The sequence below is a fragment of the Melospiza georgiana genome, chromosome 4 (genome assembly GCF_028018845.1).
Source record: "Melospiza georgiana isolate bMelGeo1 chromosome 4, bMelGeo1.pri, whole genome shotgun sequence".
Lineage (NCBI taxonomy): Eukaryota > Metazoa > Chordata > Aves > Passeriformes > Passerellidae > Melospiza > Melospiza georgiana.
The window spans coordinates 31,639,630-31,783,808 of record NC_080433.1 but is presented as its reverse complement, the minus strand read 5'-3'; the positions used below and the strand labels follow the sequence as shown (position 1 = coordinate 31,783,808).

The 144,179-nt window shown below is 45.2% G+C and overlaps 1 protein-coding gene across 3 annotated transcripts; it reads right to left on the bottom strand.

The window, feature by feature from the left end:
* Positions 1-30,582: 30,582 nt before the first annotated feature.
* Positions 30,583-115,876, bottom strand: CACNA1I (calcium voltage-gated channel subunit alpha1 I). 3 transcript variants are annotated; one of them, XM_058023735.1, is made up of 35 exons: positions 115,770-115,876; positions 114,645-114,778; positions 98,306-98,403; positions 83,254-83,413; positions 80,752-81,067; positions 80,033-80,125; positions 73,927-74,230; positions 72,166-72,566; positions 65,018-65,169; positions 63,782-63,967; positions 62,988-63,105; positions 62,398-62,553; positions 61,860-61,950; positions 59,743-59,945; positions 58,189-58,605; positions 57,196-57,296; positions 56,021-56,144; positions 55,126-55,194; positions 54,069-54,253; positions 53,604-53,730; positions 52,380-52,505; positions 51,853-51,942; positions 51,246-51,438; positions 49,988-50,139; positions 48,156-48,265; positions 47,417-47,550; positions 46,629-46,699; positions 43,688-43,766; positions 43,010-43,131; positions 41,935-42,273; positions 41,182-41,328; positions 36,892-37,008; positions 36,352-36,520; positions 35,319-35,422; positions 30,583-33,563 (listed from the first exon to the last, which is right to left on the bottom strand). In XM_058023735.1, the coding sequence occupies exons 1-35, from the start codon at positions 115,860-115,862 to the stop codon at positions 32,859-32,861; spliced, it is 6,186 nt and encodes a 2,061-aa protein (XP_057879718.1). In that variant the 5' UTR covers positions 115,863-115,876; the 3' UTR covers positions 30,583-32,858. The 3 variants fall into 3 exon arrangements, with proteins under 3 accessions (XP_057879718.1, XP_057879717.1, XP_057879719.1); XM_058023734.1 differs by having other exon boundaries at positions 35,319-35,515; positions 36,352-36,517; XM_058023736.1 differs by lacking the exon at positions 41,182-41,328 and having other exon boundaries at positions 35,319-35,515.
* Positions 115,877-144,179: the final 28,303 nt, after the last annotated feature.

Genomic DNA, 144,179 nt, shown 5'->3' with positions numbered 1-144,179 from the left:
CTCTGATCACCTTGGTCAGGACTCAACAACATAATTTTTTTAAATTTCCAATCATATCAGTGAGGAATCAAGACTCTTTTGAGTTTAATACCCTAGAAAGCAGAACACATTCTGAATGCATAGAATAAGCATAAATTTAAGATTATACCCATGTAAACTCTATATCCTGATTAGTTAAGATAGCTTAGCAGTGAATATTTACAGATGAGACACCTCCTTTCCCCATTTAAGTACATCAGGACTATCCTTCTGATTGCAGTATTAAATCTCACTGAATTGCAATATTAAATATCATTTTTTCTTAGGTAATCCAGCACCAGAATAACAAAACAGAAACTCTTTTTGATTCTTGTTGCTCTATTAATGGAAAATAAACTCAGATTTAGCAACTTATACTTATGTGCAATTTGCTATAGTGATTGCAATTTGCTGTTCATTTCAGTTTCCCTTAAATTATTCTAAAGAACTACTTGATGGCAGTCAGTTTTGCCCAGTTGTGGCATGGCACAGCTGGAGCAGACACTCACTGTGGGAATCTCAAATCTTCCTCCTCCAGAAATACAAAGGAATTCAACAAGATCTTCAGCTAAGATTCTTTTAAAAAGTTACCTGCCATAGCATAATGTAACTCAAATGATCATGTAACAGGCAAAGGAGAAGAAAGGGGTCACCAAAAAAATCCTTTTGGAATCTGCACTGGGATATGTCCTACTCATCATATACAGAAATGATCTAGGAAAAACCATATCATGTAATGACAGACTTTTCTGAGAAGCATAAATTAATCGGATTATTAAAGACAAAGATGGACAACAAAGATCTGCCAAAATACTGAACAGAAGTGTTATAAAAAGGCAGAGGGAGTACCATGTAGGCAAAGCACCCTCCATGAGGAAAACCAACAACTTTACACACACTGTGAGTAGTTTTGACAATCACTCCTTTGAAGCAAGGGCTTAGCATCATAAGCGAAGTGCGGAAATGAGTTCACTGTTCATCAGTGGCCAGAAACTAAATTTAATGGCATGACCAGTTAGGAAAGGAATAGGGACCAAAGTGGATCACTGTTAATGCACCTGTACACATCTATGATGTGCCCGCATTTTGCGTGTTGCATCTGTTTTGATGTGTCACCATCCCCACCCCAAGCTATTCCCAGAGTCATGTAACAGAACTGTGAAAGCTAGAGAGAGGCATCAGACCCTGCAGGTAAAATAGGAAGTGAGGAATGACTTGGATACAAAAGCAAACAAGGGTGACACTAAAAAAAACCTTACTTTCAGTAAGGCATAGATGATCTGTGGAACTCCTTGCCAAAGGATGTTAGGAACATCAGAAGTTTACCTAAATGTAAAAAGTGACTGAATACATGCATGAGAAATAATCTAATCAGTATCACCATAACTAAAAGCACCACCTCTGTCTGAGAAGGTCCCTGAGCAGTACTGGGGCTAGCTGGCCATCTGGTTTGTCAGGTCAGATGTTCTTCTGGCACAATCCCATTTGCAGATTACATCAAAATACATGATCATTTTTATGTTGAGACACTTACACTCTGACCCACACAATTAAAACATCCCCCACACCCCACCTGTGACACATTCCCTTACTCTGACATTATTTCATTTGCTGCCTTGCAGGTGCCACTTCCTGCCCTTCAGAGACAAACCAAGCTACTTCTCAAGCAGGAGGTTTAAACAGAAAAGGAGATAATATTGCCTCAAACCCAGCTTCCAACGCCACCCTGAATCCTCCATCCAAGAAGCAGTCAGCATGCAAAGGAGAGACACACAACCCATCTTGCTCGATCCCTGATTGCCAGTGTCAAAAAATGTCAGGATTTCTATCAAAACCCAAAGCCAGGGATCTTTTTCCACACAGCAGCAAAGCTCCTGTGAAGACCATCTAGCCTATTTCATTCAATGCCTCTCAATCTCTGGAAACGCTTTAGTGAGCAAAGCAATTCTAAAGCCAACTCCTTCCTCTTGGGATGGTGTGCAGGCATCTGGCAAATCTCTGCCTTTCTCCAGGGCAAGGGGATTTTACACAGTCAATGCTACATGGATTTCTTAAATCTGCCCACTCCCAGTCTACTTCCTAGGGCTTGCTGGATGAGAATTCTCTGCTAGCTCAGCTAACAACATTACCCCTTCACAGTTTAGTGTCTGTTAACAGCATCACCTTTTGTGCTGTAGGCAGTTCTTACTGTCTCCCCAGGTGAGTACAATATTGAATAACTTAAGTTGCTTCAAGACAGTTCAGGCTGTCCAGGGTTTAAGTAATCATTATAATTTAAATCATCATTTTTCAACAGTAGGTCTTTTACTTAAAGGCTAAAATCTAGTCATGAATATGAGTAACAATAATCTTTAACAGAGCACTTCAAAATCAGGCAATGCATTCGTGTGCGCTTAGGTGATTCGAACTCTGTGCAGAGGCTCTGGCTTACCAATGACAAACACAAACCACTTCAGTTACTGATACTACGTGAGCAGCCTCATCAGGGACACAACCAGCCCTTCTTTGCCCCAGACCCCTCTATCCTTGAAGGAATTCTAAACCTTACAGTTATTTCTAGACATTAAGGATTGAAAATGTTCAAAATGATAGTTTTTAATTTGGCAAAGTGAGAGAGATGTTCTTAGATTGACATGAAAACAAAAAATGCCTTTGTTTTGTTAGCTGAGCTCAGGAAGTGCCTCTTGCTTTCTCCTTGCCACACCACAGCACCATTCACCACTGAGGAATGGCAGTGGCACTCAGAGCACTCGTGCTGCTGGAGGAGAGGGCACTCTGCCAGATAAATTTTCATATCCTCCACATGGCTGTTTTGCAGCATGCAGAAAATAATTTCAGAGCATCCTAGGGAGAGTGGCCACTCTGAAGATGCTGAAAGATGCACTTTGTTGCAGTAGAGAGACATTATTGCCAGCAAGAAAATTCTGTACATACCCAGAATAAAAGAGAAGCCATTACAATAGAAGTGAAGAGAAGAGAAGCTTTTGTCTCAAATAGACTGTAAAAAAAAAAAAAAAAAAAAAAAAAAAAAAAAGAAAAGAAAAAGAAAAAAAAGCATCCTGTATCATTACTGGCAGTTGGAAGTACACAGTCAAAAAGCCAATACTGCTTGCTGGAAAAGGCCAAGGTGACAGGTTAAATCCACATCTATCTGAAGTATCTTTGAAATTAAGAAATGGATTTCTATTAAAATTATGAATATTCTTTTAATAGGCATAATATAATAATAAAAATACTTAACATAACCTCACAAAATGATTGCATCTGATGTGCTTTCTCATGCAAGTCAGACCAGGGCCTAGTTATGCACTGGCATCTTGCATCAGCACATTACAGCGTGACAAGGGCAGATCACTGCCCACGAGGACTCTGTCATGTCTCCTGGTGAAAAGGAGCCATAAAACTCATCTAAAAAGACACTTCATTGCATTCCTTCACAGGCAGGGAATTACAGCTGTTTCAAACACTCTCCTGCATCCCAAAGAAGAAATATTCCGAACAGTAATAAATGACTGAAGGGTTATTTCAAGCCAGCATAATTAATTAGCTAAGAGGCTGAACACATCCCCAGCTGGCCCTAGGAGGTAGAGGAAGGATATAAAGGTGGTGTTCCCACTTGCATAGTTAGTCCTCAGTGTAATCTTGTCATTGGGTTGAAAGGCAGTGCTCATAGGAGTGGTGTAGGAGATAAAACTCACAGGTGGAGAGGGAGAGGAAATCACACGTGACTCATGAAGCCAGCAGCTGCTCTGCTTGTAAATCTGCACCTTGATATGCTGCTGTTTAGTATGCTGTGGCTGGGTAAGCACTTCTGGGACATAGGTGAGGCCAACATCAAGCCTGGGACTGTGCCAAGGTTAGTGTGGCACACTGTGACAAGTGAGATTACTGTGCCTAGACTTTTTGAGGATTTCTTTTTTTCTTCCTGTAGGTGAATAGCTGCTCTGGGAAACAGAAACCAAATCCTCATTAAATCTCCAGGCACTTTTGCTGACAGCAGCTTCCATTTAACTCTCAATCCTCTTTCCCCTATTCTGATACCCTCAGGCTACCCTTAAGAGATGACTGTTTCATTGCTCTCCAGCGACAGGCCCTCAATCCCACAGCTGTCACCAGCTGGTGGAGCAGCTCCACCTCTGTCAAATCGCACACTCCACCCTGCAGGTTACAAAACCCCGTCTGAAGGAGCCTGTGAGAGCTCCCTCCTTCCACTGAGAGGAACAGCTCCAAGGTTTCTGCTGAGGCCACTGCTAGTGTGTTGCCTAAAGCTTTTTGCATCTATAAGACATGACCCCTGTGGAAGGGATGTCTGATGGGGATTTGGCCTTTCCTCTCCCTGAACAAAAAGTTGCCCAAAATAAATTCAAGCAGCAAGACAGGACATGGAGATCTGCTGTGGTGCTGTGGGTCCCAGGACAAGGTGGGAGATGAGAATCTCACTCCAAGTTCTCAGAAGGCTGATTTATTATTTTATGATATTATAAGAAATTATATACTAAAACTATATTAAACTACAGAGGAAAGATACAGACAGAAGGCTGGAAAAGAATGAATACTATAAACCTGTGACAGACCAGAGAGTCTGAGGGAGCTGGACTGGAATTGGTCATTAAGTAAAAACAATTCATATGGAACCAATCAAAGATGCACCTGCTGGTAAGCAACCTCCAGACCACATTCAAAACAATCAGATAATTATTGTTTGCATTTCTTTTCTGAGGCTTCTCAGGAGAAGAATCCTGGTGAAGGGATTTTTCAGAAAATATCATGGTGACAGAGACCTAATAGATACATAAAGGACAAAGAGCAAACAAGCACAAAGATAATTATCTAGATTCTAGCCCCCTCTCTTCATTCTCTGTTAAAGCAACAAGCCAGATGTGGTTGTGCAAAAAAAAAAAAAACCCACAGCCAGACAGTTCTTCTGCAGCACACAGTTTTCCCCTTCTCATATAAAACTACTGGCAAATATTTTTGTTCGACATTAATCTTTCTCCATGACCCAATTTCTACCTCCTCCACAATTTAGGATATTTTGGCAGATGCCTGTAATTTTTATGAATTAAAGTAAATGTCAGAAGGAAAGCTGCTCCTCCCATTCCTCTCAAAGAGCTGGAAATAAAACCCCATTTCTAAGTTATAAAGCACAACTCTCCATTTTGGAAAATTGCTAGAACAAGTTTGCTTAGCAGCTCCACATTAAAAAATGTTTCCATAAGAGTTTCTGAATTCCCTCAAACTAAATCAAAGACCAACACAAGCTATATCTCAGTATCATTTTTGCAAATACTTTTTTCCCATAGCAGAGTCAGTCTGCACACTTATTTTAACACCACTGCCTTAATATTTTATACTTTTTCAGACAGATTTGTAACCATATGACTCTTGAAACAGAATTTTTAAAGCCAAGCCCGTTGCAGGCTGAACTAACTGTATTGCATTGATCCCAAATCTCAAGAAGGGTAAGGAAGGAAAGCTGTTTCATGGTTGGAGGTGCACAGCTACAGAAGCAGGTGTAACTTCACACCCATTCTTAGGAGTCTCATAGAGTAGAGATGGACCCTCTCTCATCAGCCCCACTTTTTCTAGTTTTCCTCCAAGCCAGTAATTGCCCCACAAAATGCAAGGAAAATGGCTTTCCCTGACAGGACAAGAAGCTTGTATACCATAACTCTTGTCCCTTACAGGCAGCAGTTTAGTCACTATGAGTACTTTCTAAGATCCATAGCAGTCCCCTTCTGTTGCCCCAAAAATTATTCCCATGGTCTGACTTCAGCTCCTTTTTATTACGAGGGATAAAAGACTTAGCAATGGGGAAAAGAGAAGATGTTAAAAGACATAAATGTTTCCCCACACAGTATGATGGGACAGAAAGGCACCAAGTCAACCTAGTATTTACAGCTCTGCAAGTTACTTGGGCTTTTTTTTTGCCTTCTGTCCTTAACATAGTAAACCTTATATGCAGCCCCTGATTTGGAGCTCTCAGAGGAACTGACCAGTTTGGAGTCCCTCAAGACATTATAGTGGGACAAATTATTAGAGCAATGGCATATTTTTTTTTCTACATAATTGTAGAACACACATAATTTCTAAATACTTTCAAAGAACAGAGATCCGATTTTAAAATATAACATATTTTGAAATTCTCATTTAATAGTGCTGGGCTACAACTTCTGAAAAAAACCCCAGTGAGTCTGCAATACTAGATGAACACTTCTAGTCTCAAGATTAATTATGTTAATGGTCTAAACAAAACTAATCTCCTCTAACCCAGACAAATTAGAGTTTCTGTGTGGCTCATTAATCCCTGCTTCTTCATCTGAAGAGGCCACATTGCATAGTACCAATATATGCAAAAGAACAGCATGCAAGGAATATCTTAGATTGGAAGTGCTGAAAACAGTGGAAGCATTACTCTGTTTGATCTAGACATCTATGGCAGCATTTTGTGCTTTTTCCACCTTTCATTTATCCATGACTCCCCCCTGCCAGTTTAAAGAAGCCTGGAGTATACCACCAAATGCTGTGATCTACTGCAATCCCATTGAGAATAGAAACAAATTTAATGAAAAGCTATGTACTGCACATTTCATCAGAGAAAGCTGCTGCCAGCATGACAAAGGAGGAAGGAACCAGCATCTGAAAATCTAATGACCCTGCCACTGACATTCATTCATTAATGACAGTTAAGGATCATATTGCTGACGGACCTCCGTGTATGGTTTCAGTAAAAGAAGACAACTGAAGAAACTTTTTTCTTAACTCCTTTCAGTCTGTCTTTGGGGGTTCTACTGTCCTGTCCCTGCCAGCTCACCAAGGTACAACTGCTTGAGTGAAGAAGCAACCCAGCACTGAGCTTGGGTTCACCTCCAGCCAGCTGCTGCCTACATTGTGCCTGCATACACTGAGAATGTGACTGGCTTATGCTCCTCAGCTGTCAGTACCAAAGCAACAAGCACAGGAGCTCTCAAGGTGCTGCTGGGATGTGCAAAAGTTACAGTATAATGAAGTCACAATTGCGGTAATTCTCAATTTAAAGTGACTTTACTCTTCTCTCAAGGTGTTTGATCCCTGAAATCCTCAGTCTGAGTGCAAGTGCTGCAAATCAATTGTTACTGTCAGATATTGTATTGATTCCTGTGGTGCAGTGCCTGGGAGCAGCAAAAGCAAAAATGCCAATTTCAATTACTAAGCAAAACAGAAGATTTCTTTGTGATTAGATGGAAAGAGGAAGGATCACCACTAGCTACATTCTGAGGAAGAAAAAAAATCTAATGTCCTTTGCAAAGAGGTAGAGAAACCTATAGATTTCTACACTAGATACATCCAGCTACATTATTAGTTTTTCCACATTGTTGAAATAAATTATAAATATACATATATAGACATAAAAATATATAGATGTACACACACAATTATGTCATAACATACCCATCTGAATTAATTCAGACCCGAGAGAGAAGTGTAACAGAGTGATTTTCCCTTGAACTCCCCAGTACTACACAAATTTTGGTGAATCAACCACATTCTTTTGATGCCCTCCATCATCTCTGTGCCATCACTGACATCACTGAATTTAGCCTGACAAAGCACTTCTCTGTGGGAAGTTATCTCATTGTATGAGTGGAGCTGAAAGAATAGGTCCAAGAACAACCCAGTTGGGTGTCCTTTGGTAAAGAGGAGAACTAAATCTCCTGGCTAAATCTCCAGGCCTCTGATGTCACGCTCTCTCAAAGGGCAACCCACACTAGAAGAATCACATCATCTCCTGGCAAAGAACTGGAGAAAAATTTCTTTTTTTTTCCATTGTGTTTTGGCCACTTCTCCCACTGACATTTTATAGCCCTAGCTGTGCCAACTATGATCTCCCTTTACGAGCTGTCTTTCCCAATGTCTGGCCTCAAAGGCCTGCACTGCACCATGCAACACGCTGACTGCTGCAGTGAGCCATCAGCAATCCACCACCCTGACAACACAGTGACAATGCCATCCCCAGGGAGGGGACAGCAGCAGTACAGACTGCAACAAAGCCTCCCTGCCTCGGGCCCAGCAGGCACTGCTCTCACTGATAGCTGCAGATGGGGCTCAGGGCTGTTCAGCTCCCTGCTCCTCTGGGCCTGCAGCTGGGACACCACTGCTGCCCCTGCAGGCCTGGCTTCCACAGAGGTGACAGCAACTGGGACACCATGGAGACTGCTGCCCCTACAGGCCTGGCTTCCACAGAGGTGACAGCGAGCAGGACACCATGGAGACTGCAGCCAGTGTAGGCCTGGCTTCCACAGAGGTGACAGCGAGCAGGACACCATGGAGACGGCTGAGCCTCCGTGCTCTCCTCACAGATATTTCCTGCCTGTGGTTTAATCTACCTGGGGCACACCTCTGTGGGCTGCAGCTGGGCTTCCTGCCACTGCCTAGAGAAACCTCAGCTGTGTTACAGTGGGCACATTGACGCTGTGCGAGGAAGCCATGCTGGAGTCACCATGACGGACTGAGCACAGCCCACCAGGAGCATGGGCAAGGAGCAGAACACACACTGCACTGGGGATGGCCTCTTGTTTCTTGACATGGGGACACCTGCAGTCCCTGGCCTTGGCTCACATTCATACCACAAAACTGTTCCTGCATCTAAACTGTAGTAGTGGTGTGAGTGGGCTAAGCAGCAAGATCCATGGAAGGCTGCAGGGCGTTATGCAGGGAAGAAGACCCACTTAATTTCATGTTTTCTCTTCTGCTGGAAGGGTAGGTAGGGAAAGCAAGAGAAAAGCAGGCTGGATATGCTTCTGCTCTTATTAAGAGAAAGAATACTCCAGGCTGCTTCAGCAGCTTCTGATTCAGCTCAGAGCACAGCTGCAGGGGACACAAAGCAATGCTGTGAAGGGCAACATCTGAGGCACAAGAGATACAGAATACAATCTGCACATCCTCATACTTTCTCTCTTACTCTACACTCCCCCCAGCCTTTTTCTCCAGTTTAACCAATAGATTCCTGGCAAGAAGATGGTGCACGAGAGGAAAAGGAGAATTTCTTTTTTCCCTGTAGTATGGCTTCCTTTTAAAAAATAACATTGCTTTTTTGATCTAGCAACACCAAGAAGATAACCTGTTAATAACACACATAGGAAAAAACATTATTTTCATGCCATTTCAGACCCTTGTGCTGCACCTTATACCATTGTACAGTTGTTGAAGAATCATTGTACAGAGTTGAAGTTATTTCTGAAATTGTTAAAGCACAAGGAACAATTTCCAGAATCCACTTTGCAGAAATATTATGTGCAGGAAATTAGTTTAGAGATCTAGAGAAATCTGCAATTAGACGTTAATTTTTCCATTGAATGTAAAACTGGGCTAAGGTTCTTCACAGACTCCACTACTTCTTGGGCAGATCACAGCAGTCCCCTGTAGAGGGAGAAGGGCTCAGCAGAGCTCCCCAAATTCACAGAGAGTACTAGGAGAACACATAACCACTTTGGACCCAAGTGTTCAGCTACTGGAACATAATCTGTCTGCAAGAGTGCAGCTTGAACAATTGCCAGGTCTGTAAACCAAGACAGGACTTGGGAACATCACTCCCTTTTCCATAGCCCAGCACCACCAGCCTAAGGAACAATTTTTGGATAGGGTGTTGAGGGAGGGAGGCTTTGCTGCTCTCCAGAGTTTGCTCTGTGGAAATCTAAGCTGGTGAGGATGAGAAAAGTTAGGTAAGTGCCAGATGATCTGAAAAATTTTGCTTTTAAGGTCTGCAGTCAGTATTACAAAAATTTGAAGAAGCCTTGGCAAATGCTTAAAAAACCCCATTTCCTAAGTTGATCTGAAGTCATGCTTCATGCCAGCATATCATCAAGGATTCTTGCAAAACTGAACTTCTTGGCCAAGTCACTTTTCAGATAGAGCCTGAGAAAGAAGCATTTGCAAAAAGCAAACAGCATAGTTGATATTAGGGTTTCCTTTCATCAAAACAGCTTTCAATTGCCAGAAATATGGTTTATTGGCCACATATCATGCAAACAGTCAAGAGAATGGACTTTGTTACTGAGGGGATTTAAAAGGCTTCAAAACTGGATGCAAAGCTAGTTAAAATCATTACCACAGAGGCATCGTCAGTTCTCCATGCTGCATGCACGTGTACGCTTGCAGTTGTGCAGTCATAAGGGCCAACTGGCTGAGAGAACGTATAAGACAGTATTCCACTTAGGCAGGAATGTTTACTTCAGAGGCACAATATGTTCTCCTGACAAGGAGGGATTATACTACACATGATTAGGAGTATCTCATTGCAGCTCTCATAAAAATTGGTCTCTGACAACACCAGAGTTGTTTAATAGCACTTGACATATTAGAAGCACATACAGTATTAGCAAGAGTACAACAGTCTTTGCTAAATAATCTGTGTAGCTTTATCAATGAGCAAACACTGCAGATGCACCCAAATCTTTATAAGACACGCTTCACATATGTGAGCAAGAATAATATTTTCAAATCCTCTCTCAGCTGTGACATCTTCTTGTAAGATGGACATGCCTAATATTGTTGGAAAACACTTCTGCCAAGGGAAAAGGCCCCTTCTCTGATAAGCTTGAGTTTTAATGGGGTTAACAATCCTCATTCATAGCATAGTGCACACTTGTCCCCATCTATATTAGTTTAACTGTTAGACATTAGGCAGTACTTTTTAGGAGCTTCCACTTTCAAGGTCACATGGCTTCAAGCAAACTCCATTAGGGAGACATTTGCAAGGCTGAATGAATCAGAATTCCTGCCTAAAGACCTGCACATTTCCTGATTGCCATGCATGCATTGGTAGGTTCAAGACATACATGATATAAAGTCAGTTGTCCACTCTTTGCTTTCCCAATGTCACTGGGCAACGCTCCATTTAGCAAGACTTGAACATATTTCCTTTTGCCTAAGAACAGCCTGAAGCCTGTGCCTAGCCTACAAGATTAGGATTTATTTTCTAGGACCACATAGCAAATACCCTCAGTTCATGATCCTTGTGATGGCCAGACTTGCTGTAGGCTGTAGCACTTCATATTGATGAAATTAATATCTGTGCTGGAATCCTTGAAGCACTAAGAAGCAATTTACCCATCCGACCTCAAGCCAGCCAAAAATTAAAATATGGTGCATAGGATACCATTCAGGGAAAGATGCAGCTTGTCAACACAAAGGCTCACTCAGTAATAACATTTCTTGGGTGACTATCATAAGTTGAAGTTCAGACTGGATGAAGATAATATAAAATTTACAAAAAATTCAAATGTCTTTTTTAAACTTATTACAGAGATGACTCAGAGTATTCTGGCATGGGTTAAGAGATGCCCCAGTCTGAACTTTGCAACCTGGCAATTGACTAAACTGCATCAAAAACTGAATCATAAAATCTTCAAACTCTATCTCTCTGTTGTTTTGTAACACCAACCATGCCATTCTGCCAGTAAGAGTCATCTAAGTGAAAAGGAAAATCCAGTTTCTCCTCTGCCTTGCCCTGCTGGCCTCCTCTTCCCCCTTCTCAGTAAGGCAGCAGGACACCCTTTGGAGGCCAAGCACTCCTTGGCAGCCAGTGACATGATTTGCATTTCTGTGGCACATTTCATCCTAATGGATACCAAAGGACATTTCAAAAGGTCTTTCCCAGAGAAAGTCTTATACCTGAGTTATGATAAAACACTAAGCAGCACATAACTGTAACACAGTAATCTTATGACAAGCAGCAGAGATGAGTATTAAATATCTGCAGAGGGAATTCTGCAAGGATGGGTGCAATTTCTTACAATGGTTCTGGCCAGTACATCAGAACCAACATCAGCCCAATTCTTACAAAGGGTAGCACAGAGGTCTCAGTAGCTACAAGATTTTCTGTCTCAGAAGATAATATGTGCTGAGACAAAAATCATACAGAGAAACTGGAATTAGTAATAAATCCAAAATAAATGAGTTCCACTTACTGGGTCAGTCCTCACCACAACCTATCATAAGCCTATGTCATCTCTTCAGCACACTCTCATCTGGCTCATAATGACTTGTGGTGAGATCCCAGCCCAGCTCAAGGCAATGTCTGGAAGCAAAGGGTCAATCCTCTGCTGATGTACACCAACGAGACATCACTGAGTGATGAAGGGGGAGCAACTTAAAACAGCTGAGAATGTGTCACATAAGGCAATCAGACTCAAAAGAAATGTGACGGCAAGGGTCCTAAACATTTTAAAAACACTGCTGTCAGAACAAATCTCAGTCTACAAAACCCTTCTTTGAGAAGTTGTCAGAGACCCATATGGGTTACTGGCATATTCTGTCCTTCCTGGAACACTGTGCATTGTGCTCCCTTTCAGTTATTATTATTCCTCTACCCCACTGTGAAAAGTCTCTGGTATGACATCATCCCCAACATTGAGCTTAAGATTGGCCAAATATTTTGCTGAGCTTTCTTTCCCTCCCTGCCTTCATAGCTAAAACTTCAGTTTAAAACTTTTATTTTTCATTATGTCTGTGAAACAAGGAGTTTAAAAACAGACAGAACAACAACCTGCAGAAAGCAATTAATAAAACGCACCAGCAGTCCTAAAACTTTTCAGAACACTTCATTCAGCAATGCATTGAGACAGAACCTCAGCAAAGCTACTAAATAACATGTGACAAAGCAAAACCCAGGAAAAGGCAAAATAATAACTTGTGGTTTTTAACATCTTTTATCCGAAGCACTTTGCAGCCATATATGCATATTATATAGGGATCATTCATCTAGCTGAAATATAGCTGGCTTCACTTCAGAACTAAGTTGTATAACCACAGACAATAAAACTATATGGCAAAGTCAGAGAGAGGAAAATGAAAAGCAACTGTTCTAGCTGGATTACAGAACAAATGCCAAGTCAGCAGTACACCACTTTCACTAGGTGAAATTCAGAGGAACAGTGAGGATTGCATTCAAACTCATGGGGAAGATATCATAGCATCACTAATGATCCAGCCTTTAAGTGTACCTCTAAGTGAAAATATAGTACCTCTGGCAACAAAATGTCTCTACTAGCCTTAGAGAGGGCCCAGGTGATACCCAGTGAGTGGTCAACATTCATTTCTGAATCACCTGCCTTCCCTCAAAAGTGTCCACAAAGCTTAGCATCAGTCACTGCAGCCTGGTGAAGATTTGTAGTTCTCAACAACTGGTATGAGCACAGCTCAAGCACAAAACTGCTTCTAACATTTCTGTTGGGCCAGGAGCACTCAGTAGAGTTTCAGAGAGAGGCCAGTCAGGCAACAGGATGTGGCTGCTTTTACTCTAAATACTGCAGTTACTAGCATGAAGGGAATGAAGTCCCTCATAATCCAGTGTGATTGTGTGGAGAAGGTGGTACTGTATTCCCAGATGTGGATCACATTAGCTAGTTAAGGTGCATGACCCCCTCTAGCTACTGGAGAGCTGCACAAAGGTTGCTGGCAGGCCACCACACTCATCCAAAATTACAATGGTAATTGGTGTTATTCACATAGAAAATTTTTGTTGCATTCTCCAGTACAAAATGCACATTACAGGCAGGAGCCTTGCTCTTAGGTGGCTCTTCATTTTCCTCACTGCCTTCAAGTGCCCAGCTCTCAAATATTTGCATTATAACAAATTTCACATATTGAAGTGACCAGCATTTTATTCAGAAACCTTTGATGATGGATGTCTGGGGGAGTCAGCTCTGCTGAAAAGCCCTAATTCTGGTGATTTGCCGTTTCAAGCCTCAAAGTGCATTGGTTATAAGTGGTTCCCGTGTGTAGAGGTTTTCCTTTGCAAATGAAGGCTTAAAACATTAGTGTAACACCACCTGTGATACAGCAGAACCTAAATCTATTTCACAGAGCAAGGGTAATAGCCCTGCATTGGGAACTATGCTTTATCTTACAATACACTGCACTGCTAATGGCCTACTGCTGTCATCTTATTGCAGGGGTTCCATACTGTTGCCTCCTCATCACAAAAGTTTCATACCTTCTTGGCGTTTCTCGTGGTCATCTCCTCAGAGCACTGACTCTTTCTTCTTCACAAAGCAGCCAACTGACTCCAGGTCCCTTCTCAAGCAGCCACCCCACTCTTTTATAGCACTCTTCTCACTGGTTACAGCTGCCTGGTAAAGTCAGGCCTGTTCCTAATCTTTGATAATTGGCCCAGCTGCCACTCCTTAGGGGTAAGATTACTTTCTACACTATCTTGATTTTCTTATAGTCTATCCCCCTACAGCCTATCACAGCACTGGAGCCAGAACTCCTCTTACAGGGAGCCCCTTGCCTCTTTACACTTACTAGGCTCAGAAGACAATAGAAACACAAGTATTATTCATCCTTCCTCTCAGCCAGAGTTTCCCCAGGCAAGTCACTTCCCATATCCTTTTCCCTGAGAATGTTGTATAGCTAGTAGCAGGAAATAAACAGGATATCTGGGCTGGTGTCTCATCACAACACTACTGTCTGTTGAGGAATGGGCTCACAGCGAGGTGCAGGCCCTGCTGAAGCAATATCACTTTCTGCCACCTTTGTCTCTGTCCTTGCCTCCTCCAGCCTCACAGCACAATTACAGGACAGCTGGAGGTATATTTGCTCTCTTTCCTTTACACAGTCTGTTTCTCTTCCTCATTCACAGATATATCAATAAAGTGACTGTTTTCTGTGGCTAAAATTATATCCCCAGACATTTTAAACCTGTAGACAAAGTAGATTTGACTAGTCTGAATTCACCTTTGAAGTATAAATAGGAACATGGAAAGACGCTGGAATAAAAGCTATCATAATCAAAGACTGGAGATTCCCAGCTATGTCTTGAGAGACTTTATCTGGAAATAAGAGAGCCCTTCCAATTCAAGGAAGAACAACTGCTGTGTGAGTCCTTCACCTCCAAGTCCTCTTATAATTTCTCATCTCCATGTTGGTTTTCTTGCTCCTGAACACAGAAAATACCTCCTCAACCAGGGAGCTTACTGGGACAGACACAAGTCAGTCAGCACCATCTGATAAGGAATATTTCTATTCTGCACTCTCCGGCCCTGGGACACTAATCCAGAGGTTAATAAAGCAGTAATCCCTTGCTGATCCAGAGGCTCTGTTTCCCACATCATTACTCCAGGTTATATCTGCTCTCACCACCCTAAACCTCCCTTCCCTCCCTTTTTCCCCACCTTACACTGTCCTTACTAGTGTGACATCATTACAGCCACCTTTCAGGACCCACAAACGGAGCCAACTGACACTCAATTATTTCAGCCTTCCCTCCTGAACTGCTGCTATCCCAAAGCACAGGCTATTTCGTTTGCTTTTTGAGCTGGTGGGTTTGAGCTTGTCTCAGAAATGCCCCTGGTACCCCAGCAGGGAAGCTGCTTCTGGTTCCCAGGGAACTGCTGAGAGACAGTAAAAAAAAAAGTTTCCACCTCCAAAAAGGATTTCCTCCACCTTTCCAGGCACCTCAACCTGCCCCTGAAGGGAAGATGTACAAATTACCCAACCAGAGGTCCAGGTTGCAACCTTGTAATCTCCATTTACTCTGTCAGCTGCTCACTCATCTGTAACCGGAACTCTAAACCTTGTCATGGATCAGCCAACCTCCAGTTCAGTTCATCTTCCTGTAAACATCTCTGGCAGGCACAAGGAAGGCAGGAGGGGAAGGGAAGAAGATACACAGCTCCCTGGCAAAGCGTGGCTCTACTGTCCCAGGTCAAGCCATTCACACAGTTTGGTCTTCCTGTGACCACTGCCTGATGTTACAGAGAAGGTAAATGATGCAAAAGCATCAGTCTTCTCCGTTAGTCTTGTCAGGCTTCTTGTAAATAGGAACTGCCTAAGGGCCTGAAGCATAGAGTTTAGCATAATATCAGTGAATATTACATATTCTGAAATACCTGGATTTTCTCAGTCAGATCTCACACAGCAAGCACAAATGGATCTTGCAGAGGTCTTGCTTTCAGTGGTGTGCTGGAACAGGGAGTTAGTTTTACAGCATGCTTTTACTTAGCAATGATCTGGAGCTTGGTTCCAAGCTTGCCATCTCTTAATTTGATCAGATGTCCTTTGTATAAGGTGCCGTATTTTAGGCATGCCAAAGAGGCTGATACAGGAAGAGCTGACATGCTGCTTCTCTCTCTCACTTTTGGAAAAGCTCAACACTAGAATTTATCCTGAGACATAAGAGCCAAAGAACAAAGACAATAGGAGCTTGAAAACGATACAGGAAAAGAGATACCAAATGCTCCCAGCATCCATCAATGTGTAAGCACAAATTATTTGCTTTCAGCAGGAGTCTCAGGGTGTCAAACACTTCCCAGTAGTGAGTACAAGGGTTACAGGGTACATGACTACATTGCACGGTAGGCTGTTCTGAACTCTCTCCTTTGCTCTTGGGGTTAAGAAAGGCTTTCCATCTTTCACATGGATTTAACTTTACTCCAATTTTTAAAAACAAAGCAGCATTCAAAGTTATCTGTGTGCTTCATATCACAAATTCACAAGGCACAGCAGAGTCACAGGAGTTGCCCTCATTGGTAAACTGCTATTTAAAGAGGACTAAAGCTGACTGCAGTCCTCATCTCATTTTCCATCTGTCCTTCCTGCATCCCTTTCTTCTTCCCATCTCTCCACATGACAAGGAAAAAGGATGCACTAGAAAAATCAACAGGTTAAGATGTTTCAGCTGCTTTTTTCTTGCCAACTAAGAAGGAATAGAAATGCAAAAGCAAGTACACATTATCAAGCCTGTCCTTCCTGGCAACTCACTGCAGCTCTCAAACACATAACCCCTCATCATCCCATGAGGGTAAGGAAACACCACATACCTGCTGGCCCAGCACTGAGCCTAGGAAGAAACTTGATGACCTGGGACAACCTGAGCGTACAGGCATCCGATGCAAAGGGACATCACAACATCTCATGGCTCTTGAAATAAACAGAACAAAAATGCCAAAACACCTCCAGGCCCCAAGCTGCCACCTCTTTGATATGTTCTGTGGCTGCTAACCTGACTGCAAACACCGCAGTTACAAAGCAGGTGGGCAATTCATCACCCAGCTGCATCCTCCCAAATGCCACTATTTCCTTTTGTCCTGCAATGAGGAGAATTTGCCAGCTCTTTCATCTCTCTGACAAGAACACAGGACCTTCACAGCTCCATCCACAGCTCCTGGCTCTCTGTTGGCCCTCAGTATGACCTGCCTGTATTTGATGGCACTTGTGTGAACTGAGCACAAGGACTGTGAGGAAGCCATGCTGCTGCATTGATGTCTGAAGATGTAACCTCTGGCAACCTCTTCTGACCCTACTGCCCACTCTTCCCTCCTAGAGGCCCAACTTGTGATGGCAATGCAATCCCTCCCCATGAACACCTTGCATCAGTCCAACTGCTCCTACTGGGAACAGCTTCTGTCCTTAAGCACCTGAGTAGCTCATTTGGGATTACAGGCACAGCATATGTTTGCTGCATTCCTGTCTGTAAGCTCTTTATGGAACCCTGGCAGCATGAGGATGCAGCACACAGAGGTGGCAGGGAGCTGGAGAGAGGGGAAGGATATTGGAGTGCTGACTAGGCTGTCCTCCTAAAGGACAATGACAACTCAGAATTCATCCACTGCAGCTGCTCCCTTTTAAATGCTTATTTTGAATATTTACAGAAGAAGACGAGGACAAATCATGAAATTACCTGCTGGGATTTTTTTCCAGCAGGTTTTCTTCCAGAGAAGAGGCCAGCCTGACAGCACCCAGGCTGCCTCCAGCCCTCTGTATCCACCCAGCTGGCTGAGGCACTGCAAGTTTGTGTGCACACACATCTCACCCACCTCAATACTGCCCTGCAGAAGGCTAAGGGAAGAGGTGCAAAAGTCAGAGGCTGATGAAGACACTGCTTAATACTGTATTGATTTTTCTGACCTGGCACTGACAGCTCTAAACCAAAGCCCAAAGCTATCAGACCACTGCCAAATCTCAGCCCAGTGCTGATGACTTGTTACACTGCTGACCTGGGCTGAAGCCACAGCACAAGTAAGCCTGAGAGGCTTAATGCCTCCCCTCAAAGGGCTTATCATCTGACACTTTCCTACTAGAAGGCAACCTGAAGCATTAACCAGAAACCCCAGGGGTCATGCAATAAATCTGCCTTTTCTGGGCATTCGCCTTCGCCTCAGACATTGGCTGCAAGAGAATCATGGCTTGGCAAGCTCCATCTCATAGCTGAGATCACAGAATCAATTAGGTTGGAAAAGACATCCAAGATCATCAAATCCAACTGTTAATGTAGCACTGCCAAGTCCACCACTAAAACATGTCCCCAAGTGCAACATCTACATGCCTCTTAAATACCTCTAGGGATGGTGCCTCAACCACTTCCCTGGGCAGCCTGTTCCAGTGCTTCAGAATCGTTTTGGTGAAGAAATTATTCCTAATTTCATACTAGCACCTTCCCTGGCACACTTGAGGCCATTTCCTCTTGTCACTTGGGAGGTCAACCCCCATCTCACTATGACCTCCTTTCAGGTGCTTGTAGAAGGCAACAAGATCTCTCCTGAGCCTCCTTTTCTCCAGCCTGCTCAGATCCCACTCTAGTGCTTTCTTCCCTCAAGCAGATCAACACTCCTGCCCAGCTTGGTGTTGTCTGCAATCTGACTGAGGGAGCTCTCAATCCCCTTGTCCAGAGCACTGGTGAAGATTTTAAAGACTGGATCCAGTACTGAGCCCTGTGGAACACCACTGATGAGTGGCCCACCAGCTGGATGCAATTCCATTCACCAGCATGCTTTGGGGCTGGTCATCCAGCAAGTTTTTTACCCAGCAAAGTGAACACCCACCCAAGGCACAAGCAGCAGTTATTTGGCTGTTATTTGGGTTTTGGCCTTCCCCTCGATTCTGACCCATGAACACCCAACCCTATTGTCACCATCATTAAGGTAGTTTAAACCTCTTTCACAAGTCTGATTAACTCCTGTGGAAAGATCCTTCCCCCTTTTGTATCAGGGTTACTGTGTCTATCACCAGCAGGCCTGATGTTATGTAAATTGATCCATGATCAAAATCCAAACATTCTGCCAGTGACAGCAGCCTTGTATTATCTGCTGGCTTTTCCCATTTCTTCCCTCATCATTCCCTGCAACTGGAAGGACAGATGAGAACACTACTTGTAGTCCTGCTCCCTTAAGCAGTTTTCCAAGACCCCAAAGTCTCTCTTGACTGCCCTTGGGTTTGTAACTTGATCGTTGCCTACCTGAAAAATCAACAACAGAAGAAAAACCAAGGACCATATCCTGATATGGTAGGAAGCTTTTTTTCCACATCTTTAACCCAGGCCCAAGGAAGGCAGCAGAATTCCCTAAGAAGTGTGTTCAGCCTGCATATGGGGTCTTCTGTGATTCTGCTCCCTCAGAAGGGAGTGTCCTATGAGGATGACCAAGCCTTTCACAGAGAAGCAGTTTTGATGCAGGGTGGAGGCTGATTTAACCTCCCTGACACCTCCAAATCAGAAGAACCATCATCCCTCACTATTGCTTGGCTCCACTTGCAGAACCTTGTATCTGTTGTGCAAGGGCATCTTGAGGTACAGCACAGCTGAAGCAGGATTAAGCCAGGATGGATTCCTGGCAGAATCGTGTTTTCCTCATCTCAGGAAAGGGAGTCAAAAATGTGAGAGAGCTTGTTTTGCTCCTTCTCATCTGTCTGAGCTGCACATCCCCTTGTACAGCTCTCTATTCTTGCTTTTCCAGGCTGTGCACACAGAATCATGTTCCTGATCTTCAGGCTGCATTTAACATCACTTTACAACAGTCCTCAAGGGGAAAGTTGAGCACCTCTGAGCCCTGGGGTTTGGAGGAGATGCAAGTGAGTTTACTTTGCTAAGCAGTCCCACAGGTTTGTTCTGCCCTCAGCCCCATGATGCTGGGGTTTGGAAGGAAGACAGACTCTGCTGGAGGAGCAGGGGTACCAGCTCCTCCCCAGCTTTTGAGCTAGAAATGTGCTAGCCACAAGGATATCTTCCCCATGAGAGGGTGGCAGCAACTCTCCAACAGGCTAAAATACAGATCCTTCAAGCTCCCATCCTTCCCTTAAGGCTGACAAGAACCCCCCCTGCTCTCCAAATCACCAATGAGCATTGCCCATGGGGTTTTTGCACTTCCTCCCCCAGCTGTGCAGCACTCTGTAAGCACAGGCATTTTATGCAGGCACTGATGGATGCTGATTGTCGTGGATGAGAGGGTGACTGCACATGGAGAGAACCCCAGCAAAGTTCAGTGGCTTGGAAGAGTTTTCCTCAAGGGGACAGACTAGTACAAGCACAGGATTGTCCCTGTCAGACAGCTCATTTTCCTTACCCCTGTCCAAGAGAGTGAGAGAGCACTGTCTGCCTGCATTAAGGGGGTTGCACTGTTGATAATTTGCAAACAGGCAGAGTTCACTCGGGGAAAAATGCAAAGCACGGCAGGGCAGGAGAGGAGAGACTCTTTTAAAACATTTTAGTCTTTTGTTAAACAAGTTATAAGACCTCTGGGGGAAAATCTATACCTAATTAAAAGTTTAGCAAGTCCAAGGAGATAGTCAAGGCTACAGAAACCAATTGATGGGAGCCTGAGACTTACTCACTAACCCTTAATATGCTAATTCACAATGATTCTGAGAGAACACTACCCAGAGCTGCAAAGAGTGTCTAAGGCACTGCTTCTGGGAGGATCAGGTGAAAAGTTCTCAAGTTGCTGGTGATAGCAGCCATTGCTCCTTCAGGAAAAAAGACAAAAAGAAGCTGTCCAGCTATTTTGAAATAGACAATTGCAAGGAAAAAAAAAATCTGCCTGAATCAGTCTTGCAATCATGAAGGCTGGCCAGCCTGAGTTCGCATGGTAAGAATTCCATTCCAGGTGCTTAAAGCAAAGGGTGATGGCAATTTTGATGGAGGGGTCCAGAGGAAGACAGAGAAAACAGGATGGGAGAGGCAGACAGGAAGCCAGGGAAGCCTGTCCCACACATACAGGGCAAGCTAAGGCTGAGAGAGACACAGAGGTTTGTGCAGCGTGTTCCTGGTCGACAAAGAAAGCTGCACCAAGGACAGACTTTCCTCCACTATCAACTGCTTACTGAAGGAACTCCTGAGCCTGTTGTCCAGGTCTGGAGGTGGCACTGGCTCTGGGAAGGTTTGGGGAACACTGCATCTCCTGCTGCAAGCACCACAAAGCAAACCCCAGCAGGAGGCCTGGTAACATAACTCAGCTGAAGTGAGACAAAGCTGTCACTCATAGAACCAAAGAGTCACTTAGGTTGGCAAGGATCTTTAAGATCATCAAGGTCAGCTGTTTACCCAGCTCTGCCAAATTCACCACAGCTACACATCCCTTAAATCTGCTCAGCACCTCCAGCCCCAAGCCCAGGGCACAGAAGATCACAAATGCAGCACAACAAATATAGAAGTGTAGTTCAAGGGTTTTACTTTGGTCCCCGGTAGCCCCAGAATCCACCTCTAAACCCCTCCAAGGCCAGCAGCAAAAAAGGATCAGCTCCCCCACCCCACTAAAACAGTCCCAGCACAGCAGACCCATGGCCTGGTTATGCACACACACTGCTGGGAAGGGAAAATCCAACTTGATTTGCTCTGCTGCTTGAGCAGCCACCCTGAGTTACTGAGAAATGCCCATCACTTGTGTAACAGAGCCTTTCAGTGCCTGCAGTAGCAGGAGGCAGACACAGCACAGGGGACAGAGATTGCCAGCCCCCCCCCCCAGCACAGGCAGACACACAAACTTACCTTTCACTCCTTCCTTCACAAACTGTCTTATTGCCATAGCAACTGTAATCCTAGGTCACGCAGCTAGGAAAAAGAATAAATATAGCACAAATGAAGATATACACTATCGCCAAACACAGCCTCAGTGGTGGAATCTAATTTTCATTAGAGGCATAACAGTGGTTTTGCATAATTATACATATATTAATGCCCAACATGCCCATCTTCAGTGGGAGTTCATTAATTCAGTTCTAAATAAAAAGGGTTGCTCATTGCAGGTTAATTTCTTTTTCTTTTTTTAATTTTAAAGCAGAGAATATTTCTAAAAGCTGAAATCATACTTTCACAGCTTTTCCTTAATCCTGAGATTAACAGAGAAAGGAAAACATGAAGATTAAGTCTGCTCTGAAGTAAAAACATGGCAAAACACATAACAGCAAACTTTGCTGCTTTTGAAATGTGAGGAATGAGAGCAAGCAATAAAAAAATTGACCAGATGCTGCACTGTACCTGGAATTGAGTCCCAAAGGAAAGCATCTAACAGCCTTTGATGCTTGTGGTGAAAGCAATAGAGCAGCACCATAGTGAGAAGAACATACTGCTGCAAGAGACCCAACACAGGTTTGGCTGGCACCAGAATTTACTACGCAGCTCGAGGTCAGCATTTACAAGAGGAGGCTTATTTACTCTGATGGCACAGATACAAGATAGCAGCACCATGGGATGGCCCCAGCCAAGCACACTGCAAGGCAGAGAAACCTTCTGCATCTTTCCTTCTTTAAGTTGCTCCTCAGGTTCCTTCATTACTTACTAAACCCAAACACCTGAGGCTGGTACCTTAGACCCTCCCCTCTTCATTACTGTTTCCAGGTGGGCCTTGTCTGAGTGGTGGGGAGCTCTTGGTGCTGCTCAGAGCCAACCCTTCTGTGTGTGAGGCAGTGCCTGGGGGTGGTTATTGTCACTTCAGGTGACAGGTGCCTGGGTACGTGCTGCTTTGGGACTTCACAGTGAGCTCTTCTATCGCAAACCTGCATGTAGCCCTAAGGATGCTCCCAAAGTCCTGACCTGGTGCATGCTGGACTAAATAATAAAATAAAAGCAGCATCCTAAGGAGATGTCTCTTCACTAACTTCATCAACATCCTAGCCAGGGAGGCAAGGGAGAATCTACTATTTGGTTTTGTGTCCATAGAGGCTTATTTAATTCCTCACTTACTGAAAAGGCAAGGAGAACGAGGACAAAGGGAAGAGGGGGGCTGGCCTGCAGGAAAGGGTTTGGAAGAAGGAAAAAGGGGGAGGTGCAGAATAAATGGAAAGACAGAAGAAGAGATGGAGAAAGGTCTATCCTAAACAGCAACAAAAATCTCTCGTGGCTGTCAATCTCTAGTTCCTCTCCTCCTTGTGTTATCATGAATACACAGCTCAAAGCTCAGCCAGTGTGAGGGAGAAACCTCTTTCTCACCTAAGCTTCTGCAGGAGGGAGAGTGGGCAGGAGGGGACACTGCCTATCTGTCCAAGCCAGGGTCTTGCTTGTTCTTCCCTGCGCTGTAGTGAGCCCTCCCTGACATGGACTTTTGGGTTGTGCAGCAGGTCCAAATGTGGCCCCTTCCCTCCACACTGTGAGTACGTCCTGCCCCTGTCCTGGAGGTACCTGAGCCCTGCAAGCCCATCTATCCATGATGAAAAGAGAAATAGCAGCTTGCTGCAGATGCTGCTGGTCAAAACCAGATTTTTTTTTTTTTTTAATGCAATGAACATACACCTTTGACACACTTGTGCCTACTGTATCTGTCCTCCCTTCTTGAGTGCCAGCCTAGACAGAAGAGGAGCTTTTTAGAGAGGTCAGATGGGGCCTGGCAGAGGGTTCTGCTGGCCATGAGCTGTGATCTCAGTGGAGGAAAGAATCCACCTTCTCTCTGTGAAGCTGTGCTGTAGGTATGTGGGGGCTGTTTGCCCAGGATTGCCACTGACTCCAAAGGGTACTTAGCCTTCTGCCTGACCAGAGAGCAGCGGCAGTGTTAAAACCTCCAGAAAAACAGGGTAAGTGTTCAAATGTCTGTGATAAAGTTTACCTGTGAGAGCAGGACAGGCACTGAGATATGGTTGCTAATCCAGAGAAAAGATTCAAGATCTTCTCTGAACTGGTGAAGAGAACAAAACCAGCCACTCCTCTGATTTTCATGTTGTCTGCAAGTACCATCTCTGGCTGCCAAAAATAGTAGGTAGGCCCTGGGATGGGGAAATGACATAGACAGGGACTTGCTCCATCCCTGAAATTATTCAAGGCCAGATTGGACAGGGCTTTGAGCAACCTGGTCTAAGTGGAAGGTGTCCCTGCCCATGTAGGAAGGAATTGGGATACATTCAAGGAGGAGCTGAAATATGACTTAGGAAGCTTGTAGAGATAAGGTTGTAGAGTCCCAGAAATATTGCTATTCCCCTTCCAGTGGCTCCTGCAGTTTTGATACAAGTTTGGTCTCTCCCTAGATATTCCTTTCCTGCAGATATTCTGCAAATACAAATCCCTTGACATGGGAAACCAAGCCCAGTGTCCCTCCCCACTCCCCCTCTCAGGGTTTTTTACTCATGTTACCTGCTATGAGTCCAAAGTGCTGTGGCAGCAGCAGGGAGAGGTACAGCTCTGCTGGGAAACCCAGCAAGGTGGTCCCCTCCCTGCAAACATGGTCACTGAGCCACACTGAGGAAAAGCAAAGCAGTGAGGATTCAAGGGACACAGTCCCTGTTCCCCTTTGGAGGGACATTCCAGCCACCTGAAGAGGCAGACGGGATGTGTGAGCAAATCCAGCAGGATGAGCTTTATGATTTAGACAAACAGTGTAAATGCCTAAGTACTTACATCTAATACTGTTCCTGGCACTCACAAATGGACTCTCCTGTCCAGCCAAGCAGAGCAGTCTTAGATGCAGTCTCACAGCAGGGACCTATGGAATTCCATCCTTCTGCCTACAGGCACATCTGGAAATCTTGCACGTGTGTGTGGCCCTCTCCTCCTGCCCTGCCTCCCCACTGGAGGGGACAGGCAAGTGATGCTCAGCCTGTCTCACAGCAGCCGGGGATCTCTGTGCCATGTGCACAGCACCTTGGAGGGCGGTATCACGGGCTATAAACATGAGCCAGGGGAGCAGGGGATTTGTTCCAATGTTTTGCTGAAGTCAAACAGCAATTCCTGACCAGACAGAGAAATGGAAGGTGTGGCAAACCTGCTCTTCCCTGTCCAGTGATGAGCTGAAACTGATACATGCTCAGGGTAGGGGCTCTCCTACCTATCCCTCATGGGCTGTCACATGTTCCCGCAGCAGCAGCAAGGCAATCACATTCCTCCTTCTCTCTCATGCACACTGATTAAAATCATGCTCATCACAAGTGCCTCAGCTTGAGCACCCAGCCCTTTAATTGCTGCAATGAAGGATATGAATGTAGCCTATTCTGAGGCCAGCAAAGCAGAAAATTAGCATTTAGCATGAAAATGATACCACTGCATTATTACCAGTGCAAAGCAAACAACACAACCAGCCAGGCTGCCTCTTTCCTTCCCTACCTGCATGCTTGGGCTCATCCAGTGCTGCAACAGCCCCACTGCTTTCCATGCACGTAGGGCCTGTCCCTCTGGGGCTGCCACCAGGAGACAGGCAGGGGCTGCAATGTGGCATCTGCTTGCTGACTCTGAGCTTTTGATGAAGCAGGTTTATAAACTCCTGGTGAAATAATCCTCCCTCAGATGTCAAAATGCCACATTAGCTGCTGCACTGATTCCTGCAGTATTTACAGAGCAGAAGAATGCAGTAGCAAGTGGGGGTGAGGCTGGAGGGAAGAAACCTGCACCCCTGGTGTGTCCTGTCCCTCAAGGTCAATCATCCATAGGAAGCCAGGAGTCAGATCTTCTTCTCCAGACCCCTTGATCTCTCCATCATTTATGCAAATTCCCCTCAGGCCCTCTCACCTCTTTATTACCTAGGCTGGTTGGACACAAATAAACATTAAAATGCTGTGTCCACAGAAGCCTAAAAGGAAAGGCTGTTTTTTTGCCAGTCAGGCTGGGATGGAGCCATCACCTGGTAGACAATAACTAACCTTCCAAATCTGTGAGCAGTGCAAAGGTGGCTGCCATGCTTTCCCACCCCAGCCAGGGCTGTGCACACTGGTGGTTTCTACTGCAGGGAGAGCTGCCATTTCCCTGGCCTCCCAATGTAGGCGCCTGAAAATCCTTGCCAAAAAGGGAGAGTATTTCAACATGTTTCGACATGGATCTGTGACCTCTTTGTGTTCCTGAGCAAATGGATGATGCTGAAGTGCCAGAGTTTCAGCTCTGATTAGCAGATGGAGTAACAATTTACACAGCATGAGGAGGGTCCTGCTGGTGCCCAACAGTGCAAGTGCACACGCACAAACACGCACTTGGGGGCTCCCACAGCCCCAGGTCCCCTCATGCCCCACCCCATGATCAGCTCAGCTCCCTGCCACCCCAGTGCCCCTCTTTCCCCTGCCCACAGAGGCAGGTTGGACTGGCACAGGCTGCAGCCCAGCTGTGCCCAGCCCCTCAGGCTGCCACGCTTTGAGGCTGCCCCTTGTCCCAGGCCCAGGGTACATGGCTGGATGGGGCTCACTGCCCTGGGGTATGCAGAGACCTTTGCAACTCATTACAGACAGTGCTGCCCAGACATTGCCTGTCTGAGAGCTGTGGGCTCTGCTGGTGAGCAGTGTCCCGAGTCAGCAGTTTGGGCTGCTTTAATATATCCTTGAAAAAAGAGACCAGTGGGAGATCTGTTTATGAGCCACAACCACCCTGAAACAAGTATATGCCTGCGCCCACGCACATACACAAAGCAGCAGTGACTATGGAAGCATATGAATAAATATTGAGCAGACACCAAGGGATTTTCAGAATAGTCTCTCTCTTTTTTTTTTTTTTTTTTTTTTTTTTTTTTTTTTTTTTTTTATTCAATGCCATGTTGGTTGTTGGCTGCCTTATTTTTTTTTTTTTTTTTTTTTTACCTTCCTGATTTATTTCCTATGCCTGGGCTTACAATAACAGTAGAAACTAATCAGTGGCCAATGATGATTAACAGTCTCACATGTTATTAACTCTACATTCAGGGTAAGGTAATTTCAAAGAAATTACCAAAAAATATTAGTGTACAGGGAGGATGGGGTAGTTGTATGTATGTAGAGGGATTATACACACAAAAGCAGATCTTTTATCCATAGCACCCCATTTACACTGCACTCAGCTCTTCTTCTTAGAAATATCTATTATTAACTAGGATATGTGTGTGTATCATCTTGAAATGAACCCTTCATATGATTCAGATAAGGAGGCGAGAAAAGAAGTGTGTAAGTGAAAAAATAAATTCACTGTGTTGGTGAAGTAATTGAAAGGAGAAATGGGATCACCCACTTTCATTGTTATCCCAGCAATTATTAGATGCAGCTGAGGATGACAGTGGTAGTTTTAGAGGAAAGGTGGTGCTTTATCCACCTGGTGCTTTATCTCCAAAGCTGTGATAGCTCAAAAGCAAGTCTTATACTAAGGACTTGCAGGGTAATAAAAACGTTTGCCAGTGCATGGACCACGTACCTTGAGTTCTTGCATGATGCTTCTCCTCCTTGTGTGTGGGTGGCTCTCTTCTAGACAGGCAGTTTTCAATTTAAGAGCAAATCTTGGATTAAAGACGTTTCACTAAAAAATAGTTTCTCCTCAGACTGGCATCCACAGAGCCCATGGTATCACTGATCATTTGTTTTGAAGCAGCATCTTAGCCTCTCTGAGTGTTTCTGAGTGAAGGAAGAGTGGCTGCCCTGCCTGCTTGTGCTGGGTGGCTGCTTTTTGAAGATACTCTGCTAGACTTTGTGAAGGAACAGTGCTATTTCCCTTAGCAGCATAAGAAACAGAAGAACAGAAAGAAAGTTTTGGCAGCAGAACTATGAAAAATCCCACCTCAGTGTGGTCAGCACAAGCAGGCAACTTACAGTTCAAAAATTTCATCCAGGACGAGTCAGCTGGAGGAAAGAAAGGGGAAGGGCTGCAGGAAGAGCCGCTTCATTTGCGTGGTGCACTATGTGCACTGACACTGCCCCAGCAACCAGAAGCAGAACAGAACAAAATAACAAAACACAGCTGCAGCATCTTTCAGAGTTCTCCAAAATAATGCAGGTAGTTAAAGCAGCATTAGACAGAAGGTTAAAGTGCCCTGGTCTCTGAAAATGTCCTTGGAAAAACAGTACCTCTCCCTCTGCTATCATTCTGCTCTGTGGACCGTGAGACAGAGTCGTATCTGTCGACTTTGGTGACTACAGACAAAACCACTAAGGAAAAAGATTTGTATTCCTCTGTGTCCACAGCACTGCACAGCAAAGGGGGAGTGTGAGCTGGAGCCTGCTGTGCTTTTCATGGCAACAGCCCAGCTACTCATGGGAGCAACTGCAGGAGATGTGGAGTCCTCCCTGCACTTACTGATGCCATGGGCATGAAAGATGCTCAGCAGCGCTGCTGACACGCAAAGCAAGGCTGAGAACGAACCCTGCGGACAGCTCCTCTTCGCAACCCCATCGCTGGCATAAGGGGAAGGGCAGATTGTTAGTGCTTATTGCTGCAGCTGATGCTGGAGCAAAAGCAGAGGTGTGCTGCAAACCAGTGTCTGGGATGCTGGTTTTGGTGGGGGGGGAGACCTCCTTCCCTGTAAACTGAGCACATCTGCTCTAGAAGTGGCTGGGAGGCATAAATATTGGATAGCAGATTGCCAGCTCCAGCTCCTGTGCGGCAGGATCTCAGGAAATGTAAACAGGGCTTGGAAATATGCAGAAGAAGGAAAAAGTGCTAGAGAAGAAATATATATATATATCTAAATGAGGTGGAAGAAATGAGTGATAACTCAAAGATATGGAGATAGTGAGTTCCTACTGGAAACCAGTCCCTAGCAAGGAACAAAAACAACATGGAAAAAAGGAGAAGCAAGGCAGATCTCATAAAGTATTCGTGAAGAGCAGGGAAGGGAGGCACTTGGAAAGTCAGGTCACATATAGATAAACTGAACTGGGTGGCAGACATCCAGGTGCCTGACTTTCCAAGGTACCAAGCTCTTCCTACGAGGTTCACTGTGTTTTGTATCACAGCTAGTTAAAAAATCCAGAGGGTTTAATTTTTCCTCCTCTGTGAAATTCTTGTGATGAACCCAAGTGAACCCAAGCCACTTACCTCCATATCTTCCATAATAAATGTTGAGTTTTTAGTTACATTGGCTAAAAATAAATCTCTGTTTCTGATCCAGTATTAGGACAACTTTTACTCTCATTGTACAGTGGATGTGCAGGGCGTATTTCCTGCAGGCACCTCACTGCCTGGGACTCATCTTCAGTGCCTCATCAGGTGGACAGCTGGCATGGGGTCTTGAGGATTCAGTCACCAGAGGCCAACCAGGCCACAATGCCTGTGTGTGATGACCTTTGGAAGCATTTTAAATGTGAGAGCCATTTTGGTGGGAAAAATACAAAATTCCTTGAAATGCTTCAAGGTTTTCTGCTTTATGTTTCTTCTATTTCAAAAATTATTTTCCTGCTCAATAATGTTTTCAGTTCCTCCCCTCCCACCAAGTCCTGCTCAGCTCATAAGAATTTCACAGAGGGCTGGTGGTGTGCAGTCCTTTACGCAGGCCTCACAAAAACCTCCAAAACAAAACAAAAACACCCCCTAAACTCCAAATGAACAAAAGAGAGCAATATCAGGCTAATGACAGCAGAGAGCACCCTGGCAGGAATTGCCTGTAGTACAGTCCCTTGTGGGAAGTGGGGAGTATTAGAGGCTGAATAGATGCTGGGCAAATCCTAAGGTGCCCTCAGGTGTTGTCTGGGAGGTGGGTGGGTGTGACAGAGGTTTTGTGTGCAGGCAGGCAGGCAAAGCTGGGAAAGGCAGCTCTCGCCAGGAGAAGCTGCACAACCTGAAGCACTGCAGAAATCCCCAGGAAAAAACCACAAAGTTCTTGCTGGGGCTTAGTGTTCTGCCTCCTCTTTGGGAAGGATAGATGTTTTCTGCTTCTTTGAAACAGTAAGTAAATAATTAAAAGAAAGAGACAAAATATTCTTTAAGGATAATCTAGCCTTCTGTTTCCATGGCAACCTCCTTCCTAAACCAGAAGCCTTTTTCTCCAGTCATAGAGGGGAAGGTGAAAGCCCTTTTGCAAGGAGGTGGGGGAGGTGGCATGACCCTGCTGGGACGTGAAGAGGAGACATCCTGCAGAGCAGAAGGATTGCCATAAACCTCAAACCACAGGAGAAACAAAGATGTCAATTCCAGGGACAACCAGGAATAAGCCTAGAGGTATCCATCCAAGGGGCTGCAGTCACCCCATGAGGTCACCACCACCATCTTTATACCCTTCTCCCCTCCCAGCTATCCCAAGTGCAGGCCATGTTTCTCTCATGATCAAATATTGGGGTAATTTCTAGCACTCCACCAATCTCTAATGTCTCTCCCATTGCTCAGTTGAGACATTTCACAGCCCATACAACTGCCAGGACAGCTTGGAGTCCCACTTCTGTGTTCTCTTATGACAAACTTCCAAGGAGCATTCTGTGCATTGAAGTGTCTGGGGTTTGGATGGGTTTCAACTCTTTGGGTTTTCTGGTAAACCCTACCTCTGGCTTCAAAGCAGCTCTGGGTTTGGGTGGAAGCCTTGTGCAACCCAAGTTCATGGTTCAGCCATTTAGGGACTGACTTCCTTCCCTGAGGATGTGAAGCCATGTGTCGTGTCCCTCCTCTGCCCACGGGACAGCGAGCAGGGGCAACTCACTCAAAGAACCACCAGTGCAAAAAAAGCATTTAAAGACCCTTATTATTGCTTTAATAAATCTGTATTTGCATCTTTCTGCAAGGACAAGGACCCAGGCTCTCCTGTCCCCTACTCACAGGTCTGACCTCCCTGCAGTCAGCATGCACACTCACAACAGAGCAAATGAATTAAGTCCCCACAGTAATCATCCTTTTCCTGGCTGCTGGTCCCAAGTGATGTGCTCGCTTTTTACAACCCTGGTTTGTAAGATGCAGCAGCTGCTTTAAAGTCAGACAGGTCACAATAAAATCAGAATATCTTTTGTGCTGCCCTCTTCACAATGCTTCATATGCCAGCTGGGAGACCTCTGGGAGGGCTGCAGAGGCCCTCTTGGTCTGATGGAAAAAAATGGGACAGGGAGCCCTGCTCCTTCTCCTCAGTACTCTCTAAACATTTGTCTCCATTAGGCTGCTATCATCTCCCTGCTGCCCTTCCCAGTCTGTCTTCTCTGACACACCTGAGTGGAATATCCCTGGGGTGGGACATGACATCCAAAATCCTTTGTTCCCCTTGGGTGGTTGGTTTTCCTACCCACTTGCAAATCTGGGAAGGGCACAAAGCCTTAGAGTTGCTTCAGGAGGAGATCCAGGCTGGCCCTGCCAGAAAGGAGACTTGTGCAGTTGTACCACTGGAAAAGCAAGGAGGGCTGCAGCCTCTGGAAGCCTTGTTGCAACCACGCTGGGAGAGGATGATGCTGAACAGCATCCTGGATTCTGAGGCAGGTCATGGTTTGAGGGGTCGCTCTGCCCTCACTCTCCACAATCCTCCCCACTCCCACTGCCCTGCCAGGCAGAGACAAGGAGAGCTGCAGCTCTCTGGTGAGCCAGTTGGCCTGGGCACAGCACACATCAGCATCCTCACAATGGCATGCACACACAAACACACACACACTCTCCAATCAATATTTGCTGCTCTCCATGCCCATGGCTGGCACTGATTAGGACTCTGGTCCCAGCTACACTGATGCAAACCAGGAAATGCCGGAGGATGATGCTAGGGAGGAGACAACCACTACTGAGCTGAGGATGTCCTTGCAGGGTCTTCCCACTGGAACTTGGAACAGGGTTAGCCCTCAGTCAAGGGACTGACTGTGTTTTGTGTTGTTGAAGCCCCCTTTGCTTTTATGTCTTTTCTAATATTCTAGGTTTTGTATTCTTTTAATATATATAGCTATAGATACAAAAATAACAGACAGGTTTCTCTAGGGATAATTTTTGCACCTTTGGGCTTCTAAAATAAAATATCACAATTACTGCAAATAAAAGGGGGAAAAGTTCAATTTCCTCTCCCCTTTTTACGTCCCCCTTCCCTTCCAGCCTACTTCTCCCACTCTAAATATCCCCATGAGCCTTGTAATTTTTTTCCCCTTGTAATTTTCCTTCTTTGGAAAATGAAAAAACCAAATCCACAAAACAACAACAAAAATAAGCCATGTAGCCTCCATCCCTCCTTCTATGAGCATGCCCGCTGTGTTCACACATTCCCTTCAAAGCAAGGCTTTTCACCTCAAAACGTTTCCCTGTGGTCCATGGCTATTTGCTTTTCTCTGTTGCTGGGGCCAGATTTTCACCTGCTGTAAATCAGCATGAATTCACCTCAAGCCAGAACTCTGCTGCTTTACACCAACAGCATGTTTTGCCAATTTACGCTCATCCTGAAGATCTGGCCCACAATTTTTAACCTTGGAAATGGAAGCATGGACAATAAAGAAGTTCCCAGAAACACACCAGGAAGCCCCAGATGCTCTTCTCTTGGCGCTTACCCTGCTTCCCTTCACCCCACCCTCACGGTTTGGTGTAGCAGCTCCCTCAGGCCCCCCATTCTCTTGTTCCTCCTTAGCACTTTCTGAAAATCATAATCTCTCAGTAAAAAAAATAAATAAATCGATCTCTCTATATATGTATATGTATATAACTGAACAGCTGCCACATAGCAGTCACCTGGCTGGAGGGTCCTGTCCCTGCCAGCCCCATGGCCTTTTCTTGTCACTATAGTCTCTGGGCTCATGGCCCAGGTCTTGCCCTCAGGCAGGACTGTTCCCGTATTGCTTGCACTCTCCCACACCTCTGAGGTACGGTACCAGAATATTTATTTTATATATATATATATATCTCTCTCTATATATATATATATTTACGTATATATATATATATTTATAATTTTTTGTTTGCCTGTTTTCTTTTTCTTGCAAATCCTTTGGAATTGCTGCCAAGGAGAAGCTAGTGAAACATGCTCCCCGTGCCAGCGGCCGAATGCTCCCTCCCTGCACCTCAGGGACCCTCATCTGTTCCTCTTGCTGACTCCGTCCCCCAGCTCCAGCTCGGAAGGGAGCGGGGAGCTGCGGCCCCCTGTCCCCAGTCTGCCGGGGCCACCCGGCTCCGTTCCTTCCCTGGCCGAGGGGGTGTCCTTGCAGAAGTCCGTCACCCAGGAGGGCATCGAGAGGAAGCCCCGAGGGTCGACGGTGTAGAAGGGCTTGGCGTGGTGGGCGGCGGGGCGGCGGGGCGAGGGGCTGGCCTGCAGGCTGCTGGTGCTGCTGCACTTCTTCACCAGCCTCAGCGCCGGCGGCGGCGGCGAGAAGAGCGAGGTCAGCGAGAGGCTGCTGAGCGTCTCCGAGGGCTCGCTGTTGTTGCCCCCGCCGCGCAGGCTGCTGCCCGCCCCCTCCTCGTCCGAAGGGTCCATGGAGTCGTGGTGGGTGCAGCCGGGGCTGGTGCTGCCGCCGCTGCTGTGGCTGCGCTGGTGGCGGCACAGGCTCCGCAGGTTGAAGAGCCCGCGGCCCCGCAGGCTCCGGCGGCGGGAGGCGGGGGACAGGGCCGCTGCCAGGGGTCTTTGGGTGCCCGGCGCCGGCACGGGGCACAGGGCCACCGGCAGGGCCAGCGCGCAGTGCGGAGAGTCGCTGAGGTTGAGGCTGGTGTCCTCCAGCGTGGTCTGCAGGCTGCCGGCCGAGCTGCTGCTCCGGCTGTCCAGCGACGTGTCGCTCTCGGGGGGCTGGGGAGCGGAGCACGAAAACACAGTGCTCAGGAAGGAGATGGGAAAGCGACTTTGCCTTCTTGGTTTTGGGGGTACTTAGGGGTGTGAAAATAAGCCACCATTAAAAAAAGGGGGAAAACTCCATTCCTCTCTTCTTTTCGTGGGAAGGGAGCCATAAACCAACCAGTGCTTCAAAGCACTAGCCGTGCAGCCTGCCATGGGATTTCCTTCTGGGCAAGGAAGAGGAAAGGATTCAGAATGAATCTACCCTCCCACAAGAAGTGCTCCACCAAAGGGAAGGGGTGCTGTGTCTGAGCCCTGCAGCGCCCACCACTGTGCCCTCCCTGAGCACTGATGGTCCAGGAGGCACCAGAGCAAAGGTTCCCTGTGGGTCCTCACTCATGGCTTGCCTATAAACCTGCCACACACATGGGGACACATCTATCAGCTGCACAGGAATCAAGGAGCTTCTGTGCAGACCTCCTCTCATTTAAAAAAATCAACAGTATCTGGGGAGAGAAAAGAGGCCCCATGGGTCTTTTGACCAGCACTAGCAGGAGCTACCCTTGCATTTAGGGTACAAAGGTGCAGTCCCCTTCCAGCAGGAAGAGGAAACAGCCTTAATTTCCTTGTATCAGGGCTCGTCTAGTTAAGCTGCATTTTAGTTGTTTCTAGGAAATTGGTTTGCACTTTGTGATCATCACTGGAACACTGCACTGGGATTGATGCATGTAGGACTGGAAGCAGTCTCCTGAAGCAGTCTCCATAGATATTCAACACAGTCTGTGTCAAATAATCAGAAGTTTACTAATTTCTCCTTTACAACAGTTCAGTACTTTTGTCCCAGTGGTGTGCCAGCTCCAGGGCTCTACCTCTTTTGTGTCAATTTTAGCAGAGGTTTCAACACTGCAACAACTCAATCTCAGACCAAGGCTAAATTTATCCTTGGTGAATTTATACACATTTGTATTGTGCCAACAGTATCTGTCATATATAGATTTTATTTTTTCAGTTTGTCTGGAACAGAGTGCCCCTGTTCATGGAATATCTTCCAAGAACAATAACAGGGATTTCTACTGGGCTTTAATCTCTGCATCTTCTGCACTTCAGAGACACCTGACATCCCCCCAGTGCTTTTATTCTTCTCTTTTGTTAGTGAGAAATAGCTGCCTTTTCAGAAAGAGATGGCACCTTTCTGGGACGTGAGAGTTAAGTGGGCAGTGCAAAACAGTGAGCTTAGGGACAGGGACACTGTGTGTGGATGGGCACTCAGGGATGTGGAGGATGCAGGTGGGAAGAAGCCTGTTCCAAGAGAGAAGGAGCATGATTTGGAGTCACAGTGTTAAGGGGACCTGAGGAGGCTGTGCAGCTGTCACCTCCCTGGCCCACACCATGGCTGCTGTGCACACAGGTGTCTGCAGCACACCCAGTGCCAGGGAGCCAGGGGGGAGCTACAGAGTGATGTGATTTCATCTTCATGTGGGGCCCACTGCAGCTGTCAAACTATTTGTTGATCCAAAGCAGAAGAACAAATGACTTCATGGGGTGAGAGCTATCCAAGACCACTTTGTTGTACTACCCTCTCTCCTCCCCTACCCTTCTGCATTCTGCAGTCCACTGTGCTCCTCCTACAGACCCAGGTTATCCAGGCTACCCAGCCCAAGAGCACAGCTGCCTCTCTCCTTCCTCTGCCCTCCTCCTTCTTCAGCCCCCTCTGTTTGGGTGGGATGTGAAAATTGAGTTTTCCTAGCAGACAGGAGCAGGCTTCCTCACCTGATGGAGAAGTGAGCAGTTCACACCTGGAGATCTCAGTGATGCCCACGAGCCTTGCAGAGAGATCTTAGGAAGGTTGTGTGGACATGAGACTTCCTCAGGCCCTGTTTGGGTGGCAGAGATGGCTGGGTGGAAAAATTCTGTTGGCACAGGTAACAGAGGGGAAGATGCACCTGGAGAGAAGGGGCTGGGAGGGACTGACAGCATCAAAAGAAAAGGGAGGAGAACAGAAATAGAAGGAAAAAAAAAAGTTGAAGAGTCCTCTGATTTTATTTTGTGCCTTTGCTGCTATTACACTGAACAAAGTCTCAGGTCCAGTGAACAAAGGATATTCAGGAATATGCACTCCTGGCCAAGAAGCCTCAGTCTGGTCTTCAGACTAAGGATCCCACTTTTTGCACAAAAACCTGCACCAGATCAGGAAGACCTAACACAGCTCAGGCCAGCTCTGCTGTTGCTCTCACAGAGGAATGCTGAGCTATATTGCCTTGATTCAAGTATGTATTGCTGGCAGAGGACATTCATCCCAGATCCTGCAAGGCAAGGGATGAAGGGAGATAAATTAAATGGTGGTTTGGGAAAGCTGGGGACCACAGGGCACCAGGGCATGCTCAAGAGTAGAACTGGAGCACTTCCACCAAGGGCAGACGTGTGTTATGTGTTCCCTGAACCTTTACTTGGTCTCAGTGGGCAGCAGAGTTTTTCTGTGCTGAGTGAGCACAGTTCATCCAGCTGGCATCAGGAGAATCTGTCCCCACTCTCTTCTGACTGTGCACTGCTGCAAATGGAAATCAGCACTTTCACAGTATTGCACAGAGTCACGTCTGAGGGAAGATATAAAAACTAACAACAAAAATGAAGGAACTGCTCCTCCCCCCATTCCTGAAGCAAATTAGCAAGCTGAAAGCTAATTCTTGGTTAGTGTAACCCCAAGTCACATTATCTCTCCCCCTGGCAGAGGGAAAGCAGGAGAGAAACAGAGCTGAGCCAACCCACAGTTTCAGCAGACCTGGAGAATGAGAGCCTTGCTCACCTTTGCTAATTTCATGCTTTAGCCAAGACTGAACTGAGTCGAAAGGTGTATTCTCCATTTCACACAGGTAACTCTCCGGGTTTGTAGAGCCATCCTCACTGGATGCTGGAAGCAGGCATTCCCCCAGATTGTCTGCCCCAGTGGAGTCAGGGTTGTCCTGGCCATCCTGCTGGAAAAAATAAGCGAGGACAAAGTGAAATTTAATGGAAGATGATCAAGCAGGCTTTTCAAAGCCTCAAGAAGAAGATTCTGATAATAACTTCAACCTAGCTAAGAGATGCTCAATTTTCCAGCCCAAATTGCCTTTTGACTAATTCAGAGGAAGTTACTAACAGTAGTGAAGAGAACTTTCAAATACATGTATTCTTTTGTTCTCCTCAAATCCTACTCCACAGTATGTCTCTATAGAGAAGCTCTTGAAAAATGACCATAATTATATTGCTCAGCAGGGGACACCTGGATGAATACAGAACACCTGAAATGAGCAGGGGCATAAATACAGCACAGGGTGTAGGATGCCCATGGCTGACTGAGGCTAACCTTGATCTCCTTAGGATTCAGCTGAGCAGTGTTTTGATTGTCTGACTCATCTCCTAGAAGGATGGAAGAGGACTTGTCTGAGTTGAGGGATAATGCTTCCATTTCAGCCAGCTGGACCTGCAGGAAGGGAAAGGAGCTGTTACAGGTCATGCCTGGAATCCACATTTCAAGCAGTCACACTGTTGATGGTGGATAAGTGAGAGCCTGTAGACCCAAAATCAATTTTAGGTTATATTCCTTGGATATATCAGGAGCTGCCTAACCCAGAACTGGGCTGGGCAGGAGAATTCACTTTTAAAGAAAGGTTGAATATATGATCTGCAAGCAGGCTGCTATTAGTCCATGCTCCTCTAGTGCCAGAATTGGAGGAACGAGTCCTGTGTCTGTCAGAGCGGTACAGCTGGCCCAAGGCCCTGCAAATAAAGCCAGGCAGGCAGAGGGGTCCCTCAGGCTGGTGACAGGGCAGCTGGCTCTGCTGAGGGATAAGGAGTGGACCCTTCTTTCTGAAGGCACCACAGACAGCCCTGCTTAAACATGAAGGTGCTTTCATTCCAATGAAAGTCATGCCTTTTGCAATCCATGCCAGTATCATGCTTTACATATTCTCTTACCTTCATTACTGAAACCCTGTTCCTCTCCAGCTTTCCTGCATCTTCCCTTTCCCCTCTCCTCTAACCTACCCAAGATCTTACCTAACACCGTCTTCCATTCTGTTCTCCATCTCTGAACTCAGCCCCCTCCCACACACCCACACTTGAGCTCTCTTGCTTTCTGAAAGCAAGTCTGACCATTGCATTTCTCTCATTCTTGTGCTTCAGCTCTGCTCCAGTCCCATGCCTGACCTTGCTTCATCTTTTGGCCTGTTTCATACCACATATGCCCCTCTCCCATCCTTTTTCCTCCAAGCTTTTAAATCCCCTCTGCTTGACAACTCTTTCTCACACTGCCTGAAAAGCATCTTTTTCTACCAGCCTAAGCAGTTAATCTGTCCCTCCTGTGCTTGGATTTCCATCACTGGTCTCTGGAGTGCCAGAAGTTTGCACCACCAGCAGCTAAGTCTTGAGAGCTGTATTCTGGGTTGTCTCAGTCAGAACAGCTTCTGGCCATGTGTTTGTGTTTGCAAGAGGCAGCTACAGCTCTTGCACCATGACAGCAGGTGAAACATTTGGAGAGATGACTTTCGAGCTGGAAGTTTAGTGGCTTCTGCCAGTGCCAGAGACCGGAAGAGGTCTCCATCTGAGGGATAATGCACTTTAAACAAACAGAATGAAAACTTGAAGCTGGGTTTAAATAAAGTGCACAAATGACATCCTTATTTGAGGTGTTATTCTGACACAGGAACATGGTGCTGTTCAACCATGGAGAGAGCCCAAAACCAACAACTGCTCCTCAGAGCGCGAACGCACAGAGAGCCCACAATGAACTTATGCCAGGGATGCTACACGGGCACCAGTCAGCAACAACTCCTGCAGAGAAGCACAGTCTTCATTCATGCCACTTAATGTGTGTACTCATCTATTACTCTCCCAAGTGCCTGCTACACCAAAGCAGCCTTACAGCTGTGCTTGTAGAGACGCGAGCATGACATGTGGTAGCATCTGTGACTACCTTTGCCATCCATAAAGAAGGATTTCAACAAAAGCCAGAACAGTCTTTTTGTCACTGAACCACTTGCTTGAAAATTCTGACCACCCTGAGATCTACATAAAACCCACAGTCAACAATGTCATAACCTAAATAAACTGCAGGTGTGAAAACATATTTCACTGGTGCTCACTGACAAACTCCTACTGTGGCTAAACACACTTCAGACATCCGTGTAGAGAAGTCTGTCAACCATCCCAAGAGTGAAAGAATAGAAATGGCAAGAGAAGAGTTTAGCACCATGAAAAAAGGAGGTTCTGATCTTTTTGCTTCCCTTACAGCAGAATATTTTTAAATCTGCTGACTAAAGATGAGGAACAAAAAGAAAATTTTAATTGTAGTGAGGAAGAAAGGGCTGTTGAATAGATCCCAATCCATGAAACCTGCCAGGAGCATCAGCCTGAGATACTGAACAATGCACACACATCCCTTAGAAAACAACTACTTGCAGATATATCTTTAGGAACAGACCCACGATCACAACAATCCTTAATTGTACAAATAATTGGTTTGAAAATTAAGTATCAGGAGCATAATTGGGAAAACCACTGAGCACTTCTGCTCAATGACACAAAAAGCTTAGCACATATTAACATTAAATGTTGTGTCCATCTGCTGTGCTCATCATCTTGGTGAATTGAACTACCAATGAAATTGGAGGGGACATTTCTACCTAATATGTGGTTTTTATCAGAAGGGTGGTTTAAGGCTGATTGGGTGGACAGTAAGCATATTGGTTTTTTCTAACATACACACACTTAAGAGCGCTGGATAAATAGTTTTGCCTATATAAATTGCTGTCAGTTGCTTCTGGGACTGTACAATTCAGTCTGTGTACAACGCTCATTTGGGTATGTTGATGTACCAGAGTACAGTATAGTTTAATGACTCTGTGCATTGGTGATGTTAGATATGATTCCATGTAGTGATTTACCATTTAAATTTCCCCAGTTTCTTTTTTCTACTTTGAAATATGACGAGAACATCATGGTCAGTCCTGGCTTAAAATCCTAAGGTATTATTTTGACTCATATAATCCAAAATAAAGCATTTGTATTTAATTACTAAACCCGTTCTTGCATAGGTAAGTTCTTTTCAATTCCACATTTTAGATGTATTGAAATATCATTTTTGAAAGTAATTTATGGCTCTATAACACCTATTAGAAAGTATGATCTAAGAATAATTTTTCAGTTGTGATAATTACATCAAATTCTTTGCTCTGGCTGTGGGCTGCATTTGAAGATTTTGCTAATCTAGCTTCTTTGCTGGAAAGGTAAGAAAATGGGTTGTTGTCTTCACTCCTAGGCAGGATACTGAAGACTATCTGTGAGGTTTGCAAATGTAACAAACTAGCTGCAAATGACTTGACTTGGGGGCAATCATTCTGGACTGCCTTAGACCTCATTTGCTGAGAAAGCTGAGCACCAATTGCTGAACATAAAGACTTAAGCAAAGCAGTGAAAATTGCGTTTAATTGAAAACTAGTTATTTGGTTGCATTAATGCAGAATTCATTTGCAAAGTGTCTCAATAAGGATAAACTACAGCAATGTTTGCATTTTGATAGTTTCAAAAGGAAGCAATGGGGAAAAGCAGACAGCTGAGAAACTGAAAAAATATCAGAGCATCAGAACTAGGCATCAGAGAGCAAAAAAAATATTGCTTTCTTCAAACATGCATAGAATGACCTGCCAATAAGAGTTCCTTCCCCAAGTTTCCCTTGTTTCTTTATAAGCTATAACAAAATATCCAGTCAGTTATGGGCAAAGAGAGGGTGAAGTTTGCCACTGATGTACCAATTTCAGAAGATCCACACTACTGCTACAAGACTGACCACACAAAATCAGAGCACCTACATACAATAAAATTATTTCAGAACCAAATTAGTTCTGCTACTCACCTAACCCTTCCCAGACTATTTTGCTCCTCCTATTTTTTCACAACCTGAAAAGACTAATTACTTGGGAAGGAGTTTTCCAGAGCCTCTACCAACTTTAGCAGCTCAAGTCTAAGCCATTTGGTCCTGCTCTTAGCCAACAACCCATTTGTCAGCTAACAAACTTTCTCAGTGGGCTCACTTTTATTTAGTTTTTGCTCAAACTAATTAACTGGTTTTCAACACAAACCAATCCTTGCTCAAAAACTCTATTCAACAAAGCATTTAAACATGTGCTTAACTGATTGGCCTCAATAGGGAATAAGCAAGCCCGTGCTTAAAATGAGGACAAAACACAAGCTTAAATCTCCCACTGAATTGCTCCTGAGTGGTCTCATTGGGGTGAGGTCCTTAGAGTCCTCTATCCAATGTGAGCCTGAACCTAGACTTTTCTTGCAGAATGGAACACAACAAGAGCTGCCAAGGGATGCCTTCACAGTCATTTCTCTACAGGTGATTCAGTCCCTCCTGACACGAGTCCTGTCACATCTCACTTTTCCACCACCTCAAACATCCACGTGTGGCTGAGGAGGGCAGGCCTGTACTAGAGGCAGTACCAGCACTTCACAACAGATAACAAACACAGGTCCACAAGCTCTACTGTCTACACAATCTACAGCGAGGAGCACACATGGGACGACCTGCGGGCCCGTGGGTGTGCAGGTCTGGGGGGAAGAGTCCCCTCACACATCCTCGTACGCAGGTTACCTCTTGCTTGTCATGGTTACACTTCTCGCACATGGCCGGCGAGGAGTAATGATGGAAGACGGAGCCCGATAGGTTATCGATGATCATTAACTCCCCGTCGAAGGAGTCCTTAATAATTAAAGAGACACTGTCCAGCCATAAGTTCTCCTAGGGGACAAGAAAGGGGGGAGGATGGGAGAGATCATTTTAAGAATGTCGAGTTTTTTGCTTTCAAGTTTCATGTGAATTGGGGGTTGGGTTCTCCACCCTGACTCATCTGGAGCAGCATCTTGTTCTGCAGGTACTTGCACATGGTCACTGGGGGAAACATTTGCTCCACAACGTGTGTAAAGGTGCCAGAGTTCAATGAAAAAAAATAATAGTAAGGAGGGACAGTCTTCACTCACTTTCAGTGCTCACGTCTCCCTTTCAGCTCTGCTGGAGTCACTCACTCTTGATCTGCCATTTCTCCTGCACTCTTCTCCTGAGTTCCCCTCTCAAATTTGCTCCTGTCACACCTTTAGCTGATCTGCTCCATCCCTCCTCTGCTGGCCCTCAAGTTCCTACACCATGATGACAATGAACAGGACACACTGCTGTCATAGCCTTGTCCCTACATGATCCTATCAACTCAGAAGTCTACTGCTGAAAGCAAACCTTTCACCCTGAGGTGGAAGACTCTGCTACTGCTAAGCCCTGAATCATCTGAGCTGCCCAGCTAATGCCCACAGCTCCTTGCTGCAGTCTGGTTAGTAAGTTCAAAGGTGTACTCACCTGGGCTGGAGAGTAACATCTCATGCACAGATGTCCTTCGGGTTCTGTTCTACCACCTCCTCCTCCTGTTCCTGCTCCTTTTCCCTGTCCTGAATTTGGAGAGCCTGACTTGTGGGAGCACAGCCCGTGAGTAATTTCCATCTCAAGCTCAGCATCCATCTCTGCATCCTCCTGGGCCTCCTTGTTGCTGTCGTCGAGATGTTTCATGAGCACAGCTACCACCACGTTGATGAGAACAAACTGGGCTGTGAGCACAAAGCTGACAAAGTACAGTGGGGAGATGAACTGCAGGTTGCTGAGACAGCTCCGGTCATCGTGGCTGCAGTCACGCAAGGTATCCTTGAGGGGAAGTTGGGATTGAGAAGGAACCATGGAAGGAAGGAAAGACTAAAGTAAGAACAGAAACTTGGCTGTTCTCTCTGTCAAAAAACACTGATGCTAATGGAAAGAACAAGGCAGACACTTCTCTCACCCCATGTCTTTTGGCATAATTCCCCAAAAAATCTAGGATACTCTCTGTTCATATACTGTTTGCTTCAGAGAAAACCATCCAAAGGCATATGAAGCAAACTTTCAGACCATGACATGTTGCTGCTACCGTAGCCAGACATATGTAAACAAGACCAAAAATGAGCAGGCTGGTACTGCCTTCTCCCATCTATTCTCAAAAGCACCATTTGTGATGAAAGAACTTTCCTTTCTCCATGTCCTCTGAAGGAAGTATTTATTTTGTGTTTTCCTGGTAGCTCTGCAGATGAGTGCCATTGTCCAACACACATGTCCTGTGCAGTCGTGACTACACTGGATATTCCCTCAGCCTAAATTATTTTCTTGTTCCTCCCAAGGAAAATTGGCACTTTTCTCAATCAGATGTCTCCAGGATTAGACGAGCCCAAGGCATGAGTTACCATAGTGGGGAGAGAGACTCTGGACCAAGCAGGGACCTTATCTAGCAACCCAGCTTCTGTGTTCTGTTCCCCTTCCCTTTGCTAGCCCAACCTCTGCTGAACAGACCACACATCAGAATTTCTCTTTCCCCACAAATTTGAGATCCTTGCCTCCAAGTCCCAGTTACCTTCATGATCCCATTCCAATTGTCACCCGTGGACACCTGGAAAAGTGTGAGGAAGGCCATCCCAAAGTTCTCGAAGGTGGCATGGCGGCTCATGCCCTCACAGGGGTTCTCATCGTTGCACACTGAAAAACAAGGGGAGTGCAGGGCACAACACTCAGGAGAGGACACACTACCAGCCCTGAGACCAACAACATGGACTCACAATCTGAAGAGCTCAGGTAGTGAATGGTGTCAGCACCCTGCCCAACAGTTGGCTGTTAGCCATCAGTATGGAATTATCCCTGATGACCGAGCTCCAGGATATCAGGCAGTGTAACTGCTGCTCAGGGGGATCCTCCCAGCATGTCATTGTCCTGCCTTTCTTCTTGATCAATATTCCATGGCAAGAGATGTAAATAAGATTTTACAAACTTTTTCTTGTAATCTTGAATGCAATGTTAGGGACAGAGTGCAGGAAAAGCAAATGTTTAAGAATGTAAGAGAAAACGGAGGCTGCTCTTATTTTGTTAGCCTGTTAGGATAACAATTTAGAGGGAAATTCCTCTTACATCAATTATGCATAAGGGAGAATGAAGTGCATCAAATAACTCAGTCCCTTAATTGAAGAGTTCTGATTTTGAGAAACCCCAACCAACATGTCTGTGGCTCACACTGAAGCATGGTCTGCTTGAGACTTACCCAATTTTCCAAAGAGCTCCACTCCTAGAGCAGCGTAGATGAAAAAGAGGAGCATGAAAAGGAGTCCAAGGTTTCCCACCTAAAAGCAAAGGCACCATCAGCCTATCCCAAAGTCTATTTCATCTGTACAGAAAGTGTTTCTGCATTTCCAGGTCTGAAGGAAGTGAAATCATATTGTATACAAATGCAACCAAACAATTGCTCAACAGTTGAGAAATGTTCAGTGATGGATCCAGTTGCCATCAGGGCTGGGGGAGGAGCAGGAAGGTGGGAAGAGAAGGCATGGAAAAATTAAGGACTTAATGGGTTTTTTGAAACACCAAACAGTTTCTGGTCTGAATGCATGTGGTCACTGGGCCTACGTTAGGAGCATCACTTCAGGAATCTAATTTAGTCATTGCAACTGCTGTGCCATCCAAATTCAGGAGAGAAATAAATGATTCAGCCCACCCACTCCCCTGGACTGCCACATCCTGGCTCCCTATATACTCACTGTAAGGAATTATTTCTGATGACTAAATTAGACACCATAGTAAATGCTGTGAAAGCACACTGCTGGGTCTCTGTCTACAGGGCGTTAAGAAAAGGAAGTTAATAAAACTTAGCTAAGGACTACATTTCCAAAGGGCTCTTTAAAATTAAAGCTCTATTCACTATTAAGAATTGCTGCAGTGTAACAAAGACAGGAAGGGAATTGAAACAGGACAACTTGAGATGCCTTGTATGCCATTAGCAAGCCAAAATCCCTGATTTGAGTCTGTGCTCTAGGAACAAAAAGAGAAAGGTCAGGAAGAGGAGAAAGTGCAAGGGAAAGGACAGCTTATTTTAAACTACTTCTTTTGGCAAAGCCAATAAATCTTAGAGAATAATATTACAGATAATTCAATTGTCCCCCGAAGACCCGGTGTATAAAATATGGAGACTAGATTCATTCTTTTAACGCTGAAACTGGTGGATTTTAGACCTTGAAGTTCAGATTTTTACGCAACTATAAGTATGGAGGGATTTTTTTATCCCTGCTACACAACTTTATTAATCAAAGCCAACCTGTTATAGGAAGCAGCAAAAGCCAGTCAATAGGAAGTCATAGGCTTTGATACTGGAGGGATTAAGTACTGCTTGTTATTATCTTCCAGGGAATACCTAGAGACCAAACTTTCAGATATTTGCTTGCTTTGAGGCAGGTATTACTGACCTCCAAAAAACCTGGCTTACAAACTTGGTTAGCAAAGGAGCATCAGGCAAATGGGAAAAATCAAAAATGAAAAAGTGTGGAACAATATACTTGTGGTTTTTGGCTAGGACCAGAAACAGAGACTCACAGGTCCCAGCTGTGTTCTTTGCCATCTTGAGCAAAACACTTTACTGTATGATGACTCTGTTTTTCTGTCTACATGACAGGGATATGAATATTTCTTCCTCTCTTATTTATTATCTGTATTTTGGGGGTAGAAGTTGAATCTCATCATTTAAGTGCAAATATATTGCAGTGTCCTCTTACCAACAGTTTCTGGATACTATTTCTTAATATCTGTGTGCATTTATCTGGGTTTCAGAATAAACATGCCACAGACATGCAGACACTGGATCTGAAAACCTGCTCTGTCCCAGATCCTTTCCTGAGAAAAATCATCTGTTGTGGCTCCTGGAATGGAAAAGAGCAAGGTGCAAAGAAGCTGCACTGAGCCAGTCTGTGGTAGCAGAGCTAATAAAAAACTAATAAAAATTTACATTCCAGATCTGCCTACACTAAGACCATCCTTTATCTCCCCTTCCTTCTATTGTCCAGTGTATCTCAGCCCACAACTATCCTGAATGATGTTGTATATACTACAAATGAATTATTAATATTGTTGTTATTACTATTATTATAATGAATCACAAATAAATATTGCTTAATAAAAAGCATGGAAGACCAGACAGAGCTCAGGATCCATAAAAGATCACAGAGTTTCCTTTTCACTTTTGTGCCATCATATTCCACTAATTCAGATTGACATTTATTGTCACCCACACCAGAAGTAAATTCCCTGGGTAACTACTCATGCTGTTTTCAGATTGATTCCCAGCTCATCATCACTCACCAGCACTGGCACATTAGCTGATAAATCAACTGACAAATGCCTGTGCATTTTGATATCACGCAGCAGAGCTGCCTTCTCAGGGCCTGCCAAGGGACCGGTCTGATGTATGATCGGCAGAGCCACTTGGTACCATTACTCCTTGCTTAACAATTCTCCCCCAACTACCCAAAAGGAAGGGGACCAGACTCCCTGACTGCTCATCCATCACGGAGGATGCTCACAGTGGGCTCGAAGCCTGTGTAAAGCACGGTGTCAGCATCTCGTTTGGGAGCAGCTGCCACTCACAGCTCATGAGATCCTTCTGTCTCGATGTCTTGCAGCAGACACTTAACTGCCGGCTGTGTGAGCCACAACACAGCGTGTCACTGCTTCTCATGCATGAGCTGCTCAGAAACACAAAGGGATCCAGGAGGAGGAAAGAAGAAAAAATAGGAAGGGGGAAGCACTGGCTAGAAAAGGAGTGCAAATGAAAAAGGAGGGAAAAGGTGACACATTCGGGGACGGGTGAGAGCTGCAGTGATGGAAAGATGTCCTTTCATCCTGAAATGGCTTCCAATCATTCTTTCCTTCTTATGGAGAGGGGAGAAAGGAGCCAAGGACTAGTGCAAACAGTTAGACACTAGCTAGGCATGATGGGAAGAAACCTACCCTTATCCAGGGGTCAAGCCTTATTTTTTCACATGCTGGAGAAGAGAGATGTGAAGTGAGCTGTAACCCCAGGAAAGACACAAGAACTTGGACATGACCTGCAGGCAGTTGCCTACACACCACTGTAGACACCACCTCTGAGACCCCACAAGAATCAACCCTTTGGAAAAAGGGACAGAAGAGGAGAGTCTTTTTGGAAAATGTTTTACCTGTGGCAGGGCCTGAACAACTGTATCCAGCAGCGCTCGCATTCCTGTGGCCATCTTCAGTAGCTTCAGGACTGCCACAACAAGCACAAGAGAAGTGTCAGTCAGACTGAGCTCAGAGGCATCCTTTGTGTGACTTACTAATAACAGTAGCACAAGACAGATGTCCTGTATCTCGTTCCCCTAGAAAAACTGGATTTTCCCCTCATTTCTCTTCTTGCTTTTGATGGTACAACCCCAGTTGTTCCTTCTCTTCAAGGTGACATCCTTTTTACTAAATATTTTCTTTCTGCCACCCATGTCTGTTGGGTTGCTTCTGCTTCACCCAGACACTCCAGCCACATGCTTCTTCCCAGGAATGTGTGTCCTAATTGTCCTTCTGCTTTGATTTTTCCTTCCATCACTTTCTCTCCCTTCAGCCATTGCTGTTATGCCATCTTGTCACACCTTGGCCACCCCCTTACCTCACAAATTTCAACCTGCTCAGTGGCCTCTGCTCCCCACACCACTACTATAGTTGCCCCAGAAATGAGTAACAGAGAAAGTTCAGCTCTCACATGATCTGCCCACCCTCCCAGTGTTTCATCTCCCAGGGAACCAGAAAGCCTGAGCTTCTGGGCTATCCTAGATCCTAGAATCCCTGCTGGGATGTGATGAAGGACACCCCAGACGCTCCTCAAGGGCTGGGGACAGGGCAAGCTCACAATTTTACAGCCACTGCTCAATGAGTCGTGGCACCAAGCTGCACTCGATGGCCACATGCGCTCTGCTCTGGCCAGCATCTCTCTCACCCCGGGCGATTCGCAGCACCCTCATGATCCGGATGATAGTGGGGTTAATTGGGAGAGCAGCGTTGATTTCAATCTCTTCCAATGTGATGCCCATGACAGACAGCAGCACAATGGCCAGATCGAGCTGGTTCCACCTTTAGGAGAAAAAGTGAACAGAATAAACGAAGATAGAGTTTTTCCATTTTCCTGAAAAAGAAAGGTACTTGTCTCCACTTCATCCTAAACATTTCCTTACGCATGAGTTCAAGGCCCACTCTGAGTCAGCCTATATGGGCTTTTCCAGAGAAACAGAGATTCACTTTGCACACACCCTGAGCAGCCAGAGGCAAGCCAGGCTGATTTTAAAGCATGGAGCTGTGTTACTATGGCGCTACGCTTTGACTAATGGGCTCAGCTTTTTACGGCCTTACTACCTTGAATCAACTTTGCTATATATGTTCTGCGTTTGCATGCTCACAGTTTGCCTCAAGGGCAGGAAAAAAAATGTCTCGCTCTAACCTCATCTCCTTTGCTTTCTAGCCTAACCAGCAGACTGCAACCAAGAGGCAATTTTTGGACAACTCTTGCTATTGCCTAGGCATTGCACCTTGTGGAGGATGAGGTGAGGTCCATGCGGTGCAGAACTGGGAGGCAGTCAGAGCACTCTGCCACCATTTCATGGTCTAAATAGGGCACCATCCCCAAACTTCTACCCCAAACCCAGCTGTCCCACAGCCACAGCTGACAACCCTCTGCTCACCTGTCTTTGAAGAATCGTCGCAGACCAAATGCCACCAGCTTGAGGACTGCCTCAAACACGAACACAGTGGTGAACAGGTAGTTGCAGTATTTGAGGGCGGTCTCCAGGGACTGCCACAGAAAGACAAGGAAAAGAATTGAGGCAAAAGCAACATCAAACACATAACCCCCCTGTGTGGGGGACTCTCCTAAATGTCACGAACTCATCCTGGGTGCAGAAGCTGCCCCAGATATTTGTGGTGGGGTGGGGAAGTGGCCCCACGCTTCCTACCTACTTGAATGTGGAGGTCGCCTACTAAGGGCAACCACCACCCAGCTCCTCTGCTCATCAGAGATGGGACCAGTTCAGAGGATCAATTACTGCTCCTTTCTTCTGTACTGTTCAGCATAATCAGGAGGAAGAGGCTATTGCAAGAGAATCCACAAAATGCCATCAGGCTTTTCTTCTGCCAGTAGCCTGTGCCACCTGAATGACACATTGTTAATGGCACTGGCATAGCTATCAACCAGGAGTGAAGCACAGAGGCTACTCTGGGTGGGGATTCAGGTCATCTCTGCTGTGCCTCGGTCTGGTGCCAGCACATCACACCTCTGAGCTGTTTGATTTCTGGTTCTTTTACATGCTGCCCCTTCATGACCACCAAGAACCAGTGTGAGCAGTGGGCAGCTTTTGGTGGCATTTTGTACTGGAAGGGTTTGAAGAGCTTTGAGAAGATTGTTTAACAGAGCCTGACAGCAGGCTGGCTTGGGTAGAGCTGTGTTCCAGGGTAAGGAGCTGAAGAGTAAGGAAGACTAGTGACTTGTTGAGGAGCAAAGATCTGATGTGAGGACACCAACAGATAAAGGTTTAGAGTTCCTGAAATATAAAAATGGGCACCATCTAGGGAAAGATGAGAGCTGGGCAGTTGGGCGAGGTGGGCAGGAAACAGGAGAAGCCTGGCAATAGATTTTAATGAGGAGAGATGCAACCCCTGATCAAAACCTGAGTTACCTCAGACATTCTGTTCAGACACCAGAGCTGTCACCTAAACCAAGGGTCTTCTGAAGAGAAAACTGAAATGTTGCTGGGCAGATGTCATGATGAATGCTCTATCTACATATGGAGGTAGAAGGCTCCTTTGATATGTGCAGTACACATTTTTCCCGCCAAAAGAATCTGCAGCTTTGCCAGCAACACTGAGAGGTACATGGTCTGTACTCAAGCAAAGTGAAAAAACGTATTTGGCCTCCAAGGTGCTGTATTTGGAACCACACCCTGCAGCTCAGAGAGGCTCTGCTCAGCACTTTGGCCCTGCAGTTTTTCTTATGAAGAAAAGGTGGCTTGGTAAAGATGGACCATCCCATGACATGCAACCAGCCCCTCTGTTTCTCTCAGCTGAGGCCATATAGCAGGGGAATTGGGCTGACATTTGGAAATCTGATGCAAAGCCTGAAGTTCCCAGGACACTGCTGCTTCCACCACTCCTATTAGGAACAAGGGAAAAATAAAAAGCAGAGCAGGCAGCTAAATTTGGGTGACCCACATATCCACTTACTAATATAAAGCACAGAGACTTAATTGTACCATGCTTTCTAGGGGCTTGACTTTTGCTCAGACACTTTCTCTCTATGGATTTTAATGGATAACAAGTGTCTGAGTAGGAACTACCTTTCTGGATACACATGAAAATCTTCACACAAATTTGCCTACTACAAAACTAATTCCTACAAAACTTTAACAGTAGTTTTTAGAGACACCCAAGTGTCCTATTTATGCTGGTGGGCAGCGGTCACCAGACAGCTGTACCAAAATGAGTGTCTGGAGGCAGGACTTATCTCCATGATCTCACTCACCACAGGTTGGTTGTAGTGCTCCAAGGACATAGTGACCACGTTGAGGCAGATGATGAAAGTGATGAAGATGTCCAGGTAGTGGCTGGTGCAGACCGAATGGATAAGGAGGCGTATGTGGCAGTAGGTAGCATAGTACGGCAAACGCTGCGCCTCTTCAGTGGAAAGAGGGATGTGGGCAGAGTTAGGAAGAAATCAGAAGAAAGAGAGAAATAGGTAAGAAACACTGAGGAGGGAGAAGGTGTAAGCTTGGTGATAGGCATTGAAAGAAATTGGAATGTAGTTAGGAGAGAGAAAAACCAGAAAAAATAGCTAAAGGACATCGGGAAGAGGGGAAAAAATTAAAACCAACAACAACAAACAAAAAGCCCAAAAAAAGTCACCAAAAGAAGAAATGGGGAAAAATATATAGGAAAAAAGACAAAGAACAGAATACTAGGAAAAAAATCTGTTAGACTGTGTTCGTGGGAATGGTGCTAAATCAGCATTTCATGTCTTGACAAATTAAGATCACTCTTGGTAAAAGGGAGCAGATGGTTCAAGGAGAGGCCCTGGGGTGTTATAGGAGAGAAGGGGAAAACTGGAGCAGAGGAAAGGAAAGCATGCCCATAGGCTGTGAATGGAAGTCTGGGTAGTAGGGATGATTTCCAGGAGCAAGTATGCTTCAGCAATTTTTATCTAAAGGTAACACAAAACAAGACAGAAGTACTAGGAATAGGTTTCCTTCACCACAGAGGGTTTTAGATCCCAAGGAGTGACACTGCCACACTGGGGTCACTGGGACACAAAACACAGGGGTCTTCCTCTTTTTTTCCCCCTCTTATTAAGATTTGGGTTTAAACACAAAGAATGGTCTGTCCAGGTTCTTCTTCAACCACCAGCTGAGCTGCAGGAAGCCCAGGTGGGACTCTACCCCAAGCACAGGAAGCGCATCAATGTGTGCATGCCCCATGCCAACAGTGCTTGTCAGCATGTGCACGGGGTGTTTTTGGCATGTAATCTCGGGAGGAGCAGGGTGCTAAAACCCTTCCTCAGTGCCTTCCCTGGAGTCCTAGCACACCTCCTCAGCCACCCCTCTTCCCCAGACCACCCCAGTGAGGTGTGTGGTGACACAGCAGTGGTGCGGGGAGGAAGGCTGAGAGCATGGCCACGAGCGATGGATTTTGGAGACCAGCTCATTGGGAAAGAAAAATAAGAGGAAAAGGTTTTTCTCAGAAAACCTTGGCCTACGAACCAACCAAACACTTAGGCTGTGCCTTACTCCTTCGCTTCTTCTCCAAGCGTCGCAGGCGCTTCTCCTCCCGCCGGCGCGCCTCCTCAGCCTCCTGGTGCTGCCGGCACTTGTGGAAATTCTCCACCACCACCCCCACGAACATGTTGAGCACAAAGAAGCTGACGATGAGGAGAAAGGAGATGAAGTAGAGTAGCATCCAGGGGTTGTTGTTGATCACTGGCTGGAGTGGGAGGAGAACAGAGGCAGACATTTTCTTAGCAGTAGAAGAATAGGGATGCAGTGGGTGGCAGCCCAACAGATCCTGCTTTACAAGGTATTGAAATAACCATGAGTGGGCCAGGAGGGAGCCAGCATGCCCAGAAAGACACATGCCATTATTATTTCTTCATTACAAATAGATAAAGGCCCACTGACCCTACCACAGACACCCCACAGCATAGCCACAGCTACACCTTCCTGCATGGACTAGACAAGGCCATGGACCTGACCCCTTGCAAACAGGTGAGCAGAGAATTCAGAAGAGGTCTGGAAGGGACTCTTGGTTTGAGGGAGGTACTGAATCAGGATGTTAAAGGATGCTTCTGCCTTACAGGAAGGAAAGTGAAAAGGTCCTTTCACAAGAAAGTCCATGTACCTGCTGGTCAACAGCCACAGCATCGAGTCCATTATACATAATATTGACCCAACCGTCCTTGGAAGCCAGAACAAAGAGGGACATCAGAGCCTGCAACATATAAAGCAAAACTGATGTGGAGCAGGTGCATCTGGCAGGCAGAAAAAAATTGTGAGTTTATTCTCCAACACACACAGCACTGCAATACTCTTCCTGTGTCTCTGCACACATCAAAATCTGCTCTTTCCCTGACGGAGGACAGGGACAGGGTGCAGCCAGACCCACCAGAGGAGAGAGTTTGTGAAGAACATCAGCTTCATGGCAGGAGAAAAGAGAAAATCAAGCTCTCTGCTGCCACCACTTTTCTTTCCCACTCATCTTGTAAGTATCATTTTGATACCAACCAACTAGTGACACAGCTTCTGCATGGGCATGCATGCTAAATAACTGCCCCTTCTGGCTTTCCAGGCACTGCATCTGTTCCCTGGGGAGGAGACAAACCCTGTGTTGGGTTCCCATCAGAGGGGGGGAGCTGTGGGCAAACTCACCTGTCCCAGGTTGTCGAAGTTGTACTTGTGGTGCACCCACTTGTAGTTGGCTGCCACGCAGTCAGACCGGTTGGTGATGTTCCTGATGTCGACTCCCAGGCAGTGGTAGAACTTGCCCTTGAAAAGCTGCAGGAGGGGAGTGACCCCATCAGCCCCTTTTCCCACAGGGTTCCCCATGCTCCCTGGGATCTACAGAAGCTGCCAAGATGCTGCATGGCCTGCAAGACTGCAAGCCACATAGAGCTTGACATGGTGTCCCTGTCCCATGACAGGGACACCACCAACACAATGTGCAGTGCAGGCTCAACCATTGCAAAGGAGGCAAGACCACCCCTGTAAGTTCACACTTGGCTTTTCAGCCTTCTCCATTGCTCCAGGGCAGCAGTGAGTGTAAGCCCACCATCTGACAGCCCTTAAGGCAGCCTTTCTGGGTACAAAGGGAAAAAGTAAAGTATCTTCTAATCAGTCCCTTAGAGTAATCTTCCCTCCCTGCTTCCCAGTTACTGAAAGTGCTGATGGGAAAAGAAGATCTCATCTGAGGGTAAAGAACCAGAAAAAACATCCTCTTCTTCTCATATATATTTTTTCACAAAGCTGCACTGCACTTCTGTGACTCTTCTGCCCAGGGCTCTTTTCCCCATATGGAAGGTACTGGATTGTGCATTTGTACAGATGCATCAGAGCAAACTAAGTATAGCGCATTCCCTGAGATGGAAGTAACGCCCACACCCTTGCTCCTCTGCAATGCAACAGCCAAAAATAAGGAGGATTAAATTAAAAAATTAAAGAAGTTTGTGGGTGGATTTAGGGCTCAGAGTGAGGGGGAGAAGGAGAGCTGACTGGTGGCAGGGTTCATGTGAGCAGGCACTGAGCTGCTTGCCCTTGTGGGGAGACACGGGTGGGTCCAGGGAGCCCTGTGCTGTGCCAGCCCTGGGCTCACGCTATGACACTGACCCAAACCCTGACGCAGCTGCTGCCAGGTGTGAGCACTAACTCCTGTCTCTCATGTCCAGCAATGCCTGCACTTGCTGAGCACCTGTCTGTGCTTGCCAAGGGCTGTGTCATTATGGAGATGACTTGTGGAAGAAGGTAAACACAGAAAATTCACTGGCTTAGCTGTCTCTCCTGCTCTGCTTGGCTCCCTGTGTCTGTTATAGGACCGGGGGGTACAGATGCCCGTGGGGTGGGGGCTCAAGGGCTGTTTGATGGACAGTAACAACCTACCTGCACACCCAAGATGCCAAAGATGATGAAGAAAGCACAGCAGATGAGGACAATGTTTCCTATGGGCTTGAGGGAAGAAATGAGGGTCTCCACCACCAGCTTCAGACCAGGGGCTCGGCTGATGACTCTGGAAAGGAAGGAAGGGGAAGGATGACAGAGGGACAGGGCAGGGAAATTTGACCTAAGCTAAGCATTTTCAGCAGCAGCAGACTCCTGTCTCCATGGGCAGTGACCCCTCAGTGGAGATCCCTCCCCCATGATTAAAAGTCCTTTTCTCTCCCATGGATTTGTTCTTTGATAAGGTACCTCCAGCATCAGACCCATATGGCTAAGGGGGACCTCCTTGTGGCCTATTGCTTATTAAAGACCCCACTTTGGCTGGGACAGCTGGGTCTGACCCTGGGACCCCTCCTGAGGGTAACCAGTGGAAGGAGGGGGCCAAGCAGGGCTTGGTGGGGTTCTGACCGGAGGGGACGGAGGGTGCGCAGCAGCCGGAGCACTCGCAGCACGCCCAGGATTTTGGCACCACCAGCAGAGGCCACTGAGACCACAATGTCAATGAGAGACACGAAAACCAAGAAGCCATCCAAGATGTTCCAACTGCTGCGGAGATAAGCCTGGTCCCCAAAATACAAGCCTAGGGAGACCACCTGGAAGAGAGGGGAGAGAAGAGGGGGTGAAATGGCTCCTATGCTACCGGATAGAGGGCAACTGTGGAGAGAATGAGAGGAAGGGGAATAGTTATCAACTCCTTATGACACTGAAGTGTCATCTCATAATCTTTTCCTTTAACCTGGATGTCTGTGAAGGAAAACACCTTTTTTCTGCCTCCCTGAGTAACACAACACTGTAGGAGATACACAGGAAATCTTTCCCTGCCACACCAGAGGCTTGGGGAAATTCTCCCGGTTCAGAGATCACCTGGGAGGTAAAGTCAGGCACCAAATCCATACTTTGGCTCTTAAAGGGGTAATTTTTTTGTAAGCAGTTCTCAAAAACAGTGGGTGCTACAGAAATTGGTGGTCATGGGGAGATATTAACATCCTCCAAATCACGGTCAAAATTCAGATATGAATTTTAGGGGCTTAACTTCCAGCACACAGTTTTAGGACTTTTCCCCAAATATGAGAAGGGAATAACAAGGTTTTCTGATTGTTGCAAAGTATTTTGACATCTATTGAATCATTATCTCAACTTTGAGCATGTCATTAATATTGTTGTAACGTCCCCCATTCTTGCTCCAGGAGAAAGCGAACGGACATTTGACATCATTACAAAATCCATACTTGAGTGCCAGCTATCCTTCATGAATACTAAGATCCAACTGGATCTAATGCCTGCAATAAACATCTCCTCTGTTCCTAACAAGACAGGACTGAACTCCAGGCAGTATCTGCCTTTATAAAGGTAGAGGGAAGGACTGGCACACCAAAAAGATGAACACATTTTAAAAGGGTGCTGAGCAAACACGAACAGTGTTTGACACTGGAAAAAGGCTCTGAGCTGTTCTCCAGTAACTTACCTTCAGTGTCATCTCAGCTACAAATATTGCTGTGAAAATGTAGTTGGACACAGTGAGAAAGATTCTTTCCTAGAAAAAAAAAATAAACAAAAAGAAACAAAACAGAGAAAGACCTTAAATGTATTTTTACTACTTCTTGTTACTCTGTCAGTCCCCTCTGATGATCTTGAGATTTCTGCATTCCTGTGAAGGGTCTGAAAGTTGATGAAATAAGGGAGATGTTCTTGGCAGAGGTCAGTGATAGGCAGCTTTCAGCTCATATACCTTGGCTGGGACAGGATCCTATGCAGCTCTGCCAGACCATAGTGGATGGGATTTTTTTGCATCCTGCAGATCTGGTTTCAAGGCAGCCTCTGCCCTTTTCTGTCAGTGCTGCTCAGGCCTAACCTGCTGCACTGACCTGGCACTGCTTCCCAAAGAGCTGCTGAGCACAGACCACTGATTGTGTCCAAGTGCAGCAAAGTCTGGGAGTCAGCTAAGGCAGACAAGCAGAAAAAGTAATTTCACTTGCCAGCTTGAGCCACCTCCAAGATAGCTCAAGAGCAGCATACGTGAATGATGATGTGCCATTCCTACAGCATGGAAGTTACTTCTCAGTTCCACTCCTTGTCCCTTTTGCCATTCATCCCTTATATGCAGGCTCCTGGAGGAGACACTTACTTTCCAAGACAGAAGGAACTAGGCTTTCTGTGTTATAAAGTGGGTTTCCCCATTATAAGAGCCTGCAGGGGAAACACATATTTATGTCAATTACTAATATATAGGTATTTCAGTAGATGAGTTGAGCTGGTGTTTAATGCTGAAGTTCTTCCAGAGATCATAGGAGGACCAGGAACACTCAGGAACCACTGTTAGAGGTTGTGCTATAAAGTGGGTGACAGGTAATGGTTCTCACCGTGCTTCTGTGCTCAATCTGGGGTCTTTCCAGGGCAATGGTGATGCAGTTCAGGAAGATGAAGGCCAGCACTACGTGGTCAAAGAGCTTGTGAGCAATAATAGTTTGGCAGAGGAGGCGAAACCTGCAAGAGAGTTCCAGTAGGCACCTGTGCTTGGGCAGAACAGATTTAGGAACAAGGAGGACACAGAATTAAGTATTCTGGCTAAAACTGGGCTCTGATATAGCAGTTTCCTATCTCTGATACTGATGTCCCTTGGAATGGCAATAGCCCAGGGTGGTAAGTGGTCACATAGGGAGCCTGGAGCACAGCAAGGGCAGAGCTTGCTGAACCTCCATTGATTTCTCCAGTGACAGAGTGGTATCCTAACCACTATGACCCTGTGCTTCTCTCCTGCCTTGTAAAGAGGCTGAATTCCAGTTTTCCTCCCAAGCTCACACTTTGTACCTCTCCACAGCAAAGAGGCCACATGCTGAAAGCTCAGGAGAGGCAGGTAGGTTGGCAGATGTGGGGACCACACTTCTGAAAGACACTGTGTATGTTAACATAGGTGTCACACAGAGCAAAAAAAGCTCTCCCTTGTGACCTAAAATGAAAGCCCTTTCTATTCAAGGGGCAATATGAATGGATGACAATAACGTTAGCTGGGGTACGTGGACATTTTCTTCTGGTGAGATCTCTTTAACAGGAAGAACTCAACCCAAATTTCCTGGTTTTAGGCAAGAAGAGTTCTAACTTTACCCTAAAAGGTGTGTTATAACTGCTGGTAAGTTGGTACTGGTACTGTAAATTAAATGAAGATGCCATTCTGGTACCAGGGGAGGAAATATCAGTATTATGGAGTCATCAATAATGCATTCTTTATCCTCCTTGTGTTAACATTAGTATTCCTTGCCTTGCTTTGCTATAAATATTTATGATTACAGAAAATAAAAATGGGATGCTCCAAAGGGAGGGAAGATCACAATAGCTATTTAGGATGCTCAACTTTCCTCTCATTGCCACAATCTAGGAAGAGAAATGCAGTTTGGCTGTAGAAGGAACAATGGAGGAGAAAATACACATTCTCAGCTGCTAAATTTGAAGTTGCCACCTAGCACCAGGGGATATGGCCAGCAGAGCAACAGAATCTGTCCCATCTTCTCAACCCTCTCATGGCAAAAACTGTACAAACCTGTTCTGTGGAGAGAAGAGATATATGGACCAGTCTTCCCGTAACTCACACCAGTCTGGCTTATAGACTTCCATCATCTTCCGGATGCGAAAGCACAGGCTCTGTAGGGATGCAGCAGAAGCAATTGGCACTGGTCACCTTCCCACTTGCCTGAGAGAGACATTCTTCCTTTCACATCTGACTCAAATGCACCACTACCTGCTTTTTTTTAATCCCTCAATTGAGAAAATCAACTCAAAGGCAACAAGTCATGGAAAAGAAGGTAGAAGCTGCTTTGCCAGGGCTTGTTTACCTCTTGGCATCTGGTTTCCTCCCCAGATCATGAAAATAAAACTGCTGGTGTCCCTTCTAGAGTAGGATGCTGTCCCATGTTGCCTTCTTAGAGGTGTTGGAGGGACTGTGTTACACGAGGCCCATGTTTCCTCCCTACCTCAGCTAAATCAGAAGCCAGGACAAGAAGGCTTTCTTTTGGCACTTGGGCTGAGAATTTCTTACAGACATTTATGTCTGTTCAAATTTCTACTGACCCTCACTCCACTTTTTCCACTCTCTGATCTGCTCACAGATTGCTGTCCCCCAGGCTGATACCACAAAACCCACTTGCCTTGTCTGTGGTGCCTGTGCTTCCTGCTCTGGTCTGCCGATGTTCCCCACGCAAAACTCTCACTCTTGCACTGCCTGACCTCCCCTGCCTTGTAGAAATCACTGGCTGCACTGCTCTGAAATAACAGCCCCTGACTGACCACATGTATGTTGCACACCTGCCTTCCTCCCACCACCCACCTGCCTTGCAAGCAGCCTGACAAGGTGGTGTGAGCTTGTCTGTGCCTAGAAAGTCCTATCTGCATTTAGTCCTCCAGCTGTCCTCCAGCTCTCCTAAAGCATCTTTGCAAGCTTTCCCATCCACACGCAAGGAGACTGAAATTTGATGATGGATTTGGGGTATCCCAGAGCACTGTGATGTAACCCCAGAGTCCTCCACCAAGCACTCACATAATCTATTTCTTCATCATCCTCTCCCCGTTCTTTGTGGTTGTTCATCTTTGGGAAGATCTCCTTGACAATACTGGGCATTTTGCCATTGCAGTCCTGATGCTCACTGGCCCCAGGCGGTGCTCCCAGCCTGTGGGTCACTCTGTGGCCAGAAGGGACCGAGGCCAACTCCAGCAGGTCACAGGAGCCTTTGTTATCCAGAGAGAGTGTCCGGCGGTGATGAAGCACCCTTCCTGTCCCATCCGGCTCCCCATCTGCCGCCTTGTGCGCTTCCCCAGACAGGAGGGACTCGTGCTCAGCAGAGGGAGGTTTGTGTTTCAGGCTGTGTCCCCGGGCCAGGCTGTTCCAGCTGGAGCGACGGCTTCCCCAGGCTCCACTGCGGCTCCAGGCGCCATAGTGGGAGCTGCGGGAGCTGGACTGTAACAGAGTGGGATGGGGACTCGGTGACTCTGGGCACAAGGAGGGAGGGAGCATGTGCTCCTCTCTCAGAACTCAGACTGCTCCCTGAGCCCCTAAGCCAGAAGGCTGCCATTTATCAGACACTGAGCAAGTTGCATGGTGGGAATTCAGCAGCAACCTCAGTAAATCTGACAATAAATTGGTAATGAGTTAGCAATGGTGTTGACTGTGATTACTTTATAGCACCATCTGTGTGCAAAGCACTTTCAGGGAAGGGAAGTAATAAAGCCAAAGGCCAGGTGCCTGATATTGTTACTTACACCAACACAGAGCAAGAGTAAAGTTCTCAAAGAATCTGACTGGCAGCTTTTTACACCGCGCTGGGGTTAAGCATAACACAAGGAACAGGGTGATGGATCATCTGACACACCATCTTTGAGTCCAGTCTTAGTAAAAGGGAGAAATGAGAGAAACAGGCTTGTTGGTTACAGCCTAGTCCAACCACATGAGCAAGGTATCATGTAGTACATGGCTGCTAGCACTCTCTGTTTGGAAATAACAGGGGCACGAACTCTTTAAGCACCAAGGCACTCCCCAGAGCCGTGTATGCCAGTGGGTAGAAAGCCCAGAAGCTGATGTTACATGGTGAGCAGGTCTGAGATGCACTGGTTGACAAACTCGCATGCTTGGGGAAGTGCTATGGGGCAGGAGAATGAGCCATGGGGAGCTCAAAAACAAGATTTCCACTGTTACAAAAGCTCTGATACAATCCCATCTGTAATGGGACTTGGTGGTTCTGCCATGACTTCTTAACTCAAGACAACATTTTGTGTCTTTTAATCTAGGAAAACAAGGAAAAAGGCAAGGAGGAAAAACATGTTCCACTGTAAGAGGGAGACCGTCTTCTTGGTGTTCTCCCTCTCCCACACTCAAAGGATTATAGATAACTAATCTTGAAATAGACTTCAAAAATATGGAAATTTAGAAAAATAATGTGTACTGACCTGGATTCTAAAGACAGGCAATAGAGTTGTGTCAGAAGTCTACAGCAGCAGGGCAATCCTTCCCAGAAATCCCCAGATGATGGCAGAAAACCAACAAAGTGGTTGGCCTTCAAAGGAAGGGTATGACACACATTTCTACTCCCTCACTCACCAAGGACCGCTGGTCATAAGTCATTCTCCCCAGGGACATCACACTGCTCTTCCGGGAGCCAACGGCAACTCGGATCTGGTCAAGCTGCAGTGAGTTGCGTGAAGAGTTGGTCACCCCCCCAGAAGCCACTGGTGGGTTGGAAGAGGGCAAGGATGGGTCCAGGTGCCCATTAGGTGTCACAGGAATTGCACAGAGCTTGGGATCTGAGTGGAAAGAGGCAGAAAGAAGAATGAGTAAAGAAGAAGTTGGGTTCCTCACTATCCAGTGGCTGTTTTGATGCCTAAGCAGTTTAGGATGTTAACAGTAGGTAACAGATTGTTAGCCCTTTAGCACCAATCAACATCAATTTCTCCAATTTAGGGTGTGGTGACAAAGGCAGTGCAAGTTGAGAAGGCTTAAAAGTCATTTCCTCAGCCTCCAAAACCAACCACAACGAGCAGAGTGGTGGCCAGGCAGCCTCAGACTGACAGGCAGAGCATGAAGGCGAACAGAGGGACAAGAGCATGCTTCTGCATGCCAAGAGCAGACACCAGCATCTTCAGGTCTGAACAAATTCCACCAGCTGTCAGATTGGCTACCTAAAGTAGTTAGGCTGAAACACTGAGCAAGAGACTAAGATATAGGGATAGCCACAGCCATCCATGTACTGAGGTCACCTTAAAATTCCTGCAATCATACTCCATACAAAAACTGCATGCCAGTCTATCCTACTACACTGCCCTTCTTCAAATGACTGATCCTTGACCTTTAAGATGTAGGACACTTTTGAAGGAAATCTTAAGTCCTGCCAATGACCATCAGCATTTTTTGAGATGCATGGAAAGGACAGGGTGTTGAATTTTAATGCCTGAAAGGACTGGAGCAATCGTTTTTGTTTCACTTTTTGCATAATGAAGGTCACCTATCCACGTCTGCATGACAGGCAGTCATGACTCCACTAACACCTCTGTAACCTCTTCCTCCTCTGCCATCTCGGGGGTCTGACTGCCTGCATTCAGCATAAGCTCTGATATGGTACAACCATGTAGCTCAGGATAGGACTGCTTTGAAAAGAGCTTAGTTGCAGGAAAAAACTGTGAGCCAAAAACTGGAGCCACTGCTCCCTGCTGTGGGAGCTGCATTTATGCTCAGAAATGTGCCCGTGGTGCTTGTCTGAGTTGTGCTGTGAGTATGCTTGTGCCTGTCCTTGCACCTTGCTGGTCCTGATCTTGTCTTGCTAACTGGACTTGGCTTGACCTTAGACCTTCCTCACCACTGTGGGTTTGCCTGGTAATTACTGAACCATTGGCAGATCCTTACTAGTGTCAGTGGACTTGCTCTGCTCACCTTGTGCAAGAGTGTGCAGCGTGGCCCCTGGCCTCCTGCCTGGCTCTCTGTCCCTTTCAACTTCTGGCTCACCATCCATTGCAGAGCAGGCTACTCTCATTGCGCCCTGCCACCAAGTCCTGTTTGAAGTATAATATCTCTTGTAGAAATACTTTCAGTCTTTGAGGGATAGAGACCTTAGCAGGCGGTTTCTACTCAGGTTGTTCCCACTGTTAATTATCTCTCCTTGAAAATATATGGCTTTTTTTCAGCCTGAATTTGTCTAGCTTGAGTTTCCGACCTTTCCAATCTCATTATGCTTTTTTCTGCTCAATTAAAGAGCTATCTACCACCACAACCTCCTCCTTCTGGTCTACAACTACAGAGAGAGTGATCAAGTAACTTTCCTGATTTCTCTAAGCTTCATTAGTCTCTCACTATGAGGCAAGGCTTCCAGATTTGCCTGAGTCCTTTTTACCATCTTGGTATCCCTTCTCCAAATGTGAGTTTCAGATTTGGATACAGTGTTCCTGAAATAGTGACCTTGAAGATAACCAGAGACAGCCTCACTTCTCACTTCCAGTTGCTGTTCTGGAGGTCATTCAAGAACTGTTCCACTTAGCTACCACATTCCTCAGGATGCCAACATGTCTCTGTTTTTCCACAAATAACACCACAAACCGGCATAAAGTTCAAAATAAAAACTGGCAAGTTCTCAGAAGTGGGAGTAAATTTTCTGCAGAATCTGCTTTTAGGTTTCCCACCAAACAGCAGTAGGACCCAAGCAAATAAGACTGTTTGAGCCATTGTACCTGAGCCTTCCTGGACCTCTTGGAATTGATCAAACTCCTCCATGTTTGAAGAACTCTGATCTTCATCTGAGTATGACCGGTTGGCATCACCCTGGAACACACAGATTTAGAAGTTGGAAACTCAAACACAAAAGACCACTTGTTTCTGTCTTTCATTTCTGGAACAACTGCAAAATTGTCCTTGGCAGTCAGGCATCATGTGAGCACTGGAAAGAGTCTTCTGTGATTTGGGATGGCTGAAAGACTGCACTGCTTCTTTGGATGGGCAAAGGGCTCACCCTAAGGTAGCTTCTGTTGTGCTACGCAGAACAGAAATTGTGAATCTCCTTCCAGAGAGCCTCTTTCCTTGCAAGGAGTAACACTCATTTTTTTTTCTTTTGCTTAATGGAATACTACCCTAACAAGGGTTATTTCAAGAGTGAAATTAAAGAGGGGTGATATTTTCTAAGTCCTTCAGTTCAGTATCCTCAAAGTGTCACAAAGGATCCCTTTTTAGCACCTCTATTCCTCTTCTGATGAAGCCTTGGCGGCAGCTCACCTCAGCCTGGAATCCCTCCACAAGAATGGCCACCAGAAGATTGAAGAGTACATAATTCCCAAATGTCATGAGAGCCACAAAGTAGAGGGAAGCCCAAGGTGAGGTGGAGGCCATGCCATTATAGAGTACAACATTCCAGTCCTCCTGGGTTAGGATCTGCAAGAGAGGACGAGAAAGTCAGAAAACATGATGGAAGAACATGAAGTATATTCCCAGAAAAGGATAGTCAGAGAATACACATCAGGACCAGACCAGGCCTCTGACCTTCCCCATTAACACACACCCACTGTCTCTGTCCAGCTGTTAGCTGAGCAAGAAGAAACAAGAACAGCCATTAGGACAGTCATGTGCTGAATGTAAAACTTGGGAGTTGCCACAACAGGAGTGACCTTTGCGCACTGTCTCCTAGGAAGGAGAAAGGCCCCTGTATGAGATGTACACCAGGTGTTTGGTTCCTATATGCAATTGTTCTTCCTCCACAACCTTTTGTGCTGTCAGGAGTCAGTGCAGTGCTCCTCAGTGAGGAACAAGCATCTCCTGACCCTCTTCACTTTGCCCTGGCCCACCCGTAGAGAGCAAAGTGGGCTCACCTGGAAGACGGTGACGATGGCCCACAGCAGGGAATCAAAATTCTTCCGGTCGGGAACTGTATCTCCTGTGTCTGTCCTGAGGCTGAACTTGCAACCAAAGATGTGCATTCCCAGGATGCTTTGGAACAAGATGATGTCAAATATAAATATTTCTGCTACCACAATGAACTCATGAGAGTAATTCTCTTCACATGAAAATCTAATGCAACATCACAGAAGCAAGGGGTACAGCAACACAATCAGACCACTAGGAGCTATCTGTGAAGAAGGAACTACATATTGCAACCCTGTAGGGTCACCAAAAAATTTGCTTTCCATCTCTTCTGACTCAGAGCTCATATATTCCCTCCAACCTCTCAGTCAGATCTGTCCTTTCTACTGTCCTTTTTGCTCTCATATGTCTTCATCTTGCTATCAGCATCCATGGCATGCACAGACAAACTTTCTTGGTTGCTTCCTGCTGCTCTTCTGCCAGAATCAGCCTCCAGACTGAACTGTTGCTGTAGATAGTCCTGATTAGCAGTAGACTTCACCTATCCTGTAATGGGACATTATGCTCAATATCTGCATTTGCTGGCAGTATTTCACCACCCCATCCGGGCCAAAACCCTCAGCTGCTGAATCCAATTTAAAGCAGGATCGAGTTCAGCCCTTATGAAAAAATAAATATTTGTCAGTACTGTCTTGGCCTGAAACAAAGGGCAAGATGAGTTATGCAGTCATGCTCTGAAGCTGCTGTCCCCATGAGCCACACAGTGCCACGCCAGCACACCGTGAGCCGACTGCCTGCTCACCTGAATATGAAGATGAAGAGCATGAGGAGCATGCAGAAGGTGGCTACGTTGTCCATAGTCTTCATCAGCACCACCAGCTGTCGGCGCAGAGCCGGCATGAAGCGCACCAGCTTCAGCACGCGGAGCAGGCGGAACGTCCTCAGCACAGACAAGCCCCCATCTGCCTGGCCAATGATCTCCCAGATGCTGTGGTCCAGACAGGCATGGCAAGGACGAGGCACAAATCAAAATGCAAGTGAGCAAACAGAAGAAAACAAGGAATAACAACGCTAAGTCTTCACTTTGGCATTGGCAGAACATAGGAATGTGCCCCTTGTTGACGGAGTGGCAAAACTATCTTTCGCTCCCTCAAAAAGGAAATAAGCCTAGAAGTTTCTCTCCTCAATTAGGTGAAAAGACTTCTCATAGGACCTGGGGGACTTCACCTCAAACTTAAGGATAGCTAATTGGATAGGAGCCAAAAAGTCCCGCCTGAGCAATTTACTAGAAAAAGAAGAGAACAAAGAAACTAATCGCTTTTGTGAGGTGTTTTACCAGGGGCAGGAGGACCTCTTGCACCTGGCTCGGTTTTTCTCTGTAGAGAGTTTTGTTATTTTGTCTTTTAATAAAACCTTTTTGTTTCCAACACTACCAAAGAAGCCATCCTGCTGATTTTATGCCTTCTAAGGTAACTGAGCTATCTTGGGTGTGAAATAGGTCTCCAAGCGCTTATGAAACCTGGCTCAAGGAGACCCCTGTTTCAGTAGTACAAAGGGATGAGAGAGAAAATCTGTCTGAGCAAGACAGAAGTATGAACTGCAGGCTTATCCTTGTATTATGAAAGCTGCATTTATTCCTTAAGAACATGAACGTGGCAGTACATGTTGCAGGAATTAAGAAAGGCTTGCAGCACCAAATTCCAGCAAGACAAGTTCTTCTATCACACTTTAAACCTTTCTAACATCTTCAATTTGTGCATTTTCAAAATATTTCACAGCTAACATTTGTTGTGAACTTAACAAGGCAGTTGCAACTGCCTCCACTCCACAGAGGAGAGAACTACGGGACAAAAATGCAGTGTGGCTTCCATAGCACCAACACCAAGCACTGGGAAAAGACATCTTGGTCTCCCAATCCTTGGCCTTGTGCATCAGCCCAGCTCCTCAGTGTAGCTGCTAAATCCTTTTTGAAATACTCTGAAAGCTTTGTGGTACTCTTTTCTGTGTGTATTTCAGCTGATCCCCAAGCCCTTGTCACCTGATGATGACGATGATACTGTCAAAGATGTTGTAGGGGTTGCGAAGGTAATCAAAGAGACCAAAAGCAGCAAGTTTCAGGATCATCTCCAGGGCAAACATGCTTGTGAAGACAACATTGCTGATTTCCAAGATGTTGGTCAATTCCTCTGGCTAGAGAGAATGCAAATTCAGAGAGTCAGAACTGAAAGAGCCCTGAAATTATGGGAAATAAATTGTTACCGTTCCCAGGGAACAGGGTTTGTAGGGAGTTGCAAATTTCCCTGGGTAAGACTAGAGTGGAGCTGGACAGTGACACTTGCACTCCAATTCCTTTGCAGATTTGCTACCTTCACCATAGATTTGATCTCTAACAACTTTTTTTACTAGAGAAAATCAGGAGCCTCACAGCCACTCACACAGCCAAGGCTGACCAAGCATCTCCTACATCCTACCTCAGATCCCGTCCCCCTGGCTAAAGGCGGGGCAAAGAACTTATTTTGGGTAAAGAACTTGTTTGGGGCAAAGAACTTGAGTATTTCTTGAAGGAGAGCAAAAATGGCTGATTTGCAGTCAACCTCTTCATTCAAGAATTTCTTCCTCTGAGGTTTCCACAGGTAGCTGGTGCTTTTTTTTTTTTTTTCCCTGAAATTTTGAAACCATTTAAATGACTGGAAAGCAGTTCTCCATCTTCCTCTAAATATCACTGCACCAATATGCCCCTTTCCCCTTCATTTTTTCACTTCCCCATTTTTCTCTCCCCCTTTCCCCACTGAACCCTTGTATCCATTCATTTCCTGGTCTTGCTCCATCTGTATTATGCCTCTATCCTCAGCGTGGTCTCAATAATTACCCAAGAAAATATCAAACTAGACAAGACAACAGCAAGGAGGACCACACTGCTAAAACCTATCTGTAGGGGACAGGGAGAGAAGGACAGGGTGAAGAATACAAAGAAATGGACAGGAAGAGGAGAAAGGCAAGTGCACAAGGTGAAAAATCCAAGAATGACACAAGATGAGTGTTGAAAAATAAAGAGGGTGCATCTTCCTTTGCATTGGTCTGAGCTCTGCCTGACCACCAAGCCACTCTTTAAAGCATCACATAAAATGGATGGGAACAAGAAAACTGCAAATGGCTGTTGTAGAGAGCAAGAGAGGACAGACATTCCTGGCCCTGTGGAAACAAAAAAGTGAGTCCCTGCAGGTCAGAGCCAATATTTTTTAACTCAGTATTAGTGCCCACAAGGAAGGGAAGTCATGGTCTCTCCCCATAGTCTGCAAAATTGTTGTTTTGCTGAAGGGTGGCCTTTGCATTGACCATGCCTGTTACCTATAGAGCTGGCGGAAAGGGAAGTGAGGGAGGAATGCAGTTCTGGTTCTGGCTCTCTGCCTGAAGCTGGAGTCTGCTTTAACCCCTGCTCTGAGGCCCCCAGGGGCCAGTATCCTTCCAGGTGAACAACTGATCTGGAAACTGCTCCTCACAGCTCTGGCTTCCCATGCCCTTTGTTAATTTCTTGCACTCCTCATTGCAGCTTTTTATTAAAATAGTCCATGTCTTTAAAATGAGAAAAGTGGAGATGGATCAATTTCCATCCATAGTTACATATGAAAAGCAAAACCACCCTGAAAATGATGGAAAAAAGAGTAGAGATAAGAGAAGAGAGAGAAGGAATGAACAAGTGCATGAGGGAAGGGAGAGATGAAGATCACTTCACTGAGACCCAGCAGTAACAGCTGCTGAGAACACCAGGTCTGTATGTTAAACTGAGATGCCAATTTCAGTCTGAATCAAACCATTATGTCAGTGAAAATAAGCAATGCAAAAAAACAACAGGTTATGATGGTGGGCTTATTCTCCTCTCTGCTTTCCATACATTCTCTCGTGCTCTTGTAGGGAGCAACTGATGTTTGAAAAACCATGCTTGCATCTTACTTGTGGAAAAGGTCACCTGTTCCTCTGTCTGTCCTTCCCTCCTTGACATCTGTTTCTCTAGTCAATCCTCGCCTGTTAATCTATTTCTAATGGACCATCAATCAGCCCCAGCAAAGCATCCTTCCTAAACAGAGGAACAGCAAAGACTAGGCAGAGAAAGACAGAAAGAAGGGATAAGCAGAGATAAAAGCAGAAAAAGAGAAATCAAAATACAAAGCTGGAAAAAAATTAAACTCACTAGCATCCACAAGAAGTAGAGAATGAAAGAGTTGTTTTAAATAGTGTAGCAAAGAAGTAAATGCTGGGAAAGGAAGAGCAACACAAAAGAAATTAACTCAGGGGAAAAAAAGAAGTGATAAAGAGGAGCCAGATGGAGAAGCACTAAGGCAGATCCAGCATTGCAGCTGTTTCTGGAGATAGAGCCAATTTGTTAGAGTGCAAAGAGCCATCAGCTGGAGGCCAAGGCTGCAGGGTGGGCTCACCGGGGTTGTGTCCTGTATGGCACTGTCCTTGTTCCTAGGGCCATGTGGCTGGGAACGACAATGGACGAGGCAGGTGTCTGGGACCCTTCTCTGGCCAGGGAAGTGAGAGCTCGATGAAGAGGACAAGAAAAGGGGAAATTTGGTTCTCTCCTTTTCTTCCTACCAACACATGCGCTCTCCAACATGGTGGATGGGTCACCTTGCAATTGTGAGGTCTCCCCGGGCTTCCACAGACAGCATTCAGGCATTCAGCATCTAAACCCTTCCTCCTCCCAGGTTTACCTAGAAACTGTACATTGAAGAACCTCCAAGGAAAGAACTGAGCTCAAGGCTACTTTAGTCCAAGGAAAAGAAATGAACACCAGAAATCTCCCCACAAGCAGTCTTTTCACATTGCCAAGACAGGACAGATTGATTTACCCATCACACTAGAAGTGGAACTTGAATATAATTATGGGAGCTGATTATTGGGGTAAGGAGGATGGCTTGAAGGGGCAGAGATCCCAGGGGGCAAGGCATGTCCAGAGCCAGTGTTTTAACCAGAATGGTTAATCCATCCTGTGTATGGATCTCTTTCCCAACCCATGAAACAATCCAATTCACATGGTGGGATAAAGTCCTCCATCTCTAACAATGTAGATCAAATACTGAGAGTAAAAGATATGATTCAGATTTACTTCAGCGCTCCTGTCCCATGATCAGAAACTAGAACTGGGGCAATAGAGGGCAGCAGCTCAGCTTTTTTCTCCCTTTCAATTTCTTACTAACTTTGGAGCTCTTTTGCCAGATTTGACTGAAAATATAATTAGTCCATTATCTAGCAACAGACAGAAACTCCTGCATCATAGGAAAGGCTAAGAAAATACAGATCCCCATGAAGCCCCCACAGAAAAAAGTTTCTCCTAACCAGGAGTAAATTTGCAACTGTCTAGAAACTGAAGAGTAATTGATGTGACCTATGGAGACCAGCCCTACTGAACCTACACATCACCGCCTCTGTGATGAGATCACCAAAAAGAAATATTCCATAAAGAGATCTCTCCAGCCTGTCTATTTTTACTCACGATTTCAAAATCACTTGGCAATAATTAGAAGAGCCATAAAAATCAGCTATAGAACATACCAAATTTTACATAAGTTTAATCACCACCCCACAACCAATGCAGGATTACATTATTAGTTCTACAAGGCTGAGGTAGCATGGTTTCATCACCACTCCAGGGAGACTGTTCCATCCTCACTAAACATCACTATGATGAGCTGGCTTGGACATTTGCTGAATGTTTCTGACAAGGAGCAAATAACAAAAAGAGAAGCAATAACTGTAAAATACAAACTTGTGAATGCAATAAATGCTGGTATAAAGTGAAATCACACAGGCTAAAGGATTTGAGGGTACTGATCCACAGGATGGGTCTAGTTAGGAAACAGAGGATCATCATCTAATCCATACAGAGAGACCTCATAAAATACTGATCTGATGTATGAAGGAAAACTGTAAGTAGATTCTGGAGAAGATAAACCAAGTCACTCAGCTGTCCAAAATGGCTGCTAATGGCAGAGAGGTTTGAATCCAACAGGCCATCCAAGAAATACATGATGAGAAAGGCAGTCTGGGAGATTCAGCTGGGACAAGCTTTTCATTCTCATGCTGAATAAGGGAGAAAAATCAGCAGCACCAGACCCACTGTGAATATTAAGGAAAAAATAAGCCTCTTAAAAGAATTCTTCTGGACAGCCACAAGAATCTAATATTTTCTACACTGGATTTTAAAAATAGACATTTCCAAATAGAGGCAGATCTGAAGAACTGCTAAAACTATTTCAAGCAGGACAAAGCTTGAAATGATGGGGCTTGGCTTATGCAATGTCTCAGCAATATCTAAAGGCCTAATACTGAGAATATTACATGGTATATTGCAAACTGATGGATTTAAATAAACATAGCTATTTACAAATGATATCTTGTTATAAGATCATGGATTAAAAATGACTCAGAAATTCAGCTTCTCCTAAAAATGAGTTGATTTCCCTCACAAGAAATATATATGCAGATGGAAGCTGCCTTGGCCACACAATTAGGAGTGGATGAATAAGCCAAACTAAGCCAAATTCTAAGGTCATTTGAATATGAGTAAAGGTATTTGAGTTGTTGAGGTTAAGTCTCTTGGAAGAAAACCAGCATGAATAATAAATTAATTAAACACCTGAATTATAACAAATAGTTTAAATTCATGTCTTTCTGTCTGTTGGTCAAGACAGACAGCACACTCATGCATGTGCTCTGTCCCCTGAGTTCCCGTGTTTATAAGCCTGAAACTTGTGCCTCACGCCTTAACCTGATGGCCGTGGGTGCTTTGCTGGTGAACAGCCCATAAAAAAGTGGAGTGCCAAGTTGCTGACACACATGCCATGAGCTGCCCAGCCAGGTATGTCCCCAGAGAGTGGCTGGGCTTGTGCTAGCCCATGTACCAGAAAAGAAAAGCTCAAGGGGTCTCTACAGGCATTAGCTCTGGGTCACAAGACATCACATGATGAAATAGCTGAACCAACAGAAGATTCTTCAATCATAGGATGGTGTCACCCATCAAATCACAGATCCTGGTGGGCAGAGGGCCTTTGCTGGATTTTGTTCTGTCAAAATTTGTGCTTTTGGGAGATAAGACAACAGGGAAAAGAGAAAGAAAGGAGAAATAAGTAGGCAATGAAGCACCAGCCTAAGATGTACTGATGGCATGGTTTGAGAAAAACTTGAGCAGACCAAAGGGACGTACAAATGTCTGTGTGCTTCTGAGTTAACTGCTGACAGAAAAGAACCCAAAATTCATGGTATGGTATGAATATGTTTTAGTCTTGTGCCAGGATAACAGAATTCAGTACACATTTTGAATAAACAGGCTGCACCACATTTTTCAGTTATGATCAGTTTGGCTGACAGCTCTTCTGGTAGAAACAGCATGCAGGGTCATAAGCTTTTCCCAACTACTTATGGATAAAAAGTGATAGCACAATTTAAAGGACTATCATTAAGAACCTGCTACAAGAAACCCCAAGGCTGCAGAGGCAGATCCTACTCTGCTGCAGGCTGTACAAACACAGCAGAGGCATCCTAGAAGGGCTTAAATCTGCACATACAATAGCCAGAGCATGAGAGCGAATTCTCTATCTCCAGCTCAAGTATTCTTCTGTCAAACTATTATTCACGCTGTGTCCATTAAACCAGGATGAACAATGGCTCTCCCTGCTTAGTGATCACATCTTTAAAATACCAGTGGGCAGTTTTCAAATTGTCCTGGGCTCCAGCCCTTAGTCATCTCTCTGCTACGTGATAAATACTTTGCTCTTTTTTATCTATTTCCATGAGTCAACCCCTCCAGCGTCTTCTTCATTCTCCTCTCCTCTGGGCTCCTGCCAGTATTTTTCTGGTACTGAAGCAGCCAGTGCAGTTTTGAATTCTGGGATCAAATTAAGGTGTCACAGCCTTGTATCAGAAACTAGCTGGGCTTTGAAAATTGGTTTAAAGCTTGGTACGTGGGTGGGATCCAGACATCTGAGGCTTCAAATACTGCCTCAGACACTGTGTTGCCTCAAACAGGGAATTTAAGATACTCTGGGTCTGGAGGTATCTTCATCCTGATACAGCACAGGACAAATCTGAGTGCCTTGCTTGAACTGGGCTCCCTGCCTGTCTCTTTGCTGCCTGAGACTGTGCTCAGGACCAGACTTCACTTTGGCTCCAGAGCTTCAATACAGTCAGCACCTCAGTAGTGCGGCAATCTCTTATTTTGTGATCTGGGTAGACACATGGAGTGAATCTTGGTCACATTCAGACTGGCAGCATAGATCTGAAATGTGGATGTTCAGCATGGACTGTTCAATGCAAAGTGCAGCAGAGCTACCAACCAGCAATGCAGATGCAAGGCCATGGGCATGCTTAACCCCCTCTGGCACTGCACACCACAGTGCAGACACAGTCTCTGTCTCCCAGCTATAAAATGAGAGCACACAATTCCTCTCCATCTCACAAGCCTGTCATTAGGATAAATGTACGAATGACTCAGAGCTGCCTGCAAACTACTGGTGTGAAAGTCAAGCCTGTGCCCACACCTGCTGCTTGTGTCTGACCTATCTATCACTTCTTACTCTCAGGGCAAAGGAAAGGCTCAAGCAGCCTGAGCCCCCAAAATGACTGGAGATTGGAGGTGGTGTCTTTCCTAGCCTTCTTGTATAGATAGAATGTACTCAGACACCTCTTAATTAAGTTGGGAAGGCTAGCAAGCTGATGGATTTGAATTGAGATGCTGGTGAAGTGCCTCTGACATCCCCAGAGGGCACATTAAATTAACCACATAGACTAAGGATTCAGTGAGCTAATGAAGAGAGAAACAAGTGAGAGAGATGAGGAAGATGGAAGAGATGAGGATGAGAGAGCAGCAGACAGAATGTGGAGACAGGGCATAAAAGAAACAGTGGGATGAATGACCAGGGAGGAGGAAAAGAGAGGCATTGAAAAGAGGTGAGAGGACAATGCACAGAGAGAGAAAGCAATTAAGTACAGGTATAAGAAAGCAAGAGACCCTGCAAGATTCTGAGGCTTTCTCCAAAGTCATGCTGGGACCATCTGTGCTGCAGTCTGAGGTCCAAATTGCTCAGTCTCTGCCTCCACCAAGTTGCATCAACTGCTTAGCAAGGCCATAACCCCCAGCAGGAGGGGGAGTCCACGCTGCCCACCTTGTGCCCTGAGGTGCTTTACCTGTTCGTGGTGCTCAATGCCCATGCTGATGGTGTTCACCAGGATTGCAATCATGATCCCACGGTTGAAATACTTGCTGTCCACAATCACTCGAAGCTTGACCCTCACTTCTCGCCACATGTCACTGCAGATCTTCAGCCGTCCTCCTTCTTCCAGCTCCTCCTCCTTCTCCAGCGCTGAGGCACCCTGGTCCTCCTGGCTGCCCTCCCCCTCCCCATCACTGGCCCCTCCATCCTCCTGGTCTGAGCCAGCGCTATCCAGCACCGAGAGCCTTCTGGATGCTTCGTGCTCGGCCCTATGGCATCGGGGGCAGTTGGTGGGATCAGAGGTTGCTGTCACAGCGATGGGCTGGACCAAGCCCTGAGGAGGGCAGCCAAGAGAGTTGTGCTGCTGGCAAAGCCCTGGAAAGAGAAATGGTGCTGCTTAAAGAAGGAGGATATGAAAAAGACATTCAAAGTGGACACCTGCTTGGCTTCTGGATATTTAGACTGGGTAACTGGGCTTTTTAGCTGTGAGGATGATGAAACACTGACAGATCATCTCAAGGGCAGCAATGGGAGCTGTTGCCATTGGGGGTTCTATGCTGACAGGCTGTGTCTCCAAAACACACGGTACTGTTCAGCTTGCCTATGATTAGGCTGAAAGAGGGTCATGTCCATCAGAGAAAGAACTGCTTTGTCTCATGCAGAAATCATAGCTTGAGACTCACGAGCTTGTGTTAAGTGGGACCCGAGGGGAAAAGTGGTCATGAGAGCTGCTTTTGGCCTGAACTGCTACAAGTGGGGTTTGAGAAACCCCAGGCTGAACTGAACTCTCTAAATCAGAGAAACTACATCAGCAAAGCATCTCAAGAAACCAGAAGAGGTAACACAGGAACACTTCCCCCTGACAGTGTGCACTATGAACCAGAGAAATCTAAATTAGTGTTCCTTGATCCTCCATTTTGGCCTGGAAGATCAAATGGACACTGGGGGAAATGAAGCAATTAATTCATTAACAGAGTGCATGAAGCCTGCACAAACTTTTCTTCCAGCAAGTAAAGAAAATGAAAGTTTGAGTATGCAAGACACGCTTAAGGAAAATCTGCCTTTTTGGTTGTTAATGGGAGCATAACTTAGGAAAGGCATCAGCAGGCAGTTAATACTAACTCTATAAAAGCATTTTTACAGTGACTTTTCCAGCCAGGAACCCAATTTAAATGATATCTCATGTCTAATTTTATGCAACAGCATGTGCATAAAAAAGGAATTGTCTCCATCATCCTTGCATATCAACCAGACTTCTTCAGCATCACTCCTTAGGTTCAGGTTACACCTTATTGCAATTCAACACTCTTTGCCTCTCTCTTGAGGTCTGGAAGCAACTCACTTTGGGAGGAGAGCTCTGAGAGACCTGCTGTGCCACCAAGTCCAATCCTTTGTCCCACTTTGTTGTATCCCCTAACTCTTCTCTGTCCCAAACTGCTATCAACACCTGGCTATACCAGACATGGAGCCCTTTACAAGTGTCTTTATCTCTTTATGGTCTCTGGGTTTCAGATTTGAACCTGCTGGCCAGCCCTGTTTCATTCCCATTCTTGCTGGTCACCCCCACCTTGCTGCTCTGGTGTGCTGGCCACAGTGCCACGCTCAGTGGCCAATGTTAATTCTCATTCTGTGCTTTATAGGCACAGGTCCTTCTGCAAGCTGGCACATGGACACGCTCCCATTCCTGTCCCATTTCCGCCACTGGCATTTCCAGCTTTGCCCTCGCAATCCTTACTGTGGTGCCTCTGGCTTTTCCTGTTGCCGCCGGGTTTGGCGCGGCCAGGCTCGTGGCCGTGGCGCCAGCTCTGCACGCTGTTGTAGAGCCCCAGGGTGCGGCGCTTGGCCTTGCGCAGGATGTGGCAGACGTACTGGAAGATCTCCTCGTAGCAGTCACCCGGCTCCATGTAGCTGGCGACGGTGCTGGAGGACAGGTAGCGGGCCCTCTGCTCCTGCATCAGCTGGTGCTCCCGCTGCTTGGTCTCCGAGAACTGCGTGGCGATGACCACCAGGCACAGGTTGATCATGAAGAAGGAGCCCACCTAGCAGCAAAGGAGGAGAAGGGACCAATGCCAGCATGAAAAAGAACATGTGAGAGCAGGAATGTAAGAGGAGAGAGGAGGGGAAAGTAACTGGAGGCAGAGGAGTAGGAATCAGTCTGCATATGGAGAAGAGGTTTCAGAGAAAGCCAGGAGTGCATGAGCTTGGTTTTGACAGCTCACTCAACATAATTTCCATTAAGAATTTAAAGCTATGGATTGAAATTCAGGAATAGGTCCAACTTTCAGCAGGTTTTGGGACCCTTAGCAATCACTTCTAAGTTACATACAAACAGTTTGATGAAAACTGGACTATGTTTTCCCCTTCTTTGTGTTAAATAGAATGTAGGAGACAGAGAACCAGTTTGGTTGATTTCTCCTCTACTAATTAATTTACCACTGAAAAAAAAACATTTATAGTCTCCACCTCTTGGAAGAAATGTCAGTATTCTCAGATCATTTTAATGATACACTACTATACTTGGGGCATATTATTGATTTCTACCATTTGCACCTTAATTCTCCAAGGAGATGGGGCTTTCCTGAAACAAGTGAGCTTTTGAAATCAAAAAAGATTTTACAAATAAAATATGTCCTTTTTTAGAAGGACACTGAGTAGTCTGATAAAGCCAGACTTCCTTGCTTATTTTCTTTTTTTCTGATACAAGGCAAATCATATTAGCTCTTCTTTAACTTGTCCTTTGGCCTACATAGGCTTCTCATTTCAAACATAAAAGTTGTAAAAAACACACTCCCAACTTCTTAGAAAGAGCAAGCAAAATGCCCAGGTTCTCCATATTTTCCATACAGAAGCCCAAATGTCTACCAGACTTAATTTAAAACCTGAATGCTCCCTTTAAACCTCAGTTTTCCTATTTATAAAACGGAGCAAGCATTTCTTTTTGCTGAGAGTTCTAGAGGCAAAACAAACTCACCCTGTGTTACATATCATGAAATTAGAGATTAATTTCAATCAGGAAGTCGATAGATAGATAGATAGATAGATAGATAGATAGATAGATAGATAGATAGATAGATAGATAGATAGATGGATGGAGGGAGGATAAATCCTGGGCTTCAATATGATGAGAATTTCATACATAAAAGGGCTGGTAACTACATTCAAAATAATTTTCAAAAGCTGTGACACCTTGATTGGTGTCCACTCCCTGCAGAGCTGTGTCAATAGGGCATTGATAAAATGCAGAGCCTAAACTCTGAACAAAGACTCTGCATCTGCAGTGCTCTGAAACAGACTCCATGGGGCAGCCCCTGGGAGGAGGTTAAGCACCAGCTCAAGACTTCACTTCTGCTTCCCCTGGACCTGTTAGCATCCCTGCTAAGGGGCACCCTGGCATCAGTTTCTCCTGTGTGAACCCACACAGGACCCAATCTCCCCTCACTTTGCAAGCAAACAGCTCTGACAGAGAGCAAGATTCAGTCCTGACCTTGTCTTCATGTGTCTCTTCCTCTGAAAGCCTTTCCAGCAAAGGGGACAGAGCAGGCAAAGGTGCTGATAACCTGACCCCAGTGCTTGTGAATGGAAAAAAAGTTTATTTCAGCAAGTATCTCAAAGCTTTTTTTACCTATCCAAGCAGCCTTTCCCTCAGTTCACAGCCCTTACTGCCCCCCTGACCAGCTTGCCCTTCTGGGTGACCCTTTCTCTTGCACACAGGTGCCCTTTGTTCAAAGGGCATGTGTCTAACATCTCAATAACCCTTTGAAACACGAAGCTCTTTCCAACCAGATTCAACATAAGGACAATAAAGTATCTCAAAATAAAGGGCTTTTTTTTCCCTCCCCTCCTCCTCTCAGCACTCTTCAAAGCTGTTCTAATTCTGTTTCCCTTCATCACTGAACCCTTCTCTTCTCTTTCCTTCCCCCATATTTCAGCCTATTTTTCCTTCAGCTTCAGCATGCAGCCTTGAAAATTAAAATAATGCCTCGTTCAGATTCCTTTGCCTTCACCCAACATTTTCCCTAGTCTGTGATGTCTTGCATGTTTTATTTTAACTGATGAGCATATTACTGGGAATCCAAATTCTTCTCAGATGCACTCTGCTCAGCAGCATGATACTCACCCGGGCTTTCCCTTTTGGTTGTGTCCCTCAGCTGGCACTGAGGGAGGCAGGGCAGGGAGGTGGGCAAAAGCTGTGTGAGCATTTCTGGAACACCCCCTGTGACCGCCCCATACTCTGCAACCTCCCACAACTCCCCAACCGCAAGCAATTAGGGCTTGCCACACCTTCTCTCTGGGCCATTAGAGGAAGAGCTGAGGGCTGAGATGCCTCTCCAGGACTGCACTGTCAGCCTAGGGTTGACTCTGGAGAGGGGCTCAGGTTCACATCCCTGAGCCCTGTCCTCACAGGCACCGTTTGCTGCCATCTCCCACCAGATGAACAAAAAGGATGGGAGTGAGGAGACTGGATATGGGAACTACTCCTCAGTCCTTATTCTTTTAGCTAGAAACATTAAAACCCAAAGCAAATGAGCTTGGCTAATCCTTAAAACCACAGGCAAGTCCATAAACTCTCAGTCTCTGCTGAGCTTGGCACTGCCTCCCAGCTAGGAGAAGGACAGGAAGGGTCCCAGAAGGCTCCTAATTGAGAGATTCATCTCAGCTGGCTGAGCAGAGAGACAGAAAGAGTCAGACATGGAGTCAAAGCATTTGAGAGAAGCAGATGGAGACCCTTGATTTTGAGTCCCAACACAGAGTCCTGTTCAGCCCTGAGACTGAGCTGTGCTTTGATAAAGTAGATCCTGGCCTCATCCAGCTCAAAGTTCAAGCCCCACCTCTGCAATATCTGACAAATCTGACTAGTGCTGCAGATCCTGACTTGTCGATTACTTTTACTGCTTTACTGATGGATATCAAACTTACTCTCTGAGGCCCACACATGTAAGCACAGAGCCCTTCAAGGAGCCCCTCTGTGCTGCAATGCAGATGCCAGTGTAAGAGTTCAGAAGAGCTTGCTCCAGTCCAGGAGCCATAGCAGTGGCCGAGTAGCTGGAGAGGTGTCAAAGAGACACCTGGACCTCAAGCAGGAAAACCCAAGTGAAACACTGACCCAAGAGCAGGGAGCAGTCCTTCTTTCATATCATATCCATGATCTCTGGTCAAGGAGGAAGCATTTTAAAATATGCTGAACATATAAAATGCTTTCCCAGGTTGTTCTACAAGGCCACTCAGAGTGCCATGGTCAGTCAGCACCCTTCCCCTCAGAGAAGCACATCTGTGCAGGATCTCTAACTGTGCTGGGAGTGCATCCAGGTGGTGGAGCCTTCTTCCTGCCATATGAGCAGTAGCAGGTAATGCCCCATGTAGGTGTTTGCAAATACCATTGTAGGAAAGAAGTCATGGATGAAACACAGCTCTAGAGAGAAACTGTAGAGATCCAGCCCCAGAAGAGTAAGTCTGAGCCAAAGCTAGAATGTGAATGGAAAAGCAAAGAGTTAGGGCTTAAAACACAACTGTCAGAACAATCCTGCTTAGAAAGCCAGGCCTTCAAAGCATGGAGAAAGAGAGAAGGAAAAAGGCTGGAAGGACTGTACTTCATGAGACTTAAAGAGGGATCATCATTTCTATATGAAGATTCAGATAGAAAATGCAGCCAAATAGTATCAAGTTAGCCATGGTGGCTTGCTCTATGCTGCAAAAGATGCATCACATGCCAAGAGGTAGCAGGAAGGCTAAATACTTCCTTGGCCTAACTCCAGAAAGGTAAAGAAAATATTCCACCTAGCATATGACTCCTTTGTTCTCAGTAGTCCCCAAAGTAACCCGAGAATCATGTTCTCCTGTGTTTGACAGAAATAAACATATATGGCTTCTGCAAATGAGGAGGGAGTGTCTAGAAATGTCAATGACACTCTGCAGTAACATCTCAGGTGGAGTGTTTAATTGAGGGTTTTCGGTGCCTGCAAATGCAGAGACACAGTTTGAATCACTGTGAATCCACATGACGTGAGCCAGCACTAGAAGGATACTTAGAAACCAAAAATACGCTGACAGAATTTATTTAGTTGGAAATGTGGGGGGAAGGGCAGTTTCTGGAACTGGCCTACAAAAGACTGGGTATGTGTGCCCCAGTGCTTAAACACTGACCCTGCACAGTCCTTCCTGACTCTGGGAGAGACTGGGGTTCTGGGACAAGGAGTAAAGTCTGTGTCTATTTGCACATTCTACAAATTGGGGTATCCTGACCATGCTGATCAAAGTCAAAATGCAGGTGGGTACTAAATATCTATTGCATTGTGGGATATATGAATGAAATTCATGGGAAATTATTATTTTCTCAACTCCCAAAAAGTAGTAGATGTCCAGTTTGCCCTTGAGAACAGAAACTCCCCCTGCATCATCCCATGTGCAATCACATCTCTGCACTGTCTCTTTGGGACTCTCCAGCATCAAAGTAAAAGCAACATTCCTTAAGGTATATTTCACCTCTGCTGTCCAGGTTCGTGCTTCAGCTCACAGGGAGTATGTCATATTCCTGTTTTTATCTCCTTGTCTTTCCCTTGTGAGAATAGAATACTGTAAGGCAGGGTGAAATCAAGGATATAGTAAGATTTTTTTAAGTTGTGTTACCTGAAGAGGCCAATAGATTTTTTTCTTTTGGGCCATCCTCCATATGTACAGGCTGCAGAATTTCTCACAGAAATTGATTAAAGTCTGCTTTATCTCAAGTCATTGCATGCCAGCTTGAATGTGAACTAGATCCTGTACTAGGTCAGTCTGTTAGTGCTACTGGGTGACTGCTTCTAGAGATCCTATTTCCTGAAGGGCATGGCCCTGCAGGACAAGTGTTGGATGAAGACCAGAGTCCTGGCCAAGTCCATTCATCCAAATGCACATTGGCCTTGGAAATACACACTGAGGTCCTTGCTCAGTGACCTGAAACTAAATTGGTCCTACCACATACAGATTTTATACTTCCCATAATTCATCCTATGTCTTTCCATTTCATTCTTGACTTTGGTCCCCCAGGTGAGCAATGTGCAAGAGTCTTCATAAAAAACACAACCCTTCCTTGTTAGAAACAGGATATTCCCTCCAAGAAAACACACTTATGCAAGGGAAGCCTGAGGAACAGGGAAGCAACGGTACCATGTTCCTCAGCTCTCATCCCAGGTGCTGATAATGAATATCCTTGCAGAAAACCAACCTTCAAACTTCATTTATATAAATCCACAGGGCTTATAAACTGCTTATTAAGTTCTCATTGCTGACACACTTCTCTCTTTCCATCCTATCATTCACAAGGGATCTCACACAGCCAGTTTATTTTGGACTGCTGACACTTTTGGAGCAGTAGCTCCTTTTCGTTCATTGTGAGGAAGTAATTCAGCATGACAGATCCTGAATCTAACAAAATGTGAATCTCAGACTCTGAACCTGATAAACCCAGGTGCTGCCAAAAGCTCCTCACTTAACATGGCTCAAAAATTACTCAAGAGCTTAAACTGTATAGAGATCTAGTAGAACATCAGAGAAATATTTGGCTTTTAAGTCAACTGGTTTGAGGAATTTACTTTGCAAGTAGATCTGCCAGTGACAACATTATTCTACACTGGGCACGAATAACTTTAAAAATCAATCTTAAGTATATTTTTGAGTGAAGGCTAACAACTTATCTGACAACTATATATGTGATCCTGCCTCAGACTCTTGGTGAAAATCAACTAGCTGGATTTTCTGAAATTTCTAGAAGTTTGCTTCCCGCTATCTATGTTGACCTAACACCTGGTTTTTGTCAGCTCTTAGCTTGCATTGCTGACAAACAATTCATCAAACCTTATACTTACGATTATCAACAAGATAAAGTAGATAAAATTGTAGAAGGAATGGGCATCCATCACATAGTACATGATCTCCACCCACCCTTCCAGTGTGATCACCTGCAAAGACAAACAAGAGAAACAGGAGGGGTATTCCAGAGCTCACTCCTCAGTGTATAACAAGCAGATACTGGCAGGTTTGGTGCAACCCAAGAAAGGTGAGAAACAACAATTCATTTCAACGAAGCCAAATTTCCATTTTGGGAAATCAGCATGGTACTGCTTGGTGACACTGGCATACTGTCAAAGCCTGTGAGATCATTCTAGTCCACAGCAGGAATATTTCATTAAAATAGTTCATTTCCCTGGATCGCAGCGGGGTAAAACCCGCAGCAGGTTGCTGTGCCCCTTGGACTGGACACCGCGTACAGCCGGAGGAAAAGAAAAAAGGCATGGATTTTATCTCCCATCTGCAACACGTGCTGGGAATTAAAAAGAAAAAAAAATTCCTTTACTATAGCTGTCTGGACTGGAGGGGAAACTGGTACGAGTCAGCCTGAAGAGTGGAGCTTATTTTGGCAAGCACGTTCATGTGTGCACTGTCTCCCTTACCAGGGGAGTTACAACACCCTTTACTTTGCACCTCTGTCACACCCTGCAGAAACTACCCCTGAAGCCCAGAAGGACTGAGTTTCAAAAACAGAAATATAAGCTTGAGCCTTGTAAGGAGGCTATCTCAGACTTACCTGAAATATCACAATCCAGGCATAGCCGATGTTGTCAAAGTTGATGGCACCCTTGTGCGGGTTGGCGTTGCCTGTGCGGCACACGTTGTAGTACTGGTTCCAGTTCACACACATGCCACTGACATTGAACTCTTGCCGGACTGAATTGTAATAATAATAATCATCCTTGTCCAAACAACACTCGTGGCCTCGCTCCTTCAGCGGGGGTATTTCGTGACAGCCCATAATTCCATTATCTCCTGACAGCGAGCAGATAAAGGGCATCTCATCATCTTCCTCTGGTTGGTAATAAGGGGGCAGGACAATGTCACCTTGTCTGCAAAAGAAGCCACTGTCAAATTTCCTGTGACAAAGCGTTTCCTATCTATCAGTGATACTGGTGGGGCTGGGAGCCCCCATTCTGACATAGGGACTGCATTGGGTGGGGGATTTCCAGGTTTATTGACTCAGGAGAAGGGGAGGAATGACAGGGTTCCTGAAAACCAGTAAATTTCTAGGGTCAGCCCCCAGTTTTCAGAGCTTTTCCTGCCATCAGATCACCCCAGGCCAAATTGCACAATCAGCTTGCATGGAGATGAAAAAAAGCTGGAATGCAGAGATTTGCAGTCTGATACTCTCCCCATTAACATCAAAGCTAAATCAGATGCAATGACATTAAGGAAGTTCATCAGGCTTTACTGTAATATGTTCATATATGTAACTGCTGATGGACATGTTTTATAACATTTGGTAGTGAACCTTCTGTACTTCTAAAAAAAAATCCAGTTCATGCATAATTAATATTGCACAGATAAGCCTTAAAATTCAGAAATGGAAAGATAAAATTGACTTAACCTTAACTTTGACTCCTCCTTGACAGCTGGCATTACGGGTGCAATGTTTTATGACAAGTTCATGTATTTTTTCCAAATAATGCAAGCACCTTCCAAATGCATGAATAATTAAAATCATCTATGCTTGCCTAGCTGGAGATGAGCTAATATCAGAAAAGTGAAAGGTGGAGATGCAAATAAAAAAAAAAAAAAAAAAAAAAAGGATTAAGCTCTAGCTGGTGTATTCCTTGTAGTGCTACAATGCACAACTTTCACGTTGTGCAAATGCAGACTTTTTCTACTAAGTGTCATTGGAAGAGGACAGGTGTTGATGAAAAAGAAAAAGACAAGCTCTGATTGTTAACTAAGCAGGACTAAACTACAAAGGTATGTTGTAACTCATCCTCATCATTGGTGCATGGGCACCTTCAGAACTGATTTCCCTAGTAATGGTCAGCCAAATATTTTCTAATATCTGTCATTGTGAAGGCTGTGGCCCCAATTCACTTCTCAGTTACATCAACTCTGCATGGATATAATTACACTCATTAAAGAAGTGCTACTCCTGATTTACATAAAGGACAATCATCCTAAACAGTAGTTTTTCCCCAAGGAATAAATAAACACTGCTTTAAGCAGCTCCTACTCTGCAACTCCACTGCTGTTCTGCACATTGTATTTTCACACTTTTTTTTCCCAATTTGAGATGCTCTAAAGTTTCAGAACTGTTTAATCAGTTTAAACTGATCTACAGCTCTAGGTTTTCTTTAAGTAGTCTACACTGATAGCACCCCTGGGATTAGCATATGGTTTTAAGAAAACGTTTTAAAGCCTGAGATCTACTAAAGCCAGAGAGTCAACAGGAAGAGCTGTGCCCTGAAACTGGGTAATCGGAGAATTCATGGCAGGCAGGAGCTTTTCCACCCCACTGCCTGTGGGAGGAATAAAGCTGTGCTCTGCAGACTGCCCCTGAAACCCTAAACAAACCTCAGATACCGGAATTGACCCCTGTGTGGCTTCAGGCTCTCTTTGCCAGAAGTGTTCCCATGTTTCTCCACAAGTTTTTTGTCCCATTCAAACATTAATTCTTTGCTTCTAGATGCTCTCCCTTCTACTAACCCAGCTGTGGGACACTTCTCCCACCAGCCCTCTATCCCTTCCCCATGGCACTGGCCACATGCAATTCTACTCCTGAAGTTTTCTAGAAATTTCTCAGTGTCCCTCCAAAGGTAATGCACTACTGTTGAAAGAGACACCCAGCTCTATTTTGGAGGTGTCAAAGATGTTCCTGGATGCATCAGGCAGCACTATGGCTTTCTGTAAGGCTCCTGTGAGTGTTGTTTTCTGTCAAGAAAGAGCAGGTTCAGTATCTTTTGGCAGCATGTTTCAGAGTTTCAGTTCTTTCTGGGTGTAGGAGCACCATCCTATATCACTAGACATAGCAGCCATGCTAACCTGTGCCTTGATCAAATCCAAATGAACCCAGACTCTTGCTGTGAAGACAGAAGAAAGCCAGCTGTCTTTGCCCACCCTCCCTTTCCACTGCAAGATGTGACCAACACCCACACACTATCCCCCCACACTTGGAGTAAGTGATGCACAGAGAGCCTGGCAGAAGACATGAGCAGGCAGAGGGAAAGTGAAACATCCACAGCAGGAAGGAAGGCAGTGGTGTCTCCCAGTCACTCACACTGTGAAGTTCTCCTCCATGAAGCAGCGGTTGCGGAGCAGCCCAGCCCACAGCTGCACGCCGATGATGCCGAAGATGAAGAAGACAAAGAAGCAGAGAAGAAGGACATTCCCCAGCATGGGCAAGGTGTCCAGCAGCAGGTTCACAAGGATGCGCATGCCTGCAGGGGGAGAAGAGAACCAGCAGGAGCAAGTGTGGGACACAGGGATAGAGAGAGGGAGAGAGGAAGGGAAGGAGAAGGAAAGAAGTTTACAAGATATGCATAATAAAAGCAAAAAGCCCCATGAAAAGAAAAGCAGAGTGTCAGAAATTAACCACTGCCCAAACCTGGCCAGATTTATGGTTATTGCCCTTTCTTGTCCTAACCTCTACTGACAGGCAGCCAGCAGAGCTGCTGTGATGCTGTGATCTCTTAACCTTAGGCCTCTATCTGCAGCAGAGAAGAAAAGAGAATGAGACTTTTGGTGCCATCAGCTATCTGACTGACATAACTCCCTCCCTTTTCCCTGCAGAAGGACAACAGAGTGACAACAGTCCCAAAGGGGCATGTCAGCTCAACAGCCCCATCACCCAGTGGCTCCAACTGAAAGTCATCCCAGTACAGCAACTGCAGCCTGTGAGATCTGCATGGACAGACCAAGGCCAGCCTGCCAGTGGCATGAACTTTTTCAGAACATATAAACTAGCATAGATACTTGTTTTTTTTCAGTGACAGTATCATCAAGAGACAGTCATGAAAACCACAATTTCCTCCCCTGGCTAGTCGTCATGCCCCAGTGGGGCTGGAGCACACAAGTAGCAGGCACAGCCCAAAAAGCTTCCAGCACAGAATATCTGCCCAGTGCACACGTTTCAAAAGAAATTTTTTTTACTCTCTAATTACCTAATGAATTATTCTTGTGGTTTTATTTTCCCCTTGGCTCTTTAGCGCACAGCCACAAGTAGGGGTAAATATAGTCCATTTCTCCATGGAGCTAATGGCTTTTCCTGTGCTCTTCAGGGATGGTGAAAGCCTAGAAATTCTTCTGAGCATCACAGTACTGCCTTTATCCCTGTGCACACCTCATGAGGTTGTCTCTCCTTGTCTCCATGGAGGTCCCCCCTCAGATACCCAGAGAGTTCCTTCACTGAAGATGTTCCATGTAGGCCAGCAAATAATTAGCTAATTAGGTATTTATAACCAATTCATTGCTTTAGATGGCAGTGGAAGGGGAAAGAGGAGGGGAAGATAGGATTAGGATTCTCTGACAGCCCTTTGAGGCACAAGATAATCTCCCTTGTGTACCCAGCACCAAGTAATTACCACACAATACTATACATTATGTTCTGTGTCTGTTCCCCAGACTGCTTGCCCCACAGAGAGGGGAGGAAGGGCACCTGTGGTGGGGCAGGCAGGCATGGAATTCACAAACACTGAAGGAAGAGGGAGAAGTGTGCCTGCTGTGGAACATCAGACTGGTTTGGATTAGTAGAGAATGCTTTGGAAACAGAGCAGGGTGGAAGAGACACGAGTGGTATTTACAGGTATGTGATGTGTAGGAAGGGGAAGATGCTCATTGGTGCCTCCATGGGATCATGAAGGATAAGGGATGATGGCTCTAGCTCTAAGACCAGGCTGTGGAGCAGTAGTCAAGCCCTGATGCCTTCCTGTCCTGCTGTGTCACCAGTCACCACATAAGGCAGCTTCTAGGTGAGTACATCAGGGACACAGCTCCAGCCACTCACTGGGGATCACAGCTGTGCCCTGAGTCACTGACAGCTCTCTGAGCTCTCAGCATACCAAGTCCAACAGCACAGCCACTGAGACCTGCTGGGCCCTGGAGAAATACTCTGGACAGCCCTGGGACTTCAAGACCGTGCACCCTCACTGTAGTGCTACGTGCTCCCAGCATTAATGTTGTGTCACAGGAGGAGCTCAGTAGTTCCCACAAACTGTCCTGGTCAGTACATTAAGGAGAGCCAAGTGACACAGTACCAGTAATGCTGCAAGAGAGGGTGGTGTTTTTCAGATCAGTTGATGCTAGCTCCATTTCAGAGCTGGGTAATGGGAGAGATGAGGCTGCCCTTACGTTGAAATGCAGAACAGACAAAACAGACATTCACACCAGAATTTTACAGACAGCATCCTTGTTGGGTCAGAATTTACAAAAATTGATTTTGTCTATGTTCCAAGAAAAAGCAAATGACGTGCAAAACTTGTCTGACTTTTTCTTGGAAGCATCCTGCCTGCCCATACGTTCTCTATCCTGACTCTCAGAGGGATTACTGATGGTACAAGATTATGCTGTCCACAGCTCCAAGATCATAGCTATTGCCCCCATGTTAGGTACTCTGGGGCACGTGGGGCCACGACCCAAGAACTGGCAGGTGTCTCCTGTGGCATCTTTTCCACATCACAAAGAATTTCAGCATTAACAGGTTCTAAGTCCAAATGAAACCAGTTTGGGGTTTTGTTTTTGTTTTTTTTTTTTAATTTCACAGTTTGACAGATTAATCTTTCTCTTGCCATTGATGCTGACTATGGATATGAGATTGGCTCTTCAAAAGCAGTAATGCTGAATCTACACCCATCTAAACATTCAAACATCAGTTGCTATTGCAGGAGAAAGAGGAAGAAAGGCTGAATGGCATAAGGCCAACAGGTGATGATTTACCGGAGAAGCTGGTGGCCAAAATAATGAGGTCTCTAAAGCAACTGCCCACCAGTTGAAATGGGAAGTGCAGCTTTGGGAGTATTCTGTTTTGGGGAATTGGGATGCATTCCTTTTCCAAAGGGTCCTTGCTGGACAAGCTGCCATCCACAGCAACACCTGTGCATCTTGAATGACAAATTCTGAAAGGTGCTGGAAAGCCCCTTCACCAAAATCCTGCTGCTGCCTCCTTCCCACCTTCTGCTGCCTCCACCTGCTGTTCAGCCATTTTTCTCTTGCTCTGCCTACAACACCCCTCTTCCTCTGTGCTGCTTCTCAGCTTCTGTGCACACCTTTCCTGGGCTCCGTCCCCACTGCTGCCTTTCCCCACATCCCCATTTCTCCTTTACCATTGGCAGAGCAGAAGCTGTGCTGGCTCACAGTAAGGAGGGGATATGAAAGGGACGGTGACCTTTTCTGAAGCAACCTTTGTAAAAAGGGAACGCTGCTCAAGAAGAGAAAGGAAGAGAGGCTGGGCAGTCTGGAGGAAAAGCAAGGAGGGAGAGCATTGATGAAACAACATTCAGCAACCAAACAGCCTTCCAGGGCATCAAATATGAAAAGGTTTTGCTCTCCAAGGGAAATAAAAGCTAGAAACATTAAATATTCATGAGTGCCAGGTGTGGGCTCAGAAAGATCTTTTCTCCACTCACTCTGACCAGGGGAAGGGAGGAAATTAAATGGCCTTGTCTGCGGGCATCCAAGGAGGGAAACAATGCTCACATAATGGTTTCCTGCTGCTCACCCATGGCCTTGAGCAAGGGGTAGAGAAGGGTGCTCGATGGTACCTCGAAGGCAGGGCTGCTTCTGTTAAGACATCCCACAGGAGCAAAGCCACAGCCACTCAGAGCAGGAGATGGGGGGAAAGTATGTACAGGGATGAGAAATGGTGGGAAGGCAAGAGAAGTGACCATCAGAAGGAAGCACAGGGCTGAGCAAAGCCTCTGAGCTCCCTCCGTGGTTCAGAAGTAAACTGTCTGTCTCAGGCTGGTCGCACCCAGAGGCCCTTCCTGACAAATTCAGCAGACACCACAGTGGCCCCAGCTCCCTCCCGACACTCGCCATCAGCCCTGATTAGCCTGGCTATCGCAGCTAAGAGGACTCGTCTGCCGGGCCCGGCCCGGGGGCACCGCGGCTGGGCCGGGCAGGCTGGGCCTGCCGGGCTTGGCAGGGCTGGGCCGGGCCGGGTTGGACAGCGCAGGGCAGGGCACGGTAGGGCTGGGCTGGGCCGGGCTGAGCGGGGCTGGGCTGGGCTGGGCCGGGCCGAGCGGGGCAGGGCTGGGCTGGGCCGGGCCGAGCCGGGCAGTGCTGGGCGAGCCCTGGGCAGCCGAGCCCGTGGTGCGGGCAGCTGTGCCCGCCAGTGCCGGTGACAGCAGCTCTGTCACTTCGCCCTCTCTCCCTGCCTCCTCCTGAGCGCCAGCACAGCTGGGATGATTCACTCTCTGCGCTAACCCCGCTGAGACACGAACGGGGACCGGCTGAGGAGGGGTGAGAAACCCTGTTCCTTCTCACCTCTGAGGCTTTCAGTCCACCCCAGCTACAGCGTGAGGGACAGAGCCAACGCATGTGAAGTCAAAAGGAGATTTGAGGCCATCGTTCCCTCAGTTAGGGTAGAGCAATGGAGGAGAACATAATTCTCAGCTCCCATCTCACCTGCACCGTGTACCAAGCTAACAATTGTCATTTTAACTGGAACAAAACCAAATCTCCCTCCCATCAGCACTTGTGACTGTAGCTGGCAGGACATTTTGCAGAATGCAGAAACTGAAGTGTCATTATGTCCCTCAGCCAGGCTGCTTGTCCAAGCGTGCCTTCTTTCCTTCCTCCCCTGCCCCAGGACACATGGCAGTCCATCCAGCTAGCATGGGGTTGGCAGCATTCTCCTGTGCATGCTCCTTTATGGAAATTTTCAGAACCGAGGAACCATTCCAGCAGATAGATTGTGCAGAAAGTACACACAGAGAGACGTGCACCATCTTCTTTTCTTTTAATTTTGCAGCCAACCCCTGTAGTTAAAATAATCTCAGTTTGTGTGCACAGTGCAAGCTGGTGCTCCAACTTGTGGCCGTCCTCACTGATCTCCTGCTGACCCGAGGCTTAGCTGTCATTTCACACATTGCACTCATAAACATCAGCTCCAGCTTGGGCCAAACACTACCAAGAGACACCAATCAGCTGTGGGTCCAACAGCAGACACACTGCCAAGCTGACCTATACTATGACCCACAGCTTTTCTTGCCATGCAGATCTTTTCTCTTTGATGCATTCCTTCTAACTGAGGCCTCTTCTGCAAACAATGCATGCAAGCTAAAGGAGTTCAGCTGGAAGAGCCAGCACGCAGCTCCAGATGCTTTGTCCTCAAGCTGCAAAGCCAGCTTCACTCACGTTGCAAACCATCACTGCCTGTTTTGCACCAAGGCAAGAGAGAGAGCATGTCCAGATGGATGACCAGACCCAAATTAAATCAACTCTGGGGAAACACTGGTCCAGTTGACAGACAGTATGAGGTACTGAGAGATCTTAACCCAGTTCTGCAGCTAAGGAAAAACTGCCCCAGACACACTGGGCTCATTCAGAGAAAAGCAAAGTCTTCCCACCAATCTCTTTGTCAGGTTCTGGGTGCATTTGCAGGGTACATTTTGAGCTGGCGGTTTAGCACTTGCAGATGGTCAGCATGATCCATAGCTCAGGAGCACTGCTCAGTTCCTCACCAAATCCCTACTCTTGCCTTACTGACAAGCAAAGCCTTTTAGCATCCCTGACTGGCTCAGGCATCTCATCCTACATAGCCTGCTGATGACATAACCTCAAATTATCTTTGTCACTGCCCAGTGTAACCACAGAAGAGATCAAAACATGACATTTGTAGCACTTATAAAGCTTCAGCCCATATGGAGAGCTGTTGTTCATTTTCTCAGTAGCATGGGCATACTAATCCTCATCTTCATACAATGACTTCCCTTAGAATACTCAAGTTTAAACACTAAACTTGAGCCCCTAGTCCTTACCTTCAAGGTACTTTTCAGCTTAAGCCTGAGGTAGCCAAAAGAGAGACAAACTCCAGAAAAAACCTTTTTGGCCAGAGCTTCACCCTGCTGGAACAGAGCTTTCCAGACTAGGTTTAGAGTGCAGTCTTATAAGAGGAAAAAAATCTCTTTAAGCTTGCTCCAAGGCTCTAGAAACAATTCCCTTGGGATCCAGGGACTCACACAGACCTCACCTCTTTTCAGTCAGAGAGCAAGACATAGACCAGGTCAGGTCAGGTCATGAACATGAAAAAGAAAAGTAAGAACAGAAGAAAAATGCATCACTTAAAACACTTCCCAACAGACATTCAGCTAAAACAACCACCAAAAAGAGAGCCAATGAAACCAGAGATAAGCTCTTTTCCTTGGAGGAGAAGAGGAGCAAATAAACACACAGGCACTGCAGAGCCCCAGAGCTCAGCAGGCTGCCAAAGGGGGCTCAGGTGGTGCTGCCAGGTGATGTGAAGAAGCAAGCTCAGAAGTGAAGCCTCCTAATTGCAGACCTGACCCCACAGCTGCAGTGGCTTCAAGAAAGAGAGCAGAGCAAAATCCAGAGCATTTACCTTGACACCTAAATGCTGACATTTCTGAAGAGAGAGTGGCCACAGTCCAAGCTTTTCTGTCATCCAAAAAGTAGACACCCAAGCTCTGCAGCAGGCTGCACTTCATGATGGATGCTGTAAGCCCAGCTAAGGTTCACAGATAACAACCACAAACTCCTCCTCCACAAGCAGTCACATTCAGTACGTGCGACCTCAGCATGGTTGGTAGCCACATAATCCGTGACAGGAGCAGAAATGCATGCAGGCAAAGGCTCCAGTCAGTAGCCCCCTTCTTCTCTGTCCTGCCATTATCCCCTTGCAAGCTTTGGACTGTTAAGCAACCCTGTCTTGGAAAGTGATGACAGGTGTCAGATTATTTCTTAGAGAGGTGTCTCTCTGGGGGATTACTGTCATTCTGTTCTTTTTTGTAATACTGAACATCTAATAAGCAACACCTACTACCACCTGCTACAGCAGTTCATTCAGTGATCATCTCATTTTTTCCCCATTTATCACTGCAGTGATGACTGCATTCACTTTCGGTGAAGAGTCTATTAAAAACATACAGTGGCAGCTTTTCTTTCGGAATTGCAGGAGCCACCTAACACCAGGGACAAAAGTCAACTCCAGTGCTGTGGCTGCAAGCCACTTGCCTCCATCCTATAAATATCCTTAAGCTCTTTACGCATCTCTAGTGCTAAGTGAGACAGAATAATGCAAAATATTATGTAAAACAGTATTAATGCAACTTCTGGGTAAGATTTAACAGGGCTAATTTCCTCTTGCTGTCACTAGCATGAATCATGTTTCTTTCTACTGCAGGCAATGACATGACGTTACGTGAAATGAGTGTGAACAGGAGAATCGGTCCCAAAATACACAAAGATAGAGAAATTTAAGGTTATGGTTGTAAATTGCCTTGCCCACACACACAAAGTTTAATTTGCATTAGTGTAATATGACAGTATCATTCACCCCATAATACACTGTCATTATTGCTCACATTTCCATGGTATCCATTGCTTGATAGGTCCCATGGGACAGATTTTGCAAAACAGCTCAGCTCCCATTTAGGCAGCAAAATACATGGCTGGGCTTTTGTGATTGCTGTGTACACTGGAGGCTGAGCTTGTTTGAACAGGCAGCAGAATTGTCACAATGGGAGCTGTGAGGTCCTAAGCATTTTTTAAAATTCTGGCTCTGCAGGTTCCCCTACAGGAGAAGGGAGAAATAAAGATTCCATCAAAGGTTTCTATGACTGGTTTCCGTAATGTTTTGGTTTGGTTTTTTCCAGGCTTGCTTTACTTTCAGTAACACAAATTCTGAAGTGTTGTTACAGACTCTTGTGATTTTTATCATCAGTCTTTAGCTGCATGGCAGAAACCTTCAGGTGGGAAATCTTGGTATGACTTGAAAATCTCAGATTACAGACAAAAAAAATAAAAAAGGAGAGAAGTTTTTATTCCCCACCAGTATGGGCGGAAAAAAAAAGATATGACTCACAGGTATAAAGGTCTGAAAGCCACAGGAAAAATAAATAATTATAATCTGTGATTGTTTTTCCTTTTTCAAATCTCATGGCTTTAAAGCCATCTGAAAAACCTACAAGCCCACAATTAGTGACTTTTGAATACTTGCTAATAATCCAGAAATGAAGTGGACTGAGAAGGAAATATTACTTTCTCCCATGATCTGTGACCTCAAAAAATAGAAACTAATCAATGTATCATACAAAACAAAGCATTTCTAGGTCTCTGTTTCCTGCATTTCAGTGTTTCCCAGCTCCTTGCCATGATGCCCCATTAACAAAAGAATATAATTTTCATTATAGTTTGGGGGGTTTTCTCCAAAATTTACTTTGATTGCCCAGTTAAACACCTGGCAATACACTGCATACTTGTAATCTACATGAAAAACAGCACTGAGATCAGACAAGAAGTAATATAATAAAAATAAAAACTGAATAAAACTGGAGCCTGTCTTCAGTGACTGAAGACTTAAATTAAGTACAGGAAAAAAATTGTTTACAGTGAGTTGTGAGGCACTGGAACATCCACAGAAATTGTGGATGCCTCATCCTTGGACGTGTTCAAGGCCAGGCTGAATGGGGCTCTGAGGAGCCTGCTCTAGTGGAAGGTGTCCCTGATCTTTAGTCCCTTCCAACCCAAACCATTCCAGGCTTCTATGAGGGCTTCCTCCAGCACTGCAAAAGTGGGTTTGGTTACAGACCAGTTGGTTTGTTAAAAAGCTCCAGAGATGCATTGATTTGCAAACCCCTCCAGCATATTTTTGAGTCTTTATACTGTCCTTGACTTTGTATCAGTTTTGATTTCCTCCCTACCTCTTCTCTCCATTATCCTACACACAGAGGTGCATAAGGCCTTCATGTGCTGTGCCTGCCAAACCCTACCACTTGCCTCCTGTGCATTTCTCTTTCCAGCCCCCCTTCCTTTTTCTCATCTCTCCTGATCTTCATTCTGCTCTGCTCTCCTTCACACGGTTTCCCTTTATCCTGAGCGTGCCCATCTAATTTAGGGCTTGACTTGATAAAGACACCTGATAAAGAGCTGCACATACAGGTTAGTGCAGCTCTGAGTACAATCCCATCTCTGATCTGCCCCCCACAGGAAGCTGGCACCTTCCCCTTTAAATACATTTCAGTCACACAGCCTGATCAGGGAATGAACAGGGCTTTGTGACCTCTTAGCTTTTTCATAAGGGTGCTGCCAGAGAACATCACTCCTGTGCCCTTACTAACCTGCTCAGGCTGTATGAGAATAAATCTGTATGTATACACATTAGCACATGGTTGAGAGTGTGGTTGTTTGTCACTGAGGTGTGATAATATGTATTTGCAGAGCACCTCATACAAAGAACTGCGAGTTGGATAAGTTAAAATACTTGGAAAAATCAACAGTATCTGAGTTTCAGCTATTGCTTCACAAATAAAGCTGAGGGGGGGGGAAATTACTTCCAAAAGAGTCATTTGGAAGAGTATATTTTTGAAAGGGAATCAGTTTTGGAAGAGAAGAAGCAAGTCCTCTTGCAAAAACACTGAAGCATCCGAAGCAAAGACCCCATGGGGGACACTTAGAAGAGGAATTTCATAATCCATTTGCATTTCCAACTGCTAGGGCAGGACTGTGCCTGTCAAATGTGCTTGGTTTTTGTCTGATCTAGCTGTAAATGAGACTGTTTTACAGCCTCATATATCTCAGTCAGAAGCTCATTTCACACACGCTCATCAGTGAAATTAGTTCTTAAAAAACACATTTAGAGAAGTAAATGTCATCACTTTTCCCCCATGCCAAGTGCAGGGTTCGTAGCCAGCTTACTCTGTTTTAGGCACTGTTACAATGCCAAGCACAGGTACCTTGGTGTGGAATACAGATTTAAAACAGGCATATGCAGGTTAAACATCTGCTTTTCCTATTTCAGCACTCAGATGGTTCAGATTATTTTTATTTTGGGGCTTTGGTCTAGTGAGATGAGTGCAGAGCTGGGAGTTAGGAGATGTCAGTTGTATTCCTGAGTCTGCTGGTGACACTCACTGGGTCCCACTAACCTGGTGTGAAACATAAGAAAGACTAAAAATAACATGCCATGGTTTATATCTTTGAGATCCATAGCGGAGAAGGAGAAAACTCCAGTCTATTTGGACACATGGAGCTACTATAATTACAATCATTAAAAAAGAAAAATGGAACTAGATCAAGATTTTTTATACACAGCACTTGTACTAGGAAAAAACCTGCTATTTGGTTGAAATAAAAACACTGCGGTAGTCATTAAAACATTTAGCAAAAAAAAAGGAAGACAAGAAGAGAGGGAAGCATTCTTATACTAGAATGGCATGATTAAGGATTTCTGATTTTCAGACCTTTTTGTCAGGACCCAGCATAAGAAATAACATTAAATGAAACAAACCTTCTAAATTTAGGCAGCATACAGCTGTATTAAAAAGGATGGGGAAAGATTATTTTTGTTCTGAATTTAAAAGAGCACATTTAGAAAAAGCAGAACTTCCCACAAATCTGAAATTTCATTTCCTGCACACCAAATAATAAGCATATAATGTTATTTTTCTAATACCTATAACTCCACATAAATATTACTGTACTTACAGACAGAGTACTAGCACATATGTATACTTTCTACTCTGTAAAGTTGCTTTGCAACAGATTCCTTCACTTGCATACAGTGCATCCAGCTGAAAAAATCTGCTTCCAAATGATGAATCAGCTACTAAATTTTAAGTGGAAGCTGGAAGTCATCACACATAATGCAAGGGCTCTTCTTTGCATTAGGCCAATGTGACAAGAAAGAGTAAAATGAAGAAACATTTCCTTCTTAAATGTCAAAAAAACTTAATAAAAGAAGAGCAAGAAATTCAAATTATCAGAAATGATCACAGATTCACTGCTCAAAAGCAGGCAAAAATAAAACAAAACCAGCTTCTCTCCCCAAACCTTGTGCCTTGCCTTGAGAAGAAGCAACAAATAAAGAGCCAGTAGAAAGAGCAATATTTCACCCAGCAACCTGCAACACAATCACAAAACAGTAACAACAAATGGATGTGGACTTTCACCCCAAGACAGGACACAGACATGGCCAGAGCAGAAGGAAGTCTCTCTGACAGAGACCTGGAGGGTATTTTTTTACTCTTTACACTGATTCAGTGACTTGCAGGGCTTGTCACACCAACATTGCCATGGAATTGAGTCCTGTGGCAATAGGACCAGACCCACCTCTGACTTCTCATTCCTTCATTTTCAAACATGACCCCAAAAGGCAGAGTTCCTGGGGTTGTAGTCAGGAATGCAAGAATAAGAGGGAATGTTAATGAAGGTGTGGTAAAATTACAAGACATGGGTGCTTCATGTTTTCTCTAGCATGCTCCACAGATGGCAGAAGAATGGAGGAATGATCAGGCTGGGCAGAACCCCAGACTGCTTCAGACAGGAAACCTGAAATGGTCAGTAGCACATCCTGCTGAGAACTGCAAGAAATGCAGTCAATTGCTGATAACTGGTACCTAAAGATCAGCTCTAACCCCAAAGGAGGTTTGAAATCCAGAAGTGTCTCCGTGAGAGTTCTCACAGAATGGTTTGGTGTGGAAGGGACATTGAAGATCGTCTACTTCCAACCTCCCTGCCATGGATAAGAGCACCTTCCACCAGTCCAGTCCCCCAAAGCCCTTTCAAACTGATCTTGAACACTTCCAAGGATGGGAAAATCCCATTGGAAAATCCCATTTTGCTTCCTTTACTTGCACAGTGTCACTTCCTGTGGCAGCAAGTTTTACAGCCTAACTACAGCTGGGTAAAAACTGCCATTCTCAATGGACATTTATCACCTTTTGGATACACTGGTTGTCCCTTTGTTCTTCTGTCATGATTCAGAGAGGCTTTACATCCTTACATGCATCCTTTGTACCACAGATAATGAGTAAATAGAATTTGACAGCCCTTTGTGGGATATTGTTTCAAAGCCTCAGGAGTGTCACTGTGAGGAAGGGCTTTCAGTAGTTTCATGTTGCAGATGAGCATGCGTCAGCAGAATTTAGACACATTCAATTTGGGAATTTGGGCATTTAAGCTTCAGCCTTGCCCACCTGCTAAGAATATAAAATAAGTTTATTTAACTTTTTACTCTGCCATGTTGCTACTGTTTCCTTAGAAATTCCTTCTGAATTCCCTCTATTCTAATTTTCTGTTATTGCCTTTTTTTTTTCTTCAGGTAGTATAAAATTTCTCTCAAACTTCTTCTGAAATTTCTCACGTAAGTATGTGGACTTTTCAAACACTGGCAGATCAGTAGAGTTCTTTGGGCACTAAATAATTTACCTGACAGATCACTTGAGCACTCTTCCATTAGTGTTCTAATCAGTCAGGTTCTTAATCATTTTGTCAATTCTCCTGATAATAAACTGCCATTATTCAGTCCACATAGCCAGACTCCCCCGTGGAAATCAGTCCCTACCTGGGTGTCCATGTGGAAGCCTTTGGAATGCCCAAGGTGAACACTGCGCCCCCGGCCCATCACAGCCTTTTGCACTTGGCTGAATATCTGCTTTTGGGATCAACCTCCCCCCACTCCTTGCCTCTCCCAGACATCTCACATTCCCAGCCATGACCTCAATCTCCCTCTCCCTCCTGCTGTCCTATTTCCCACTTTCTTTGGTAGCACCTGCAACACCTCCCGCTTGATATCATCAGTACATCTCACTAATGGACTTTCCTCTTGCTTCAGATTAGTAATGAAGAACTTTAAAAAGACATTAAAAAAAGATTTGTCGCCAAAGGTCCCATTAATTATGTTTGTTGTAGCCCACTAGGCACCTTCTTCTAATGCAGCTCATTCCCATTTATCACAAACCTTTGTTTACAACCTCTTTGCTAGTTTTCAGCCCTCAAGTCAATGCTTCCTTTCCCAGGGAATCCACTTTCTTTCTTTTTTTTTGCTTTAATTAATGGCAGGATGTCTTTCTTCCAAAACACTCTGCATATTACCACAGATTTATGTAGCAAGAAAAATACATAAAGGTTTAACCACAGAGTGTAAATTAAAACAACATCAATTTCATACAGGTATAGTTCTATACTAATGAAAAGAGCAAACAGGCAGTGTCAGGGCAGGGACAGCCAGGAAAAATTCAATGGCATCTGCTCTGCAAAGGTCAGGAAAGATGATGGAAAGCCTCTCTGGTGCCTCTGCATGGATGGAGCAGGTCAGTTTTGACATGGCTCACACTGTTCCTCCCTGGGGCAGCTCTAATAAAGAGATAAACAGGACTAATAGAAAGCCTTAAGTTTCTGCAAGGCAAGCTCTCTTCCTGACCACCTTTGTCCAGCAATTAAAAAGGCAGACAGCTGTTAAGAGTTAATTGGATGTCATTCCAGATGTTTCCATTTGCCTCCAAAGTTAAGTCTACCCTGATAACAGGGATCAGTCTCCCCAAGCAGTCTTTGAGCACAAACCCATGGCACACCTGATGAAGCAGGGAGGAAAGGAAGCTGCATAGCTTGAGGATGGGGCTGCTCTCACATGGCTGCCCACATCTTCCTGGAAGGGGTGAGTCTGCCATGCACAGCCTCCAGGCCACCCCCTCACAGAAAGGTAATGCCTTAAGTTTTAGCTTTCATATTTTCTAGCTTCTGTACTGCCTTAGCGTGTAACTCTGAGCTTCATAAAAAGTGTCAGCAAGTTCTCTTCACAGGGCAGTTAGGCAAAGCAATCCTTTTCCAGCCTGAGAACCAAGGACACTTGCAGCTTCAGGCCCAAAAAGTGTAAACAGCAGCAAATTGAGGAGAGCAATCTGGGAGGATGGAACTTCATAAGCTGAAGCTGTAATTGGACAATTGTAAATGGACCAAAACTTACGAAAGTGTGAAACCTCATGACTGGGTGTCCATCTTGGGTGGAGCCACGGCTGGGCTCATGGACTGCCCAAGGTGTATCTTTTGAAGGCCATTTAATAAATACCTGCTTTATTCCTTTAACACCATCTAGCCTCTGTTCTAGGCAGCCTCTCAAGGCATCAACCCCAGGACCAGCCTGGTTCCCAGTCCTCTCCTGTCTGGAAAAGGGCCAGAGAGATGGAGACAGACTGGGGGGGTTGTTTTGCTGACCATGAATAGCCAAAAGCTTCTCCTGAACCTCATCTTTATCATTCCATGATGGACCTGTCACATTCCTGGCTGCTCTCTCAGTGCCCCAACCAGTGGCTCTTTTGTCTGGTTCCCTTCTGCCATGCTGAGCACACAGGACTGTGCCTTGGTTTCTCTTTTAAACCTTTCAGCACCTTCTGTTCAAGCCTATTGCTCAAAGATAAAAGTACATCCAGGAAGAGGGACAAGATCCTCTTATAGAAAGGCTTTGCATGAAGCCAGAGTCTCTGAAATCCACCTCCACAGCATGTTCAAGAAGTAGGTGACATCATGAAAATTACTTTGGCACAAGGGAAAACATATGATGCAGATTAGGAGGTCAACTGTGCAAACTTTCTCAGGTCTGGAAAAGAAAAAGGAGCATCTGAGTTTGAGAGAAGGATTAGGAGAGCTCTGGCAAGGTCTCAGCCACTGCCGACAGCCTGATCAGGGAGATTATGGAGAACAGCAAGGAGACTTCATACCATTCTGTAAGACTGAAAAACTTACATAAGCCTGAAGTCTCCCAGGGCTGACACATCTGGGCTGGGCACAGCCCTGGCAGCCCCAGACCTGGCTCATACACACACAGCAGCTCACAGAAGGGAGAGCTGGCACAAAAGAGAGAATACAAAGCACAAGGTGAAGAGGAGAAAAAAAAAAAGAGTTGGTGCTAGGTGCGTGCCCCTAACCTGTAATGGCATGAAGATTTTTCAGATGAGAGGATCTGGAAGGTCTTGTGGAAGCCTGAGCAAACTAATTCTCCCTGATTCCTGAAGCTCATCCTTCTCCAGACCTCACACACAGGCCTTTTTGAGGCTACAGACATCATTAGAACTGTGATGTCTTTCAGTAAGAGAAAGAAAAACCCCTTCTCTTTACTGCACATTGTTCACCTTTGGTTCCTGAAGTTCCATCGGCACGGCTGTGCACAAAGGATGGCCAGGGCAGGTACTCTGGGAGACTGCTGTTTTCTGCCCATCCAACACCACCTCTGAGCCCTGGGATGAGGAAAAGCCTGCACACACCCCACAGAAGCCTCTGTTCCCTTTGTACCTGCTGGACACCAGCAGCACAAGCAGCCCTATGGATCATGTGCTCCCCAGGAGCGGAGCTGGGAGGGGTGGGAGGGGAGCATGACTTACTGGGCACGCGGTTGATCGCCTTCAGGGGCCTCAGGACACGGACAGTACGGATTGCAGACAGGTTAATGTTCTGGAGATCCAGGGAGTACTCCACCATCCTGCAGCAGGGGAAAGAGAGGGAGACAGAGAGAGAGAGGAAAAAGAGAGAAAAAGAAAGTTTAAAAGAATCCGGAATTTTGGCTTGAGTCACAGGTTTATTATCTCTTCGTTGAAGAGTTTCTTATGGGGATGAAGCCTGAGCTTCATCCTGGCACTTCTGGCCAGGGCACACACGTGGGGTGGCCACTGCACACAAGGCCAGCAGGACAGGAGCCGTGTGGCCAGTTTTGTTGGGAGTTACCTGCAGCACAGTGGGGTGCTCCCCGTGCTCCCCTCATCTCCCACTGCAGGCTGTGTCTCAGGAGGCAGCTTCAGCTAAACCTGCTTTATCACACACAAAAATAAACCCTCTCACTTAAAGCAATAACTGCTTTGACTAGGTGAAAAGGCTTCCCCCATGGCTGTGAATCACTCCTTTTTGACACCAACCAAAAGGAGAAAAGCCTAATTTTAGGACATATGCTAGACCTTAGCTCTCCTAACCCAACAACATGTGCTGTAAATAACCTCAAAGTGCAAATAGGTGTGACTCATGCATTGGCTTTGCTTCAAGAGCAGCAGGTGCAGGTGACAAAAAGTGACCTGGCCCAGCAATCCTTAGCCCAGCGTTCTCTCCTTGTCCAGTGTGGCAAATGTCCTGTCTCTTTAAAAGCACGGCAGGAAATCATTATAATGATAATTTGATAATTATAATGATATAATGATAATCCTGGCCAGAAATTTCCACCTGAGGACCTCAAATCATCTTTCATGGACATGTTTTCATGAAACATGAGATGCATGAGGCCTCCAGGAAGACATGAGCTGTTGTCAGCAGCTTCCCTTGGGTAACTCTGGTCTGCTCATGGGATCAAGGGCGTGACAATGTTGGCAGGTGAAATAGCAGCAGAGTCAGGACAGGAACTGCTTCTACTGAATCTCTTCTCAGACATGAATAATGAAACTACAGAAAGTTCCCTTTTCCCTGGCCTTTTAACAAGAGTCAGGAAACAAGAAGGGATTGGGGGCACTGCCTTTTGTTACTGCACCCCTTCTCAGAACAAAAACATAATTTTTACAGAAAGACCCACAAGTCAACAGAAAGTTTACCCAAATTCCCCTGACCAGGAATCACTGAGAATTAAATGAGAGCTTAAGTGAGACACTGAGAGGGAAATGGGGTACAGCCAGTCTGTAAAAAATAATCAGGGAGAGGCATTGAGTGAAATGGAGCAGTGGACTTATCCTTCTATAGATTACCCTCCATTCAAGAGGACCTTGAAGAGCTAATGCCTGGTTATCTGTCTACACCTTTCACAAAGGGGACTTGTCAGAGTGATAGATTTTCAAACACGATAGGGTAAACCTGTCGAAGTGTTGTGATTATCCTCTCTCATGCTCTCTTTCTTTCTCTCCCTCATTCCTTTCAGTCTGTTCTCTCCTGCACTTTTAGGGTAATTGCATGAAATAATTCTTCCTCTGAAATGCAGTGGCATTCATTTACCTCCCTGGAGCTGTCAGTTCCACATAAACCAAGTGCAGAAGAAGAGACAAGGGATTTCATGCAGATAATCAAAATATTCCCACGCCCAAAAAAAGCCTCGACCCCAAGCCAAGCAGAAACGTTCAACCAGCCTACAGAAAGAATTAGTGATAGACAGAGGCTTGGGATGCAGTCAGATGAAATTGTAAGCAGGTACGAAAGGAGGAGGAACACACAGAGATAAAAACGCATGGAGATGACTCCAGGACATCCCTGTGTGGTGCAAAGGCACACAGGGAAAGGGCCTTGAGTAAGCACTGACCAACCCTGCTCCAAATAAAGCAAGATTGTGTCATCAGCATGTTGTTGCTTCAGAATCAGACAGACCTGCTGAAACTTTGGAATTACAGTTACATTGCTCCCAGGCCATGAGCTAGCAGCCCTTCACAGAGAGCTGACACACAGAAGCAGCTTCCTGGCTGAAGGAGCCCCCACACTGCAGTCTGTTGTGGGGGTATGTATGTGCACAGAAACATAAAGGCCTCAAGCTTGGTGAAGGCCCACTGAACTTCCTTTCCTCTCCCAAAACCACTTATCTCCTAAGAGAACTGCCTCTGAAGGGAAAAAAATAGAAAAAAATAATAATTTGAGCAATAGCAGAACAACCCAAAACAAGAATCAAATGCCAAGTAAGCTGTTAGCCCAAAATACATCTAATTTCAGAAAGTATTTTTTTCTGAATTGGGAGGAGCCAAATGAGAAGTCCTGAATAATATTCAGAGAAACCAAGCACAGGGGAAAAGCACAGGGCTAGGGGTGATGTGAAATGGAGGTGAAATCTTCTCTTAGCCTTAACCATGCAAAATTAATTTTAAAATGTTTTCAAACCATTTGGGTTTTGTCCTCTTGTGGCTACAGCATGTGAGTAACCTTAACCCAGTGAACATCACTGCCTTCTCCTAGCTGGAATGAGTTTGCCACCTATATAGTGCAGTTCCTGTGTCACTAGAAAATTTTCAGTCATCCAAGTAGTGACCGTGGGTCCTTTCAGCACAAGACAAATGCTGCCTTAACTCCACCCTGTGGTTCAGACAGCAGCAAGCCAGCCTCCTGCAGCCCTCAGTGGCCAGAGTCACAGATTTACTGCCATTATGTTCCAGTGTAGCCAGATAAAAAAGCTGAACAGACAATCACACTGCCAGGGAAAACAGCAGGCTGTTCCCGAGGATGGGTTAGAAAAGGGCAGACGCTGAATCTTTTTGAGAGCAACTGTAACAAAAATGAACTCAGCCCTAGGAGGCTCCAGCTCCATTAACAGACCCCTTCTGCCTACAGTTCTTCCTGAGGCCTCCTGGTCTTGGCTGTAACAGCAGAGAAATCCAGGATGCTTAAATCCCTGCAGATGAGATATGACTATTGTAGTCATGCAGATTGTGTCCACACAACTTTGATGCCATTCCAGTGTAATTCTGCATTAGGGCCGCTCATTTTCACCTTTTCATTTCTAGTGATGACTTCAGCATCGGCTTATGTTCACTCCTCTCTTTGTGCAATGGTAGCATGCCCACACAATGCAGGTGACCAAGGTGCAGTGAAACTTCACTGATTGCCAAAACCCCACCCATCTTCTGTGTGGGTAAAACTGATAAAATATAAATGTTGCCTCCATTCTCTAATGAAATAGGATCCCTAAGTGACTCTGCTGGAGTCTCCAGGCATCTGCAGCATTTCAGGGGTTGCTAGCCCAGCTCTTTTTGTTATTATCATTCTCCAGCCAGCCCTGCTCCCCACAGCCTGGAAACCCTGGACACTCAACCCCCTCTAGGTGTGGGCTGAACCCCATCTCCCAGTGCCACACGTGGGGCTGACATCAGGCTGACACAGAGTCAAAGGGACTCATTGCAAGGAGTGATCAGTCAGAAGCTGCCAGCAGGTTTTTTTCAGGAGGTTCACATTTCCTGTGTCTAGAGACCTTGTAGTGGTGGGTCAGGTGTACTGTGCTTGTTTGGACTCCTGTTAAGCTGGGTTTTGTATCCTTATCACATCAGCACCCTGCAGAAGCCTGTATTTGCTGGGTGTTTGTAAACCAAGGAAAGGTTACAGCCAGTAGAAAATGGTTGAACTCCAGGAGACTCCCAGGCTCCTTGTCCTTGCTTTGTAGTAGCTCAGTGCCATGATTGAGGGTACCCCCATTACCTGACTACCCTCCATTTTTGTTCTCCTCCCTTTCTTGGCTGCTTAAGGCACATCTTGTTAGTAAACACCATAAATTCTTTAAGGTTTGGGGGCAGTCAGACAGAGTCTAGGATGCGGGAAGGGGAGGAAAGGGAAAAAAAAAAGACTGTGCTGGGTGTGAGTCCTTCCCCTTTATCATGACAGAACAAGGTGATATGCATCTCTTCTGAGGGAAACAGCAGCTCATTTCTGGCATCACTAAACTATTTTGTGGCCTCTTGTGTGAATGGATGAGTAGAAGGACAGGTTCAGAAGCTTAAACTATGCTAAATAAGACAAACTTCTCATCTGTGATGGAATTTGAGCGCTGAGCTGTCATGATAATTGAATATTTACAGTAATTCTTCTTCCCTTGCTAGAGGTTTTCTTTTTCAAAACCTTCCACATGAAACTCACAGGAAGGAGAAGGGATTGGCACAGGCAGTGTCCTCACACCACACAGCTCAAGACTGATCCATGCTGGGAACATTGTCAGGGTGAGGAAAGGGACAGGGGCACTGCCTGCATGCATGGGGTTCATCCTGCAGAAGCAGGGGGGTGCCTGGCAGGGAACATCTCTCTGCTTGAGCTCTGCCTCCCTCCCCCCTCTCAAGGCATCCCACCTGCTCCCTGCCTCCTTACATCCCTCTGACACATGCCTGCCTGCAACATTTCCACCTCTCATTTCAACCTTTCTTCTTTATTCCCACTTTTTCTATTTGCTCCTTGACTTTCTTTCGTATTTTTCCATTTAGGTAAATCTGCTCAGCTGAACGCACAAAGGACCTGGAGTTAAACAGAGGAGCTGCAGGGAACAAGTGAGCAATTTGTTAGCACACTGCCCCTGCGCAGAATGTGGCTGGTGTTGTGTCCCCTGTCCCGTGTCACGGCCCTGGAGCAGACAGCGAGTGCACGGGGACAGGGGGCACAGAAACCTCCAATGCATGTGAGGCCTCAGCAACACCAGAGTATTTCATCAGCTCCAGCCTGGCACTCCTTTGGTCCTGTGCACCTGTGGGCTCCAGAGCGTGCCTGGATCTGCCTTGGCACTCGGCAGGAGCAGCACTCGCTGTCCAAGAGCAGAAATGCCCGGCCAGCGTGGCTGTGTGCCAGGCACAGGGGAGCAGACTGAGCAGCAGGGGGGAGAATAAAGCTAAGGCTCTCTAAAATAGACATAGTGACAGTACAAAAGCCATGTAAGAAGTCCAGAAAATTCAGACTTCATTTGCTGCACGTGTGACCTGAGATAATATACTCATGCAATGCCTGGCTAGCTGCTACCTAGCAGTTACATTCAATGAAATTCATTAGTAAAGCAGTTCAAACATTACCGTTTACCTCTTCATATTTACATCTCCTTATACCTTTATTAAATACTTATTAACTTTCCTAGTCTTGGCTTCTGAACTTCTATTTGCTGAAAATTAGCAGCCAAAAAATGGCATTTAAAACCTATTCTGAAATCATTCATGAAAAATACCGAGGCAGTATTTTCCTTATGACACAAAGCCAATATGTTTTTGTCAAATTCAAAAGCTGCCTAATTCCCCTTCTCTGATAGAAGTTTTCAATTGAAATCTAATTAATTGCAGACTAATCAATTCATATTTTTTGTCAAATAAATTTAGGTTTGGCACTGAAGCCAAAAACTGTGGCTTTCCAGCTGTAATTTCAGACTTGCTATGGGTCTCTGTGGGAAATTAAGCTTTTTCTGCCTGTGGATTTCCATTAGATCCCTACATCTATGAGCACCTGATATGACCAGATCAGAAGAGTTTGATTTGTGTCTGCTCTGAATTCCTTCAGCTTCTCAGCTATGGAGGGCTCAAAGACTGCTGGGTACCTATACCATGGCTAGATGGGATTTAATCAATGTCTTCTGTGTACAGGAATATGTCTTTCTGTCCTTGGCTCCTTGATCTGGCTATCACATTTTGCAAACTGGAATTTCTACCACTTTGAAGATCTAGAACATAGGAGTCCATAGCAAGACCATCAGTTTTCCCTGACTGAAATTTTATTCAGATATCTATGCCAAAGGTTGGAACTGACATTTCTCCATTTACCAAAATGTCTAGCCCCTGATGCATGAGCTCAAATCTTCCACCTGAAGTTTGTGGGGTGGTGGGAGACTGATTTACTCCTAAATTCTTCTACTTCACTCATACATACCAGGATGAGAAGGTGATCTCACTGCCTCTGCTCTGGCTTCAAAGACTGTGGCTACAATACAGAAAAGGAGTAAAATGGAATTTTCCCTGGACAATGAACTCCAGTGGTCCCATATCTCCCCTCTTAGATTATTGATCCACCCTAGGGAAAGGAAAGTAAAAAAAGGCACGTGCATCGCTAAATCCACACAGCCCTGGTCCTCTGTGCCCAAAGGTGTAGCCATGGGCAGGGATTGTGGGGAGCAGGGCTGGCCAGGCTACCCCAGAGATTCCCCAGCTGAATCTGTGCTGTGGAAAGGGAAGGCAGGCAGTAAAATCCACTAACTGGGGTCCACAACTTCCTGGGAAGTGGGGACCCCCAGCAGTGCAGTAACAGCAATGAGGCAGGAGGAAGTGTGCACAGGCAGGCAGGAAAAAGAGCACACAGATAAAGATCTATAGCATGGGGCACGTGGGGCATTCAAGATTGCTCCTGTCATCCCTTGCAAAGTCTGGACATGCCTAAGCTTGTACCCTAAGAGAGCTGGAAGATTAATCCAATCTCTTGTAAATCCATCTGGACACATAAGAAGCAGGGCCAGGAGATTTTGATGAGGCCTGACCAGACAGTGGGCAAGAGTGAAAGGCTACTGCTTCCACTCAGAGTCTGCAGCCACAGGATGCACACAAACCAGCAGATGCACACATCCTACTTGCCAGACCAGCAGGGCTCCCAGCCAGGACCTATTTTTTTAAACTTTCTGCCCCATGCCTCCACCATTTTGCTCTATAGCTGGAGCCACATCCTTATTTTCCCCAAAGGTCTAGCAGGCTGTGGTAAAAGTTAAAGACTCTTTCATTATTTGGACCTGATATTCTGCTATATGGACAGTGCGGTGCAGGAGGCATAGGGCTGCCAGGCAGATCCCAGCACCAGTATCAGCTCTCTTGGGATAGATAGGTATATCTATATAGATATTAGATAGAAATACCTCTAGAACAAACTGTGCACCCATTTTGCACCCATTTTGCACAGTTTGGTGCCTCTGGGGCCAGGCTTCAACACGCACCCTAAACAGATAATCCAAAATCCTTTCAACATCAACCACAGAAAAAGTGGAATAACACAGTAGGCCTCCAAATTGCTCTGCAAACCACAGTGTACTAAGCTAAGTAGTTCTGCTTATCTCTTTTAAATTTAGAGCTCATTATGCTGCAAAAAGACAACTCTCTGCTGACATGAAAACTGAAACACAGAAGGAAAAAAAGACTTGCTAGTAAAACAAGAAATGCAAAAATTACACTCTTTTTTCCTCATTTATAAAATATAATAATAATAAAGAGTCTATAATTCTGTTAGCAAAAAGACATTTCCTCAGGGAGTTATAGATCAATTACTAATTACACAGTCAGCTCCTGAGCTGTGATGCTTTGTATTCTTAAAAAAATAACCTGCAACTCTTCCCCCCTCCAGTACAAAATACTTTTTTACTCTTCTTTTTTTTATATTGCTGTGCAAGCAAAAGCCGCTGAAAGCTTCCAGAGCCTGTGAGACTGGTCCCTTGCTGCCTGGAATGTGATTATTTCACACCCTGGAACACTCAGATTTCTCTCCAAACTGTGTACTAAGAGAAAATGTCAGAGTTTCTTAATAGTTTCAGAGACATGATACGAAAAGACATAAGCAGGTTTTCACACTGTGATAAGAAAGCCAGAAGGACTCGCTGAGCTCAGATGACTGAATGCGAGCGATGGGGCCTCACTTCTAAAAACCAAGAGTCAGAACACAGGCTGAGCTCTGTATTTCACTGCTTAGGGGAAAAAAAAAGGAAAATAAAAAAGAATGCCTGCATTTTGGTCCTATAAGCCTGCTGGTTTTACCTTTTTTGGGGCTTTGTGTTTTGTGTTTTTAAAGAAACCTAACATTCACATGGTAGGGAATTAGCTTTCAGGAAGGCAAAAATCAGAGGCAATAATTGAGAACTACCCATTACGCAGGCAGGGTAGAGCTGCCTCCTTGTTTTGATTCTTCTCTGGTGTGATTCATTTCGTTTTGATGACTGCTTTCATTTCAATATGTTGCACATCTAGGGATAGCTTTACTGGGAGAAAGCAAATGAAATAATTAGTATCATTAAGGAGGGAAAAGCGAGTGCATGTTTGAGGGGAGGGCTGTGCTGCTGCTATTTCTACCTTTGGTTAAGATGCTATTTAGCCTGCTGCTTGCTGGTTTCCATCTTTTTCTGATCACTACTTGAAACACCTAATTGCTATATTTATTACAGTTTTCTTTGACTTGCCATAATTTTATAGAGACTTCTATTTGGCATCGAACATTAGCTAACTAGGATTTTCTGAGCATTCTGCTGTTTACCCTGCTGCTAATAAGTATTTAATGATCTGAGATTTTAAAGTCATAACTATGCAAATTCTGGCCAGGTCCCTGAAGGACTGCAGTTAATTAAAAGCAAAGAAAAAGCAGAAATTGGCAACACTTCTCCATCTTGTGAGATTAAGGCCAGTTGGTGTGTTTTGGGTTAAGAGGCACCTTCGCAGTGTGGAAGGGCACCACGCCATGATGGATTTGTTTCCTGGAAACAGGTGGGCATTTGAGAATGGGGGGCTGGTACCTCACATCCTTCAGAGAGCTGCCAGTTCCCTTTCCTAGGCTGAAATTTAGAGGGATGAACTCGGGGCCATAAGTGCTTTCCATGGAAGGAGAAAGTTGATGTTCACAGTGATGCTGCACATGTCTGAAAAGAGCTTGGATGGATGGATTTGGGAGGCATCATCCCTCCAGGTTTTTGGAAAGGATGCCATATCTAGGGAATTATGGGGAATAGAACTCAAGGACAGTAGAGAACTGTCAGAAAGAAAACATAAAAGTAATATCTCAGTTAATAGAAATACTTTCCAGATTCCCAGTGTGGAAGCTGCATAAAGCACTCCTGAAGAAGCAACTAGCCAAAATGGACAGGGAGTGAGAAGTGTTCTGCTCAGCTTAAGGGGCTGCCAGGCTTGCCTGAAAAGGGATCTTCAACTGTGCAAAACCCTCTCCCCAAAGGCTGCATTATTACTCAGAAAGTTAAGGGTGCTTTGGAAAAGAAATGGAGCTCCAGGAGAGCTGTGCTGCCATACTATAGGTGAAATTAAAAATCAAATTTAGGAAGGCATTCAGACTTCAAGGACAGTATTCACCCATGATGATGTGTTTTGAAACTAATTGTTTTTCTTATCATGAGAGATATACCACATATTATAGGCTTGGATTTATAAGCCTTTCTGAAGAAGTTGGACAAGAAAATTCAGCTCAGAATTCAGCTGAACTCATCATCATTAGTCGCACATTTTGGCCAACAGGCAAAAAGGTGAAGGAGGAATCTGATGACAAAGTGTTGGCTTGGCCAGCCACCTAGAGCATGAGACTGGCAGAGAACTGGGCTAATCCTGTGCAGAAATATTAACCAGCATTTAATTAGAAGAAAAATTAGGTTTTAGAGAACTGAAAGACCAGTCGGAAGATTAAATGAAAGGCCAAAGGGGAAAGTGATAAAACTTGGAAAAGAGTTAATTCTCCCAGAACCTACATGTCAAGAACAAAACTAATCAAGGCACTAAAAGATGTAAAGAGGAGAAAAATGGTGTTGCCTATATACCACTGCCAGGGACCTGAGTAATAAAGAGAATAAGAATTGTTCATTTTATGAGCAGAATGCCTAAATGGCATTAGGAAGGCCTGGTGGGAAAATCTGCATGAAAGGAATATTAAAATCAAGGATTTGAAACTAGTTGGGAGGCTCAAGTGGACAGAAAGAGAGGGGGAGTAACACACTCTGTCAGAAATGGCATTTTCTAGTACACAGTCAGTGACAAAATACTTATGGATTTATTTTCTGCCATATAGAGAATTCCTGCTGGCTAGAGAAATGGGCTGACAGGAGCCTCATGAAATTCAACAGATGAATGCAAGGTCCTGCATTTGGGCTGGACTGATGGACAGTGCTGCTGCTGCAAAGGAGCTGCCAGTCCTGGGGGACACAGGTCCACACAGGGAAGGACAATGACACACCAAGCTGCAGCAGTCAGATTGCAGCAGGCAGATGAGGGAGGGATTATGCCCCTTACTTTGCACTCAGTAGACCATGCCTAAAATATTCACTTTTGGCCCTCCAAGAAAAGAAAGTGTTGATAAATTGAATCAAGTTCAGCGGAGGCTCACCAAGGCGCTCGGGCTTGGAGCATTTGTGCTGTGAGGAGAGGAGATGATTTTGGTGGGACATAAAAGCAGTTCCTTGGTACCTACAAGGCAGTGGGATTTAAGCAGAATCTTCACAGTTCCATATGGCAGGAGAGCGAGACACAACAAATATAAATACAAAGAGGAAAGGGAGGTTCAGACTAGTTACAGAGACACATCAGCAGTGAGGCTGGGATGGTGAGAGATGGTGCCATCTCCATCCGTGGTGGTTGTCAAGACTTGACTGGACAACTCTAACCTGAGTTTGCTGTTGACTCTCCTTTGAACAGGATTGGAGTGGAGACCCTACAAGGCCCTTTCAAACCCTACAAGGCCCTTTCCACCTATGATCCTGTGGATGTGATTAGGTATGTCCAGATCACACCAGAATACAGGTTGACTAGCTCTCTTGATAAAAGCTCTCCCAATTCACCTCTAAGAATTTTATTTGGGCAATGCATTGGGGGTACCTAAATCTCCTTGGAAGTTGCCAGCCTTGGAAATCACAGAAAATTGTATTCAAGAATGGAAGACAGATTTTCTATCAAGTTCTTTAAAAAAATAATTATAGAACTTGATTGCATATGTTATGTCCAAGTCATGTAAGGTCACCAACAGTACCAGGTATATCTGGTGGATTTGAGAGGCCATATTCATTAATTTGAAAGCACACAGAAACAGCCATAGAATCATAAAATCATTTAGACTGGAAAACGCCTTTAAGATCAGAGTCCAATTCAACCTAGCCAAGTCTATCACTAAACACCATCCTTAAGCACCAGTCAAATCTACATGTCTTTTAAAAGTGTCAAACTAGTCAGACTTCAATTCATGAGCTGTGGAGTACAGTCAAGTGGTGTTTAGGAATATTTATCAGGTATCCAAGAAGCTTCAGGAGAGACAAGAAGGGTGAACAGCCTAAGAAGATAGTAAAATGTGAGTGAAAGCAAAAGCAGTAATGTAATAGCAGGAAAGGGGAAGGTGATACTCATGAATATAAATTAGGAGATGGACTTGTAGAAAATTTGTAAGAGAACTGAAAGAGCACATAAAATGGTATAAGTTTTAGAATAAGAAAACAGAATTGTCACTAACAGCGTAAAAAAGGCAGAAAACATCAGTTAAAATAAAAGTCCTCTGGGGAAGGTCAGATGATGTAAGTGCACCATTGATCATAATGAGCTAATTTCAGCTCCAGCTGTGATCAAGTATTTCAGGCTGTGTCTAAATAGGGATTTTCTAAGATAAGCAAGTCTGGACAATTTGTATGCAAGAGTTTTAAAAGAGACGGCCAGAAAAGATCTGGACCAGTACTGATAATTTTTTATTAGACTCAGAAAACTGGGAAAGCATCCAAGGGTCAAAGGAATTCTGATGTTGTGCCAGTACACAGTGATCTCAGTGACTGGACTGGTGCTGGTGACAGTACAGTGATGAAATTGTCAATATGCATCTCGGATGGATTATGGATTAAAAGTGGATAACAAAATTAACCATACCCAATACAAGTGTAAAGAAAAATAGACATCATCAAACTAATGTGTTATAATCTCTTATGAGATTACAAGTCTGGTTCACACAAGTAATTAGGTTGATATGGCTGGAATGATATGTAATCGTCATGACATACATTAGCTGGAGAAAAACCGTCTAAGTAATAAACATCACATGCAACACTAAATGGGGATTCATTTGTGAGCAGATGTACTTCTGTAATGCACAATTCTTGCCACTCTGTTCTTTATTTATTTATCACAACCTGACAGAAAACTAAAAAAAGTCCCTGATGGATTTTGCAGTTGAGGCGTATTTTTGGGAGAACAGAAAAGAAATGAAGATGGCAAGTCAGGGATAGAACAGCATGAACCGCTTTGGAAATGCAAATAATATGTATTCCAGTATTCCAGTTTGAAAAAAATTGAACTAACATACATCTGTGAACAAAGTTTACTGTTCCTACTAATAGGAAGGGGTTTTCTCTCTTCAGAAGAGGAGACAGGAAAAAAAAACTCCAACCAATCAAGCTTGGAGACCATGAAGAAAGCAGCTGAATGATTGTGAGGTGCTGTGATTGAATGGACAGGCTACTGCAATACTTGGCTATAGGAAATGGGAAATTTCAGGCAGGAATAGTAAGACAATATTACAACTAATGGCACTGAAACAGACTGAAGCACTGACAGAAGAATGCTCTGTCTTATTCTGAAATGTAACCCTTTTAAAAGCTGTTTAAGAACATTCCAAGAATATCTCAAAATGCCAAAATATCAAAAATGCCATTCTTCACACCAAAGGTAAGGACAAGAGGAATTTGACCACAGTTTGAGATCTGCATGGCACACTCCACTGTGATAATGGACAGAGGTAAAGACAGCATTCTGTGAAAGACAGACCCACGCCTCAGTCAATGGAATTCAAGCAACAAGTAGTTAAAGATTTTGGGCATGTTTTTGGGGACACACATGTAATCACAATCAAACATTGACACCCACCCCTCATAGTGAAGTCCTCTGCCCCTTAATTTGCCTAATATGTTTCAGGGATGCCATGGAAGAGGGCAAGGAGAGACAGAATTCCCACCACAGGTGGTTAATTACAGCACTTGGATCATGACAACAACCTCTCCCTACATGGAATTCATGCTCCCAGGGTCAGGGAGACCCTCAGGTCAGATGTATAAAGGGATGGTATCTCCTTTCCAGGAGGGACAGTGGCATCATCTCCAGCCACATGTGAGTGCAACTGTTCCACAGAATAGAGCGAGCAGGGGCAATTGCTCACTCTTGCATTGCTAGAGAACTGCCTGGCTTGATGAGCATGAGCCCAGAAACAAGTGACTCTTTCCCTAAATTCACACACATACAGGGTCTGGCTGACATTTCCCATCTGATTAGCTTCCTCATTATCTCAACTTTCAATCCACCATAGGCTCTCAACTGAGGTAGCTGCCCTCTGAGGCTGCCTCAGTTCAAGCTCTCCAAACACACCCATCACTGTGGGAACCAAATGACGCCAGACAGGACCTGATCACGCAGGGAAGGGAAGAGGGACTCCCACCAGGACAGCTGGTGGTGACGAGCACAGTCTGCCTGAAACGTCTGGGAGCCTGCAACCTCCTGTCACCAGCAAGCAGTTGGGAATGGGAGCATCAACAAGCTGAATCTGCAGCCCTGCTTGTTTGTGCACACAAGGGGCATTGGCACTCTTCAAACCAAATTGCTTCATATGATTTTTGGAGGTCTGAGGGGAACATTGAGGGAGAACATTGACTTATAACTGTTGTTTTGGGTTTTTTCCTAACCCTTTCAGAAAAAAAACCAAAAAAACATTTTGAAGGTGGTTAGGGGAGGGAGTGTTTGAGAGGGGAGAAAATTCTGGTGATGTCAGCTCCTATTGCCATGGAAACTGAACATTTTTAGTGACAATGGAGTCTTCCTCCTTGAGCTGCTGGGTTGCAGGGGCAAGCAGGGCAAGGGCACACGAGGGAATTCAGCTAACTAAAACTATAGCTTCTGGCTTTCCAAGGAAGTGAGGAAATAACTACAAATGATTGCCTGAATACATGGTTTATGTAACCAGAGCACCGTCTGGGGCCAGAGCAGCAAGCACTCATTATGCTCTGGGATAAAATGTGCTGCTGTGCAGGGAACCAGGTGAAGACATCTCAGCTGCCCAGGCTGCCCCCCAGAATGGGCCCTGCCTGCACCTCACTTTTCCATGCTACAGTCTGTTCTTTGCAACCTTTGCCGCCTTGCTGATGTTTATTTGGAGAGGGAGAAGGGAGGAGAAAGGGTCAGGAGGTCCAATCCATATTCTGGAAACTAAGAGAAGCTGCATGGACTCCAGGCTGGGCATTGCTCCCCAACATCAGGGATGTTTCCTTAGGAGCCAAGTTTATAACTTCCCTTACAGAAAACAAGAATCCAGGATGATGAAAAGGAGAGGGCTCTTAGAGAAAACTGATTAGCCTCTGATCAGGATCTAGCTCCCTGGCATGGAGACAATGTGCAAGACCTAATGCTAGGTGTCCTCCCTAAGTCAATGCTAAGGCAGCATCTGGACAGCATGGCTTCAGTAAGCTAAAGCCATGATCCAGGTGTGGAATCAATAAGGATAAAGGTTAAGGCTTACATTTGAGGTTAAGCAAAAGCCTACAGTATGTAAGGACAAGTTAAAACCTTGGGTTTGATTTAAACAGTGCAGACAATTTTAATGAATTTCAAAGAATAATGAATTAATAACCACAAGCTTTTGTAACTCGAAATACATTATATAGTCATTAGTTCTATATAACTAAATGGAAAAATCTTTCTTTAGCAGAAGTCCTTTGAGATCAGATATTCTAATGAGATTACCATCATTTCATTCTGACACCTCATGAGGACAATTGAATAGAAATCAGGAAACAAATTTCTTTCAGTTTTGGACCTGAAATAAAAAAATCCTCCACACAGATTATTTAATATCTAAGGGGTTGATTCAAAGTCTCCTTGGCATTAAAAGAAGTTCAGATATGAGCTTTTTTTTCCTGGTGCTGCTATCAGATGCACAAAAGACTCTCTCTCTCCTCAAATTCTTGCCAGCAATGGTGACAGAAGGAACTATGTAATGGAGTTTGCTCCTTCCTTGCCTAGGTAGTGTGGATTTCACTTGTTTTCTGCATGGAGTATTTGAGCTCTCTCTCTTTCATTTAGTATTGCCCCACCATCTCTTCAGACAGCACCACTCACATGCCATGCTTGCAGGGACCCCAGGCAGAGCCAGACCCCAATTCCCATACCTTTTTACCCTATGCTGGTTTTCCTGTGCCCACTGGAGCAGAGTCTTTCTGCCAGCACATCACCTGCGTGGAGCAGCACCATGGGCTCCAAGGCCGCCTTTTCAAACCTGCCCAGCTTTTCCTTCCTCACAGGCTGCTGTGCCAGGGTCTTGGCTTTCCCTGCACCCAGTCTCCAGCAATTCAGCCACCAGGAGCTCAGGCTAGAACATACAATCATCTGGCTTTCCTCAGCACCAAGTCTCAGGGGCTTTAACTGGCACTTCTCATGTCAGGCCACTTTAAATCAGATCTTAACCACAGCAGAATCATCTACAAGGAAGGTCTTCCCATCTCAATTGTGTTAATTTAGATAAGCCTACAGTTTTCATCTGCCTGTCCTCTTTCATGCACATCCTGGCTGAGAATCAGCCTTCAAATTTTTACAGCTGCACCAAGTTTGAAAATCTCTGCTCCTCCCAGAAGCAAACAATTATCTGCTCCTCCAGAGGGAATGACTTTCAACTCTTGCTGTAGAAGAACTCTGTCAAAAGCAAATATAAAGACAGTGCTGCTCCACACCAGGGGGAAAACTGCAAAGTGAGCTCAAACTCACTGCTAGCGCACTTCCAGGCAACAGTGGAGCTGGTAACTCCTGGCTAAAGAAAACTAAAATTGAGGGCTTCCATCTGAAAAGATGTTCACTTCTTTTTTTTTTTTTTTTTTTTTTTTTTTTCTCTGTGAGAAGAGCAATATACCATATTTATTTCTGATTTTTTTTTTTAATCTCTCAAGGCATTCTAATTGAAAATTAGAATTCTAGGGGAAAAGCACATCCCACTGGTATCAGAAATGGACATTTTGCTGTGATTTAGCAGGCAAATTCTGGTAGACTTTCCACTTGATACATGCAAAGGGGAAAATCAAAGCTTCACCATAGCAACTTTGTTGTAAAAAACTCTCAAATGTCAACTTGTCCCAATAGTACTGCCGGTAATGCTGGTGCAATACAAAACCAAAAACCCCTGAATAAAAACCTACATTCCTACCCTTGAAACACTGCTGCTGGAAACAGAAATGCTACCTTTGGTTTGGTTTTGGTAAAGGTTACACCTCTTCTACCTAGACATTTTAAAGACGCAAAACCCCAGAAATGTCTCTGGGAAAGCTCTTCAGCTGGTACAAATGAGCACCCTCTGCTGAAGTTGTGCTGGACTGGTGGCTGCACATCAGCTGAGGGGCTGAGCTACCTTGCCTGCTCTTTGTTCCACCGGCTGCTAACCCCAGCATGCCCAAATCCAGCTTGGCTGCTGCACCACAGTAGCACCAGAGTGGAAACTTTCTCCTCAGTCACATCATTTCTGTTCCATACAAGACTCTAGTAAACCCAAAATAAACCCACCCAGAAATTATCAACCTACCCAGCCATGACAATGAAGAAATCCAGGCGGTTCCAGGTGTCTCCAAGGTAACACTTCTTGCCAAAGATCCCCAGGGCCACCATCTTCAAGACCATTTCCATGGCAAAGAAGATGAAGATGAAATCATCAAACACCTGCCAAACAGGAACCCAAGAACATATTTGACAAGCATTCTCAACCTTGGACTTTCAAACACAGAATGTGAGAAAAATACTAATTTCAGCACTCCTGAAAATGAGATCAAGGCAGGGCTGGAAAAGTTTCTTCCATGTAGCCCTGGCATCACAGTTTCTTGCTGCTCAAGCTCAGTGAGGGCTTTTATAGTTTTTTCACCCACAGGTGAAGTAACTGATGCAGACTCAGAGACTCCTTACATAGACTTGAAAAGTGGTGTTGGTTCAGCACCAGCAGATCTAAACCTGGCCAGGAAAACACTGTTTTTCCCAAGATCCCCCCAGGAGGGACTCCTCATCACATTGCTGCAGGTGGCTCAGCTGAGGGCACAGTGCAGCTTCCCACACAGCTTGGACAGCACACACCCATCACAGAGAGAAGCTTCAGATACCTGAAAGCCTTAGCCACTGTGCATGACAGCCTTTGCTGTCATCTTCTCTTTGGGGAAGCATCAAGCACAGCTGGTGTCTTACAGGCTGGATGTACTCATGGCCCTTCTAAGCATTCTCTTTATATGCTCTCCCTTTGGGCATCCTGAATTCCACAGTATCTGTTGAATCAGTAATAGTCTTGCACATCACCAGACTACCAAATGCATTGGGAGCTGCTGTTCCCTCCTGCCTGGGCTGAGCAACCTCAGTTATTTCTCCCTGGCCTAACCCTGACCCATGTGTCTTGTGGGTGTCTCTGTCAGGAAATCCCTGCTTACATGCAGGTTCGGGAATATTAGCGAGTGTTCAGTATTGCTCAGTCAGAAGCAAAGTTCATTCATCCTCTCTCTTGTCCCACTCCCCTGCTCAAAGCAGGCTCTTGCCTTTTACAGCAGGACAGCTCACTGCCAGGGCCAGCCTCACCAGCCTCTCCGCATCGCCCACATGCTGGAGGAAAGCATGCATGAAAATTTGTGACTTGGACTGAAACACCATCACAACGAGAAGGAAATCTGCTTACCTGCAAGATCTTACACCTGTCAGAGAGGCAGTCCATATCCTCACATGGCTGGTACATTCCCAGGGTAACACAGTTTAGCAAAATCACCATCATGCTGATGCACTCGAACCAGGTGGAAGAGAGTCAAGGAAAACTTCTGCAAAAGCATCATAGCTGAGATAAGCTTGCTCTAGGCTTGAGTAAAAATGTAGGAAGACTAAGGGAAAGGAGTGCTGGTAGGCTGATTTATTACATTCCCACATTCTCTACACCCAGTTCATCACTACTCCATTCCTTGATTACGCCAAAACTCTTTTATAAAAGGGAAAGCAGAGGTAGCACAAAAGGCCTAAAGTACTCACACAAGTCAAATCATTGCCATAGTCAAACATGTGCTTGCTCCTCTCCTGCTGGTTGGCAGAGTCCCTTCCCTCATTGGTTTACTGAATATTCCCAATACATGGAAGAGACTTTCCAAGGTGGACTATACCTAAATGTATCATAGACCTCCAAGATCAAGGGATCTAAATCAAAACGGGCAGATTGATCTCTACATGATTGTTGCCCTTCTGGGAAGGCTGGAACTCGCCACCTCTCAGAGAAACTTGGGGGTAAAGAAATGCCACTGATCCTGTTCATGCTGAGGGTCAAGAAATGCCACTGATCCTGTTGGGGATCAAGAAATGCCACTGATCCTGTCACTATGTTTCCAGCAGTGACCCACGCTGTATAAAACTCCCCAACATGCCCAAGTTACTCACTAACTATAAGGAGAATTTGTGTTTCTGACCCCAGCTGGTGATCTGTTTATGCCCTACAGCATGAGGATTGACAGTCCTTATAATTGTTTTCTCAGCTACACTGGTGTCCCTGCAGATGCTTTGCTTATTCATTTGAATCCTTTGTTGATAATATTGCTAAAATATCTGCTTTGATAATAGTTAGCAGCCCAGAGCTACATTGGCTAATTATACTTTACATTAAAAACCGTTCCCTCCTATTTATTATTAATTTGTTGTCTTATAATTTTGTCAAGTGCCACTTCATTTATGTATTAGAGAAGTAGATAAAAATGGTGTATTTGTGTGACCCTTGTACTCTACACACTCTAGCTGCCCCCTCTCACCATCCCTCTCCTCCTGAAGGAGTTTTAAAGCCTGATACACACTTATCCAAGAACTCATTTACAGTATTTTAGCTCTAAAAGTGGGTGCATTTGTGCTGTACTTTCCGGTGTTCTCATTGCAAAGCAGTGATGTAGACTAAATAGACCTCCAGCCTCTGGCAGAAACGTTCTTGGGCATTTTACACACCCCACAGCAACGTTTCTGCGCAGTCTCCACTATCAGACAATTTAAACTTTTTTAAATAGAAGAGGCACAAAATTATCAACTTAAAATCCAACCCACTGAGTGCATCCATTTTCAGTCCTTTCAGTACTGAATCTAAAAGGGCAGCTTGTATCTCTGATCACTTCTGAAAGACATTCAGCTTCTGTGGTTTGTTCTGAGCAACTCTTCCATGCTCATTCTCTGACAGTGATTTATGACTAAACTGCACAATCTGATCTAGAAGATTATTAATTCTCTCTCTTCTCCCCCACCTGGTTTGTGGTGAGCTACCTTCAATTGCAAAATCAGACAAGAGCAGGGCACTAGTTCTACTGTTCCAATTATGCTCTAATGTGATTTCAAGGATGTGTTATCGCTATCCCTCACAAAGTTAATCCCATGTGCTCTACAAAGTCATGCACATGAAGCCCACCCTCAATGTAGGCTTCAAAACCAGGCCCTTTTCTGAGAGGAATGGACCAAAAGGGCACCAAGTATTTTTGCTCAGGGTCTATGCAACACAACTTCAACTTGCCACCTGCCTCTTTCTTGCACATTTCTTTAATGATCAGATCTGAAGGCCAGGAAAGCAATTTGAGAGGTTTCCATTAGCTCACACAGGGTTTTTAGATAAGACTGCAGTTCTTTTTCTGAACTCTTCAAAATCTGTTTGGTGTCACCATTCCCTTACAGAATGGTTGATGTTGTAGGGCCTCTGGAGGTCATCCTGCCCACCTGCCCTGCTCAAAGTAGCATCAACTACAGCAGATTGCTCAGGGTTGCATCCACTGGGGGCTTGAATGTCTTCAGGTATAGAGGCACCAGAACCTCTCTGGGTAACCTGCTCCAGCATTTGATTATCTGCACAGAAAATAAGTGTTTTCTTAAGTTAAAATAGGACATATCCCACCTTTCAGGCAGTGACCACTACCTCTTGGCCTCTCACTGGGCATCACTGAGTAGGCTGTGTCGTTTACCCATCTTATCAGGTATCAATACACATGGGTAAAAGCTCCCTAAAGCATCTCTCCTCCAGCCTGAGCAACCCCAGCTCTCTCAGCCTTTCCATTTTTGCAGGTGCTTAGACAGGGACTGGAAAGGCAGCGCCAGTGAAGCCCTGATAGAGGGGTCAGTGCTCAATGACATTCTTCTAGGGGCCAAAACAGTTTCAGAGCAGTCTGAACCAATGGTTACAAAAGTCCTTCTCCCTGGGCATAAGGTGGTCAGACAATACGTGGACAAAACCAGGGCCTCAAACCTTCCCGGAACAAATTAATGCATGGCAAATGAAAAGCAGAAATTGTTTTAAAAGCCAATTGTCTTTTTTTTTTTCTCCAGAAAACATGACACAAGAGAGTTGGAGGCAGAGAGTATTACTCTGACTACGGCCCAACTCAGGAAAGCCAGGAATTTTGATCTAGCACAGATCTACAGTTCTATGCACCTGCCTTGGCAGCAGCAATGCCAGGGCAGCACGCTTCCATGTTTCCTTGCAGAGCCCCCACAAGCCATGCAGACCATGGCAGGGGGCTGGCAGCTTCTGGTGAGACCCTGGAGCACAAGACCTAACAAGACATGGCAAGCTCTCCCAAAAAGCCTGAAACTTAGGCCAGCTGTGCAATCTCATCTCATCTTCGTGCTCAAAATGCCATGCCAGTTGCAGATGATTTCTTCTCCCCTGCTTTTTAGATATCGGCTCTCAGAGTTTGCCAGCATTTTCCAGGCTTCCCAACAATATTACAGAACCACTGGCCATTCCCAGGCTATTACAGTGGCATTAGAAAAAGCCACTGCCCCACAGTTTTCCTTTCAGAGCAGCTGGAAACACTGAAAAAGCACATCAAACCTACAGCAGAAAGGAACAAAGTGCGAGGAGAACACCAGAGCATCTCCTACCCTGAATCAGGAGGGGTTGCTGCCTGCTTGGGTCGGTGGAGGGGGTAATTAGGACTATCTGCTGCCTTCAATGTGTCACCGTTGTCAACCACAGCTACTGCCTCCTGTCACCACAGCAACAGCCTGCAGCCAGGTTTATCATCTTTCTTCTGGTGATGCCTCCCCTCTCCCACATCCCTCACCCCCCTCCTTTTCCCTGTGCCTGAGCCTGTAATTAATTGCAGCTGCTGACAAAGCCAGTCCTCATAATCTGCATCATTCAGTCAGAAGTTTCATTATTAATTAACTTCTTTCAAAGTTTAAATCTCCTAATTACAAGCAAACCCATGCACATGTTCTCCCCACCCCGCTCCAGCCCTTCCTCACTGCTTCTTTCCCTTCCCACAGCCTCATTCCCAATATCTTTCCCAGTGAATTCTGGGGCCTGCAAATGGTTTGGAAAAACTAAAAGGAGACCCACACAAATTCTGCCCATGGTCAGCTTCTCTCCTCGGCCACCACAAGGTGCACCAGAAAATTCACAGGAATCCACTATGTAATAACTTGCCCTTAAAGGGAGGGTTTTTCCCCACTAACTGTGGCAGTTCACAGTTGATTCAAACCCTTTCAGATAAAAGGACCATGGCCCTCATTTGAAAAAAGAAATACAGCAAAAGCAGTATTTCCTGAGTTAATCACAGAATATTCTCAGCTAGGAGGATCCACAAGGATCATTGAGTAACCATGAGCTGGTCTCATTATCCACAGAAGTCTCTCTTCCTTAAAAAAGTTTTGTTAATTTCAGCACTGTCTGGAGACATCAAGATCCATATCTAGACTATATTTTTCCTAGAAAACTTCCACTGGTTCTTTAGCTGGTGCCTGCCTGTGGCAGCAAGACTTTTCTTTGCTGCTGGGTGCCAGCCCTGTCCTTCTGCAGCCCAAGCAGGGCCTGGCCAGCTGCTGGCCAGAGACAGCCACTGTGAATCTATTGACCCTCCACACCCTGTCTCCCTATGGTCAGGGCAGCTCTGGGATGAGGATAAAGGTTCAACAGGGACACACATCACCAGCACACACCAGGAGAGACCCATCATTCACCCAAACCATCTGGGATGCACTGCAAGCCACAAGCTACAGGACGCTTGAAGAGATATGCAGATGTTTCTGGGACATGTTTTGTGGTAGTGCTTGATAACACAACTGTGCATAATGGAAAATTATGTTAGAAACAGGTGATGGGAGACAGGCAAAGCTTTTGGGCTCAATTTCTGAATGAGAAATAGCAGAAGAAACGTCTGCTGTGCTGGAGCTGTAAATACCTTGCACCTAAAAAGCTGAGCACCACTTAAGGTTCTTGGGATTGACCTTAATCTCTATTTTCTATCACTGACAAAAACACGACAGAGCAAAATAAAACAGTGCCTTGGGGACCCCTGTCTTCTTCCTCCGCCATCAGCTGCAGAGGCACAAGTAGCTCCCCAGGGGCTGGCAGGCACTCCTAAAGCACAGAAAATATATAAGCTTTATAGGCATGACAACTCCTCAGTGTTTCCTGCTGCTATTTCCAAGCTACTCCTAGGGTATGCCTGGTGCCAGTTAAAGCCCTGACTATCTCAGACCTGCTTAACGTGCAGAGAAATGCCTGACTACAAAGCATTTCCAGCAAGGGGGGAAGGCCTGCAAGCCCTGTGGTATGGCTGATCATGGCAGAACCTGTTCCTGCCCCAAAATGGAGAGAAGAGCAGCTCAGTGACTCAAGTAGAAACATGGAGCCCCATGCAGAGCATCCCACACACCAGCCACCCCTCCTACAACTCCTTGTGGCCTCCCAGCTCTGAGCTGCTGCCAGGCAGGCCTGGCTGAGGACACTGCACCACATCTGCATGAGCACTCCTCTCTGCTGCCCCTCGGGCTCCTCCCCACCCACCACTCATCACCATCCTTCCTCCAGCTGAATGGCTTCACCCTGTCATTCCAGTCTGCAGTGATGACATTTTCTTTTCCTCCTTTTGAAAAAAGCTAAGGACAGAGTTGTGTTCTGTGGGAACTCAGCACATCACTTTGGATGTTCAGAGTTACCAAGAGAACCTTTGGGGGGCTTGGAGGTCCTGGAATGTTGCCAAAAGCACCTGGTGGCTTGACTTTGACCCTTCTAGGGATGTGCCACTGGTGTGTGGGGACATGGGAATCACTTGGGTTTGAATGGTGCAGAAATGACAAATTTACAGGGTGAAATGTAGATGTTAGGGTTTTGGTACACGGCGGTAATGGAGACAAGATGGAGGAATCAGGGCCTGCCTCGTGGTTCTTCTTTCTTCTTCTTGTCATTCATCTTCTGTGGTGACGTTGGCACTTGTGAATTGGTTCATGGTGAAGGTGCACTTACTAACAAGGGTGAAAGGTATTGGGGGTAAAAGGTAAATATGCTGTACGTAGTTTTTACTATAAAAAGATACGACTGCCCCGTGGGTGGGCAGAGTGCCTTTGGCTGCCTTGCTGGTCAGATCCCAGCTGGGCAGAGAGAAAAACTCTGTAGATAAGAAATAATAAACAAGTTTGAAGACTGAATAACTGAAGAGTCCAGTCTCATCCTTGAAGTGCGGGCTGCCCCAGAACCATCCTATGCGTGTCTGGCAGACACAGACAGCCAAGCAGACACGGTGTTCCTTCCCTACTTTCCTCTCCTGCTTTGTGACTGTCCTGCAAGAAGCCAGTGGGATGCTGTACTTGAAGCAGGACAATTAATACTCCATTTAATCTGGAAGGAGGGATTTGTTGTAAATGTCAGAGAAGGCAACAGCCCCAAGGAAAGAAATGCTCATTTTCTCTACCTCCTTGCTGTTGTCTTTTGAAAATGTTTTCACAGGCAAGTTTCACTCTTTGCCCCCTCCCACTTTTTCTCATCAACACTCAGCTTTTGTGGGGTCTTTTCCTTCTGTGTTGATACATGGGAGTTTTGTCTTTTCCTACAAAATAAGCTGGCAGAATCAACAGGGTTCTTTCTCTTCAGCTCAGTCTGCTGAGCTAACTCACTAGAAGAAATTGAATGTAACACTGTGTTCACGTGAAGTAAAATACCTCTCAAAATGTGTTTGTGTTCAAATAGATCAAAACAATCAAAACATTTTTTCAAACAAGAAACTTTAAAAATCCTACTTTGTTAAGACTGAAGTATTTCTTCTATGTCTTCTTTAATGCAAGGAAAAAATTCAACATAACAGAAAAAAAAGGTTGGGGTATTTTTTACCCAACAGAACACCCCAGTTTGGAGTTCTGAGTTTCTGTTGCAAATCAAACGCCAACACCCAGCATTGCAGTGTTGGGATTTCATGGTGGCCAAGCCACAAGGGCAGTTTATAAAGCTTTTTTGCAAGCACTCAAGGTTGACATGCTTTGAGTGCTCCCATGCTGTGCAATCTTGTACAGGTTTGCTTCCATCACACCATCATTTAAACACTTTTCTCATGAAAGAGCAGCACCTGAGCTTCAGGCACCTGACATAAGCATTGCTAAGGTCTTCAAGCCTTCAGCAATACTGATGCCAAGGAAAGGACTGGGTACAGCCAAGCGCAGTGAAACATTGATTTGAGAGGCATTGGGGAAGGCTTAACTTGTGTTGGTGTTACTGGCAGGCAGGACAAGAAACTGCAGAAGGGGGATGCAATAGAGAAATTTTCAGTGGTTGGCAATGCTTCTGTGTTTCTGCCCTTTGGAAGGGATGTTCTATCAAGGACAGGTTCATTACAAAAGACAGAGATTCATTCAGTTGTTCCCATGTTAAATCAGATGAACGCCAAAAAAACAAAGCACCATCGGTCAGACCCTCTGATCTTACTTCCTTGGGATGCTCAGAAAGTGGGTCCTGTATGAGGCCACACAGAATTTTGGCTGCATAGCTCAGTTTTCATTAGGTTCTAAGTTAAATTCAAATTTAAGTCAGTTGTTTCTCAGGCACCACATCATATTTCCCTTCAAAGTCTGGCAAGGATTGAAGATAGCTTTTGAAAATTTTTGTTAGGTTTGTTTCTTTTCCATTACAGAAACAAGAAGAAGCAACTATCTCCTTTCTTTAAACTCTTTCCATAATGATTTATTCAGATGTTCTAAATGCATCCATTAAACTCTCAAGTCCACTAAAACCAAAAATAGTAGTAAGAAATTTCTGTCAGGAAAAACATACAGTGAAGATTAAAGGGCTAAGAAAGAACCTGAAGAAAAAAGAGGTATTAACACAAGGAGACAAGTCTTCAGATACTCCAGAAATGGGAGACAACAGGAGATCTCTGACCTAATGTAGGGCCCCTAATCAAACAGGAGGCTGCAGGGAAAAGCAAGGCTTCTTTCAGATACCCCTCACCACCAGGACTCACTGGTACTAAAGCTAGCATGAGTTACACCAGGAATTCTGACTGTCTGTCACAGCATTTACGTGGACAGACATTGGTAAAGCAGCCTGGTGTTTTCTCCAGGAGAGGTGTGTGCATCCCAGCACTAATTATTCAAATATCTCACAAATATCATGCATCCCCATCAATGCTGCTGCACAGCCCTGCTATTAATGATCACCTCCTGCCTGCAGCAGCTGAGCCCCAGAGCTTCTCAACTGATAATGACCCACCTCCAAATTGCATCTGTCTTTCAGGGTGCAACAGAGCATCTGTTTAACAGTGTGCAGCACTCCTATAAAGCTGTTTACTACAGAAAGCATGAAAAAATAGTGTACCTAGGAAAAAACCCACCTGAGAATTTTTTTTTTAGGTCAGATGAAAGTAATTACCCAAGTTTAAACTTACGCAGGGTATTAGAGATAATGACTGTTCCTGGAGAAAGAGCTTTTCAATATCCTCAGATGGCTGGGATTGAGGTTGCCTGTCTTTCCTGCCAGGAAAGCAATACTCCACCATGCTGTGGAACCAGTTCAAGACTGACTTGAGGAATAACACCTCCTGCTGATTCCCAAATGGTGCCTCCTGCAGCATTCTGGCTCTGCCTTGCAGATTGCTGTCCAAAATCTGACCTGGCTTCACATTAGGAGCTTCAACAAGGTCACAGCATGAGGCTACAGGACTACAGCTTGGAACATTGTTATGCTGTGTGACAGGTGAAAGAATTTAGCTCCAAAATCTCCTAGTCAGAGTGGCAGATCCTGCAGTTGCTTCCTGCTGCAAATGGAGTCACAGGAGTAACAGACACCAGAGAAAGACCAGTTGAGAAAACCTCCTGAACCACAAAACTGGGGTCCAAAGTTTAAAGTTCTTATTGTTTACTGATATTTCACATAGCACAAGGAATTCCCTGTTGACAGCAGTGGCAAAGTAGGGACCTTGGAAAGAGCTAGGCTTTGATTTTGGACTCAGTTGGACCTCTGCTCCAGAGAAGAGCTAAACTCGGCAGGCCAAAACAGAAAGGCATTTGTAGTTCAGAAGTGATTTCAATTAGTAATGTGCTCCAGAATGATGAAATGTGAATTTTACCAGTGTAGCTGAATGTTCTGGTACAGTGCCCCATCCTCCATGACCCCAGGAAGTGACATGATCAGAGAGACTGGTGGTCACCATTCTCTAACCAGAGCCTGAGCCAATTTTTACCAGATTTAATCTGGCTGTGGCCAAGCTTACTTGGTGGAAATTTCCTTCTAAAGTATAAAAAAATGTTTTGAGAAGGGAAAGGAAAAAAATATCTCTATCCCTCTGCTTCTGTGTTTCAGTGCCCTGTCACCCAGCAGCTTCATCCAAAGTTGTGTAAGTGTTCCTCAGCACCTGTCAAACTGATGCAACAGTCCTGCCACATTTGGTAGTGCTACAGTCTCTGCTTTTACCTTCAGATCATGATAGATTTGAACAGGGTCCTCATCTTGGGTGGGCCCACTAGACCTAAACACTAAATAAACACAGCACCATAACAGCAGTGTTTGTGTGACTCAATTTCAAGGAAGGAAGAGCAAAGAACAAGCAATGTTAGATTTATGAGGGCAGGGAAGAGAAATTTAAAAACGAAAGCCTTACTTTTATGCCCCCTCACTGCTCCTAATGTTGTCAGGTTTGTTTATGGATGGGTGTAGGGTTTGTCCTCATGTTGTTGGTTTTAGGTTCTTTGTGCCTTAGGAAACCATCTGTGGGGCATGAAGAGGATATTCCAGAGAACCTCCTGAAACAGGTGCTGCTATGCAGCTCCCAGTCACTGCCCAGGCTTGAGCTGGGAGTCACCACTCCCAGATTGGAGGCACAGAACAATGAAGGGCAGAGATTTGGGTCCTGGGTGTTGAACTTCACAGCAAATACAAAGGAAGGATGGGATGTCTTTGAATAAGCCATTTCTCTGGAGAAGAATTAGGGCAGAAGAAACTTCACCAGCACCAAAGGCCTAAGGTCCACCACCGAACAATAACTGTGCTCCTGTTCCTTTTCCTTGCACTGGTTTTCTTTGTTCAGCATTGCCATCTTTCTAGTCCATGGTAGTTTTCAGATGTTAAAAACTACTTTTTCCATTCTTTGCAGCTTCCCACCTATCCCTGTCAAAGGCCACACAAGTGCAAGCTGAGCTTAGAGGGATGTACAACGCAAATATGTCTGAAGGGAGTGCAGGGCACCTTTAATGAAAGGTCATCTTGCCTGGCAAGAATGTGGAGATGACAATGACAATACAAAAAGCAGATTAAGGACCTTCTCACAGTTATAAAAGGTGTGTATGCCCTTCTGCACAGGGGCTCTTCTCCCTGCAGGTTTCAGGGCAGTATCACATACCCCAGCACATCACCTGGTCAAGGACGTGGAAGTGAGCACCTTGCTCCTCCAGACAGCCAGTTTCCAAGGCTAAATTGTCTCAGAGGGCACTCTGCCTCTAGGAGAAATCCTAGATTAGAGGGGCAGAAAGAAAGGCAGAGTGGCTTTATTCTTTCTCTCCTCTCCCAGCAGCGTGATGTTTTCAGTGGCTGGAGCAGCACTAAACCCTATGCTCGGTGCTTGGCTTAGCAGGCTTTTCTGACAAGTGCTTCAGAACAGAAAAAAAATGTAAAAAAAGACATGCAGGGACAAAGCTTTGCAGGAAAGTAAATAAAGATTAATTCAGAAGTGTAGGGAGTGCTCAGGTAAGGTCACTCAGAAGAAATTGCATACAGTCTAGGCAAAATGCAGGGCAGTAACAGAGAGCTGGATCAAACTCCTGTTGTTTGTTTCAATTACTGGCTGTAATTAAAGCATAATTTTCAGAGTTTAAGTTGTCACTACTCCCTATTTTGAATACCTTTTTCTTCTCGGTTTTTAATTCTTTTGAAGGTTTGTAGCTGGCCACTGTAGCCTGGTTCCCAGAGGGTGTTAGGGAAGATTTGGCACCGATGTCCTGCAGGACACGTGCCTGGAGAGAAGACTGCAGATGACCGAGCCAATCTGTTTCAGCAGATAACTGGGAGCTGGGAGCTCCAGCCAGCATCCAGGCTCACAGCAGCTGCTGGAACCTCCTCGAGCACACAACTGGGCTGGGGATGCACTCCTGGAAAGGAAGGTCCTGATGTGTCTGTGTGACAAAGGACGGGAGAGATCCTCACTATTTAAGCTTCTCATCTGAGGAGGAAAAGAGACCCTGTGGTGGCTGAGCAGATGTGTCAGCACTCTCCTAGTACATCTGGTCTCTTTTCCATCCCTCCTCTTACATCCTGCAACAAAGACCAGTCAGAGAAAATGAGATTATATAAATCTTCTAGTACTTTCCTTCAAGACACCGTGTGAACTTCTACTGAATTCCACATCTACCTCTTAAGGTACAGAAATCCTTCCCCTTTGTTCCTGATTAGAAAGCAAGCACAAGAAGAGCAGAGTTTTTCAAAAGTGTCCCCTAGTCTGGGTTTTCCAATGCATGAGCTTCTCAGAAACTCGTTTTCAGGACGTGTAACACTTTTAATTTCTAACACAGAAAAGCTGTGTGAGCCTCTGGCTCCCACTATCTCAAGTGAGATGGCCAAAGACCAGAATTCACATTAAAAAAACCCCAAAACAAACAAACATTACCCAGCAATGACACAGTAAGTTACTGCCAGGGCTGCATTAAGATCCAGGTGTTCCTGACACCCAGTACATGCTCACTGAAGGCCTCAGCTTTCTGGCTAGTTGGCAGATTGAGCCACGCCAGGGAAAGGAGCCAACATGACTCATGCTCAATCACTGCGACGTCGACAGTGCTGAGTGCTGTTTTAGGGGGAGGTTAAATGCTGTGAATGTGCTAAGCATTAACAATATTAAAATATTATTAGTATTATTTATGAGGTATCTCCACGTGTCCTCGATGATGCTAGCCAAGATCAAATTATGCAAAATGTTACATAAACATGCAGTAGAACATGCTGCCTGCTCCAAAGGGTTTTTAATCTAACTGAACAGGACAGGCTAACGATGCATTATGATTTCTGCTTCACACACAAGAAGAGCACAGAAAAATGAATGCATTTACCCAACAGCAGACGGGAGAGAGGGGGCACAGCTGGGAACTGAGCAAGAGTCTCCCAAACTGTTCTCCAGCATCTTTGACCTAAGAGCATTCTCTATCTCAACTACTACTGCATTTGGTGAGGACTGTGCTCACAGGGAAAATGTTTTCCCCAAAAATCTTTCCTAAGAGCAATGGGGAAAGTGTCCAGGTTCCATGTGTAGAGGCAAGTAACATACTGCAAATAGATACCAGAAATGCAGGGCTGCCTGCATTCAGAGAGGTTTCTGGCTGTTCAGGTGTGCAGGATAAACAGGAAAGAGCTACAACACACATGCTCTCTACCTCATCTTCCACTGATACCTTCACTGGGGCCCAAGAGAAAACTCAGCCCATAGTTGTGATAGTGTAACACTAAAACCAGTCTAACACCCACGCATCTCTCTCTTTTCCAATCTGCCAAAGAATTTGCTACCTTCCAAAGGCACTCCAGGTTCCTTTAATAGAAACACGATATATAAGAGCAAGTTACCAACACAATTGACTGCAGACCAACCATGTCTGAAAAAGGCAGGTCCTACACAGCATGTTGCTAATAGGGCAGGCTAGCTAAAGCCTTCATCAATCAGAGCAGCATAGCTCTACTGCCTCTTTGATGTCTTTCTGCCTGTTGTATTCATCGCCTCTATTCAGATTTAGGTCTGGTACCACATTTGTATTCCTGTGACCTATTTGTTTTCATATAGATTCAACTTCACACTCTATTTATTCTAGAGTTTTTGACAGCCTCTGGAAATACATGTTTCTTCCTCTTATTTACTGTCTAACTTATTTTTCCCCATACTCTTTCCAGTCAGAAATTTCAGTTGTGCATTAATCTCACTTCATTTTGGACACACAGGTGATAGCCTAGTCCATTACCCCATCCTTACTTTCTAGCCATGCCAAATATTTCCTTTTCTCTTTTCAGAGTCTCTTATGAGCCTTTTAGTTTTAATTTTAGCAACCATTCCCCATTCTGCCTGACTCTGTAGGAGTTGCTTCTTCATTGGATTACTCTTTGGTACCTCACAAACATCCATCTTCTGTTGCATTAATTTAAAATTTTTAAATATCACCAAGGGATTGCATGCATTTCCTCTGTCCCATGCAGGTTCCCTTACCTTCACTAGGTCAGCCACCCTCACATTCCTGCCTCCTCTGCATAGTGCACACTGATTCAATACTGCCCCTGCAAAAATGACCCTGGCCAGGATGGGGCAGGAACATCTTTGTTCCTGGATGGGGAGTTGGAACAAGATGATCTTTAAGGTCTCTTTCAACCTCAACTATTCTATGGTTCTATCAAGGGTGGTGAGGCACTGAAAATGGTTGCCCAAAGAAGCAGTCCCTTTTCCTGGGAATGTTTAAGGATAGATTGAATGGGCTCTGAGCAACCTGCTCTTGTGAAAGGTGTCCCTGCTCTTGGCTGAGGAGTTGGTACAAGATGATCTGTAAGGTCTCTTCCAACTCACACCATTCTATGATATTTAGCTACATCACTTCCACAGAACACTTCCAAAATTTCCCTTCTGTTTCTCACAATTAAATGACTTCACCATGAGGACAGAAGAAAGATGATTGCTTAGCTGAGACATAGCTGGTACAAAGGGTTGGTGAGCAGAGTACAAAACCAGCCATCTTGCCCTAGCCAGAGGGCAGGGCTCTGGTAGTGTCCCAGCAGCCTGCAGAGAAGGCTGCATCATGGTGCAGACATTTCAGCCCCTGGATCAGCAGATCACCAAGGCAGAGAGTCATCAAATTATTGGTAACCTGCCCAGCTCAGCAAGATGAGGCAGTGTCAGTGTCATCTGGAGGAGCACCAGTGACCAGATATATGTGATAAATCAGTGTTTGGTGGATTAGGATGGCTGCTCCCTGCCCTGTACAGCCCTGTCAGAGGACCCATCAGGAGCAGCAGCTTGATGTGCTGCTCTCTGAGATAACATACCATCTCCTACTAGGCTCAGGATACCTACAGCTGAAAGACTCATCAACTTCTGCAAATTTATTTTTCAAACCCTACATGCAGCATCCTTTTTCAAACACACCTAGCAGTGACTTAATAAAACTCATCTTCTCTACACAATCTTTTTGTTCATCTGAGAATGATTCTTCCTGCTGAGATACAATCAGACATGGAATCAGAGGTGTTGTAGGAAAAAACTACCACAGAGGATTTTGGCTCCTTACTCATAACCTACCCTTATATTTCAAGACTTACTTCCTACAGATTCTTATAAGCCCCAAGCACTCACCCATTTTGCTGCCAGGCTGCACACTGCTTCAAGTGCCCATCCTCATGGAATGCTGTGCAGGAAGGACATTTGGTTTGGTCTGAGTCAGAAAAGGGTCAAAAATAATTTTAAATTTATCAGCAAGGAAATGAAGGGACAGCTCTGTCATAACATCTCTTTGAAAGAGGCAAAACCCCCTCTGCAGCACTGCTTGTTTCTGGAAGAGGAGCTGCCATACCTGTTCGTGTGCAGCAGGTGTGGAGCAGAGTGTGTGCAGCACAGGGGGTGCAGCAGAGTGTGGAGAACATTTTGTGCAGCACAGCCTCCTCCCAGGCACGCCTGGAGCACCGACTGCACTGCACCTAAAGAGCTTCCACATTATTTGTGACAGTGAGTGGAAGGGAAAGAAAAACCAGAGCACAGGTCAGGATAGTAAAGACAGACTTGGCACACTGTGAGGAGACAGCTAGAGTGGACCCACAGTAAATCTCAAAGAGTGACTGCAAAAGAGCTCCCATCTTTCCCAGAAAGAACAGTCTGTCCCTAGAGCCAGCCCTGCTCCCCACCCCTGAGCCATAGGGAGAGGGACAAATCCCAGCTAACAGCACCATGGCTGAGGTCCTGCAGCCCCATGGGCACCCCTGCCAGGCAGCACTGGGGGCCAGGGCAGCCACAGTGTGCCAGCTCTGGAACCAGACACCCACTCAAACCCCTGCATGCTGCACCAGGCTGATAAAGCAATTTTCCCCACACCACTCTGCCTCACTCTGCACTCTTCCCACCCACGTGCCACTAAAACTGGGGAGGAGGGTACAAAGGAAAATCAAATTTGCACTAATATTTTATGCACAGCGACCCATAGTATGATTTTTTCTTTGTTTCAGTTTAGCTTCATTTCTCCAGGATAATTAGCTTCAGCAACACTTCAGAAAAACTTCTCAGCCTCACAGAGCCATAAGTTTCCAAATGGTAATTGTCACATCAGCCTGCACTCTGATGTACAAAGCTTTTAGTGGTCCTCTCTACCTCCCTGCTTTAAGACTATTTCCACAAACACTCCACATCCATGCCTGATCCTTCCCTCTCCTGTTAGTAAACACTTTTTCCCTCACACTCTTCCTTTCAGCTTCCCCATGCTGCCTGACAGGATTTGGTTTGAAGGTGGATAAAAAAGAAATGATAGACTAAAGGTGGCCCCATTACTGGCTGCTGCATTACAGCTTTCCAAAGCAAGGATGCCTGTGCATATGTAACATAGCCAAGGATATAGGCCACATACATTGGCCAACCATCAGCTCATACAGGTCTTTCCCTGGCAAGGCATTTACATTCACGTGGTTTGATAGTCTGTCAAGTGATTTGTTTCTTCAGTAGAATGCCCAGGCTTTTTGATGACACATTTGATGCACTTATTTTCAAATTATCCAAGTCCTCTATTTTAAACCGTTCATACCTATTTGAAAACTCAATCTCTCTCTTGAGAAGGCCTTTTCTTCCCGTTTTTGAGAACTGCCCAATTTTTTTCAATTAACCCTAATTTAAAAGAAACTGAGAAATAAGCAATCATCATTTTTCATTACACTGAAAGCCTCTGCTCTGCATAAGGAATTACAGTGATCCTTTGGCACCCTCTCTTGTAACTAGCACCATCAAGGTCCAGAACAAAGCCACTGGAGCCAGGAAATCCCTCCATGCTCACAGACAGGGTCCTGAGTAAACCAGCCACCTGTCAGTCCCCAGCACAGAGAACTTCTCCAAACACAGGTAAGGTCCTGACAACTTGAGTTAGGGTTAGACAACCATCTCCCCTTCCCAGACCCCATCAAATATTGGCTACCTCAGCTCTAATCTCAATAGCACTTAATTGGGAATCCAGTTCTTACCTATTACATCAAGAGGGAGCAGCATGGATGTGCATGTGCAGGTTTGTCTGCTTCTTTGGGGCAAGAGTAGCATAACCTTCCCTCTTCACCAGGCACTGTGATCACTCACTGGCTGAGGTTTTGCTTCTCACTTCAGGCTGGTGAGACCCAGCATGGGACTGGGATAAAGCAACCAAGGCAGAGGAGAGCAGGCACCCATGAAATACTTGGCATTCCTATGGAAACACAACCAGTTTTGTACCTGATCCAGGGAGAATCACCCTTCCATAGGAAGGAGCCTCCCACATTTTAACAATTCTCCTGCTTCCCTTTTAGTCGTGAAATGGCTCAAAAAAAAACAAAAAAAAAAAAAAAAAAAAAAAGAAAAAAAAACAGTTTAGCATTGGGGGAGTTTATCATGGGCTATCTCTTAGAAACAGAGATGGTTCTTTCCATCCCTAGCAGATGGAAACTAATGGCACATTATGCACCTAACCCTGGCAGGGACAGAAAAACAGCTGCAGGAAAGCAGATCTGAATTCCCCAAGCCCTTCACAATGCAGCCAGCTTTCTAATGTGCTTTAGAGCATGTGGTGGCGTAATGGAAAGGTTTTATTAACACAGAACCTGCATAACTCAATTGTGAGTTTTAACCCAGCACAAATCACATCAGTAAAGCCTGTCTGCCTAATCCCCATTCTACAGCTGCAATAGCAGAGGACGATGGCTCAGCTGAAGGAAATACAAACTGGGACAGCTCCAGTGCTTACTGTGCAATGGCTTTCAGAAGGGTCCTGTATTTGCACACTGGGCAGAAATAGCCTGTAACTCCATCAGTCTGTGGAGCTCCACACCCATTTAACATACCTCAGTTAATTAGTTAATTTGGGATTGAGAGGAATAGCGGATTTGACTTTTCAAACAAGCTGTGGGTCTGCTGGTAGATAAAACTAGCACTGGGATATAAAAGAAACAATGGGAATGATTCCACTGATTGATGAATGGAAAAAGATATTTACTTTTACAAATAAACTTTAGGTTTTCTGATAAACAAATTTGGACATTGAAAGATGAAAGAAACAATGGGGAAGAAAAACCCTAAATTCCATGAGAATTAAAATTTAAAAGGGAGGGTTATACATTAGAGGGAATTCTTTGGTATCAGGGATATTGGGAAGTCTGTACCTCTCTAGTACCTCAGCCAATGGGGAAAGAGAGAAGGGAAATTAGGATAAAAAGGGAGGCTGAATCTTCCAAAAATTTGAGAGACCCCAGGGGAATGCTTCATGGCCTCTCCTTTTATTCGAATAACGCAAAAGAATACCTCTGTCTCCTTTTGGACATAAAACTCTGATGTTTGTCGATTAATTTTCATAACAGGCGGGACCTTAAAATCCTCTCATTCCAACCACTGTGGGCAGGGAAACCACCCACTAGATCAGGTTGCTCAGTGCCTCATCCAGTCTGGCCTTAAACCAGGGGAAGAGAAGGTGGCAACTCCTTCAGTCTTGCCAGGGTGACCCAGCACCAGCTGTGGGACAGGACCACACAACTGCAGTCAGAAGCAGCACACAGATCTGTTGTGGCTGATATATGAGGCCACTTGCACACATCTAATCATGTTTTCTGCAATGCAGAGATAGCACCAGGCAGGCTCAACCTGGTTTTAAGACACTCACTGAAAACTGCACAAAACACTTCCTCATAGCAAGGCTAGGATAAAGATATCTCACCCATGGGAGCTAGGCTCCTCAGAAATCTGTAAATGGAAGTAGAGAGATGCCCAACACACACTGTGTATCAGGAAAGCCAGTTAGTAAGACTGAAGACTGGTCTCAAGTTTTCCCTGGAAGACAGTGAGACACAGGGGTTTTATCAGTTACTACAGCAAAAGACAGATGGATTTGGGGCTTGTGACAGAATGATGAAGAGTGAAGCTAAAATCCAGGACAGGGCTTGCTTGACCAAATTCAGTCCCTCAGCTCTGTCACTTCTGATTTCACATTAAAACTTCCACCTCTTCCTACAGCAGCACCTCCAGCTTGCCTTACCTTACAGGCAGGTTAGTGAAACATTTAACTACACTTTTAGGTTCAAGCCTTGGAAAAAGCTCTCCATGCCCCTTTTCTTGTGTTCTGTGAACAGGTTCTCTCTTGAAGCATTTCTGCTCTCTTTCCTTGCCATGAGGTTACTCTGTTTCTAGACTACACAATTATATCATCAAGGTTCTCAACAGCTGTACCATTTCTTCCATGATGACAAATTTAGAGGAAAAAAAAATGTAGATCCCTATTATGTTGCTGGATGTGCAGGGAGAGAAGAACTGTTTATTCATCACTGACCCTTTAGAACAAATATTTTCCTGTCTGGATTAGAAAACATGCCTCATCTGAGTAAAATTTAGCTCAAATCTCCTTTCTGTTTTTCTGTTGCTCTTCAAACAGGGAATTTCAGAGACTGCTTCACTGATGAGAAAGAAATGGATTTGGTTTATTTCAGGAGCGGAGGTTGTGCCTTGGTTCTCTCAGATATATGAAACATCCCTTGATTGTGCAAATGCATCCTGATGGTGTCTTTGTGTTCTTGTCACTCCTGATTTATGGGGGCCTTTTCTACACTCAGAAAAAGAATTTGCATTTCAATTTCCATTACTTGTTTCTCTCCTCACAGCACTCCAGCTCTGGAAGGGAGCTTGAATTCTGGTTCCCCCAGCTGGCCCACATTGCCCTGGCATTGGGGAGGATACAGGAACAGGGGTGCTACAGGCTCTGCTCTGTGGGAACAAGGCTCTTGCTGCCGTGGTCTCTGGTGAGATGTGCCTTTGCTCATGCCCAGCAAGGAGCCCTGGCACGTTTGATCTGGTCTCTCAGCCCTTCCTCCACGCTGTGATGAAGGGGAAGGCCACAGCCCTGTCTCCTGCCTGGTTCCCAATACAGGCCCTTGCCTGCACACCCGTTCTGAGAAACAGCAGCCAACAAAGGAGCGAGGACAGCTAGGAACACTCACCCACTCTGCCTTCTCCACTCTTGCAGGGATGGCAGGAGGACAAGCAGGAAGCCTTGGGAATTCATCCCTTCCTTGTTTCCTGCAGGGTTGTGCCTGTTCTAAGGTGGGCTTGGAAGCAGACTCCTATCCAAAACCACCCAAAAGCATATCCCACGTCTTGGACAGGGATCCAAAAGCCACTATCCCCTCTAGGCCTCATCTTCACCCCTCCTGCAAAGCTGGTGGCTGCAGTAAGTTCCTGTGCCGGGCCAGGCACTGCTCTCTCAGCCCTGCACTGTCTCTTCTCATTTGTGCAGTCTGGCTGGGCTGTCACAGCAGCCTGGGCACGCTACAAACCCTCCGAGCCTGCACTAGGGGTGGGCTTGGAGCCAGCAATGTGTGGGAAACCACACGGGCTGCATTGCAGGCCCCACCAGCCACCTCACAGCTAAACTGGGGCTTTGAGAGGTGTAGCTCATGTCTACCTAGGAAACATTAGAAGCTTTGAAAGAAAAAAAAAAAAAAAAGATAAAAGATAGCTTCAGAAACGGGGGAGGAGTTGCCAGGACACATCAAGCTTTAAAGATGTGAGTTGCAGAAATACATTAAGGCTGGTTGTTCAGAGCTGTCAGCCCCACAGCCTTTGTCAGAACTGAACTCAGTTAAAAATAAGAGAAGCAAACTGAATCTTATTGAACATTTGTTTGGACATTAAGGCCACAGATTCCTAATAGGCTGTTGGAAGTCAAACGTCATGGGCCATAAGCCTGTGTCATCTTAATTTGCAATGGCCTGAAACAATGTATTCAAGAATGCATTTTGCTTTGACTTGTTTGAAGTACATTTGTTTTGACCTAAGGGTTTTGACTATCACCATTACCATGTTGACTTTTACATTAACATATAAAGCCAAAGGAAATGTGTTGAGCTGATTAAAACATGCACATCATTTCCAGGGGGCAGAAGGGTGACAATAAGTTTGTGCTGACTTCACTGAATCAGCAATTTCCAACTGAACCCAGTTCCAGGGCAAAATTCTCCAGAAGCACAATTGGGAATCATCATGCTGTCCCCAGTGTTCATCTGAGACACTACACACTACGTCTGGACAGTTTCAAACACCCAATTTTGGCCCCTTTTTCTCCACTGGGTTCCTTTTCTTTTTTTGACTTTCAAATGTTTGTACAGAGTGCTGAAAGCCATCATGTTCAGCAGCATCTGCCCTATTTATCCAGCTCCCAGCTGGCTGCAGAGTAGCTTTCATCAGTGGGTCTGAACTCACAAATGCTGACACAGAGATTATCCACCCTGTGAAGAACAGTTTAACCAGATTAATCTGTGGGAGGCCCCCTCAGCCTCTTCCCTGCAGAGCCCTACAGCAAAGGATTGGCATAATCTATGATTGGCATAATCATAAAATAGCTCTCAGAGCCCATGGTGTACGCTCCCCTGGGAGGAAGCTACCTGATTCCCCAGGAGGCTCCATCCCCTTTTCCAAACTGGACTTGGCGGCTTTGCAGTGCCCACCCTCCCCTTTCAGGGAGGGGCCAATCCTGAAGGACAGAAGTGGGGTGGGGCAGGAGATGGCATTCATTTTCCATCCCCTAGAGCTGGCAGCCCTGCTCCCAGCACAGTATATCATGGTAGTAGGGACACAGAGCAAAGCCCCATAGCCCTCAACCCCTTAAATCTATCAGGTTTACAGCAGGGTGAAGAAAGGGGAATTACTGACAGTCCTTTCTCACCTGCTGACTCCAATTTGCTTGTTTCCATTGCAGCAGATAAAGAAACAAACCATTTAGTCAGCAAATCCAAGCCCAGGAATCAATCACATTCCCTCAGCGCCTCTTGCATTGTCAGAGGAGACAGAAGCAGGAAAGACCAATCAAGTAACACCTTATCCAGACTTAAACAAGGGAGAAAGGTTTGGCATTAGCATTTCTACAACTACCTCTCTCTTTTTTCTTTTTTTTCTTTTTTCTTTTTTAACTCCCCTCTCCCCGCTTCAAGCCTAGCTTTAAACATCTCAAAACAGGCTGATTTTAAGGTGAACTAGATATCCTGGCAATGGATGATGACTAATACACTATGAATGACAGAAACTTGGTGGAAGACTAAAAAGCAAATTAGATGTTATAATACCTGGAAGCAAGTTATACAGAAAAGTGGGTTCAAGCCAAAGGGTTGAAGGAATAATGCAGTCTGTTCAATACCTCGGTGAGTTAATTCAGAAAACCTTAAAACTCTTAAAGGGGAAAAATATGTGCAGAAGATCATACCATCAACTCTGCATGAATTCACAACCCCAGGAGCTGCAATGCATTTATAATCCCATACTGCACATCTATCATCAGGGCTGCAGCTAAAGACAGCAGGGTATGCAGTTTTGAAAGAACACACAATTTCTAGAAAATTAAGATGGTGGAATTCACCTGTAAGCTGGCACAAAGAACACAACAGCCCCTCAGCTCTTTAAACAATTGCTTCTTGGAACAGCTAATTCAAGCACCCACAAGGAAAAGCTGCAACTCCTGACTTAATTTTCAGGAACATGCAGGAACTAAATCAAGAAGTGACAATATCTGAGCCCTTAAGTAATATGGTTCACAGTGTAATTAAGTTCAGTGGCCTAGGAGGAGGCAGTGAATCAAGAGATACACGAATGACACTAGATTTTAGAAGACTGTTCAGAGCACAAAGGGAGTCATTCAGAAGGACATTAATTCAGAGTAAAGGAAGCAAGTGCTGTACAGATGGTTTAAATAATATATAAATTGTGTGGGAAGAGAGCTCGTGGTGGGGTCACAGAGTCTGTAGAGGATACAGGATATTTTGGGGAGTTCAAAACAGCCTCTCAAGATCAGACAGAATTCTTGGGTGTTGGATTGAGACTTTACCAAAGCAAGGCAGATGGCCAACACAATGATAAGTGACACTGTCAATTTAAACAAACTGATTATCCTGGAAAACCCACATTAAAGCTGCTCCAAGTCCTCTCACAGGATTTTGAGAGGCAAGTGCACAGGAACTGGACTCCCCACACCGAGCCAAGCACAGGAAAAGTGCCCAGCTGCAAAAGGACCAGAGGAGGAGGGACACACATAAGCAGTATTGGCTATCTCAGGTGGCAACAGTTTTTGCAGAACCTGAGAGGGTTCAGAGAAAGGTGGCAGAAGTGATGGACAGCCTGGGAACACTGTTGTCTCCAAGGAGGGGGAAACTTTGGGTTGGTTTCTTGTCCCTTTTACCAAGGAAATCCTCTTCCCTGCTACAAGCACCAGCTGCATTAGCAATAGCCTTGGTTCCTGGCAGGCAGGACTGTCACCACACTATATTGCTGTGGAGATTTTTGATCTGCTATTGCATTGGTCCTACATCTGCTGCAAAGCACACAAAAATATTTCACAGCCTCTGACGTGCGAGAGTACATTTTTGGCAGCTCATTCTGGACTTAGCACAGGGGCTCATGATTGCAGGGTGCCTGATAAGGCAACTCCAGCCATCCCTTTTGGTCCTGAGCTCATCTGAACAGAAAAAAAATATAGAAGTGCATGAAATAATAAAAGCAATAACAGGCAAAATTCTGTGCTCGCAGCACAGGGCCAGGAGGATACACAGTCATTAGGAGATGGCAAATCCAACCTGGCAGAAATGAAATACTGCTCTGCTCTCACTCCCCTCCTCCCAATTTCAATATATGATAAAACAGCAGAACTCTGCCACAGAAGGCAGCAAGACCAGGATTGCCACATCACTCAATACAGAACCAATCAATTCACAGGAAAATAAATCCAGATGCTGAGTTATCATTACTAGACAGTCAAAGCCCCATCATTTACACCCATCTCTAACCCATACACAGGGAACAAATCCACACTTGCCTGCAGCAAGGTCTGGACACCTTTTTGTGAGGTGCTCCCTGCTGTGGTTAATCACCAGCAGTTATGTACTACACCAGCTCAGCCATTCCTCTTTCATCCAAGCTGGATGACATTTATAATCAAGGCAATCACATTTACTGCTTGATTTTTTGAAGTGCCTAAGCATATTGGAGTCCTATGCAGAAAAGCAACTTCTGAGCCAGAGGACGAAGCAAGTAAAGGGCAGCTACGAGTCACAGCAGATAAAGTGGGCATCAGCATGAACTTCTATGATGCTCATTTGAATATTTTTCTGCTTCCAGGATCAGTTTCCTCTCATTATTTTGAGTCAGACCTTTACAGATCAGGCCAGGCAAACCCTGCTAAACAGCCCATTTTCGATTTATAGAAGCATTATTTCTATTAGTACAGCTGCTATGCTTCCCATGCTAGTTAACAGCCCAGAAGGTAGAAACACCTTTCAGGCACCAGTCAGGCACTTGTCACCTTCCCTACCAGTCACTGTCAGAGACACCACACCAGCATATCAGACTCAATCCAGCACCACACATGCCCATATCCGTATCCCTTTCCACATCAGCTTCCTCTGTGAGATAAACAGGCAGAGGAATGTTTGCTTAGCTCTGTGCCCAAGGAAAGTGCAGCTACAAGATGGTATTGCGCTGAGAACTGCTGAAGTGACACAAGCCAGTTCCAGGATAAGTAGATTGCTTTGCCAGCCTTTTTTTTTTTTTTTTTTTGCATTGCTTTATCTAGCTCAGTTAGCCTGACTGCCAAATGCCCAAGCCTCCTCTGAGCTTCCAGCTCCTTTTCAGTCATGGCACTTGACCATCTTTTCTTTATGGATTGCCAGACAATGAGAACAATGCTCCCAGTTCCTAATTAATTGGATAGTCATTTCCTTATCATTGAAAAGGTGTATGCATGCAGGACTGAAGCTTACACACCCGTACTGGGAGCTGCTAGAGCACATTGCTTCCTTTCAGTGTAAGATTAGTCTAAATCTCAATATCGTCGCTCCCTGCCTGCTGCTGCTTTTCACTGCTCCCAGGATATTATTTATTCCTTCTCACATCCCTCGGGGTATTCCTCATCTCTTTTTCCTCTTGCATCACTTCCCACTTCTTCCACCCCCCACCTACTTTCCCTGCCCCACTGTAACAATTCCAAATTTCTTCTCCTCCATTACTCTCCTGCCACTTGCTAGATGTCACTACTTTTATTCCTGCGCATTTCCACCTTTGCCCTAACATATTCTCACTTTGCAGCCCTCCCTCTTCTCAGGAAAGCAGAGGGGGGAGGGAAACACCGCCTCTCATTTTTATACAGAACATAAACCCAGCCTGTTTTTAGATCAGGCTCTGACAGCCAGAGCACTAGAACTGCCTGGGATAGCTAATGATCTCCTCTTCTGCAAAGCAAACCATGAGCTTTTCTCTTGGCTCATTTTCTTTGACCTTAGCACAGTCTTATATGCTGAGCACCTCCATCCTCCTGGAGATCACCGCTGGCATCTCTTGTTCCTGCCCAGCTTCCCCTCATTTGTGCTTGTGGGGTCAGGCCAGAGCCAAGGAAACAGTGATAGGGCTTCCAGTCTGACTGACTAGCAATTAGCATATTCTCTCAATTTTGTGCTTGAGCTGATGCTTCTCTCCCTAGAAATCACAGAATATTCTGAGTGGGAAGGGACCCAGATGGATCATCAAGTCCAACCCTTAAGTGAGTAGCCCATACCAGGACCAAGCCCATGACCTTGCTGTCATTAGCACTGTGCTCTCACCAGCTGAGCTCATCTCAGCACGAAGATGCAAGTCAGCAGTGTCAGGGATGTGCAGCAGCCAGGCCCCTTCCCTCGAAGGATCCTAGCAACACAGTTCCCAGTGCCTTTGAGCTCGGTTAAAAGTGCCACAAGCCACGACGAGGCATTCATCAGCCTAACACCTTCACATGCACACAGCTCTTTGGAGCATACAAAATATTTTGTCCCTTTCCTCCTCCAAAAGCCTCCAGCATTTCTACAGCCTTAAAGTAAATCCCTCCTCATCCCTGGGACAGAAACTTTTCCTATTGTTGAAAATTCCTTCCAGGCTTCCCCTTGACTTGTTGCTAAATCGAACAACCCATAATTAGAACTTTTAATTCTTTCCTGCTAGAAAGGGGAAAAAAAAAAAAGAAAATAAAAATCAATCCATCTAGATCCTTTGGCACTTGCCTTGTTTTCTCTTTCACTGCTCTTCCTGTTTTGCTCTTCCCAAAATCCCTCCCAGAACTCAGAGTACTCAATGTGTAACAACTGCAACCACACAAGAAAAAGGAGGACTACATGCCAGATCTACAATGTGATTTCTTGCTGTACTCAAAACAAATTCTTTAAAGTGGGGACCATCTTCTCTTCCTATGTTTACACAAGGTCTACCACAGCCAGTTCCTGATCCTCCCACATGACAGTAAGAGCAAGGTGCTCTGAACTGCAGAATTTAAGCTTTTGCAGTTTTTGTCTCTAACCCCCAGGAGCCCCCTTTCCAGGAACAGGTCTCCGTGCCTGTGCTGCTCAGGATGACCCTTCCTACCAGCTGAGACACAAACATGAGGTATCACTTGTTCTGCTGCTCACAAAACTCATCTCTTCATCCTCTCTGGGTTTGCCCACCTACCAGCACATCTCAGATCAAACCCTCCTACAACTCTGTGCACTCTTCATCACACCACAATGTTCTACACTTCCTCCCAGCGTTCCCAACATCTCCTCAAGAGTTTGCCACCATACCTAGGTCAATTCCTTGTGCCCACCAGTGCACCCTACTCAGCACAAACACCCTCCCAGCCTGGCAAGTGTTGGCAGGCACCCCAGCTGCTCCTGCTCTGCATGGGTGCTGTTTGGCCATCTGGCACAGCAGGCTGCCTGCACAGGTCACTGCCTTTCAGCAGCTGCTGGACCAAGCAGAACAGACAGCATCTCTGCTCTGCCCATCCTTCCTTGGGTGAGGACATTAGTATGACTGCTCTCCTCCATCCACCCACCTGAGACTGAAATCAGCCAAAAGGTTCTTACAGGGGAGCATTGATCACCTCCATTTCCTTAGGAAACAGAGCTAAAAATACCAGTAGTAATAGCATTAACAGTGCAGTTCAAAACTGCAATGAACTTTTTTTCTGATACTTTGATTCGTAACTCCATACCTAATTTACTTACCTTTATTACCTGTAGGACTCTCCCAACGTGTGCTGTACATCTGAATGGCTTTCAGATGTACAGATGGGAACAGTTATTTAGGGAGAAGCCTAATTAATAATCATTACAGTTTTCCTGAGTCTCCCTTCACTGCAACCTTCATCCACACTTTCATTTCCTCTTATCCTGACCCATTTCCCTACTTTGCCTCAAGTCCCACTTCACTCAACCATGCCCCCAATATCACTCTTATTGTTCATGCTGTACAAGAAAAAGCTATCATCTTTCTTGCTCTTGAATAGATTCATTAATCTCCAATTCATTTAGAAGAAACTAGTTTAAATTTCGCCTTTTAAAAGTTTTGTCTCTGGCCTCTTTTCCATCCTCTTGTGCACTAAAAGTGAAACAACACTGATGAGGGGCCAGGAGGAGAAGCAGCTCAGGAACAAACCAGCACAGTAAAACCCAAAAGCTTCTACTCCCAAATATTACACCAATGAATCTCTAAATAACTTGCAGTATGAGGCCATTCAATCACTAAAAAAATTCAGTAACGTAAACCAAATTGGGGAATTAGCAGGCTGCACTTTGCATTTGGAAAGCACTCCAGAAACCTCTATACAAGTTAGGTCTCACAACTGATATGAAATAATCTTTAGAAAGCATGGTAAGCATAGTATCTAAACATCTGGAAGAACATGCTGTGACAAACTATTTTTTTAATGCACTAAAGAAAACAGTGTCTTACCACCCTCTGAATATTTCAAACGTGACAAGCTCGTGAATGAATAAAATTGGTCAATGTTTGTACCACATCAGTGCTAAAATCCTTACTATGGCAGTGAATTTTGTGAGAGATAAAGACTCATTTCTAGGCTGTGTCACATTTTACTTAAACACACTTAGCTGGAAATGAGAACACACAGCAAGTGACAAAATTGCAGACAACACCAAGTTATTTGATGTAGCCAAGACCAAAAGGAATAGGGAAGAACCTGAGTGAGACCCAAGCGAATAGACTGTGATAAGAAGTTATATTCAATGTTGCTAAATGCAAATAATACCTCTAAAGAGGAGAAAACTGCATATTATTCACACATCTTTCAAATTTATGAAATAACTCTCTTACCAAAGAAAGGAATCTAGATGGCAATAGGAACAGCTGAATGCTGAGCTCAGCTTACTGTGCAGCTGTGGCAAAAAAAAAAAAAAATAAAACAACCACGATGTCAGAACACAGGAGAAACAGGATGAAGCAATACAAAGACTGTGCTGAGCCCTCTATAATTCAGGGCTGGAATCACACTCAGATTATTATATGCAATGCTGATCACCATCTCAAAGAGGGGGGAAAAAATGGGAGAAAAATGAAATGGGGAGGGTGAGTAAAAATAAAGCTATGACCAGGATCCCACTGTGCAATTTTGGAGGAGGTACACTGACAGCTCTTGCAGGTTGAATACCCATCTTAAGGCCATTCCCTGTGTCCCTGTCTTCTCCACTGCATTTCAGGAAAAAGAGACTCCTGGATTTGCCCCCATGTCACTCCCTATCCAGGTGGTTCTGTTGTTTCATGACTGGCCCACAAAAAAAAAAAAAAAAGAATCAATCTTGCATTGAGTTTAACTCCCATGTATATTAAAGCTCATAGCTGGAAACATCTCTTGTTTTTGTCAGTGGTTCACTTCTCCCTTCCCTCTACTGTTGCTATTATTGAATTCCCCACTTCTGTTATGTAAAGTAATTTGTGCTATTGTGCTCAGAGAATACAGCTAGCACAGTAGATAGCACACAAAATAAGATGATATTGTGTCACTTATCTGCAAATCTGTGCTTAAAGCAGAGGAGAAAGGAGGAGAGAGGGTGCCTGCAGGAACAGCAGGTGGGGGTCTGTGAGGGGACTTGGCCTAGAGCAGTGAGGTGGGCACTGCCCCATGGTCCTGCACGTGCCACCAGCTGCCCAGGGGACATGGCACGTCTGTACTGCAGATCCTGGGTCCCCACTGTCCCTGGTGATGAGCACCAAGGAGCAGATACATAGAGCAAAAGGGGTCTTCCATCCCTCCCTTCCAATGCCAGGGAAACAGGCTGCAGCAGTGCAGGCTCCTGGCAGCTCAGAGGGTTGCCCAGCTACTGGATCATGTTTTGTGTGCCTGAAAGAGGAGCTGTGGCAGAAATTATAAAACTCTCCTCCTTTTGGATGAAGGAAAGGATTTTGTAGCACATGGGTTTGCTTTGGCTAATTAAAAGCACGAGGCCATGCAAGGAAAGCAGCACTCTAATAGCTGAAAATAGCTGGAATTAAAACTAATCACAAGCATTTAGCGTGCTACAGATAAAGATGTTTGAAAGTGTTTCAGCCAGGGGCCTGTGGGCTGCCTTTGCACAGCTACAGGATAAAAGGTACAGAGTCCCCTCCCTGATGCAACATCACACCCACCTTTCTGCTGGGTGCTTCCCACCTTCCTTGGGGGCTTAAGGGCCCTACCAGGGGGCACAGAAAGCACCAGGGCTTCACTCCTCAAGGACTAAATCTTGTCACACCTTGACACAAAGGCACCTCAATGCTGGGTGAGGGAGTCTCCAGACTGTGCATCCACAGGGCATGGTGTGGGTATCTCCTTTTCA

What these genes read in the sequence shown, in the direction of transcription:
- CACNA1I (XM_058023734.1), bottom strand. Translation starts at nt 115,862, where the DNA reads ATGATGGTGATTTTGCTAAACTGTGTTACCCTGGGAATGTACCAGCCA. An exon ending in ATGGAGGAGAACTTCACAGT is followed by an intron (nt 81,068 to 83,253) that starts GTGAGTGACTGG and finishes CTTCTTTTGCAG; the next exon opens with ACAAGGTGACATTGTCCTGC. An exon ending in GATGTTACTCTCCAGCCCAG is followed by an intron (nt 41,329 to 41,934) that starts GTGAGTACACCT and finishes CTTGTCCCCTAG; the next exon opens with GAGAACTTATGGCTGGACAG.